Source organism: Chenopodium album, chromosome 21, assembly GCF_948465745.1.
Source record: "Chenopodium album chromosome 21, dcCheAlbu1.1, whole genome shotgun sequence".
Lineage (NCBI taxonomy): Eukaryota > Viridiplantae > Streptophyta > Magnoliopsida > Caryophyllales > Amaranthaceae > Chenopodium > Chenopodium album.
The window spans coordinates 493,459-637,637 of record NC_137854.1 but is presented as its reverse complement, the minus strand read 5'-3'; the positions used below and the strand labels follow the sequence as shown (position 1 = coordinate 637,637).

General features: G+C 35.0%; 13 protein-coding genes, 1 long non-coding RNA gene, 2 other non-coding genes and 1 pseudogene across 18 annotated transcripts; 9 read left to right on the top strand and 8 right to left on the bottom strand.

Annotated features, from left to right (window-relative positions):
- Nucleotides 1-7,621: 7,621 nt before the first annotated feature.
- On the top strand, nt 7,622-8,413 carry LOC145602581 (uncharacterized). The gene has a single exon (XM_081658766.1). It carries the CDS (start codon nt 7,622-7,624, stop codon nt 8,411-8,413), a length of 792 nt encoding a protein of 263 aa, XP_081514892.1.
- A 9,486-nt stretch (nt 8,414-17,899) lies between these two features.
- On the bottom strand, nt 17,900-21,143 carry LOC145602702 (putative methyltransferase TCM_000336). The gene is made up of 4 exons (XM_081658869.1): nt 21,025-21,143; nt 20,395-20,814; nt 18,425-18,697; nt 17,900-18,344 (listed from the first exon to the last, which is right to left on the bottom strand). The coding sequence occupies exons 1-4, from the start codon at nt 21,097-21,099 to the stop codon at nt 18,009-18,011; spliced, it is 1,104 nt and encodes a 367-aa protein (XP_081514995.1). The 5' UTR covers nt 21,100-21,143; the 3' UTR covers nt 17,900-18,008.
- Nucleotides 21,144-30,041: 8,898 nt separating this feature from the next.
- LOC145603109 (uncharacterized) lies at nt 30,042-32,522 on the bottom strand. Its single transcript, XR_014104688.1, has 5 exons — nt 32,298-32,522; nt 31,028-31,082; nt 30,876-30,946; nt 30,751-30,801; nt 30,042-30,336 (listed from the first exon to the last, which is right to left on the bottom strand). It is a non-coding gene; the product is annotated as an uncharacterized LOC145603109 (long non-coding RNA).
- Nucleotides 32,523-38,823: 6,301 nt separating this feature from the next.
- Nucleotides 38,824-38,930, bottom strand: LOC145603302 (small nucleolar RNA R71). Its single transcript, XR_014104819.1, has one exon. It is a non-coding gene; the product is annotated as a small nucleolar RNA R71 (small nucleolar RNA).
- Nucleotides 38,931-42,374: 3,444 nt separating this feature from the next.
- On the top strand, nt 42,375-49,218 carry LOC145601008 (toMV susceptible protein tm-1(GCR26)-like). Of its 2 annotated transcripts, none has more exons than XM_081656908.1 (9): nt 42,375-42,645; nt 43,667-44,320; nt 44,682-44,888; nt 45,220-45,435; nt 45,547-45,769; nt 46,914-47,161; nt 47,450-47,628; nt 47,726-47,979; nt 48,709-49,218. In XM_081656908.1, exons 1-9 carry the CDS (start codon nt 42,517-42,519, stop codon nt 48,858-48,860), a joined length of 2,262 nt encoding a protein of 753 aa, XP_081513034.1. In that variant the 5' UTR covers nt 42,375-42,516; the 3' UTR covers nt 48,861-49,218. The 2 variants fall into 2 exon arrangements, with proteins under 2 accessions (XP_081513034.1, XP_081513035.1); XM_081656909.1 differs by lacking the exon at nt 42,375-42,645 and adding an exon at nt 43,244-43,294.
- A 1,385-nt stretch (nt 49,219-50,603) lies between these two features.
- On the top strand, nt 50,604-58,086 carry LOC145602577 (uncharacterized). Its single transcript, XM_081658762.1, has 4 exons — nt 50,604-51,776; nt 51,970-52,449; nt 55,405-56,454; nt 57,521-58,086. Exons 1-4 carry the CDS (start codon nt 50,730-50,732, stop codon nt 57,971-57,973), a joined length of 3,030 nt encoding a protein of 1,009 aa, XP_081514888.1. The 5' UTR covers nt 50,604-50,729; the 3' UTR covers nt 57,974-58,086.
- Nucleotides 58,087-61,292: 3,206 nt separating this feature from the next.
- Nucleotides 61,293-63,240, top strand: LOC145602073 (AAA-ATPase At3g50940-like). Its single transcript, XM_081658208.1, has 2 exons — nt 61,293-62,480; nt 62,625-63,240. The coding sequence occupies exons 1-2, from the start codon at nt 61,401-61,403 to the stop codon at nt 63,090-63,092; spliced, it is 1,548 nt and encodes a 515-aa protein (XP_081514334.1). The 5' UTR covers nt 61,293-61,400; the 3' UTR covers nt 63,093-63,240.
- A 635-nt stretch (nt 63,241-63,875) lies between these two features.
- On the top strand, nt 63,876-65,778 carry LOC145602575 (AAA-ATPase At2g18193 pseudogene; annotated as a pseudogene).
- Nucleotides 65,779-66,775: 997 nt separating this feature from the next.
- On the top strand, nt 66,776-71,794 carry LOC145602140 (phosphatidylinositol/phosphatidylcholine transfer protein SFH12-like). The gene is made up of 12 exons (XM_081658306.1): nt 66,776-67,081; nt 67,289-67,402; nt 67,981-68,230; nt 68,643-68,742; nt 68,836-69,102; nt 69,238-69,315; nt 69,452-69,603; nt 69,695-69,794; nt 69,891-69,983; nt 70,097-70,153; nt 70,356-70,464; nt 71,142-71,794. The coding sequence occupies exons 2-12, from the start codon at nt 67,375-67,377 to the stop codon at nt 71,546-71,548; spliced, it is 1,641 nt and encodes a 546-aa protein (XP_081514432.1). The 5' UTR covers nt 66,776-67,081; nt 67,289-67,374; the 3' UTR covers nt 71,549-71,794.
- Nucleotides 71,795-73,163: 1,369 nt separating this feature from the next.
- Nucleotides 73,164-78,381, top strand: LOC145602230 (phosphatidylinositol/phosphatidylcholine transfer protein SFH12-like). The gene is made up of 13 exons (XM_081658405.1): nt 73,164-73,469; nt 73,677-73,790; nt 74,369-74,618; nt 75,032-75,131; nt 75,225-75,491; nt 75,627-75,704; nt 75,841-75,992; nt 76,084-76,183; nt 76,280-76,372; nt 76,480-76,542; nt 76,745-76,853; nt 77,531-77,919; nt 78,009-78,381. The coding sequence occupies exons 2-13, from the start codon at nt 73,763-73,765 to the stop codon at nt 78,093-78,095; spliced, it is 1,716 nt and encodes a 571-aa protein (XP_081514531.1). The 5' UTR covers nt 73,164-73,469; nt 73,677-73,762; the 3' UTR covers nt 78,096-78,381.
- Nucleotides 78,382-82,820: 4,439 nt separating this feature from the next.
- Nucleotides 82,821-88,458, bottom strand: LOC145601588 (bifunctional nuclease 2-like). 2 transcript variants are annotated; one of them, XM_081657632.1, is made up of 10 exons: nt 87,854-88,458; nt 86,425-86,595; nt 86,133-86,182; nt 85,944-86,000; nt 85,757-85,822; nt 85,585-85,659; nt 85,106-85,224; nt 84,486-84,577; nt 83,325-83,398; nt 82,821-83,185 (listed from the first exon to the last, which is right to left on the bottom strand). In XM_081657632.1, exons 1-9 carry the CDS (start codon nt 88,164-88,166, stop codon nt 83,343-83,345), a joined length of 999 nt encoding a protein of 332 aa, XP_081513758.1. In that variant the 5' UTR covers nt 88,167-88,458; the 3' UTR covers nt 82,821-83,185; nt 83,325-83,342. The 2 variants fall into 2 exon arrangements, with proteins under 2 accessions (XP_081513758.1, XP_081513757.1); XM_081657631.1 differs by having other exon boundaries at nt 82,821-83,175; nt 87,854-88,454.
- Nucleotides 88,459-89,462: 1,004 nt separating this feature from the next.
- LOC145603160 (uncharacterized) lies at nt 89,463-94,846 on the bottom strand. The gene is made up of 7 exons (XM_081659285.1): nt 94,674-94,846; nt 93,208-93,718; nt 91,654-91,800; nt 90,755-90,820; nt 90,478-90,543; nt 90,281-90,340; nt 89,463-89,603 (listed from the first exon to the last, which is right to left on the bottom strand). The coding sequence occupies exons 1-7, from the start codon at nt 94,844-94,846 to the stop codon at nt 89,463-89,465; spliced, it is 1,164 nt and encodes a 387-aa protein (XP_081515411.1).
- A 6,577-nt stretch (nt 94,847-101,423) lies between these two features.
- On the top strand, nt 101,424-101,495 carry TRNAH-GUG (transfer RNA histidin (anticodon GUG)). The gene has a single exon. It is a non-coding gene; the product is annotated as a tRNA-His (tRNA).
- Nucleotides 101,496-104,382: 2,887 nt separating this feature from the next.
- LOC145601734 (uncharacterized) lies at nt 104,383-105,813 on the top strand. Its single transcript, XM_081657802.1, has one exon. The coding sequence runs from the start codon at nt 104,940-104,942 to the stop codon at nt 105,495-105,497; it is 558 nt and encodes a 185-aa protein (XP_081513928.1). The 5' UTR covers nt 104,383-104,939; the 3' UTR covers nt 105,498-105,813.
- An 8,127-nt stretch (nt 105,814-113,940) lies between these two features.
- On the bottom strand, nt 113,941-115,578 carry LOC145602571 (uncharacterized). The gene is made up of 2 exons (XM_081658758.1): nt 114,653-115,578; nt 113,941-114,388 (listed from the first exon to the last, which is right to left on the bottom strand). Exons 1-2 carry the CDS (start codon nt 115,576-115,578, stop codon nt 113,941-113,943), a joined length of 1,374 nt encoding a protein of 457 aa, XP_081514884.1.
- A 1,539-nt stretch (nt 115,579-117,117) lies between these two features.
- LOC145602569 (uncharacterized) lies at nt 117,118-119,166 on the bottom strand. Its single transcript, XM_081658756.1, has 2 exons — nt 118,160-119,166; nt 117,118-118,096 (listed from the first exon to the last, which is right to left on the bottom strand). The coding sequence occupies exons 1-2, from the start codon at nt 119,164-119,166 to the stop codon at nt 117,118-117,120; spliced, it is 1,986 nt and encodes a 661-aa protein (XP_081514882.1).
- A 1,860-nt stretch (nt 119,167-121,026) lies between these two features.
- On the bottom strand, nt 121,027-122,216 carry LOC145602568 (uncharacterized). The gene is made up of 4 exons (XM_081658755.1): nt 121,962-122,216; nt 121,476-121,560; nt 121,280-121,377; nt 121,027-121,182 (listed from the first exon to the last, which is right to left on the bottom strand). The coding sequence occupies exons 1-4, from the start codon at nt 122,214-122,216 to the stop codon at nt 121,027-121,029; spliced, it is 594 nt and encodes a 197-aa protein (XP_081514881.1).
- Between the last annotated feature and the right edge of the window lie 21,963 nt (nt 122,217-144,179).

Below are 144,179 nucleotides of genomic sequence, written 5' to 3'. Positions count from 1 at the left end.
ATATAAATTTTGGATTTTTTGCCCATTTGTTGATGATTGTTTCGACCTAGGGTTTTCGAAATTTTGGGGGTTTTTTTGAACTGATTGATGATGTAGAATGGTTGTGTTAAATTTGTTGCTTTGTTGTTTGTTGTTGGATTAAGCTTGTGTTGTTATTGAATGTTAATTTCATGTTGTTTACATTGCGCAAGGGTTGGATTAGTTTTTATGTTTTCGCACTAACACAGGGGAGGTTTTGGTGAACTTGTGTATGTGTGATTGATGGTGTTGTGTGTGTTTTGTTGTGCATTTGAAGTGCCTAACTTCAAAATATGGTAAATCTTCATGTTTAGCGAAGAATGGAGCAGGGAGGAGCTGAAAATGAAATTGATTGTGTTGAAGAAGGTGTAGCTCCCTGTTTGGGTGTTCAAACTGTGCAAACAGATTATGTCTTCCTGTTTTTGGTTTTTTTTTTAATTGAAATTGAATCAGGGACAAATGGTTTTGGAAGAATTTTGTTGAGCAACAATGGTGATTCTGCCAGGTTCATGGCCTTATAAATAAAGAAAATAACGGCTAGTTTCTTAGTCAAATTTAATGCATTTTTTTTTAAGAAATATTAATTTTTTAATTAGGTATGGTTAGTGATGAGTTAGTGGTGAGTTAGTTCACCAGAAAAACACTTTGAGTACCCAAAAGTAAAGTAAAAAAAATTGAGTACCTAAATGGTGAAAAAAGCAAGAATTGAGTACCTAATTGTACTCTTAACTCGCATCTTTAGTACTCGCAACTTTAAAATAAATCTTTCTTTCAAAAATTAAGTCGCTTTGTTTGTAAATTAACTTAAATTATTTTCGCTAATAATCTCTTCCTTGTTACAACCACTAATCGGCTAATTAGTCCAGTATCCTCCTTAAAACTAAGGGCCTGTTCTCATACTTTGAAATTCAGTTCAGTTCAATTCAGTTCAGCTCCTAATTTCTTTCTCTTATAAAATATTCATTTCAGTTCAGTTCAGTTCAGTTCAACTAAGTTCAGTCAATGAGAATAGGCCCTAAGTAGCTGATACTAGAGGCCTAATAAACAGCTACTCCCTCCGTTCCTAAATGTTTTTTACGTTTCCATTTAAGGTGTTCCTTTTTATTCTTTACATTTAGTATCTTTCCTATTTTGGTCATAAATTTTGGACTAAATTACCCTTGTTTTACAATTTTTTTACTCAAAATTCCTTACTTTTTCATGTGCTATTGTACTTTTTATACTATTTTAATAGTTTTTCAACACTTATTATTACTTTCTCCCTCCTCTCTCCTCTCTCCTCTCTCCTCTAATTTCTCCACCCCACATGCTCAACATTGTATTTTTCAATAAATTTGTACTTTCAATCATTGAAATATTTCAATATACCTCAATTTTACACAATTTCTTAATTACCGCGCATAATTCAAAACGTAAAAAACATTAGGGAACGGAGGGAGTAGTAAATTAAGTAGCATAATTAGAAGTAGATGGAGGGTAATTAATCTAATAAGAATAGAAGTAAGTAATATTGAAAGAAACAAAGTCAAAGACAGAAGAAAGGTGGTCTACGGGGTGTACTGTGTACTGTTTGTACGCAAGTTAAGCTAAATTAGAACTCGTGTGACCTGGGAATCCCAGCATTGTCTTACGATTTGACAATCTATTTTATTCTTATTTCACCTCTCCCTATTTATTATTATTTTTTTTTAATAATTATTGTATCTTTTGTCTCTCCATTTTTGTTCTCTTCTCCTCAACCAGTCAACCCCACCTAGATCCCCTTTAATTTAAGGGAATACAAATACTTACTACGTATTAAATTCTTTTTAATTAGCAATATCTTGCATTTATGAATTATGATATTTACTGCGACATCACCAGATTTCCCCCACGGTAACACCCACAGTATATTTAATGACATGATCAAGTCATCCGTACAAACAACGGAACCAAAATAGTAGTATGAGTTTTTCAAACATCTTTCCAACCAACATTAGATATGCTGTAAGTTGTAATTGAAAAGAAACAACATTACCAAGTAAGAGAACAAAACACTACTGTGATTAAGGTACAAACCAACTTAATATTCCGTATTCAATATTTTTAGACTTCATGTTGGTATTTTGGTTTTAAAGTATCAATTGTTAGGCACTTGTTGTTATCATTATCATTAATGACAAAAATAATTATTGATTTAGAAACTCTTACAAATGGAGTATCAAGCTATCAACCACGTATTCTATAACACATGATTTGATACTAATAAAGTTGCCAAATAATTAGAATTAAACTTATGACAAAATCTTCCAAAACATTCACAAGGAAGGAAGGAGATGTGTAAATCAGCATTGAATGAGAGGTAGAAATTAGGTAATGAGTTGTCTGTCATTGAATAGAAGCCAAGATCAATGTACATATACTCCAATAACTCCATCGTAGTTTATTTGTACATACCTTTTTTTTTAATCTGAATTTAACAAAAAATAAAGAAATAAATAAAAAAAAAAAAACATTACTAGAAGTAGCTAGTTAGCTAGTACTACTAAAAGAAACACCTGTGGGATGGTAGCTCCGTCCCCACAACGAAAAATCACATCTATCTCATCTCCAAGACTACGCAACATCACATGCAAACTACTCTATTAATTTCATGCATTATTATTAACTTCCTAATTATAGACATTAACATATGATTGTTTATAGACTATCTGACTATACCTTTACATAAATGTTTAATTTTATTTTTTTTTAGAAATTTTTAAATGTATATATACATACATATGCATGTTAGTATGTACTCGGATCGTAAATTTAAAAGATGACATATATAGTATGTATATACTCTAATTATATTGTGGGTGAAAATGAGGTAGTATATATTAGTATGGGAAAATGGTGTTGCCCTTTTAGTGAATGAATAGTGAGGTCGTCAGAGTCATGAGAGCAAGCAAGGAATAGCTACTTCTCTGCTATGAAAAATAATAATGAATCAGAATATTATTTCGATCAAAGCATTAAAGCCCCATTTTTCATCAAATGCCGTATATACTATGCCATGTGATTTCATCATACCCTTCTCCTTTATTTTATTTTTATTTTTAGTTTTTTGGTCATGATCTTTACAAAAAGAAAAATAAAAATTCAAAGTGTGTACCAACTTATTAGGTTAACATAATCCTAAAAAGTTGATTACAAATAAATTGAAACATTTAACATGTTGGATAATACTTAAGAGTTTAATTAAAGTTACAGTTTAAACCCTAGGAAAAGCTCATTTGCTTGGCCTACACTAGGCTTGATTGGCTCAACTCGATCATAACAAGACTTTGTTCATTGGTCAAGTTCTACTTTAGTTTGATTGTTGTTCTATTGAGTACTAAGGGCCTGTTCTCTTCCGTTGAAATTCAATTCAGTTCAGTTCAGTTCAGTTCAGCTCTTATGTCTAATGATATTGCTAATGATATAAAGCCAAATTTCATTCTTTTAACCTCTTATTACAACGACGACAACAACAACAAATAATAATAATAATAATAATAATTATTATTATTATTATCAATAAATAATAATAATAATCATGAATAAATAATAATAATAATAATAATAACAATAATACTAATAATAATAATCAATAATTAATTATAATAATAATAATAATTAATAATAATAATAATAATATACACATAGGTATAGTAATATATAATCAAAGAGCACTAATCCGTAGTTAAAAATCACTAATTAATAAGTTCAGTTCAGTTCAGTTCAGTTCAGTTCAGCTCAGCTCAGTTCAGTTCAGTTCAGTCAATCAGAACAGGCGCTAATAATACATTTACATGCCACTTAAAATGACGTCCGTACTTTTAAAATGTTGTAACAATATATACATTTTAGATCAAGGCAGAAGAGTGGTTAGTTTTGTAATTATTGTATTGTGTACACACTGTTATACCTAAAATTAAGTTAAATTTACCATTCTAAATTATCCAATTTAAGTAACAATAGGCGTAGAGCGAAATTTGAAATCTCCCAAAAAAAGGAAGGTAAAAAAAAGAAAGAAAAGAAATGGTACTTGGTCCTCTGCATGCATGATTGGACGTAAAAGGGGGAGGAGGGAAGTCTTTAGAGTTAAGATAAGCTGGAGAGCATTTTGTAGCTGAATGATTTGTCTACACTCTCGATCTCAATCTCATTCTCAAATCTCAATATACAGTTTGCTTCTTTATCATCTATCTATCTTGGCCAAGTTGTTGCTAGTTGTGTTAGTTGCTAGTTTGCTACTTCGTAGCTTGCTACCATGCTGCATCTTAATTATACGGAGTACTAAACATAGCATTTACGGAATCAACTCCAACCCTTCTTTAATTTTGCACTTTCCATGCTTTCCCCTTGTACATTTGATTCCTGACATACTATATTTGGCTTTATAAATTGTAAATTATAAAGAATCAATATTAATTATAATTTTATGCTATGTTATGTTATGTTCGATATTATTTCAAATTAACATGATAAGTAAATAATTTCAGAATAGTTAGTTTGACAAAAAGACCAAACATGTATTATAGGCTGTAATTATAGTGTGTGCCGTGACTTTCAAGAGCATATTGGGGGCATGTTGTAGGTCAGTCAAGGCAAAAGATCAAATCTAGCCACATTATGGTCTTCTTTGTTCATATTCTTATAAACGTTTTTTCATAAAGCATACATACAGTGGAAGATATAAAATTGTTGTAATAAAAAAAAAAAAGGCTTAATCTGGAATTTTATTTGGAAGTTTTTAGCATTTAGACATTTGACATTATTCACAAACTTCACTTTAACTATCGTGTACTTACATGTTTAATGACATTTGGCATACATTGCATGTTTTTTTATAGCAACTTCATAGACCTAACTTTATACAAGTAATTTTACAAATGTTGTTAAAAAAAAGTACGAAGTAATTTCACACATTTAATAAAAGGTACGAAATATTGAATTAAAGTTTTACAGAGTATCTTAATAAGCGTAAAAAGATGAAGTGTTGGAGTATCTTAATAATTTCACACATTTAATAAAAGGTACGAAATATTGAATTAAAGTTTTACAGAGTATCTTAATAAGCGTAAAAAGATGAAGTGTTGGAGTATCTTAATAATTTCACACATTTAATAAAAGGTACGAAATATTGAATTAAAGTTTTACAGAGTATCTTAATAAGCGTAAAAAGATGAAGTGTTGGAGTACAATATATCCGTATAAACCGTATAAGTTTAAGTAAAAACTTTCAGAAGCGATTCACGAAGGTGTCACGGGCCCGGCTCGCAAACACCAAAGCAAAAAAAAAAAAAAAAAAAAAAAAAAAGAGAAAACAAAAAGGGAAGACATAGGGGCAGGCGAGGGAGAGATTGGGGAAATGGTGAGGGGGATACTATGAGAATGTCTGGACCACGCAAAGTAGTCGTGCAATAAAAATAAAAAAAAGGGGCAGGGGTGGTCAAATTGAAGCTATGAGAAATGCGAAGTGGATAGTTGGAAGGCAGTCCAATAGGTTAATGGTGCCCTTCTACCCTAACACCGTACGGATTACGGATCAGTTGTAGAGAGTAGAGACACCCTCTTTATTTTACTGCTACTTCTCTACACTCACGTGAAACCACTCATCCGCCCTTCTCTCTTCTCCTACGTGCAAAAAACTACAAGACAACCGTTTCCCCTTTTTATTCCATGTTTATCTTTTGCTACTGTTTTCGCTTCCCACTTCAAATAATACCAAAGCAAGATTCAATACTCTTTCGATTTCATCTGGCATCTTTGCTTATACGTACTCCCTCTGTTCTTAAAAGATTGTTCTAATTTACTCTCAATATCTCTCTCATCATTAATGATTGTGTCCACTATATATCCACAAATCTACTCTAAGAGTAGGACATGCTTTGATACAAAACATTTTATTTAGGTTAAGGAATATCATGTGATGTGAGCACTCAACTTACACCAATAAATCTAATTCTATCATAAAAAATTAAGATCATAATACAAGTAGTGGCATATTTTTGGAGATGTGATGATTTTTCATGTTCCTTAATCCCCATGTGAAATTAGGTAAAGACATACAAATTCATGAGTGGGAGTTTAATGGTAGAGCTTTCACCTTTAATTTCAATCACAAAGCTAATTAATAGAACGAAAGTTTAAATTACACTATAAAAGTCTTCTCAATTATATATACCCACATCGTAGATGTATTGTATTCCTTCAAAGTCAGGGTTAGGAGTTATAACTTAAGGGTCTGTTCTCTTCGGCTTAAGCTCGGTTCAGTTCCTAATTTTCTCCTGTCATAAAATATTCAGTTCAGTAAATCAGATTAGGCCCAAGAGCCTCTAAATAATAAAGCTAGGCATGTGTATGTTTTAAGGTATAACAACACCTAGCCTAGCATGTACTAGTACGTCGTAGCACTTGCTCTCATAATTAACCAGGCTTTTCTAAGAATCCAACTAAATATCCAAAGCAATTGTAAGTTTGTAACTATGAGCAGTTGAGATACAAGAGGGGGCCGCCCACCACAACTAAAAATAACAATCACCTACGACGAGTAAGCTAGTTTGTACAAATTACAAGTATATGAAAAAGACTAACTGATCATTTTCTTACAGCTGGCCCTATCACTATGTTTGATCCTACCTTTTGTGTTTTTGCATTAGACCTCTCCTTTGATTTGGGCTTCTGTTCCCTTGTTTTGATTGCGACTTCTATTTGTTTCCACCTCCAATACACACTATATGAGAGGCAAAATAGACATTTGATAAGCCAAGTACAATTACACCTTCATCCCTATTTCCAATTTGTATAACTAATTAGGTCATTTGTTTTCTTCAAGTATCCATCACTTTTACATGTAAGTAACTTAATTTCATAATTCTCTTGGTTTTACTAGATTTATAGGGTATTTAGATGATTAGTTTATCTCTTATTAATGCGGACTAGTAAAATATCTAGAAACAAGGTTAATTACTCTTGATTAGTCTCTTACACATAAATTTGGTCTTAGTTGAGAATCTAAGCGCAATCTTAGTACTTCATAGGATAAGAATTGAATTGCCAAAACAATACTAAGTAATAGACTCTATTAAGCTCTTACAGAGTCAAATACTATACTATAAATTACGAGTAGTTTATTATGGAACAAGAAGTATAGTCCATTTCAAATTGTAAGTAAAATCGAGATAAGTTTAAATATTGAAAATGCATTGATTACCATTTCACATGACATTAGTGAAGATAAAAATAACAGAAAGAGTAAAGATGAGAACGAATATACTGTTACACTAGTATACCCTTTGAAAATTTGAAAATTGCGGTCTATAAAAGGAGAAAAAGGGCTGTCTAATTTAAGGGCTCAAGTTTTGTTTGAAAGTGTGATTCAAGTAATTGCGCACACTCTCCCTCTTCTCCCTTTTCCCCCCACCACACCCACAACACCACATTACATTTTTCCCATTTCAGCTCCCTGTTTTTTTCAGCTTATTCACCATTTTTTTTTCTCTCTCTCTTCTTTTTCTATTTCTCCCGTTTTCCACATTTCCTCCTTCCAATTCAAATCTCTTCTTCTTCAATTTTCTCTCTCCTCTGTAAATCCATGGATTCTTCATTGATCAAGTTATGCCGACAACTTCAGAGTTTAGCGAAGCTTTTCCGATTTGTAGAGGTCTGTATTCTTCTCGTTTTTCTCTCGTGGTTGTCAGCTCATCTTCCTTTTGCCGTTAGAATTTCCGGCGAGTATTTTCGGAAACTTGTGTCTTTGATTTTATGTCCTACCTCAATTTTTTTACTCGGAAACGCTATTGTAGTTACTCTTTTGGCGAAATCCGGTTTGTTTTCCGGCGATTGCTCGTCGTCGATTGACAATGCCGTCGCCGAACTTTACGATGAGTTCCGATCCGAAGATGATGATGATATTCCTGTTTTGGTTAAGGAAGAGATTGTTTACCAGGATAAAGAGATTATTTGCGAGGAAAATGTAAAAAAACCGCTGGTTTCTAAGGTTGTTCTGGAGGAAATTAAACCGAAAGCGGTTTTTTCCGATGAGATAAAACCTAAAGCGGTTTTTTCCGATGACAAGAAATCGGAAACGGTTTTTTCCGATGAGAAGGAAGTGGAAGTCAAGGCGAGTTACCGGCGGAGTCAATCGGAGAATATGATGAGAGAGTGTGTAGAGAATAAGCAGGAGAAGCTCCGACGATCAGAGACGGATATATACTGGAGAAGTTTAACCGGCGATGAATCGACGGCGGCGGCGACGGCGGAGGAATTGATGGAAGATGGAATGAGTAGCGACGAATTCCGGCGAACGATAGAGGCGTTCATAGCGAAGCAGGTGAGTTTTCATCGTGAAGAGCGGCTTTCTGTCGTTCTCCATGGCCAAGCCTAGAAGAGAGAGTAAAAAAAAAAGCAGAGAATTGTTTTCCCCAAAAAACGGAAAAAAAAAAAAGGGAATTGAGATAATTAATTTATTTTAATTCCAGTTTTAAGGGGGAAGTTTTTTCAGCTAATTTCTGCTGCAAAACGTTTGTCATTTTATGATGTCAGTGATATGGTAGTAGTAGTACTAATGTACTATTTGGACTATGTATAGTGAAGTGCTGCAACTTTGATCCAAGAGTGTTCAATTTCTGAGCTCTTCTGTAACATTTTTTATTTTTAATTTTTAGTATAGTAGTCCTAGAACTTGATTACTACGGATTAGGAAGGAGTATGTATGAGTTTAATATGGTGGACAATATATTCATTGTCCGAGGGAGATTAATTTTCGAATATAATACTAATTGGAATCGTTATTGGGATACTTGTGATTTTGTTTCGGCCTCGTGCGGATTGGATTATTTCGAGCTTGTTCAAAGTATGTATCTAACCATCTGATTGCATTATAGTACTCCGTATTTGCTTATTGAATGTTAAATTAATAAGAAATTTGCTACATAGGGCACAATTTACAGTTAAGATAAAGCTTCAAAATTAAAAATATAATTTTATTAGTATCTCAATACGTTGCCAAGCATTTGATTGTATGGAGTAACAATTCTGGATTATATTTACAGTGTATATGAGATTGAATCTCGTTTATTTCATTGTCATGTACCCTTTTTATATACAAACAAAATTACTCAATACGGAGTATTTTATTAATATTACCTCCGTTTTAAATTATTGCAAAAGTCAAAAGTCTAGTGATTAAAATTATTGTGTTGCATCAAATCTGCTTTTCACCTATGAGATTATATACTTATGCAAGATTAAGTGTTTGCTTCATCACTTGAAATTAAAAATCCAGTTGTCATCAAGTTTAGTAAGCATATAAATAAAACAACACATTGATTTCCACGAATCAATTCAAAAGAACTTTTGGAATTTGTTCCTTGTCCTTTGGAATCAATTTCACAACACCATCGTAATAGTGGTTATCTTAGAGCGATTAATTTACAACCTTTTTTTTTATTTTTTTTATTTTTATAATTAATTTTTTGATGATAAAAGATGATAGGTGAATATGAGAATAAAAAGAATTGAGGTAGATACTTTACTACATATGTAAGAACCGAGAAGTTAACCTAGTGTCATGTAATTAGGAAATTGTTTCAACTTTGTCACTTATCTCACATGGGAACGATACCAAAGATTAAGCCTCGATTCCCTTACATTGCTTGTCAACATATTATGGGGGGACGTCCAACATGGGGACATTTGCTCCATTTATACCTTTTGGGTCTATGATTTGCACATAAACATGTCTAGGGCTCTTCATATAGCAATATTGCATCCTATAATATACTCCATATAATACGGAGTAGTTATTTGGTAACTTGATGTTCATATAATAAAGCAAATAAAGTGCAATAGATGATGATTTAGGTTTAGAAAGGCTATATCTAACTGTCTAATTAAAACTTAAGTAGCAAATTAGCTTATGTATGTATATTGAATTACTGAAGAACGAATTAGAATGATGCACCCAAAAACACCCACACCACATGAGCATGCGTAAAAGGGCACATGATCACATTCACACGCATCCATGTTAAACATGTAGTGATTGAATTTAAGTCCGAGCATCAATATATTGCTGTACTTGTATCACTTAAAACTTACGTGCATCTTATACGTTTTGATTACATTTATATTTTTATTATAATTCTCCCTAATTAATATGACTTCTTTTGACTAATTGTATCATAGTATTATCATTGTGAAAGTGTTTTATTGAAAAATTACTTTGATTTAAATTAATAAGACGTATATATCAAATATGAAATGAAACTTTAAAGTTTTTACGAATCTAATTAAGTGAAATATGCAGAATTAATGCCAAAAACCAAAGGTTTTTTGTACCGTGATGAAGGAAAGAAAAGAAAAAACATGGAAAGATGGCAGGGAAGACATAAAAGTTAAAGGGACATGCATGCTTCCAAGCATTGACAAAGATAGATAGATAGATATGGTTTGATAGTTAATTAACAAAATACTCAAAAGATCGATTGTTGAAATCAAAGGATCATCATTATGTTAGCACATAATTGCCCTATTTTATCTTCTATTGGTATAAGAAAAACTACTTTTACTTGTCTAATATGCCGCACCAATTTCCCTATCAAAAAGCAGTTGCCCCACTCTATAATAAATTAGACAACCAAAGAGTTATAGAATGTGGTTACTTTCGCTATATTTAACATGCGAATTACACTATCTTTTCATTTTTTGTGTTCTACTACTCGATTATATTGTATGTAGAGGAAAAAAATACGGGTATGTATTTCGTATTTAGAAATCTTTTTTATAAATTGTTTTAAATTAAAGAAGATGGAACCAAAACTGTGTAACACTAAACAATGCTTGATATAAACAAACATGCATGGACTATCTGTCAAATCTTATCACTCACTTGACTACTGGAGAGTGAGGCAGGCAAATAATGAATAATCATCACAATTTTGATATAAGCTATATCCTACGAGTAAAATATATAGAAGTAGCACCTTGATCCGTATTATTATCATGCAAATATGCAATGTAACTTTTCCATGTCACAGATTTTAAGACCTCACAATTAATCAAAAATATTGTTCTTGAACAAAATCATGAAATGATGGGTTATATAATATGGAAATTAAGAGGAGCAATTATGCTACAAGGATTTGTGTAAATCATGAACCAAAAAATCTATTAAGTTTCAAATAATTATACAGTATCTAATTAAGTAACAGTGTAAATCAGTTTTTTTTGTCTGAAAAATAAGGTGTTAAGTAGTTTCAGAATGAATTTTTAGTCTATCTAGTTAATGAATATGTGAATAAGACAACTTACAAACTAATTATTCCCAACATTACCACCAGTAGAAGCAATGTAATTTAGAAAATCAAGCCAACTTATAAGAGTTATAACTAAAATTAAACGAATTTAATACATAAATAAATTTGTTGAAAGCAGCCCAAGAATATAAAGTTGTGAACTTTGAATTTAATTTGTTTTACTAAGTGCTAAAGACTACTCCACATAATAACAATATCGAGGTCCCAGTAGCTTGGAAAAGCATATATCTCAACATAGTCCTAGCCCACTTTTACGATTAAATTAGATTAAGTGGTAGTATTAGTGGCGAGTGCAACTATCACAAAAGTCTAAAAACAGATTAAAGCCATAATTTACAAACTTTTTTGTCCAAAAGTGTTACATATATCTAATGGATAATCAGTGGTATCCCATGTATTAGTGTATTAATTACAATTAAATTGGCCGTTTATGCAAATAAGAAGGTACTTAATGGAGCCATCTATCCTTATAAATTGATAAATTAATTAGTGTGGGAGTTCAAAAGAGATAGCACGCACCATCGCAATATTATTTTCTCATAAAAAGCCACAAATAGTCTTTCTATCCTTTGGGTCCCTAATTGCCGTAGCTTCACATGATCACCATTACATATAACAAAATGCAAATCATTATTCATTAACCTTCTTTTTAAGATGCTATTGATGTCTTTAATTATCTTAACTAAATCCTTTATTATTTCGTGTTAAGTCAACAAAATGAAAGTACGTGGAAGTTGCTAATCTAAAAAAAAAAAAAAAAACATACAAAAGGATGCTATTATATCTTATGGCTTACGAGTACGGAGTACATTCTTAGTTAGTTAATTGTACAAATTTTAGTTAAGTGTGAAGATCATCGAAATCATTCAGTATGCACGTTTTACTTTCGACTGTTCTTCGTAATTTGGGGTGAGCTAGCAATATTATGAGAATAAACTTGAAAGGGATTAACAAATGTGCTAGCTAAGTTTGCGATAAACGACAATTAACAACAACGAAGACGGAAAACAAGCAATAAACGAGACAAGGAGAATTTACCGTGGGAAACCCGAGAACCGGGAGAAAAACCCACCAATCCACTATGGAGTAACAATTTGATGAAGAACGATGTAGATTACAAGCTTTAATTACCATTAAAGCTCCCACCCCAACTCACCCTCTCAAACACTCAAACCCTAAGTGTTTGGGTTTACATGAGGCTCTCTCTCTCTACATCTTTCCCCTCATCTTATTACTCACTTACAATGACAAATCATGAGTATATATAGTGCTAAATATAATTCAAGGGCTAAGATTATAAGTAACTAGCAAAGGAGAAATCAAAACCGTAAAAACCGAGGCTCAAACGCGAAAACAGAGCCCCGAGAAACCCAATGGAGCGGGCGCTCCAATGGACAGGAGCGGCCGCACCATTAAACTGGAAGAAAAGGCAAAACGAGCCTCTATGGAGCGGGCGCTCCCATAGAGAGGAGCGGGTGCTCCCACAAGAGGAGCGGCCGCTCCGCTTTCCCCTGCAAAACAGCTTCTCGTAAAACAGCCATATCTTCCTCGTTTCTTGGCCAAATTTAGCTTATGACCAGTCGTTGGAAAGCTCTTGAGACGAGCTATCACCTCCAACTTGAATCATCTCAATATCACTTCTAGATCTTGAGATATGGTCAATTGAAGTCAACCCTTTGTCATCCACCATTGCTTAACACCAAGCAATAGCCCATAGCTTAAACTCTTAAGCTATGCACCCCCCTTTGCCTTCTTGAGCCGTTCTCCACACTCTCAAACCCAACAATCTCCCACCTGGAGATCGGTTCAAGTGTGAGAACAAACACACTACACATATACTCTCATGGCTTCTCCATTGTGCTCCAACATCTCTTCATAAGCCTCACAATCTCCCAACCCAGAAATTTGCTTATAATCACGAGATCACACCAACACAATAAGCCAACCATCGTCATCAACATCTTTGCTAATCACCATAGCAAAGATCCGTTTTCTCTACACCAAGAAAACAACCCCACTTCCTCTAAACCAAGGAAGTGACATCAAGGTCTTCACCAACCTTGACAAACTCATCACATAACCAAGGGACTTTGCCATGTTCTCCAAGCACTTCACCGTGCTCTAAACCGAACACACCCTCCAAAGTGACACACAAGCCAAAGGAATTCAACACTGCTCCCGGAACAACTCACCATGCTCCCACCCGAACAAAACATCCTTTGCTCCACTTGCTTTTCCACACACAACACCCATGTGTGCAACACATGTCCTCTTCACCAAGGAACACCACCGAAGTCTACACCAACTTCGACACAACCATTTCCTATTCAACAAGGAAACAACATTCTCCTCTACACCAAGGAGACCAAACATCAAGATCAACACCAATCTTGATAAACCACTTTCTCTCCACCAAGAAAGCACCACTTCCTCTACACCAAGGAAGCAAACCGGAGTCTACACCAACTCCAACACACCACCTTCTACGCACCAAGAAGGTAATGCAAACATTGAGATCTCAACCAACCTCAACAACACACCCATTTCCTCTACACCAAGGAAATGACACCTCCTCTCAACCGAGGAAGCAAACATCAAAGTCTACACCAACTTTGATAAACATCACGTTATCCAAGGGATTTTCCTAGTTCTCCGAGCACTCCAACCATACTCCACACAAACTCACCCTCCGTGACAAACACAAGCCTTTGGGCATTTTCCTTTTGTTGATGGAACACTCCTACCATGCTCCCACCTCAACAAGCACCCATACTTGCCTTTCACACATGCTAAACCACATGTGCATTCACCACTCACAACCATCATGTGAGCCTTCATGATACACCTTCACTTGGCACGTCTTTCCGGTCTTCTTCTATCATTGAAACACCGAACACCACGGCTTCTCTCCAATGACAATCCAACCAACAATGCCTACCGCAAAGATTCACATCACCTCACAAAACCCATGTGAGACCCCTTCACTTGACATGCATTTCCCGGCCATCTTCCACCATTGAAACACCAAAACCATGGCTCTTCCTCAATGGCAATCCGACCAAGCCATGCCTCCGCAAAGAACACACCCCTCATGACTACCCATGTGTTTCCCAAGGTTACAAGGCACCACTCCATTGTCCCATGAACTTCAACCGAGTTCCCTCAACAATTTCTCCATGGCCCTCCCTCACACACACCATATAGCCACTAATGATGTTGAGTTTACTACCGGATATCAATATGGGGAAATTCTTGAAATCCTTCAACTCCAACATCAACACTCCATAGTTTCCAATCCTCCTACTCCGTCTTCCATTGTTAATCAAACACAAAATTCAAGACTTTTCAATTTCAATAACAACCAATTGAAATTCATACCAAAGACTCAAATTTTGAACACCCACAACACCAAAATTGAAAATTTAACACCAAAAATTCAATCTTTGGACTTTCCAATCACAAACAACAAGCATACCACACAAACTAACCCTAAAAAACCGCCAAAACAACCTTGGCTCTGATACCAATTGAAAGGGATTAACAAATGTGCTAGCTAAGTTTGCGATAAACGACAATTAACAACAACGAAGACGGAAAACAAGCAATAAACGAGACAAGGAGAATTTACCGTGGGAAACCCGAGAACCGGGAGAAAAACCCACCAATCCACTATGGAGTAACAATTTGATGAAGAACGATGTAGATTACAAGCTTTAATTACCATTAAAGCTCCCACCCCAACTCACCCTCTCAAACACTCAAACCCTAAGTGTTTGGGTTTACATGAGGCTCTCTCTCTCTACATCTTTCCCCTCATCTTATTACTCACTTACAATGACAAATCATGAGTATATATAGTGCTAAATATAATTCAAGGGCTAAGATTATAAGTAACTAGCAAAGGAGAAATCAAAACCGTAAAAACCGAGGCTCAAACGCGAAAACAGAGCCCCGAGAAACCCAATGGAGCGGGCGCTCCAATGGACAGGAGCGGCCGCACCATTAAACTGGAAGAAAAGGCAAAACGAGCCTCTATGGAGCGGGCGCTCCCATAGAGAGGAGCGGGTGCTCCCACAAGAGGAGCGGCCGCTCCGCTTTCCCCTGCAAAACAGCTTCTCGTAAAACAGCCATATCTTCCTCGTTTCTTGGCCAAATTTAGCTTATGACCAGTCGTTGGAAAGCTCTTGAGACGAGCTATCACCTCCAACTTGAATCATCTCAATATCACTTCTAGATCTTGAGATATGGTCAATTGAAGTCAACCCTTTGTCATCCACCATTGCTTAACACCAAGCAATAGCCCATAGCTTAAACTCTTAAGCTATGCACCCCCCTTTGCCTTCTTGAACCGTTCTCCACACTCTCAAACCCAACAAAACTTTCAGAAAATTCACAATGGATTTATGTTGTTAATAAATTTTCTCTTAAAACAAAAAAAAAGGTACTCGTACCACTAATTTTCCTTTTAGTTTAATGTGGAGAACAATAGTATTATATGGTTGATTGGTTGGTTGGTTGCGTTGAATCAAAATGCTGGTCAAATACAATAATTTTCTTGATTGACAAGTAACCAACCTCCTACTACATCTTATCACATTTAATAATATACCAACAATTTTTAAGAAAAACATAGTATTCGAAATTATTGTGGTATTACCAAAAAAGAATTAGTAACACAAGTACATAAATAAATCTAATTGAAATCATCAAACAGCCAAATTACGAGGCTTATCCTTATGAAATAAATTAAACATGCATATTTCTATAAAGTTGAAGATTAGCTAAAGTACGAGTACATTACTTTAATGAAAAATGATAAACATTCCATTTTATGAAGTACTGTATATTTATCGCTTATATATAGGCATATAGCCCTAAGGGCTACATATATTATTTCCCTACTTTAATTATTCGACCTTTAAGTTTTTTAGTTTAGAGATATTTATTTAATTATTTTTACCGAAAGTTGTCAATAATGAGACATCATTTCAATGGCAAAGATTTTTTAAAAACCTAAAGACCTTGTTGATTGGTTCATTCTTGAGTGAGACAGTGCAATTGCAAAGCTACACTAAAGAGCATGTACGTAGGTTTATATAGGCTCTCTTTTTTCTTTCATATGGACAACTCAATTACTTCATATTGCTTCAAGTTCATCTATATTGGCTTGTCGTAGTCCAGTTTTTTCAATGATCTGCTGTACTCGGTGCAACTTTTATTAATTGTGTTCTAATCACGTAACTTATCTAATTTTAACTGAACTTATTTGACTTATTACAGCTGAAATAAGTGAAAATAAGGTGAATAAATCAACCCCCAAATAATTTGTAATAATTACTACTACTCCGTATTAAGTTACTCCCTCCGTGTTTTTTTAAGTGATACATATTGACCGGCACATAGTTTTAGGCAATTTAATTGACTTAAATAAAATAAGAGGTAAGTGGGGTAGTGGAGTATTAAAAAATTGTTACAAAAAGATAGTAGAGTTAATAGTTTATTGAAAAGTAATGAATGTGAGAGGAAAGATATAATAAAAAAGTAGTAGTGGGTTTGGGTAGGAACCATGAGAGGAGAGAGATATAATATTTTAATGTATTGTTTTGCCAAAAAGGAAATGTATCACTTAGAAAAACACGGCCGAAAATGGAATATGTATCACTTAAAAAAACACGGAGGGAGTACTAGGATGGATTGCTAGTACCCAACAGAATTTGCTATTTAGGGCCTGTTCATATTTACTTAATTTCAGTTCAGTTCAATTCCAATCAGTTCAGTTCAGTTCAGCTCCAATTAGTTCAGTTCAGTTCAATTCAGTTCAGCTCTTAATTTCCCTCTCTCATAAAATATTCATTTCAGTTTAGTTCAGTTCAATTCAGTTCAACTTAGTTTAGTAAATGTGAACAGACCCTTAATGTAAGAGCTAACAAGAGGGTGGTACCTTTGTACCAATGCTTGATCCGAGGACCTAAATTTCAGAGGTTTCATTCTCTTACCTAGTTCACAAGGGAAGCTGGTTTGAATCTAGCAGTATTCGTATTAAATAGGTACTATTGAAACCCTTCTTGGTTAAGTGCAATTCTCTCGGTCTCTTAATTGATTCCGAATATTTGAGCATAATATATTTTTTCGTCCATTTATTAACGCCTAACTGGCTTGCTGGGCCTTGCTTCTGGGAGGAGATAGGCCCAATAGGCTCAAATGACATTGGGCCACGTTAGTGAATCTGCGAGCCCAATTCGCTTAGAGCCCAATCTTGAGTTGCAGCACATATATGATAGCCTATAGTCCACAAAACGATGTGAGTACCCCCTAATTTTGATCCGTTTATTTTCTGTTTGGTGAATGATTTTTAGTAAAAATAAAATTAATTAATTTGGTAAGTGGCTTTCAATAAGTTTAAAACTTTCCATCCAAATATGAAATAAGTTATTTGAGTTATTGGGTGTACAAGTAAATTAAACGGTCATTTTGCACATATAAAAACTAACGAGTTACCACTTAAAGAGTAGGATTATTAATAGAAAATAGATTCTTAAACCATAGAAAGAAAAGGGAAAAAAAATATGATACTTCTTATACACTATTTTATCACTAAATATAATCACAATTCTTCACCAAATACTTCTTTTAAGCTGGTAATTGGTTAATTACAATGGAGTATCATAATTTGGTAAGAACAAGAAGAAAAGTAATGGGCCTAATTTCTTGCTTAGACATTTCTTCATCTACAAGTTGAGCATACTTACTAAACAAGGAATCAAGAATTTCATCACCAAAATGATGGCTCATCATTGATTCTTGTATAGCTCTCACTGTACTCGCCACCGCCATCCCATAGCTAACTCCATTTTTTTCAACCTCTCTCTCTATTTGAAACATCTCCAAATTTTCCATTTTAAAAGACCCTTCTATTTTCACTTCCTCTTCTATTTCTTCTTTGGAAGGTGCATAAAAGTGTATATCATATGAATCCAACTTTTCCTCATCAACTTGTCCCTATTAAAATACAAAATCATAATGTTTAGAGATAGTCGTCCAAACATAACTTTAAAGTGAGAAGTTGTTTAATAGAGTACCTTAGATATTAAAAAGGCGAAAGATCGAGTGAGAAGCTCCCAAAGAAATGAGTTGCCTCTATCAATGTGGTTAGGACTCTCTCTTCCTAGCAAGACTAACACCATTCTTCCTCCGGTGGTTAGTTCTTGAGATCGAAGCTTCAAAAATCGCGAGAAATCCTCTTGGAATTGTTGAGCATACGCTTCGATTATTCTAGGAGGACTACTTTCACATATGTAGATGCAACCTTTGTTCATAGATTTCCCATGCACATCATAAATCTTAGGGGGGACCTGATTATACAAAATGTGAATCAAACCCTTAATAAAAACATGTATAACAAAGTCTCTGTTGGACCGACTTGGTTCCTACGGGCTACTTCAAATTTTAGGGTACCATCGTCCCCAACACAATATATAAGAAAAATTACTTCAAGCCTTCGAGGATAGGAAATGGAATAAGGATTTTCACGTACTCTCAACGCTTTTATATTGGGATTTTATTCCATTATAATAAATTCACAAGAGAAAGTATTATATATCTGACCATTAAAAAAAGGTTTAATGAGTTCAAATAAGTTTAATAAGATTTAATATATTATTATTAAATTTATTTTTTTTTAATAATACTAGTTGTTAATCATTAAATTTCATTTGGAATTACTTGTAGTTGAAACACAAGTACTCAATAAACTATTTATAATACGAAGTATAGTCATTGAAAAAAGGTGCTGGCCGAAAAAAACAAAAACGAAAGGTAAAAAATTAAAGTAATCCTATTGATGAAGGCAAAGCCACTAAAGCGGGGCATTTAGTGGGAAGCTAAGAAAAAGACTCATTCCGTTGGAGCATTTGGGGAGACCCTAACAAAAATTGTAGTGGTCACAATCACAATCACAAGGTCAAATGGTTAATTTGGATGAATGATTTGATTGGGTATACATTTTGTCATGATTAACACTTCTATGTTCCTATTGCAAGGCAATTGGTCACCTATTGCATAAAATCAATTTACTATTGCACTTATAAGATGAGTTTGTACTGTCGACCTGAAGTTATTAAAATTTGTACGTCTCATGTGATTATTCAATAGCCAACTCAGTATCCACTCTTTTCTATGTGGAAATATAGAGGAAAATTGGCTCCCTTATTCAAGCATAGATATTTATTAAATTATATAAACACAACTCTTATGACTATATATCTATCAAAGACATAAATGATTGTTTATTTGTTATGCTTCTCTAGTTCACTCTTGTCCAATATAAGCAACATTAATGGTTGGGGAGAAAGACTAAAAGAGGTGGTGACAACCTAACTTTCCAAAGTCTTTATTTATTATATTTTAATTCTTTAAAAAAGTTGTTTGTCTCGACTTCAAATAATCAATACTTCTCTGAGAAAAAAAAAAAAAAAAAAAAAATCCCTCCGTCCGTATATGTTGTCAAACTTTTGAATAAACATATACAGAAGTGAGACCACTACACATCACTACTTTGTTTCTAAATACGCTGTATATGTAATAGTTTGACTTTCACTCTTTGCAATGGCTGAATTTAACCTTTATTTAATACAAGTTAGCAACTAACATAAAAACATATGTTTATTTACATGTTACTTGTAGTTAATATTTGAAGTCAAACTGAAAACTTCAAAACTTTACCTGCATATGTTTTTGAATGGTAAATGAACACGACCAAAAAAAAATATATATATATATATATATGTATAGAAATTTGTTTTATTTTTTTTAAAATTATGAGTTCATTCATGTAAATTTATTTTTTCTTCCAAAAGCTAACCTAATTAATTACTTTTACTATATGAGAATAAACTTGCTATTGAAAAGCAGAAATTATCTTGATGAACTAGTAGAAGAGTTACCAGTTTTTTTTATCCCAATTTTGACTCAAATTAGTGAATTACCTTCATAAGCAACACATTAATTAATGAAAACTTTAACCAAAAGAAAAGAAAAAAAAGTTAATTACCTTGGAAAGCCAGTGCAAACTGTAAGAAGAGTAAACGAAGTGCAAAAAGTTGGGAGGAAAAATAGGATCATAAAAGGAGCCAGGTGAAGCTGCAACAAATAGAGATGGACGAAAATGCCCCTGTTCATACATACTATCATCTTTCAAGAATTCTGGTAATGCCCTGAAGATAGAATTGAAGTCATTTGTTGGTAAATCATTCAGATAAACTGAAACTGAGGGTGTTGGTTTTGGACCGTTGATTTCAATTTTCCGGTGAGCATCCTGCACCGCACGATACAAATCTCTGATCATCGATAACGAGTTCCGGCCCGATGAGCAGCCCAAGTCTGCTATGGATAGGAGTTCTGGGGTTGTGTTTAAGTATACTTCTTGAATTGCCTTCATTGCTATGTGTTTCACCAAATCTGAGGCCTTTTTCTGTTTAATATCAATATAATTTGTTAGATTATGTGAAACTCCTCAAATTGAAGTAATATGCGTTCATTGATCGATATTTACAGGGTTACAACACCAATAATTCTAAATGTGTTAGGAAACACCTAACAAGATAAGTGAAACATTTACAACACATGAAAATAAGAAAATTTATTGCATATTAAGAATATTAATGAGTGAGAATATGAGCACCTGAAGAGATGAGTTTTTGGAGTAGCTAGTCTCATCATGTCCACCTTTCATGTGAAAGATTTTCTCAACATCCATTTTTTTCCTTTGTTAGTTGGAGATTTGGAGTGTACTTGTATTTGTCTTTCCTTGGACTAGCTACTTCATTTCATTTGTGCACATTATATAGGAAGTTGGATTTGAGTGATTGCAATTACTGATTACGTGTTTTACTTAGTGTCTCATCTTACAACAGTAAAAAGTGGTTGAAAATCCTAAGAAATAAATAGATTATTTGAACCTTTGTACATATAATTAAAAGCACTACGTATATGAGGTTCATTAATCTATTTGTTTGTATTAGGGCATGCAATCTGCCCTGTAGCCTATATACCTTAGGAAGTCAAGGATGTGCAAGACATGGCAGGGCTTATTGGCCGATGTAAGCGCCTTAAAGTATGATCACGAGGGGGTGTAAAGTCATGGGTCAAGGCATGAATTAGATGATTTTGGTCACCAAATGCGCTCATTGAAATCAATCGGAATGCATGGATTATTGGAACCATGTCACCATGATAAGCCTATCGACAACATGTTTCTAAATTCCCTATAGGTATTTCAAAAATTTTGTTGCGGGATTTAAATCACGTACGAGCATATACACTAGTTGCTGAATAGTGGGCACCAAGTAGGCCTCCCAACCAAAATACGTACTACTCGTATATAATTATCTTAAAATTTGAATTTCTTTATTGAACATGTATATAATACCCATAAAAAATTTTTTTTTTTTAAAAAAAATAAGGGTTCATATGAGTACGTGACACGTAGATTTCTTTAAAACACTTTTTAATAGATAAGTATATATAGATATGTTAAAATGATATTGCTTGTTGGGAGGGGACTCAAACCTAACCACTCATCTCACCACAAAATAGCTTAAAGGTTTTAATGATAATCTTCGGGTTACTTGTTAGGAGGGGACTGGAACCTAACCACCCACAATTGATCCTCGAATCCGGATTAGCCCAAAGGGTGAATCGGGTGGAACACCAAAAAAATAAAAAATGATATTGCTTGTTATATATCAATCAATCAATCAATCAAAGCCTTAATCCCAAAAGTGGGGTCGGCTAACATGAACCAAATATGATTATTCCGTGTAGTCATCAACATAAATCTTTCTCCTCCATCCCTTACGATCCAAAACTTCATCCTCACGTAAATCCATGCACTTCATATCCTTCCTCACTCCTTCCAACCAAGTCATTTTTGGTCTCCCTCTTCCTCGTTTAATCCCTCCATGATCCCACTCTTCCACTCTTCGCACCGGTGCACCCACGGGTCTCCGTCTTACATGTCCAAACCAACGCAGACGATTTTCCCTTAATTTATCTGCAATGTCTGCCACACCTACTTTCTTGCGAATAACCTCATTTCTGATTCTATCTCTTAAAGTGTTTCCACACATCCACCTTAACATGCGCATTTCCGTAACCTCCATCTTTTTAATATGCTCTTTCTTAGAAGCCCAACATTCTGTACCATAGAGCAACACTGGTCTTATGGCAGTCCTGTAGAATTTTCCCTTCAACTGTAGGGGAATGCTGCGGTCGCATAACACTCCCGTGGCCGCTCTCCATTTAAGCCACCCTGACTTAATTCTGTGGGTTACGTCTTGATCAATGTCACCATTCTTCTGGATGATCGACCCAAGATACTTAAAACATTCACTCATGGTCAAATCCTTTCCATCCAAACTCACCACTTCATTGCTTGTCCCCCTCTGAGTGCCAAAACGACATACCAAATATTCAGTCTTACTCCGACTTAGCTTAAACCCTCTAGCTTCCAACCTTTGCCTCCATTGCTCCAACTTAACATTAACCCCGTCCTTAGTCTCATCCACCAAAACGATATCATCCGCGAACAACATACACCATGGAACCTCATCTTGAAATGGTCTAGTTAATTCATCTAGAACCGTTGCAAAAAGAAAAGGGCTTAATGCAGACCCTTGATGCAATCCGATTGTAATAGGGAAATCTTTTGTCAACCCTCCGCATGTTCTCACATTTGTTGACACATCCCGATACATATCCTTAACTAGGTCTACATACCTTCGTGGGATACCTTTCTTCAACATTGCCCACCAAAGTATCTCTCTTGGCACCTTGTCATATGCCTTCTCTAAATCAATAAAGACCATATGAAGATCTTTCTTCTTTACCCTATAAAACTCCATCATTTGTCTTATCAAATGGATTGCCTCCATAGTAGATCTCCCAGACATAAAACCAAATTGGTTATCTGAAATGCTTGTGTATGCCCTCAACCTTTGTTCAATCACCCTTTCCCACAGCTTCATAGTGTGGCTCATAAGCTTAATTCCTCGGTAGTTAGAACAATCTTGAGCGTCTCCTTTGTTTTTATAAACCGGGACCAAGGTGCTCTTCCTCCAATCTTGTGGGATCCTTGTAGCCGTCCATATCTTGTTGAAAAGGTTTGTTAACCAATCAATACCAATCTTACCCAAACACCTCCACACCTCTATCGGTACCCCATCAGGGCCAACCGCCTTCTTAGGTTTCAACTTCCTCAGTGCAATCTCCACCTCTACTCTCCTAATCCTTCGCACATACTCCATGTTGATTTCTTCATCACTCACAGAGGTATCTCCTATCACAACTCCATTACTTCCATTAAATAATTCATCGAAGTACCCCTTCCACCTGTCCTTGATGTCCTCCTCTTGCACTAGGACCATTTGGTTCTTATCTTTGACACACTTCACCATGCCAATATCCTTCCTTGCCTCTTGTCTTCTCTTTGCCATCTTATAAATGATCCTTTCTCCCTCCTTGGAATCAAGTTTTTCATAAACCTCCTGATATGCCTTTTCTTTCGCTTGACGAACAGCTGCCTTTGCCTTACTCTTAGCCTCCTTATACGCTGCAAAGGTTTCATCACTCCTACATTTTCCTAAGGCTTGATAGCATTCCCTTTTTTGCTTAATTACTGCTTTCACCTCTTCATTCCACCACGAAGTATCTCTCTGTATCGAAGTTCTTCCCCTTACTTCCCCTAAGACCTCTTTGGCCACTCTTAGGAAACAGTTCTTCATTCGTAACCAAGTCATGTCCGGATCCACCTCTCCATCCCAATCCGCTTCTTCAATTACCTTTTCTGTAAAAACCTTAGCCTTTGCATCCCTTAGGGTCCACCATCTTATCCTCGGTTCTTCTTGTCTAACTTTTTTCTTCGCCTTCTCTTTCAGACGAATAGTCATTACCAATAGCCGGTGTTGGGTGACCACACTTTCCCCTGGGATAACCTTACAGTTTAGGCAACTTTGTCTATCTATGCTTCTTGTGAGCAGGAAGTCTATTTGAGTTGCATTTGCTCCACTCCGAAAAGTTATCAAGTGTGAATCCCTCTTCTTAAACCAAGTATTAGCCAAAATTAAATCATATGATTGGGCAAAATCCATAATAGCTTCACCACCGGCGTCCCTCTGCCCATACCCAAAGCCTCCATGGACACTCCCATAGCCCTCTCGGCTCGCCCCAACGTGCCCATTTAGATCCCCTCCAATATATAACTTCTCTGAGTGGTGGACACCCTGTACCACCTCGTCTAGATCCTCCCAAAATTGTCGTTTCTCTTCCGCATCTAAACCCACTTGGGGAGCATAAGCACTGATAACATTCACAATCTCCTTGCCACATAGCAACTTCAGCCTTATCAACCTATCGTTCTTCCGATAGACCTCGATCACCTCTTTTGCCAACCTCTCATCGAGAACCACACCAACTCCGTTCCTAGCTCCACCATTCCTTGTCCTGTGGCTCGTTTCTTGCCCAACATACCATACCTTATACCCCAAAACCAAGCCTCGAACTCCTTCTCCTGTCCATCTTGTCTCTTGGAGGCACATGATGTTCACGCGTCGTCTCTTCATTACTTCTACCACTTCTGCTGATTTTCCCGTAAGAGACCCCACATTCCAAGAACCAATCCGCAAACTAAATTCCTTTCTCCCACGCTCCCTCCTGGTCCCAACTCCAGGCCCTTGCTCATTTGACACCACACTCGGGCAATGTGGCGCGTCGCTTCTGGGCGACGACCTAGCAACCCTTGCATACTTATCACTGCACCCGGGTCTGGGAAGTGCAGCGCGTCGCTCAGTAGGGAACGCCCCAATGGCACGCCCTTGCTCATTTGACACCACACTCGGGCAATGTGGCGCGTCGCTTCTGGGCGACGACCTAGCAACCCTTGCATACTTATCACTACACCCGGGTCTAGGAAGTGCAGCGCGTCGCTGAGTAGGGAACGCCCCCACGAAAATATCTGTTTGGCTCATGTCATTGGATGTGACGAAGTTTTATACTGGCTGTCACTGGCCTACCGTAACCCTCCTCCTTTATCCAGGCTTGGGACTGGCAGCGGGGAACCCACTGGCGGAGTTATTGCTTGTTATATATATGAATCGTAAATGACATATAAAATAAATAGTTAATTATTGTTTATAATACTGAAATAGATTAATCAATTCTTAATTTAATTATTTTAGAAAATGATTTATAAAAAAAGTTTTGTTATTAATGGACAATGGTTTACATCGTAAAACCTCTTTTGTCCCTCTACTCATAGCACTCAAGTAGGTGATTGAAGCTTGCAATGGACCATGTAGAAAGCTCTAGAGAGCAACTATAACATTCAAGTACAAAACTGGTAAAAAGGCCGAATCAACTGCTTTCGGCATTTCTCTAGGCCACTAAAGTACAAGGTTTCTCAGCAACTTATTTCCACCCTTTTTTTTTTGTCCAATAATTTAATCTCCACTTTTTAATGTTAGTGTTATCATTTTTCCTTGTCAAATCTCCATAATTTTCTTTGTCTAATGTAAATCTCAGGGTACCACGAGTTTGTGTACTATCAAGGAAGAAGGTTGAAGTGAAAGTAACCAAACTCACTTTTATGTACTTAATTAATAAAGAAGCATCTACGTTACACCACAATTATCTTTTAAGAACGGACAAATAAGACAATAATTAAAACTTACGAAGTACCATATTTTAGTTATCATAGCAGAGGCAACATGCACATGCCTATTTCAATTAGAGATATAAGTATATGTATTTTTAAAAATTTTACAGTTATGTATAAGTAAGGTTGTCAGTTTGTCCTTATATAACAACATTTAAGAGGGGGAAAAAAAAATCAAAGTTAGAATAACAAAAGAAACAAAGGGAATAAAACTCAATTCTAAATGTTTTATGGGGCTTTATATTACATGTACATATATAAATGGATACACCCAATACATTATATACACGTATCTAGTCTAGACTACATACGAACGAAGTGCAAGCACAACCTAATTTAATTAAGTGTGTCTTACATATCAGATCATCAATTATTCATGATCTTAGAAAAACTTGCATGATTATTGTTAACAAGAACCTACACTAGTATTGGATAATCTGTTGTCAAAAAAAAAAAAAAAAAAAGTATTGGATAATCGAGATTTTAGTTAAGGTGATGTTAAGTGGTAATTTAAGAGGGTAAGACACGTCTCCTAAGCCACTTGATTAAGGCTATCAATAGTAGATTGAGTGGGCAATTGAACAAGGGCCCGGGGCATTACCTAGCTAGCTCTCAAGTTATCAACGAAAGTCTACCACCATAAGCGACTAGTAGTGATATTTTTCGTCTACTCTAAAACAATGATTGCATGTATTCTTATATATACGATTAGATGTTAAAAAACTTTGATAGTCAACTATTACTAATACATCACAAAAGATATACTTCCTCCGTTCTATTAATATTGCAACAAGGAGGAAATTACGCATCCCAAAGCACATTTTATATGCTAAATTTCTATAATTGTGTAAGAGTAAAAATTATAAAAAGTTGATATTGTGAAAGTATTTTATGAGACGAATCCAATAAGATCCCACATGACTATATTTTGCTTAACGTATAAATCTATATTATATGGTCAAACAAGAGTGATGAATAGTGCAAAAAGTCCATTGTTGCAATATTAATAGAACGAAGGAAGTAATAAATTAAATTTTATTAGAATTGTTTTAATATTATATTTTCAAAATATTAACTTTATACTTGGTATATTCTAAACAAACAAATAGTTAAACATATTAGTCAAAACTAATGCATTAGATAGCGAATAAAACAATAAACGCAACAATGTTTTGAATGGAAGAAGTATTATCTCGATATTATCATCCCAAATTCCCAATCCCAATCAATACTCCAATAGTTCATTAGCCAGGCACTTTGGCCCCTACCCAGTCAAGCAGAATATTTGCTATTATGACATCACTGACATCTAACATGTAATTTCCATGACTTATCTATGAATCTTTGTCCTCAAAGGGAATCTGAATAACCACCCCCGCTCCCCCCCCTCGGAAAAAAAAAAAAAGAATAAAGATGATATGATTAACTAGGTCATCTCACTTACCTAAAAAATAATCAAGGTATACTAATCAATGAGAGATCGATAAATCGACCTAGTTCAATTCACCATGTATAGATACAATAAGGGCCTGTTTACATTTACTGAACTGAACTGATTGGAGCTGAATTAAACTGAACTAATAAGCTGAAATGAATATTTTATGAGAGAAGAAAAATTAGGAGCTGACTGGACTGAACTGATTGGAGCTGAAATGAACTGAACTGAACTTAACTGATTGAAGCTGAACTGAACTGAAATTAGGTAATTAAATATGAACATACCCTAAGTTCTTATAAGTTTATCATTTTTTGTATGTTAAGATGAGAGAAATTCATGCTAAAACACATGCTAAATTTAAGACTGACAACAATATAGACTACTCCATTTTAGATTCGTTATATTAATTTAATTAGTCTGAATTAAATTTTCTTAATAATAAATTATTAGGATAGAACATTTTCCATCATCTACATCCGGTGTATGCACAAATGCACAATCAAATTATGGTACTTGTATAGTGGATATTTGGATAAGGTTTAATTTTGGTAATCCAATCCACTGATAAGGAACTTAAGTTTCATGGTGAAAAGACACTTGTGAAAGGAATGAATACCATGTAGAATTATATAATTTATTAGTTTTCAACACAATGGATTTAGATAAATTCGCTAAACACAAATTTATTGGACGAAACTGTAAAATGAAATGACCGTTTGAATTTCCTTATTATCTTTATAATTATTACTTTATATATATAGTCACATATTGTATATAGTCTTCGTGTTGCGTCTTAAATATTTAACTCGACGCACAAAGTTATTTAATTTGCTACATTATACTACAAAAAGAGGTGCGTGTCTAGGAGAAATTCTTATGATAGAAAGAGAGAAAATTTTTAGATAATTTTAAAGAGATAATCTTTGGAATATCACACAATTTAAGTTGATAAGATAAACAAGTAGCACTCAATTTTTCATTTTGTTATGCAACACTTCTTTCTTTTATCGTATGATGATGATATGGCTAGGAGTCTAGGATTAGGACTGTATAAATTGCCAAGTTACGACGTGACATTGGACGAGTACCTAGCACACTAAGCTAGGACTAGTTAGTACTCCGTAGTTATTAGTGCTCGTCTTTGTTACATAACAGAACTTCACCTTTAATTACCCATATTAGGCTGTTCCATTAGACTTTAGCCACTAAAATAGCAATACAAGTGTAGAGTAGAAAATATTTAATTTATTTTATATATACTATGTATTTTTTATGTGGTGCACTCCTGCACGGTGCATGAAAATAATCAAGACGGAGATAGCATAATCAAAAGTCAAATTGGAAGTTCCCAATAATCATCAATAATATAACTTGATTAATTAGATGGACTAGGAATATTAACTATATATTTCTTTAGGAAAGATGGACTTGCATTTTTGTGGTGATTGGCCACCATTTCTTACTTCTTGTTCATAATTGTGTAATTCATTAGGTTGGAATCACTTGAAACTTGATGAACTATTTAGAATATAAAACTAACCATACTTTACAATGAAAACACTAATGGAAATAATTTCAATTCAGCTATAATCTAATTTATTTCATATATATATATTAAGGGCCTGTTCTCTTACGTTGAAATTCAGTTCAGTTCAATTCAATTCAGTTCAGCTCCTAATTTCCTTCTCTTATAAAATATTCAGTTCAATTCAATTCAGTTCAGTTCAGTTCAATTTAGCTGAGTTCAGTTCAATTCAGTTCAGTTGAGTTCAATTCAGCTGAGTTCAGTTCAGTTGAGTTCAATTCAGCTAAGTTCAGTTCAGTTGAGTTCAATTCAGCTGAGTTCAGTTCAGTTTAGTTTAGTTCAGTTCAGCTGGGTTCGGTCAATGAGAATAGGCCCTAACTAGGATGAAAACTAATTAACTAGTTCAATGTTTATCAGGCCCAACCCTTAGGGTGTGCAGGGTGAGCAACTGCACAGGGCTTAAAAGTTAGCACAAACTTTTAAATAAAACGGATGTTCAGTAAATTACTGAACATCCATTATAAAGTGACAATAAAAGGCGCAAAAGTTACACTCACTACTACATAAACGAGCAAATGCAATCCCTAAAAACCATTGTAATAAGGCAAAAAACCTTTGCTATAAGCCTACTGCAACGGTTGATGGACCGTAGCATTTGCGGCCGTTGCACTAGGTTTAATGCTACGGTCTTTTTACCTAATGCAACGGTCATATACTATCTATCATGAACCGTTGCATTAAAGCCTAATGCAACAGTCTTATATAGCTAATGCAACGGTCATCATAAATCTCATAGACCGTTGCAGTAGAGTTGATGCAATTCATATTTATATCAAATGCAACGTCCATTGCCTTTGTTGGGACCGTTGCATCAGCCTCTTATTATTATTATTATTATTATTATTATTATTATTGGGACCGTTGCATCAGCTTATTATTATTATTATTATTATTATTATTATCATTATTATTATTATTATTATTATTATTATTATTAACTTCAATATACAAATGATGTAATCAAAATTGAATAACAGTCATTTCATTTTGATTAAAAAAATATAGTATTTAATTTAATTATATTCTATAATTATGCAATTAATGCTACATTGAAATAATTCCTAAGCCAAAATACATTTCTTTACAATGCATCATATCTTCTAATATATCTACCTTCAACAAGTTCATTGAGTAATTTAAAACTACCGTAAAAAAAAGTAACTTAAAACTAAAAAGTACGAGTTTGACAATCCTCGATCAAGAGTGTCACAATAATCATGTCAATTTTCCTCTGCTCTACTCATTGTGATTCATCATGTGCCTATATAAAAAAAAAAAATAAAAAAAATAGGAATATTATCATCATAGACTACATAATAAATAAAACAAATACGAGTAATAAATAATATTTATAGCAACATTAAATTAAAATTGAGAGGAAATGATAAGCATACTGTATGGCTAAACAAATTCTTTAGCCCAACACAACAACCAAACTCTCATAGACAAATAGCATATGAAGCTTCTCTTTAAACATAGATTGTAAATACGTTATCACCTAAACACAATTTATTCAATCCTCCTACGCACCAAGAACATTTATATTAGGCTATTAGAGAACTAATCTTTTATGCAAATTAAAAGGTATGATTAGAGGCCTAGTTCTTTTCATCTCATAAAAATAATTCATATAAAAATAGGAACTAATTAAAAGGTAAGAGGCCTTGTTTCTTACCATGCCAATGTGTTTCTGCATAATGGGAGTATACTAAGTTTCTCAATGGGTCTGTACAAGAATTCAAAAAAGCAACTTGATCAAAAATCCTAACCGTCACTAAATAAAATGGTAGAGGAGCTTACCCTTTCACTTCTACAACATCACTAGGTTTGAGTTTTGCAAAATGCTAGCTCATCATACTTTCTGGATATATCTGGCTTTGACCAAACATAGTGGTTAGCTAACAACTAAAATATAAAATGTGGAAATAAGTCTACAATAAAAGTTGACGGACCTTGATCAGTATATCAAAGTATCCTTTGGAATCAAGAACAGATATGGGAGTGTACCTGAAAACAATTTTCATATAAATCAGGAATAACAAAGTATACGCAGATACAAATAGAACTCTTTATACTACGCAAAATACAAACAAAATTCCATAAGCATGCAATATTTAACAGAGCATTGTTTTGCTTGGGGATTTTCTTTTAATACTATTCAATCATTTCTCATCTAGGAATTGATGTGTTATGTTCAAGCTTTGCCCATTCATCTATCTAGCCAAGCTAATAGAAAGACATTTCTATTATGAATTTTTTAGGTGGTAAGGAGTGTAAGGTAATAAACAAAGTTAGCATCGTAAAAGTTTGAGAAACTAATGAATAAAGCATTGAGATTGGATTGGACAATATGCATAAGCTAACGACTATCTGGTAATAATTATCAGTTGAAGTGGAGAGACAGAGTACATAACACACAAGCATTTATAACATGATTGTGAAAATAAATATCTCCCACACTAGAAGATAGTATGGTAGATGCATACCTTGATGATTTGAGCAATTAATTTCACTGTAAGATGACGTTGTAATCATACCATTAGTGCTATAAGTATTTCAAGTAAAAATTATACTACAATAAGTAAAATTTAGATAAATATGATTCAAGAAATATAACCACATATTAATGACCAAACATGAGTCACTAATCAAAATAGAGAAAAACTGGGGGAAAAGAAGAATAGGCACCGTGGAAAGTCTTAATGGGCAAAACATGGGCTTCCCCTTCCTACTGTACTTGATGAATCAGTACTTTTTTTTTTCAAAATAATCAGTGCCTACATAGTTTACAAGAATTCAGATCAAAATTGATTTGAGATAGGAGAAAAAATTACATCTTGTAGAAAAGATGACGATGAATGACCCAATTGATGAGAGTATCAATTACCAAATCCCTACCCATCAAATGTTTTGTAATCAACAATTGAACAAATATCATAAACCCAGAAAAAAAAAATCCAATAAACCCCACAAAATTAGAATTAAACTGATTAAGTTCAATATTTCAAATTTCCAAAATTATCACCATTTTTCTGAATTTCTTGAGTAAAAATGAACAAATCAAAACAAAGAAACAAATTAGAATTGAAACAAGCTAAACAAGAGCAGTTTATTAATCGTACTTCAAATCAAACTTTAAACCCTAGATTGAATATAATGACGCAACTAATTAGCGATAAACCCTAGATGACGAAATTGATATTCAATGTTTGAAAATATTACCTCAAATGTTGTTTCAAATGAAAAGAAAGCTCGTAAAGGTGCTTCAACGGAGGATATAGACTGCGAGTAGTACAATGAAGAATTCACACTTCAATGGAGGAGAGAGAATGCAAAGAGTGAAAGCTTCATAGAAGAATAGAGAGTGTAAGAAATCACTAGAGGAGAGACCGATAGAGAGTTGCGGGCTTCAATGGAGGAAAGATGCGAGCTTCAATGGAGGAGAGCCCCAAAAAAAAGAGACAAGGGTTGTCTATTTTTGAGATTAGAATTTTCGATAAAGTTAGAAAAGTTAACATATCATCAGTAGTTCACCGCGCACATGCGTGATAATAAGTGATACCAAGCAACAGTCATTATACAACCGTTGCAATAAGCTGGAAATTCGTCGCATTTGAAGAGCTACTGCAACGGTTAATTTAAAACCATTGCATTAGGCAAAAATTCCATTGCATTAGCTTCACCTGTTGCATTAGACCGTTGCATCAAACAATTACACTAGATTTAACCGTTGCATTTGACCGTCGCTTTTGCTCGTTTATGTTGTAGTGACTAAAACGCACAAAAGTTACTCTGACATATATAAGAGTTAATTATGCTTCATTGATAAATTTGACAAAAGTGACACTAAATTTGACAAAAGTGAACTCGATGTACAGTAAATTACTGAAAACCGGGTGTATACAAAAGTGATTGAAAAGTTAATAGAGCCTTATATCAATTTTAGAATATAAAAAATAAGCTAGCATTATTATTGATAATCTCCGTTGGTAACTCAATGGTTAGATGCTAGAGAATATTTACAAGTGGTTCAAGGTTTGATGATTGTAGTGAGCTTCACTCTTTTTTTTTTTTTTTTTTTTTTTTGGGTGACATAATTATGTTTATGGTGAGTTAATTATTAGATTCAAAGGTAGTACAATTGAAATTCTTCTTATAATAGTGGACTCGTGGTTGTTTTCTAATCTATACACACTGATTTCATTTCATTCGCTTTTCCGTGTTTCAATTTGTTTGCATACTCATTTTAATTACTTTTATTTTTAAAAGGAAAATGTACAGAGGATAAATAGGACTTAAACAAACATACAGTACTTTGTAAAAAGTAAAAAATAATGCTAAATTTAAGAACTATGCATGACATTTTGTTATGTCATATGTAGGGGGAAAAAAATAATTGCCTAAAAATAAACATTAGGGTTTTGGACAATTTTGGTATAATTTGAGTTTGTCATTATCCATGAGCAGCAGTGTAACACACATGATTACCGCTCAAAGAGGGGCAATTAAAAGTGGAATGTATTTTTAATTAATCAGGTAGTACTAATTTAATCATTGGTTGGTCTCTACCCTTATGATCACTACTTTAATCATATGGAATTTGTCTTTTGTAACATTATTCTGGATATTTCTAACATATATACTGTATATGGTGTGTTGCAATAATTAATTTTTTTTTGCTACATCTTGTATGATTAAGGGCTAATCAATGAAAAGGTGGTGATTAAGAATGGTGAAATAATGACTCTAGGATTTTGTTAGAGATATATGAGATCAAATCACATATCAGAAAATATTTTCCAATAAGCACATAATAATGGCTACTAAATTATTGATCTAGAAGAACTCTTGCCAAACCTAGTGACATGGAAGGATAAAGAGTAGTCATTCATGGAATCATGGGTGATGAAAATTCAATTTTATGAACTCAAGGTTTAAAAGATGAATCCCTAGCCAACTTTCATGGCTTGATATGATATATGAAACCAATACGTAAATTCAGTATTTATTTTATTTTAGGTTCATAATATTTTGAAGGTCAAATGTTCATTTAGCACCCTATATGTTTTTTTTTTTTTTTTTTTTTTTTTTTTGGGATTAGAAGTATGATTTGCTATTTTTCGATTTTCAAAAGTTGATAAATTGAATAAAGTATGTATGCATTAGGCATTTAGGCCTTTAAAATACAGTTTTAAGTGGCATTGCTAATTTAGTGTTGACTACACTAGTGGTTCTACATGCTCGGCAGACCCCATAGTGCTAGTTAGTCAGGCAATGGGTACATGACTTTATTCTCTTTCAAAAAGTATCGTGAATATATGTGTTATGTAGGTGGGTGACAAGCATATCATATTGCGGAAAACTCCCCAAAAAGAATAAATTTTAAAAGTTAAGGCCTAAATTGGATTCTAAAGATTTTATGATGAGAGTTGAAATTGATTGTACTTTGTATATGATATGCTGTCTTCCTTTTTGTAAGTTTTGTACTACCTCCGTTAACCATTATCTGCAACTTTTACTAAAAATGGACGCTAAAAATTATGTGCAACATTTCCAAACCTTTTCATATTTAGTAAAAAAAAATTAACAAAATTACAAAAATACCCTTACTTAAAACTTTATAACATCAATTACATTTTTAAAAACATAATTAATCAATTACTAATCTAACCTAATTAATCTAACTAAATCTATCAAATTTAATTCATCTCCCCCAATAACTCATTAAAATCAACCATACTAGTTCAAAATTATCCAATTTCTCCACATTCATACTCTAATTTTTCACCCAATTCATCTTCCCCATTACCTTTCTCCCTCCTCCTTCAAACTCAATCAAGATCTGGTATCACGAAGAAGAAGGCGACGAAGAAGAAGACGACGAAGAAGATATGGTATTCGGTGGGTGTGGCGGTTTCTTTGGTGGTTTTGGGTTCGAATTGGGGTGGGTCGTAATTCTGGGTTCGAGTTGTGGGTTAAGTTTCTGGTGGGGTGGTCGTTTTTGGTGGGTGGATTTCGATGGGTGTTCGTTCTTCGTGGGTGGTTTTCGATGGTGGGATTTCGTAGGTGGGTTTTCGCAGGTTGTTTTCGCAGGTGGTTTTCGTGGGTGGGTTTTCGTGGGTGGGTTTTGGTGGGTGGGTTTTGGAGGGTGGTCGTCGATATGGGAAAAGGTGTGTGTTCGTGGAGGTGGTGGTTCTGTCGGTGGGTTTCGGTGGCTGAAGCGCAGGATTGTTCTTTCACATTTTTTTTTTAATTTTTTTTTTGATTAACTATTAATGACATACCCTTACTTTGTGTTAAACATCATTAAGAAGTTTTGCATTGGAGTCCGTTCCTCTCCCCAAAGTTGCAGATAATGGTTAACGGAGGTAGTAATAAGGTTAAATTGAAGGGCGTTTTGATATGATTTTTGTAAATTCCTTCGTAAATTTTACTAGCAGAAGTTAAATATTCGTATATTGATATCTATTTCTAAGAACTTCATTCACCACTAATCCACTATACATCTAACACATGTACTACCTTCGTTTCACATTATTTGCAACGATTTGACATAAAGTAGAGAGGAAAAATGTCTAATCGTTGTAAATAATGTGTAACGGAGGTAATATATCAAATAGCATTGGAAAACATTTTTAAAGGATGATCCTCCATGGTTCATTCCTCCTTCTCCTACATCCTCCCTGAGTGTTCCTCATACACAATTTCTATAGATGTTGACGTATTGGAAACAAGTAAAACAACCCACTTCAAAAGTATTGGGCCTCCTTGTTTGGAAGCCTGTTTTTTTTTTTTTTTTTCTTGACACATGATATAGTTCTTTGAGCTAAAATCAATTCATCTATTATTGGCAAATTCGTGAATATACATGTTTTGTTGTAGATGAAAGTTTTGTATATGGTAGGTTGTAGCCTTGTAGGAAGGTTGTATACATGAGTTCTTTTAAGTGTTCCATTACTAACATGGCATAATGCAAGTTACAATTGATTTTATTAAACAACTTAGGTAATATGAGACTATATCACAAATTCACAATAAGAGATTGTGGCAATTTTACAAGAGGTGAAAAATCATCTATCCTAAGAGTAAGTTATGATGTCTCTCACCAACCATTAGTTAGTCGGTCTAAGCCAAAGTATGATACCTTAGCTTTCGCATCAAAGTTTTACTTATTTTGTCGTCTTCTACAATAAAAAGACTTTTCGTATTTTCAGCTAGATATAAAATATTTCAAAATTACAAATAATATAAATAGAGGTAGTACATAACTAAGATATCATGATATTGTAATTTACTTTGTAGTTTAAAAACCTATGTTATACTTAACTTATTACGAGAGATATGTCAGCGGCTGACCTAGACAACATTTTCAAAGTTTAATAATAGACCATTAAGGTGTGTGACATGTCTAGTTTATGTAGTATTTTACCCCCGTCCCTTGGTCATTATTAGTAGTGTTTTTGGCTCTTTAGAGCCACTTTTATTACTAATATGTGTTTTCTAGTGTTTTCGTAGTTTTGGTTGAGTTTTGTAGGGAATTGCACCTTTGGAGTACTTTCCTGGGATTTTATGGAGCAACTACGAGCATTGGAGGAGCACAGCCATCTTTCGTAGCCCAAGGTCGGTTAGAGTAATCAAACCGGTGAATAAGGGCTCGACTTGTGTGAAGACGAGGCATTTGGACCGAATGATTAAAGCCACAAAGAGGATATTTGGTTTGGGCCAAGTTACGAGCCTGAACGAGGAGTCCAAGCGGCCAAATGGTCCGCCCGAAGGCGCGCCTGATCGGGCAAAGAAGACTTATTTCGCAGCAGCCCTTCGCCCGATCAAAAAGGCGCGCCAAGTTAGATCAGCCATCTTTCGTAGCCCAAGATCGGTTAGAGTAATCAAACCGGTGAATAAGGGCTCGACTTGTGTGAAGACGAGGCATTTGGACCGAATGATTAAAGCCACAAAGAGGATATTTGGTTTGGGCCAAGTTACGAGCCTGAACGAGGAGTACAAGCGGCCAAATGGTCCGCCCAAAGGCGCGCCTGATCGGGCAAAGAAGACTTATTTCGCAGCAGCCCTTCGCCCGATCAAAAAGGCGCGCCCGGTCGGGCGGTGTGGCGCCCGGTCGGGCGTGTGCCTCTGATAGATCTTTTAAGCATCGTTTAGTTTGTTTTAGTTTAGGAATCTTGCTTATTATAAATATGTTTTGGTTAAGCAAGTTTAGTATTCTTTTTTACACTTCCTTATTCTCTCTTTACTTTTGTAATTCTTTCTCTAGACTTCCTCTCTCTACTTAAGCTTATTTCCTCTCTCTACACTTTATACTTTGTTCTTTACTCAACTCTTTATTCCGATTACTTTGGTAACGACTTCTTTTCTCTTAATCTCGGTTATTTATTTTATTCTTTCGGCCATGTCTTATTTTATTGCTTTGATTAGTTTAGATTTAATTATGTGTGAGTAGTTCTCTTTCTAGGGTTTATGGGGATCCATAAATAATATGAAGGGGTAATTTATTGTTGTTAATTATCAATGCTATATTAATTTCCTATTGATTGATTTAATGCTCTGTGACTAGATTAGGCCTGATCTCTTATGCATGAGTTTGACAACATTGATTCGAGATTCGAGAGATGAGAATTGATGTTTAGGTCTAGTTTCAATAGGCAGGTTAATCTATAAATGGTTAAGTCGAGATTCGAGAGATGAGATTTAATACCGGTAGAATAATTCTGTGATTGTAATACGTAGCGAAAGCCCTTTATAATCTGGTTAATTGATGATTGACTATTATGTTTTACCCTGGAGTATTATTTATTGGTGAACCTATGCCCTAGGTTTTTAATTCATTGATTCCTCCTATTTTATTCTCCCTACTTATATTCTTCGTAGTATAATCTTTAAATCACAACAAATTGTTACTAATAATTTAGATTGCTATTAATTAATTAGGAATAGAAAGACTAGTTTCCCTGTGGATTCGACCCTACTTCCCTATCTACTTTAGTTAGAGGACTTAGGTAATTACTTTTGATTAGGTGATACGACTTTAGCCTGTCAAAATTTGGCGCCGTTGCCGGGGAAACGGTTTTATTTTTATTTCTGATTGTTTTTGTAGTCTAGATTATTTTCCTTCGTCCTGGAGAACATAAGTTCTTTGGGACAGTTCTCATATTTGTTGTTTAGTTCTTTGTTTATGCCCAGGTGTTCCAGATCAGGCTACATTCCATTCGATCCTGAGATCGAGCGCTCTTTCCATAGGCAAAAGAATTTATACAGGCAAATACTGGTGAGTTCTGGTGGTGAAATTCCTAGAGACCCTTCATCTGATTCTAGTGATCCAGACACTTCTTCAGAATCAGAATTAGAGATGGGAGAAATTCCACCTAAAAAGCTCAGCGACTATTCTCAGCCATCTTTGGCGCATTTTCCCCACCTTTCTCCTACGCCAGATCTCGAGGGAGTTCAATTCAAGATCAAGCCCCAGTTCATCACGATGATAAAAAGGAAGCAATTTAGTGGAGCTAAGGGTGAAGACCCAAATCTACACATTGCTGACTACTGTCAATATTGTAACACTATAAGGCAAGCTGGGGTCACGCAAGACCAAATAAGGGAGATTCTCTTTCCTTTCTCTTTATGTGGAAAAGCTAAACTATGGTTTAATGGTTTAAATAGAACTGCACTTGGCATTACTAATTGGGAGACTCTTGTTTTGAATTTTTATAACAAGTATTACCCTGCAGAGAAAACAGCTCTATTGAGAAGCGCAATACAGAATTTCGCCCAAGAGCCAGATGAAGCACTATATGAGGCTTGGGAGAGATTTAAAGACCTGCAGAGAGAGTGCCCTCACCATAACTTAGCACAGTGGCAGTTGATACAAGCTTTCTACAATGGGATCGGAAATTCTTCTGAGCAATTTTGGATTCTGCAGCTAATGGGAGGTTTATGAACCTCAATGTTGATGATGCAGGTCAGGTGATCGAAGATATGGCGATTCATAATTCCCAATATGGGAATCCTAGAGGTTTTGCAAACAAAGGAAAACACCACGTCGACTCTGTATCCTTTTTGCAATCTCAATTAACCTCTATTTGTCAGAAATTGGATAACCTTACTACTGCTAATTCTAAAATAGCTAATGTTTCTGCAATTGATAATAATGCTAATGATGCTTTCTGTGAAAATTGTGGAATTGTAGGTCATTGGGAACTAGAGTGTAGGAGTTCCATGGAGCAGGTTAACGCTTTTCAGTCCATCAAGCAAAATAACCCATACTCCAACACCTATAATCCTGGGTATCGGAACCATCATTATCTTTCCTACAGGAGTACTAATGTGCAAAATCTCACACCTCCACCTCCACAACAACTAGCACCACCACCGCAGCAGAAATATTACCATCCCAATACTAGCCAGAAAAACCAACCACAAACTCCTCCACCACCTTCTGACCCAGCTTTATCAGAAATTAGAGCAATGTTAACTAGTATGTAGAAGCATATGGAGAGTAGAGACTCACAAATTGACTTGATTGTAGCCCACAATAAGGTCATAGACACTCAAATTGCACAGTTAGCCGCTGCTCTTCAGGTTCGCCCACAAGGAGCCCTACCATCGCAACCAGTACAACCCACAGATCAGGCGTTTGCAATTACTCTCAGGAGTGGTTCACACTATGATGGGCCTCCTATGCCCAAAGAAGATGAACCTGTTTCAACAGAAATTGTTAATCCTGATTCCTTTATACCAAGGGATATTAATCCTAGCCCTGCAGGGCTAAAGGGTAGTACTAATATTTCTGATGTTACATTGCAGGGTAAAACTCCAGGGAAGGTTGTAACTCAAGACAGGAGTAATGATGTGCAACAACCAATTATCAAACTACCATTCCCAAATCGACATTTGAAAACCAAGGTGGATAAGCAGTTTGGTAAGTTCCTTGACATGGTGAAGGATTTGCAGGTAACAGTTCCCTTTACAGAATTAATCACACAAATACCTGCATATGCAAAATTCATGAAAGAAATATTGACTAGGAAAAGGTCTATTAGTGAGGTTGAGACTGTTGCTTTTACTGCTGAATGCAGTGCCGTACTACAAAATAAATCTCTACCCAAACTAAAAGATCCCGGTAGTTTTTCTATCCCTTGTCATATTGGCAATTTAATGATTGATAATGCATTGTGTGATTTGGGCGCTGGTGTTAGTGTCATGCCATTATCTGTGTGTTTAAAGCTAAAAATGGGTAAATTAATGTCTACTAATATTACTCTGCAAATGGCCGATCGTTCTTCTAAATACCCCATAGGCATATTAGAAGACGTCCCTGTTAGAGTAGGTAAATTTTATATACCTGTGGATTTTGTTGTTCTTGATATGTCTGAGGATTTGCAAACCCCAATCATTTTGGGTAGACCCTTCCTTAATACTGCAGGAGCAATTATTGATGTAAAATGTGGTAAATTGACACTATCAGTAGGGGATGATAAAATTGTTTTTAATTTGAATAATACCCCTAAAAGCCCCATGCTAGAGGAGAAGTGTTATAAAATTGATGTGGTTGGTAATTGTTCTAATAAGCCCCAAGCTTTTGTTAAAGATCCCTTGGAGGCGGTATCGTGTGTTGCATCTTCTACAGGTACAACTAACCGATGGAAAGAGGAAGTGGACGCGATAGAGAAAGCTTTATACTGTGAAGGTCTTGGTTTTGAAGATGAGAAGGTGGGAATAAATACACAACTTGCGGAAACTGAGCCTATAGTGAGAGTTCCACCATACCGTGTTGTAATAGCTCAACAAAGTGATAAATCGAGGCAACCAACGGTCAAAAAAGGTTCTCAATCGAACAAAAGCAAAGAACCACCAGTTCAAGCCAATGAGGATCCACCCAATAGGGTGAATTGGCGCCTTACAGGGCGTGTTAGGAAGCCGAGTCGTGGTTCAAAAATCGCTCAACCGGGTGAAGAAACACCCGACCAGGCGATAGGCCAAGGGGCTTAACTTCTCGACATGTGGTAAGAGGGTCGTGCGGGACCTATATAAACCAGCGCTTTGCGGGAGGCAACCCATATTTTTCTTATTTATTTATTTTATTTATTTATTTATTTTTATTTTTTATTTATTTATTTATTTTTTAGTCTTCTTTCTTTTTCTTATGAGAGGAGAGAGTTTGATGAGTTTATTGAGTTGTACAGGTTAGAAAGAAAAGAGTTAGTCAAATTTGGAAAAAAGAGAAGGAGTCTCTCGTACCAAACATTGCCTCGGGCCCTACCGGGCGAAGGACCGCCCGACCGGGCGCGAGAGCAAGAGTGAAAAATTGACATTTTTTGCCCGACCGGGCGAAGGACCGCCCGACCGGGCGCGAGAGTTGACGAGTACGGACTTTTTGACCGCCCGACCAGGCGAGAGTTGACGAGTACGTCTAGGTGAATGGGTGATGTATTGATGTGACGACTTAGCCGAGGTCACGATATTCTAACTAGAGGTGATCATTTGCGGGCTTGGGCGGGTAGCGGGCCGGGCTTATGTTTATTTTTTTGTCCAACGGGCTTCATGTATCAAGCCCAAACCCTTTTATGCGAGCTTGATACTTTGTCCATGCTCGCTTACTAAACGGGCCGGGCTTGCCCGCGGGCTAATTAACGGGCCTTAAATTTTTGTTTTATTTTATAACACTAATTATCTATTTATTATTTACATGTGCTAAAATTATTTTGGTAGGGTCGTCTTAAATTATTTTATTCACAAATAATGATAATAGAAATTAAAAACACACAAAGTATGTCATAATATAAAATTAAAATAAATAATTGTAACCAATAAAAGCTTATACTTCCTCCGTTAATGGTTATTTGCAACAAAGGGGTATTATTTGTGAGATATAAAATATTCCTTTGTTGCAAATAACCATTAACGGAGGAAGTAGTTTATTATAGTCTCTTTGTATTTATTATTTTATTTTCTTAAATACACAAAGTATTATTTTTATTATTAGATATAACACTAACTAAATAAAATTATTAAATTATTATTATTGTTATTATTATTATTAAATTATTATAAACGGGCCGGACGGGCTAGTCCACGACACATATTTTCTTGTCCATACCCACCCATTTATATTAACTGGCCGGGCCTAGCCCGCCCAAAAAACCAATTTTTTTTAAAAAGGTTGTCCAAGCCCGTTTTTTTTGCGGACCGGTTTGGCGGGCTTAGTGGGCCGCCCCGCCCATGAACAGCTCTAATTCTAACAAACAAGACACAACCTGGGAAATTATACGATTACGATCATAATTGACTAGCCTCCAAATCCAATCCAATTTCTCTAAAATTCAACCAACAATTACACTAGAAAAAATTATTAAAAAAAGAAACTTTGTACTTACATTATCTTTCATCTTGTTTCTGGGTTGCCAGAAATCCAAAGCAAGAACTCAAATAAAAAATGGGGTTGCCAAAAAATACAGTGTTTTGTGTAGGCACTGCTGATACAAAGCTTGAAGAACTCCGCTTTTTATGTCAATCTGTTGCTTCCCACTTCAAATCTTTTTCTCCCAATTCCTCTCATTCTCAGGTTTGATGGGTATTTTTTTTTATTTTTTATCTCTGCATTTTTTATTTAATGATCGTATATATGTTAGTCATTAAATGCCGAGCTTAGTTGTTCGAATTTGTGATTGGTTAGCATTTAAATTTTGTAAATTATGTCTCTGATTTTGCAATTTGTTTTTCTTTTTCTGATTTGTGCAGATATATATAATCTACTATTTTTAGGGATTGTGAAAATTGATTTGTCCATTGCATAAAAAAAAAAAGAAAATTGATTTGTCCATGAAAAAGTATTCTATTAGACAATTCTTGGAAAAATAAGCAATTATGTGGTGGGAAAATTTTAAATTAGCTTGGTACACTAAGGCTAAATTTTTAATTTTTTTTGCTCATTTGTAGAGGTCCAAATGCACCAAATAAGCATAAATTGCACTTGATTGTGCGTCATTTTGCACTGTTCATAGGTAAAGCTGCTAACATTAGCGATTTTACCACTTGATGAACAAACTTGGACAAGATCTTAAAAGAATTTATTAGAGCTTGTTTCAATTTTTTTTAGTTTTAAAATATCTGGTTGACCCTTATTTGATTTTACTTGAATGTAGTTGAACTTCATTTTGGTGAAATAAACAAGTCTTATGTCAGGTTGTGGATGTATCACTACTCACTATAATGTAAGTATAACTTGGTTTTATAAGCTAACAATTGTAAATCGGTCATGAGAGACATTGTGCTGACTTATTATCATATAAATCTCGGCTTAATTTTGTGTTACTTGTGGAGTTTTTGGAAAACAGCGCAATTTTGAACCTGTGTTTGAAGTGCTCTTTGATTAGATTACTATATTTCAGAAATTCAGACTGTTACAAATTGGATATAAAGTTGTCTCTTATACTAGTTCATGTGTGCCTTTTTATCATATTCAGGTCACTCTAGCTGATGTATGCTTTTATTCTGATTATACAAAATGGTAGAATAGATTAAAATCTGTTGCAAATTGGATACAAGTTAAATATTAACACTGGTTCATGTATGCTTTTAATCAGGTTCAGGTCACTCTGGTTGATGTTTCCTCGGGTCCGAAGGTGATCCAGAGTTTGGAAGACTTTCATTTTGTTCCGAGAAAGGATGTACTATCTTCTTATCTTGGTCCTGGAAACCAAGATTATTTGCTTCCTGATGATCGAGGCAGAGCAGTGAAGATAATGAGTAAAGCTCTTGAACAATTTATAAAGAAAGCTTATGAGGATCATGTAGTTGTGGGAGCTATTGGTCTTGGAGGCACTGGAGGAACTTCTTTACTGTCTTCTGCTTTTAGAAGTCTCCCTGTTGGGGTGCCGAAATTCATTGTTTCCACTGTAGCAAGTGGTCAAACTCAGCCTTACATTGGTACGTCAGATTTGGTATTGATTCCATCTGTGGTTGATATATGTGGAATCAATCGAGTGAGCAGGGTTATTTTGTCGAATGCTGGAGCTGCATTCGCAGGAATGGTTCTTGGAAGCTTACAGCGGTCATCTAACTCTGCTAGTGTTGAGGAAAAACCAACTGTTGGAATTACTATGTTTGGTGTCACCACCCCCTGTGTGGATGCTCTTAAGAACAGGTTGCTTGAGGAAGGTTATGAATCTTTGGTGTTCCATGCAACTGGGGTGGGGGGCAAGGCAATGGAGGATCTTGTTAAAGGTGGTCTAATACAGGTAATTTTCTCATTATGGTACAATCTCAGAACGGCATGTTTAATTTGTTGCAAAGATAACCTTATTATTCATGTCTTATGTGCTACATGTTCATTCAAGTGTACTGCTTTGCTGTATGTAATTATTTGCACTGACTTGGCTGTTTTTATTAGATTTTAAAAATTTTGGTCATTTCTTATTCCATACATGTCCTTCACAAGATCATTTGATATTGTTACATAATTTAATCATCATTATCAGATTAGATACTTGAAGACTGGGAATGAACTTGTCATGTTTGCTTTTAGTTCATCACATTCTCAACTACTACTTTGGTTTCTTTTTTCACGAACTATTATTTCTTTCTGATACTAATGAGTAGGGAGTGTTGGATATCACTACAACAGAAGTTGCTGATTATGTAGTCGGTGGTGTCATGGCATGTGACAGCTCTCGCTTTGATGCTATCATAGAGAAGAAGATCCCCTATGTCCTTAGTGTCGGAGCCTTGGATATGGTTAATTTTGGTGTGAAGGACAGCATACCTTCCAAGTTTCAGGATAGAAAGATTTATGTGCACAATGAGCAGGTAATCCTCAAATCGTCAGGTTTTGTACAATATTGGTCAAGCAATTGGTTTTTGTTCAACTGTTATTGGTGTACTTACTTGCAAAATCATATTACAGTTCTGCGATGTTAATAGTGTCTCAATCTTTATCCTAAGTGTAGTTATGTGCTCTGCTCTGCATTTCTATCTCATACCTCAAAAAAAAAAAAAAAAAAAAAAAAAGAAAAAGAAGGCTTTTTAGAAACAACTTCTAATCTTCTATCACTTAGGGTTAAAATTGATTATTTGGTGGCTTTTTGTAGGACATTTTGAGGCTTAATCACAGGTAACATTTATTTGTAATCATGCACAGGTGACACTAATGCGGACCACACCAGATGAAAACAAAAAAATTGCGGAATTTATTTCGGGTAAACTGAACAAAGCAACATCAAAATTTTGTGTCTGCTTGCCAGAAAAAGGTATCTCTGCTCTGGATGCACCCGAAAAGCCTTTTTATGATCCTGAAGCAACTGGCACCCTACTAAGTGAACTTCAGAGGTTGATTCAGACTAATGAGGATCGGAAGGTTCTGTGGTTAAACAGCTATCTTATAGTTCTTAGTTTCTTGTGATTATGAGAAAGCTATTAAATCTACATTCCAATTGCATAACTTGACTACTATTTCTCTGATTAATAGGTAAAAAAATATCCTCATCATATCAATGATCCAGAGTTTGCAACTGCATTAGTTGATGCATTTCTAGAGATCAGTAGCAAGAGTGCACCAAATTCACATTCGAAAAAACTTTCAGCTAATGGACGCAATCAAGATCTTAGTGAAGATGTGAAATCTGAAGCAGACTCATCTAGTTATCCATCTTTAGATTACAGCTTGAGTGAATTCCCTGACGCAAACAAAGGTTCTTACTTTATCTTCACATACTCGATAGATATAAATTTGTTTAGTTTGAGGATTTGGAATCTTTAGCAATGGTAGATTCAAATAATTGGTTTACGATGGCATTAGTAATCATAACAATATGTGACGACAAATTGTTCCTAACGACTGAATTACCTGCCTGGCACCTAATGTTCTGATGACATTTCAGATGTTAATGCAAGGATAATATATTGATAGGCACTAGCCAGACCTAGTCATATCATAATATGACACTTATTGCTGCTCATAGTCCATTGATCTGATTTTTGCAATAATGCTGAAAAGCAATTTCAATTCTTGGTAATAACTAAATAGGGACTAACAATCTTATTTATTCTCTTAATGTTGTACTATAAATTCAGTTGAAAGTCTGATTTATGTTCTGTTAAGTTGTAAGAGTGCATCAGAGTGCAAAATTTAGTGCCAGTTCCAGATTGATGGATAGTTAAAATTAAAAATTGCTATAAAAGAGATACATAAGTTTGCTAACTTTGAATTTTATCATGTAATTATAGTGAAGGCAACCAGCAACATGAAGTTATGAGTTTGAGCCGAAAATGAAGCTAGCTAATTATCAATGTGACTGTAATCTATCTATGTTTCTGACATTTCTTTTTGCTGTCCAATTTTCTATGATATAAATTATGAATAATGTGAAAATTCTTGTTTAAAACACTCAGTATCTTATAATCTGCAGTGTTTTCCCTTAGTATCACTTTCTATGTCTATAGGTGCCACTATTCTGTGTGCACAAGAATACTTGTTAATTCCACTTTGATATGAATAGAACTGGGTATAGCATGATTTATTTGTGATAAATTATGACATTTAGTTTGTTCTATCATTTGAATCCTGCTTTTGGGCTATCATGTAGTGAAAAGTAATTAAAATGAAGCCATAATTCATGTATCTTGTAGACCTAAAAATACATTGGTGAGTACAATCTGTTTAAGAAGCATATTTTCCTTTCTTGTGTATAGGAATATTTCATAGAAATTTTGGACTTTTCAATTCTGCACTATAGCAAGTTTGCACATCTTATGCATTTATGGTTCCATTTTCCAGATTTGACATTGATTATATTAATATGCTTAGAATAGTAATAACTTCTATGACCTTTGCAGACACTTTGCATAAAAGGCAGATGATACTGCAGACATTCACTCATCAAATAAGCAAAGGCACTCCAATAATTGGTGCTGGTGCTGGGACAGGGATATCAGCTAAATTTGAGGAAGCAGGTGGTGTTGATTTGATTGTCATATACAACTCAGGAAGATTTCGGATGGCTGGAAGGGGCTCGTTAGCCGGGCTGTTGCCTTTTGCTGATGCTAATGCAGTAGTTCTTGAAATGGCCAATGAAGTTTTGCCAGTAAGTTACGACCTCTTGCAGATCAATTTCCTCCTCCCCCTCCCCCTCCCCCCACCCCCCCAGGGTGTGCTAGCTGGCAGTTCATCCTTAAGTTTCCTTTTAGTCGTGTTATATATTATATTTTGTGTGTAAACCTAATTAAAGACTACCCTAGGATACTTTAGCTTTTGGAGTCTTTGTCTGAGGGAAAGAAATGCCATCTTTTAAAGCTACTATGATTCAATCTTGGTGCCTAATTCAAAAGTGAAACTAGCAATTGGCCCTCAAAAGAAATAACATGTTATGCAGGTGGTGAAAAATGTACCAATTCTTGCTGGAGTATGTGGCACTGACCCTTTCCGCAGTATGAACCATTTTCTTAAGCAACTAGAGGCAATTGGATTTTGTGGGGTGCAAAACTTTCCAACTGTGGGCCTCTTTGATGGTAATTTCAGGAAGAACCTGGAGGAAACGGGAATGGGATATGGGTAATCTCATGTTAATTCTATTTTATATGCTCATCCTTGCCTAGCTTATTGCCCATTACTATCTCTAACTTTCTGTCTGTACCATTTCTATGACCAGCTTGGAAATTGAGATGATCAACAAGGCACACAAAATGGGCTTTCTAACAACTCCATATGCATTTAATGAAGATGAGTCTGTAGGAATGGCAAAAGCTGGTGCTGATATAATTGTGGCACACATGGGACTTACAACTTCTGGATCAATAGGTGCAACAACTGCTGTTTCTCTAGATGATTGTGTGATTCGTGTTCAAGCAATTGCAGATGCTGCACACAAGATCAGGCCAGATGTTATAGTGCTCTGTCATGGAGGTAAATAAATTGACGACTTCTGAATTCTGTTGACTTTGAGTTTCAGCTTTTATTTCTGCTAATTGCTCTCTGTATTAGGGACTTTAAGGTCATTACGATTGTGCAGAGAAACTGCCTTTTGACCATATGCAGTATAGTAGTACTATAGGTGGAATTTTAGTGTAAATAGCTAATTTTGAAGAGGGAGGGTCTTTCAAGCTAATGTTTAAAGATGTTAATTAATATACTAAACACTTAAATGTAGGAAAAATTTACCGTTCTGGAACCCAGGATTGTTTGTGCTTGCCCAAAAGTTTAGTTCAGCCAAAAGATAGTAGGAACTCTGCATATAGCTATTATGAGATCTCCTTGACAGTAAGAGATGTAGGACTGTGCTAAGCTTCCTGACTTCTGCTATTATCCCTTAGCTACAAATACAATTAACTTATATCGCTAACTTGTCACCGTGAAATTACTCTCTCTGTACATTTCTATAGGATAAAACAAACTAAAGCCTAATACATTTTTGTGACTTTCAAACTACCTGGTTGTGCTCTAAAGAGTCTAAACTGATATAAATGTGACTGTCAAATTCTTTACCATTGTCAATTTGTAAGTTTCTTTTTTCTAAAAGAGTTTGCCAGTTACTCTTGTTACTCCCATCTTGAATGATAGACTTGCAGTTTAAGTTTAGGCAGTGTCGCAGTGAGTATATCAAGTTAGCTAACTCAAGCAGTTTAAACCTTGCAGGTCCCATATCAGGCCCTAAAGAAGCAGAGTTCATACTGAAGAGAACCAAGGGAGTTCACGGATTTTATGGGGCATCAAGCATGGAGAGACTACCGGTTGAACAAGCTATAAAGAGTACAGTTGAACAGTATAAATTAATTTCGCTTAACTGAGATCTCTCAGAAATCAATTTTTGGATTTTCCAATGAACTCCTCCTGCTGCTATAGAATACCAAAGAGCAGGTGCTGTATGTGGTAATGTGGTATGCTCTACTACCTGATTGACCTCATGTACTATGGTTATATTCTCTAAGTTACAAAATAATTAAATACGAGTAATTAAGTTTTGTAATAAATGACTTCACTTCACACTTGTTCGTTGTATGTAACACTTAGATACTGTAATTTGTGAACTTCCTTGTAAAAGGTCTAATTTGTTACTGTAAATTGTACGTAATAATACGTGGGTTGCACTTTTACGTTGAAGCTGATAAATAAATTCAAAATCCCACCAAAACCTTTTTAATGTCAGTTACAATAATTTTTATTCTTTTAATTTTTCGTTTTTTAAGTGTAATATTCAAAATACGAAGCATTTATATGCTAATAACAGTGTAACACTGTAACACATTGATGTGGTTCAACATCCGTTTGTCAATATACTTCTATACACTTCTAGAAGTACACTACTACTTTTATTTTCGACAAATGTATATGCTAGTATTACATTTCTAAATTATACTTTTATTTTCAGTTGGTTTATATTCCATGTAGCTTAATGAGAAACAAATGTTTGTCAATACGAATTATGAGAAAACTAAGGTGATCAATTCGTAGTATTTCACTAGTTCTTCATGCTATCCACTAGTTAAAAAGGTTAATATTTTATATTAGAGTTTTGCAAGGACCAAAATTCACGTCAATTAAGAAAGCTTCTTGTGGTTATATTGGGCCTTTAGACGTGTTTTTTACGGTCATAAATCATAATGACTCATAACTCATAAGTCAAAAAGGATTTTTTTGTTTATTTTTTATTTTTTATTTGTAGGTTGAGCTTCAACTTTTTGGTGATTAGTCCGGAGACCTGAGCTTCAACAACTAACCAACTTCATATTGCTACTTCTTCGTAATTTCTAGTCATGAAACTGCAATTAAGATATCATTAGCCAGACCCCTTCAAACTTGTTGATCACGGAGCAAGGAGTTTGCTCAGCTTACTTGACTTGCATCTTACTTGATATTCACTTTTAACTCTTGACTTAACTTGGTTTATTTATACGGAGTATTAAAAACATTTTACCTTTTTTTTTTTTTTTTTTTTTTTGAAAGGTTTAACTTGTCAGTTATTCGATCTTGTTAAATTAGACACATTGAGATAGATCACTTTGACGAGATAGATCTTGTTAACTACTTTTCAACGAGAATGATTTAATAGATCACTTTGACGTACTAGAAGTGTTATGGATAGAGTGCTTCTTCTCCATATTAAAAGGGACCCATATAATCTTAAGAGTCTTCAATACCCTTGGCATTGTTGACCATCATAAGATAGAATAGCATGATAGAATACTAATTACTTGATTAACAAGGCCAAAAATATTGGCTCGTTATTCTATGAATTCCTTGGCTTCCAAGTACTTTATATGCAAATCTTATGTTTGTCAGAATATTAAAACACCCTAATCTTATGTTTGTCACATGTCAAATCTCATTATGGAGCAGTTGACCCAATATAGTATACTTTAAAATTAAAATTGGCCCCTAATTTGGGACATACCATTAATTTCTTCCGTCCTTAAACCCACGTCTAACGCGAGGACTTTAGCTTAAGCATTCATTAGTCAACCAAACGAGTCTTTGAAATTTCCCTAATAATAAATGGTCAAATTTTCTGAACGACTAAACCTCACCTTCCTTGAATGTTCTACGTAACAATTTGAATTATCCATTATAAATAGTGCTCAAATCGATCACACATTAAAATATAACCAGCACTTACTAATCATTTCATCATTAATTATTTTATAAATCTTTCTCATTTCATGGCTTCTTCGACCACAATGATGACAGCAAAATCAGTGCTGTCGACGGTTGGCTCGGCAGCCGCGGCGGTAATGGTGGCGCGATCAGTCATCAACGATTTCCTCCCTTACGAAGTCCGTGACTACCTATTCTCCTCCATCCACTCCATCTTTACTCGAAGGTTTTCCTCGGAGATCACTGTGATCATCGAGGAGTTCGACGGCCTCGAGTGTAACCAAATCTTCGAGGCCGTCGAACTCTACATAGGGGCCCACACCAAAACCATGTCCACGACGTCTGCGTCAGCCACCCGCCTTAAGGTCCGGAAGCCTGAGTCCGGGGATAAAATACTGGTCAACGTTGACCGAAATGAGGAGATCGTAGACAAGTTCGAGGGGGTCAAGTTTCGATGGATGTTACATTGTCACACCATCCAGTCTAACAACTTTTACCATCCACGAGATATGAACTCAACCTTGAGGTCGGAGGTTAAATCCTTTCACTTAACATTCCACAAAAAGTTTAAGGCTATTGCAATGGAAAAGTATATCCCTCACATAATAAAACAAATGGAGTTTCTTAAAATGGAGACGAAGACGATCAAGCTGTTTACAGTTGATCCAAATAACTCATATGGTAATCCTGCAAATGCATGGACACCTATAACTCTAAACCACCCAGCCACCTTCGATACAGTGGTGATGGACACTGAGTTGAAACAAATGATCATCGAAGATCTCGATAGGTTTTTGAAGAGGAAAGACTACTATCGACAAGTAGGGAAGGTGTGGAAGAGGGGTTACTTATTGTATGGGCCTCCCGGGACAGGGAAATCGAGCTTGATCGCGGCTATGGCGAATTACTTGAATTTTGATGTGTATGATTTGGCGTTGAGTGGGATGAGATTTGATTCTGAGCTCCGGAATGCGTTGGTGGGGACGGCGAATAAGTCTATAGTTGTGGTTGAGGACATTGATTGTTCCATTGAGTTGAACAACAGGGAAAATGAAGATAATAGTCCTAGTGGTTTTGGAGGGCGTTTTCCTGGTGGCCAACAGCATGACAAGGTTTGTGTTTTTCCCTTTACTCCTTTAATCTTTTTAGGCTCGAACAATAAGTAACTTAAATTGATCATACTGCATGTGTCAAAGGACCAACTCAATCAAAAACTTATTTAAGTTGATGGTCAAAGTCTTAAGATTGGTTTTAAACTCGCTCTATCACAATGTTGATCAATGTATTTGTTTAATTTCTTGACAGGTTACATTATCAGGATTACTAAACTTTATTGATGGATTATGGTCGAGTTGTGGGGATGAGCGAATCATAATATTTACTACAAATCACAAAGAAAAGTTGGACCCTGCATTGCTACGTCCAGGTCGTATGGACGTGCACATTCACATGTCTTATTGTACTCCATGTGGATTCAAGCTTCTTGCCAACAAGTACCTCGGCGTAAAGCATCATGAACTCTTTACGGACATTGAGAGGCTGGTGGAGGAAACAAATGTTACCCCCGCCGAGGTTGCTGAGCAGTTAATGAAGCATGACAAGCCTGATCCAGCACTTAGAGGTCTAGTTGAGTTCCTCGAGTTGAAAAAGGTGGATGAAGCAAAGGCCGAGGCTAAGAGATTGGAGGATGAGTCCAAGCCTAAAGAGAATGGTAACAAAAATGTTGTGAATGATTGTGAGGATGCTAAGGATGCCAATGACAAGGAGTCGATTGAAAAACAAGATGTTAATAACTGAAATTTATGGATAGTTCTAATGCATATGCAATGTACATTTACATTATTACTAATACTATGGATTAAAATAAGAAATTTCAATATTTTTTCCCTAGATTTTACGCGTTATCACACAATATAAAGGCGTTCATTTAATTTTTAAAGCCAATGCTACACGATCACGGAATGAAACATCATAAGACTATAGCAAAAAACGAAAGGAACTATAACAATTTGCAACTAATTATAAGAGAAGAAGGTCAATTAATATATAAAGAGACACAAATTTATTACTTCTTACAGTAGTACATTTCATATTTGAACGTAAATTCTCTTTGTAATTATTGAAAGTTTGAAGTCTTTTTTAGCATTGCATAGAGTTGTTACATGCTTGCCTTTGCGGCCACTTTTAGCTTCTACTATCCTTCTTTACTATTGGTTGGGGTCAACTGCCAGTTTCACTCGCAATTAACGGATTTGATTTTGATACAAACAATATAGATTTGTATACAAAAACATGATTAATTGGGCTGCCTATCATTAATATTCCTGTGTTTTTTGGTTGACTTATTATGTTAATTGACGAGTATTAGTTAAGAGGAGATTTTTTTTAATATTATCTTAGGGGTGACAATTTATTTCCTAAGGGGAGAACTTATTAGGTAACTTGTTATATACTCTGTAATTAAGAGCTCAATCTAGTCGCACCTGAGGCCACAAGCCAATTGTATATTCCGTATAACATTATTAACCTGATTATGGTATAACTGATAATATTTTCCGTTGTTGTTAACTATGACTTATGACCGTAAAACTTAAAATGAACCGGTCATACTCCATCACAATGAGTATGACATCATTTCCCTCATCCAAATTTTGTTAGTCAAAAATTTTATAAACATCATCACTATGAGTATGACATCATTTCCCTCATCCAAAGTGAATAAATTTGGTTCTGATAGATGCTTTTCTTAAAGGCTTAATGCACTAGCATTTCAAATGAACTGGTCATCCACCTAATGTCTCATAATTGGCAAGGGCGGCATATATATACTAAACTAAATAGATGATAGTCATTGGTCCTAGCTTAATTATGTTGTATCCTTCATATGAATCATATCCAAATCATCCCTCAACTAGCACCATTTGATGTGAAAGAAACTACTCCAACCAACAACTAACAAAAGGCAAAAATAAGCACCAATGAAGATCCCACATTCTAGTGTCAAGAAATAGACCACGCCCGCATATGGCTTGTTCTCTCCTGCATTCTCTTGTAGTCTGCATAGAGCCTCCGTATCACAGGTTCCTTATTGCTACGCGACATCAATTCGTCAATGAATTAGGCTACCATAAACCAATGCTTTGCCAAGTTTTCCCGAGCATGCACCCCAACTCATTTTCGGGACTTAATAGACCTATTGATAGACCTCTAATGGTTCCAAATCAACTTATAGGACCCCTAGGGACACCCCATGTATTCACTTTAACTTTGAGAAAATTTTCCGAAATTGGCCTGAAAGTGTGATCTGAGTTGTAACCTTCAATTTTAGATGATTTTCGGAAAAGAGGTCGGGGTGGTTCTCATGCATGGACCCCATGACATCTTGGGATGCCATTTGGGCTATTGGGATCATCCATTTTGTCTTTAACTCGTTTGGTTGCAATGGGAATTAACTTCTCATGATAATTTACAATTCATAGGAAATTATTTCCTTCCTCATTAAATTCCTTGGAAGTTGCTTTAGTTTGTTTGGTTGGCATTAGGGAAATTACAATTCCTGGGAAATTTGAATGACCTAGGAAGGAGGTGGGTAAGTGAATTCCCACATTATGTGAAAAATTGAAATTCCTAAGAATATCTATTTCCTTCATTTTGGTGTGTTGTTTGGTTAACCAAGGTTGGTTTTTCCATGATTTTGAATGGGAAACCCTTTTAAATTTCAGGGTCGTCAACTATTCAGAAGTAGTACATTTTGCATTCAACTACAACACTCTAAATTTGTTGCAAATTACTTTTCATTTCACCAACATTTCTTGGAGGCCACTTAACAAGTTAACACCTAACCTATGGTTGTGGTAATGTGGCATTGTTGTTAAATCTTTATAAATTTTATTCATCTTCAACCCACGCCATCCCTCCTTTTCAAAAGTTAACCACTCATCTCTCCCCTAAACTCTAGTACTCTACCCTTTCTCAACAAATAATACAAAATTCTACACTTGTTACGCAACTTCTCGGAAGCCTACAAAAAGGTTACTAACAAACAAAATTAATGGTTACTGAAATTAATGGATCACAATTTTCTTCCATTTTGTAATTTTCCTTTAGTTTTCCATCCCAATTATCCATGCTTATTAATTTATTAAGTTGTAGAGTTGGTAGTATACTTTCCCTCTATTTATCATTGTCCACCGAGTTTGCTCTAGGGCTTATTTAGCGTGAAGGAAACTACTTCCGCCCGTTTTATTTTTTCGAATCATGAAGTTAATATTGTAGGAATTTGATTGATATTGTAGGAATTTGATATTCATTTTTCTTCCTACTTTTCAAAGGATTTAGTCGTGGTATTAACATTTTCTTTCTTAATTTATTTTTTAAAAACTATGCTACCTCATTTTTAGGTGTACTTTAACATTTTTTTTTTTTTTGAAAGGAGGTGTACTTTAACATTTAAAATAAGTTGAAATTCTGCACTAACTTTTAAGGCATGCATGAAACTCTAAATTCAGTTAATTAAATACTAAGCTACTTAGATAAAATCACTGAAAAAATCTCAATAACCAATTGAAAAAAAAAAAAAAAAAGTCCTAAAAGAACAAACCAATGCAAGCCCAAAAATGATTCACCACATATAGGCATAGTACAAGTACTATATATACATACCCTTCACATAATAGCATACATCATCTGATTTATTCACAATCCCAAATAAAAACTCTCATTAAAAAATAACAACAAAAGCATCAAGCAACTAACCATATCATGTATTTCTCCCAAGCCCAAATGCCGACAGCAACCTCCTTATTCTCAGCCTACGCCTCACTCTCCGCCTTAGCAATGCTCTTACGCTCCATCCTCCATGACTTCATTCCGAACCCGATCCGAAACTACATTTTCACCCTTCTCCAACGCCTCTTCAACCACCGCTCCAACACCCTCACCCTTGTCATCGAAGAGGTCAACTCCACCGGCATTGGCCGCAACCAAGTCTACGACTCGGCCGAAGTCTACCTCTCCACTAAAGTCATCACTCCCTCCACGGAACGCCTCAAAATAAGCAAGTCTCCCAAGGACAAGTCCCTCACCATCCGCTTAGAAAAAGGCGAAGAAATCGACGACACATTTGATAACATCCCCCTTCGATGGCGCTTTCTTTGTATGGAACCCGAAAAGCGACGCAATTCTTCAAGCGGAAACGACGATGATCTACTCTCGTCACCCGCCCCTGTCACCCGGTACTTTGAACTCACCTTCGACAAGAAGTTCAAAGACAAAGTCATAAACTCTTACATGCCTTACATGTTGGCAAAGTCGAAATCCGTTATCGACAAAGAAAGGACCTTAAAGTTGTGTACCCTAGGGAGTAGGTTCAGTTGTGGTAACGTTTACTGGGATACTATAAACCTTGAACATCCCTCGACTTTCGAGACGTTGGCCATGGATACTGAGGCGAAAACCGCGATAATGGAGGACTTAGATCGGTTTGTGAAGCGAAGGGAGTTTTATAGGAGAGTTGGAAGGGCTTGGAAAAGAGGGTACTTACTTCATGGACCTCCGGGAACAGGGAAGTCTAGTTTAATTGCTGCTATGGCTAATTACTTAAGGTTCGATATTTATGATTTGCAGCTTGGAAATTTGATTAAAGACTCTGATTTAAGGAGATTGTTACTTGCTACGGCTAATCGTTCTGTATTGGTAATTGAAGATATTGATTGTACTATCGATATTCAAAATCGACGTAAGAATTTGAATGAGAATGGACCATTCCCTAAAAAGCCTCCAGAAGTTCAGGTTAGTTCATTAGTCCTTTTATTTTTATTGCGCGTTGATTCGCATAGATATAAGTTCAGGTCTAATAAGGTAATTAAAAGAAAACACGCCCTTAATCTTATAATGAACGCGAATCTATTGTTTGTTGTATGCATTGATGTAATGAATCTTATGTTAAGAATTTAATTTTAAGTAAATTTTTGTATGGACTATATATGTGATGTAAGTCCATGTAACAAACTTAAAATTGAACTTATGTGGACCAAATTAAAGAGAAAGTTAAGTTATACTCGTATTTCTTATGTAATCAAACTTTCTAAGACTGTTTTAATAATGTAATTAATTTGGTGGTAGTCAAAAAGATATGCCACTCAAGTTTAATTTGCTTGATGTTGACGATCCCTCCATCATATTGTAGCTCGTCGGCCGTTAATGTTATTGGATAATGATGTTAAAAAGGTTTCCATGTGTCAAACCGACTTTTATTTTGCAATTAATATTAGAAATAAAAACACTTGGTTGATGGCAAACAAAAAAAGGTGATGAGTAGGATTGCAAAAAAATGTTTTGTTAGTATATGGACAAATAATTGAGCAACATTATATTTTGGGTGTGAGCAAGGACGTGTACAATGTCTTTTGGCTTTTTAGTGAGGTTATAAGAGTGTAATTTTAGTCACCAAAAAATCATTCTTTATTTCATTGTAATTTGAATGCGCGAACGTACGTTGCAGCATGAACCAACCCACTTTTTTCAGTTGTAATGAGCAAATAATGCTCGTCTTTTTAAGCCACCATCATCAGAATCGTCCTACGTGGCCAACCAAAAAAAAAAGAAAAAACTGTCTAGTTGAAGTAAATTTTTTTAAAAAATATTGTTCTTACTATCGCATCGTAAAAATTAGTTACACTAAAACGAGGCCAATAATAGAAAAACTTAACTCGTTTATTTACAAATTACATAATTCACATCCCATATACTCATATAGTTGTTTATGAATTTGTCATGGACCAAAAAACAAAAAAAAACGAACAAAAATTACAAGTTACATATTTTTATTCTAGTGCAATTTTATTTTTGGGTGCAGTTGACACTATCAGGGTTACTTAATTTCATAGATGGCTTATGGTCAAGTTGCGGGGATGAAAGGATCATAGTCTTTACGACAAACCACATGGAAAAGCTTGACCCTGCCTTACTACGACCAGGGCGAATGGACATGCACATTCACATGTCTTATTTAACATTTCAAAGTTTTAAGATATTAGTCTCCAACTACCTTGAATTCGAAGGAGAACACCCCCTCTTTGATGAGATCAAAGGGATGTTTGAGATCGTCGAAGTGACTCCTGCTCAAGTGGCCGAAGAGTTGATGAGATCGGAAGATGTTGATGAAGCTCTTGAGGGAGTTCTTAAGCTCCTTAAGACGAAGAAGGAAATGATGGATAACAAAGATGAAATAGTAGTCCTGGCTGAAGGACTAGATGATGGTGTTATTGATGAAATTTGTCCTAGCCAAATTGTAGAAAATTCGAATTAAATATCACCTGAGAAGCATGCTAAGCTTGGTATTTTGGGATTTGCTATGCTGTTTTGAGGAACTAACATGATTGTTGTACTATAAAACTCCATTGACACTGTATTATTACTTATGATGATGATATATATATAATACCAATAAATTGTTCAACATTACCATTACTCATTATTATGTCAAACTATTTTTTGGTATGCTACAATTTAATTACACTGAAATCCGACTACATATGACATTTTCCAATTTTTTATCAATAATTTGTATTTGTCAATAACACGAATATGAACTATTATCCTTGAATACATTTTAGTGGAACGGAGAAAGTATCTCAACCGAATTTATACATGTTGGACCAACCAAACATTGAGGGCTTGAGGCAAATTAGTAAATTACATAACAAGCTAGGGTGTCAATGTGCTACACCTGTTGTTATCATGGCATTCAATAGGACATAGGAGTAGTCCAATTCAATTAGTGGGCCTGATTTCCAGAAAAGCCCATTAAAATATGTACGGAAAACATGGTTAAACAATTAACAAGCTGTTTGAATCCTGTTAACTTTAATGTGTAATTCCAAACAAAAACAATTGGTAGGCAAGTTCAATTAACGTAGAATGAAAACATGAAACGTGAATACAAATAAAATATAGTCAATAGCGGCGGCCCTTGATTGGAGACACTACCTAGTGCTGCCGTATGACACTTAAACTTCTATGGCCTTTCCTTTCCCCTTCTTTTACATCCAACTTTTTTTTATGCATGTTACAAACTCACACTTGCTACATACTGTTTTTTTTTTCAATACTATATGCTTTTTTTTAGGTGGCTTTTTATGCTCATTCTTGTAATCCCGGGCCCACAACATTTGTTAATCTCAAGATGTGCATAAATTATGAATTTGTTTAGTAGCAAGCAAACTCAAAGTGGATCGTCAGTTCCTATGAAATGGACACATGACAAGTTATTTGTTGGACACATGACAAGTTATTTGGTTGATTTAACTAATAAGTAATAATAATAGTTAACATGTGGGAAGTGACCTATGCTATGTTTAATTCATCTTGTTATTGCATATCTAATTTGATCTGAACTTATTTTTTAGGTTCTAATTTAATTTGATTGATCTGAACTTATTTTTTTCAAATTTGATCTGAAGTAAGTAATTAAGTGAAATAAACATAATTTTATTTTTCCTCCCTTTGGTAAGTTTATTTTTCAATTAATTAGGACATGTTCTCTTCACTTGAAAATAATAACTTAAGTTTAGTAAGTACTATAAGTTCGTTCGGTAAAAAAAAATATACAATTAGATTTCAGTTTTAAAAATTAATTTAAGTTCAGCAAAAACAATTTTAGTTTATTAGTAAAAATAATTTCAATTAAGTAAAAATAAGATAAAGTGAAACAAGTTCTTACAAATGCTTTTAAGTATTAACCATAATTATCAAGTTACTTTCTAAGATGTTTACAAGAGAAGTAATTTTACTTCATAGGAAGTTGGTACCCATGTGGTCATGTGAACCAAATAAGCACTAAATTAAATATGGTAAAATTTCACTACATATGAATTAATAAAGACTTTTTGAAGGTACTTTTGATTTGAGATTTTCAAGATTGAATCTACATTAATAAATAGTTTGAAGACTAAGGGTCTGTTCACTTCAGTTCAGCTCCAATCAGTTCAGTTCAATTCAGTTCAGTTCCAATCAGTTCAGTTCAACTTCTAATGTCGTTATCTCATAAAATATTCATTTCAGCTCAGTTCAGTTCAGTTTAGCTCCAATCAATTCAGTTTAGCTGCTAATTTCGTTCTCTTATAAAATATTCATTTCAGCTCTATTCAGTTCAGTTCAGCTCCAACCAGTTCAGTTTATCTCAGTTCAATAAATGTAAACAGATCTTAAAAATCATATTTTATAAGTTTCTCTACTCTTTATTCGATATCATCATAATTATAATTTTAAAATATATTTTTCTCCGTTCTATATCCAAACAAAGATGAAATATCACATGAACGTTTGTCATAAGATATGTTTAATAAGTCTAGTATTTTTTTTTCAAATCATGTTTTTATCATGAATGAGTATATGTTGTAAAAGTTCCTCGGGTACTAATCAACAAGTTCTCTTAAAAAAAACATTTGCCGTTTGGACAAAATTGTACGAGTAAGTTTTTTGTAGCCTTTCCCATAGAGGAAACTCTTGTTCCTTTTCCATCATCAACAATAGAAAAGTTGCAAGATAAAAGCAAACCCAAACAAAAAAGCTTATCAATTAAAACTCATGAGGTGGCCTTTGCCTGCCACGTTGATAAACTTTCTCGTCTTTTTAATTTTATTTTATTGATGTTTTGACAACGGCCACGTTGTTCACTCGTTCTTAACATTGAACACCTACGCATTTTACTATATCCATTTCATACGGCGTGCAACATATACGAAAAAAAATATGTTACACATTATGTGTACCAAATGGATTCTTTTCGTTTTAAGTTGTTATTTTTCTCTATCTCCTTTCTTACCACATACATTTATATTTTTCTCTATTCGTTTAATACTCAATTATATTTACTTAAGAGTTCGTGTCATGAACTTTGTTGCACATATATAAAACGGCATTAATGTATTATTTTATTTCATAAATAGTTTAATTTTGAGCATTTGTCCTGTTCATTTTAGAATCTTTGTGTCTGACAAGAAAGTCCATTTCCACTACCTAATTAATCAAATCTAAAACATGAAGTACGTGCCAACTTTCTATTTGTTGGGTTTAAGTTCAAAAGCAAACGTCCAAAAAAGAGCCCAAAATAAAATAAAGGTGTCATGCCAACTTCTGGCCTTTAAATATCTGAATATCTCTCATTTCCAAATTGGCAATGCATCAACTTACGCTGCTCAACTCAAGGCAATAGCCAATTCTTCTAAAGAGGCAAGTTTTCTACGCTTTTCAAATTTGAAATCTTTCAATGCTTTTTCTTTAATAGTTTAATAATAGTTAGTATTATTATTTATTTTTTAATTTTTTTTTGGGGGGTGTGATTACTGTTGATTAGTACTACTAATTATATTATATATCTGTTCATTATTATAATTATTTTTCTCTAAATGTATCACTATAGCTCTGTTTTTGAGTCATTATTTCACTTTGCTACAATCTTTTATTTTGTTTATGTCGTCTAAGGTGGGGGTGTATGTACGTGTACATCGAACCATAGACCCTACCTCGACGTGATTTAAATTGGGTTGTTGCTGTTAAATCAACCCGACAAGTATCCTTGAACAAGATCGATTTCATTACCTTGACGGGATTTATATTGGGTGGTTTTTTTAGGTATATCCTCAAATAAGGTGAAGCCGCTAGGGCCGCTATTTTTCCCCTGGAAAAAAGATTTGCTTTATACTTACCAATCCAATAAAAACCTGACTACTGTCATGAAGACTTTAACAGGAGGAATTTCAGTTGGTACAATGCCAATGTTTTCTGCATCATCCTTATTCTCTGCATACGCCTCATTGACAGCATTAGTCACATTAATTCAGCAATTCTACCATCAGCTTGTTCCGAAACAGGTACGTAACTACATTAGTCTCAAACTCGAAGAATGGTTCACTAAAGCTAGATCCGCCACTACATTATTCACTCTAGTCATCGAGCAATTTGAAGACGGCGACTATGACTCGTTCAATCAAGTTTATAGTGCTTGTGAGGCTTACTTAGCTAGCAAGCTGAGGTCTACTTCGACACGTCTTAAGGTTAGTAGGCCTAATAAGAAGGATCATGTATCGTTTAAGTTGGCACAAGGTGAGAAGTTTTCTGAAGTTTTCGAGGGAATTCAGTTAGAATGGAGTTTTATATGTAACAATGCTACTAATTACAGTAGTCAATCTGATGTTGAGGATAGTAGGTCGAGTAAATCACGTCTAGGAAACAACCTTTACTTTGAGCTTTGCTTTGATCCTGATTATAAGGATAAAGTTTTCGATTCGTATTTACCTTATATACTTAAGTTTTATGATGACATGGTGGAGAAAAAAAAGGATTTGAAATTATACACACTTGATTGTGGGGGTGGAAAATCTGGTAGTTGGAGATCAGTAAAGTTCAAACACCCCTTTACATTTGATGCTCTTGCTATGGAACCGGAGGTAAAAAAGGCAGTAGTTGATGATTTGGAAAGGTTCTTAGGAAGAAGGGAGTTTTACAAAAAAGTTGGGAGGGCTTGGAAGAGAGGGTACTTGCTGTATGGTCCTCCTGGAACAGGAAAGTCTAGTTTGATAGCTGCTATGGCTAATCACCTCAAATTCGACGTCTATGATCTGCAGCTGTCGTCTGTGCTTAATGATTCAGTGTTGAGAAGACTGTTGCTTTCAACGTCGAATAAGTCCATACTTGTCATTGAGGATATTGACTGCAGCTTGGGTCTGGCAGATCGCCAAGTCCACCTTGTTAATGAAGGCAAGGACAGATACGGATATGATGTTGATATGGACTCACACTCACAGCAATCACAGGTCAGTGAATATGTAAATTTCCATTTTTTTTGCTGTCAATTTTAATTTTTTTATAAGATGTTGTGTAACTGTGTTGGTGTTCATATGTATAAATCAACTGCTTAAGACTAATAATTGTATTGGACCACTGTTTTGTGAATGCAGATATCATTGTCAGGTTTGCTGAATTTCATTGATGGTCTATGGTCTAGTTGTGGGGATGAACGAATATTTGTCTTCACGACGAACCATAAGGAGAAGCTTGACCCTGCATTATTAAGGCCAGGACGGATGGATATGCACATTAACATGTCCTACTTGACCATGCCTGCTTTCAGGATCCTCGCGCTTAATTACCTCAATATATCAGGGGAGCATCATCTTTTTAAGGAGATTGAAGAACTCATTCAAGCTACAAAAGTGAGCCCTGCTCAAGTTGCAGAGGAGCTCATAAGGAGTGATGATCCTGATATCGCCCTTTCTAGTCTTATCAAAATGCTGAAAGAGCAAAAAATGGAGCCAAGTCCGAAAAAAGTAAATTTTCCAAAGTTGATGAATGGAAAGGTTGGAAATGGTCTAGGAAGTTATAACAATGGTGTACATGATTTTTCAGATGATTATTCTAGTGATTAGGCTTAGAATAATAAGTACTAGTCTTATCTGACAAGAAATATGTTAGAAATTAGAGCAACTTTTCCTTTGTTGATTTGTGCCAGCTTCTTATGAACTTTTAATGTTTGTTTGTTCTTCCACGAAATAAGAGCATACTATTTTGTTCTCATTTTACTTTTGATTTAGTATCACAGTTGACAGCACACTCAAATATCATCAATTGTGATGCTGAATCATCCTCGAAACGATGTCGTTCAGTTGTCACACTTTGATTAGTAACAAAATCATCAGATATCATCAATTGTGATGCTGAATCATCCTCGTAACGATGTCGTTCAGTTGTCACACTTTGATTACTAACAAAATCATCGGATTATGTTATTTTTTAGCATTGACATCCTAAAATACTTGCTTTACTTCAACTTGTATGTGAATTGTATAAAACAATTAAACATATTTGTCATTCCTATGAATACTAGTATGATAAAATGAGAAAAAATTTCAAAACAAATTGCAAACACTTTGGCCAAAAATGTGAGTGTTTTTTAGACAGAGTTTTGCAAATTTATGAAACAGAGGAAGTGTGTTTGACTAAGAAAAGCAAAGCCATTGAATATCTTTCAGATTAGGAAAGAAATCACATTATTTGATTCTTTTACAAATCCTCTAGCAAATAAGTATGATATCTACAAATCACAGGGGATTTATTTCCAAGTTTTCTGATTTATATGTCCAAAGAAAAAGATTATAAAATTAAAGATTATATTTCACAATTAATCAGTCTCTAACAAACAAAGTAAAGCTATGGAGAACTCTCTGACAGGCATGCCTTCAGTATCATCAATATTCTCAGCCTATGCAACCTTATCAACTTTCATCACTCTTTTCCAACAAGCATACATTCAATTCATACCCGAAAGAGTTAGAGACTACATTGCTGAAAAACTCGAGCAATGGTTCAACAACTCAAGGTCATCTCCTTCCTCATTCACCTTAGTAATCGAGCAATCAGATGACACCCCATACCGCGACAATAACCAAGTCTTTGAAGCCTGTGAGAGGTATTTGTGCAACAAGCTTATTAGCAAATTTGCTAGCCGCCTCAAGGTAAGTCGTTCAAATGCTGATGAAACTCTTAAATTCAAGTTAGCACAAGGAGAGCAATTCACGGATACCTTTGAGGTTAAGGAGCTTGTGTGGCACTACATAATCTCCTCAAAAGAGAACACCAACCAGCAAGAAGAAAAACCACATTTCGAATTAGTCATTGAAGATAAGTACGTACAAAGAGGTCTTGAATTCCTACTTGCATTACATACTTAAATTGAATGATGAAATGCAGGAGAATGCAAAAGAGTTGAATTTACATACACTTACAACCTACTCAAATTGGGACTCAGTTGATTTCAAGCACCCCTTTACATTCGATTCTTTGGCTATGGATCCTGAGGTTAAGAAGTACATAACCGATGATTTGGATCGTTTTGTAAAGAGGAAGGAATTCTACAAAAAAGTAGGGAAGGCTTGGAAAAGAGGGTACTTGCTTTATGGTCCTCCAGGCACAGGAAAATCAAGCTTGATCGCGGCTATGGCTAACTTCCTCAAGTTTGATATCTATGATTTACAGCTTGGTCAAGTGGAGAGTGACGCGATTTTGAGGAACCTTATGCTAACCAATAAATCTATACTTGTTGTTGAGGATATTGATTGTACTCTTGGGTTGCCAAGCTGCAGAGAGAATTTGGACGGCTCATCCGACAATAATGAGGACTATGTACATGTTAATGAGCATCAGACATCAAAGGTATGTATGTTCTGTATTACAATTTCCTTAGCTTATTACCAATTTACTTAATCATATCATATGAACATTTAAGAGATGAAAGGAGTCATTGTTCTGCATACAAATAAGTTTTGTATCAATAAATTAAAAAAGTACCCTTTAATCTTATATCAAATTGCATATTGACAATACAACATAGTAAATCTGCATAGATCAAATGTACCAATCTTTTTTATCAGCAAAATCCAATTGAAGAGAACAGAGAAAAATGTAATTCAAATTGGTACACCGTACATGTAATGAATACAGCATGAAATATACGGACTTACATATCGAGTATGTTATATGTACATTTAATGAATACAAGGGTAGGCACTAATAAACTAATGTACAAAAACATAAGTTATATGTTATATATGTGTATAGTCTGACAAATTTGCTGCAATTTAATGTAGATATCACTATCAGGGCTGCTGAATTTTGTTGATGGATTATGGTCAAGTTGTGGAGACGAGAGGATTATAATCTTCACCACCAACCACAAGGCGAAGCTAGACCCTGCCTTGCTACGAGCAGGGCGGATGGATGTGCACATACATATGTCCTACTTGACTATGCCTGGTTTTATAATACTTGCATCCAATTACCTGGAAATCGCGCTTAATGATGAGCACCCTCTCTTTGGAGAGATTGAGACATTGATCCAAACTGTGAATGTTACTGCAGCTGAAATCTCAGAGGAATTACTGAGAGCTGATGATGCTGAGAATGCTCTTAGAGGAGTTGTGCAGCTGCTCAAGAAGAAGCATTTTGAAAGAAAAGAGAGCAAAGGAGAATGTAAGGAACTCCAAGTCATATATAATCTGATGGACACCTAGTAGGAAGGATTTGCATTCAACTTCAATTAATATTAAAAAAAAAAAAAAAAAAAAACATTTTTATCATGTTTGATTAGGCAGTGAATTGCAAGATTACTTTAATGTTGATTTTGGATTCTTATTTTTCAAAGAAATTAAGATAAAAGACATATGACTTGAGTTGATTTCTCTTGTGTAGGAAGGCTAACAAACAAAATGGTTGAGCACTTGAAAAAAAAATGTAATTGAGTTTTAATGATAAAATGAAGCAATATTATTATTGTCATTATTCTATTTTTTTATTTATTTTGCAATCGAGTATTAATAATTCGATAAGCAAAAAGAGTTATACATAATAAAATAAAATAAAGTTTACCGTGCCTAATTAGTATACGAGATTAAGGGAAGGCACTAATATTTAAAAATGACATATATATAAATTGAAATAATAAGAAGTTCACATCAAAATAACATAAATTTTATAAACATGGAGTACCTTGTCCATGGTATACTCCAAGAGTAAAATAGAAATTATGTGCCCTAAGGGATGTACAACAACTGTTATTCAATGTAATTTTTGGAAATAACAAAGAAAGCATGTAACGTAGTCTAACTTTAGTAAGAGTCATATTCAAGTATCCCAATAAAACAGTTAATCATGTTAGGGAGGACTATACATCTCGATCGTATACACGAGCCCAGAGTAAATTAGCTCCTGAAGAGAATGAGTCGATCAACCTAAGCAAATATTGGTACCAAACTACCAAATCAACCCATATTGACTAGTTCATAAGTCTATCACTTATAGCCCAATAAAAGTGGACCTAAATAATTAAGGGAACTTTAACCTTAATCCTTAACCTTAATCACTTTACTAAATTAAAAGAACCGTTAGCTTGCCAGTTGCCACTACAATAAGTTTGGCTTTTGCGCGGCAACATAATTATTTTTTTTTTTTTTTTTTTTTTTTTTTTGAAAACACATAATTATTTTATTAATATAAGACTATAAGTATAATTAAAATAATAATAAATTGGTAGTTGTTCTCCCCAAAAAAAATGCAGAATTATCTCTCTCAAACTCTGTTAATACCTGTAACAATGGAGAGGACTACCAACGATTTCGTCAAACTCTTCTCTTCACCATTTTCGGACATATTTATTCTCCTTTTTTCTTTTTCTCCCAATTTTTTGCAAAATTAATCCTTTTTTTTTTTTTTTTTTTGAAAGAGGTGAGGTAATTTAATCACTTTCTCTATTATTGAACCCCCAAATCTCCATGTTCTTCAAATTATTCCTCCTATAATATTGTTTTACAAAAATAAATGAGTTAGATTCTCAGAAGCCGTTCAATTTTTGTACATTTAGCTAGTAATAATTCATCCCCTCTTTAATTTTTATTTTCTAATTTCATGGGGTTTTTTTTTTTTTTTTTTGTTCTGGGTTATTTATTTAAATTACAGGCGTAATTAATTAATTATTTAACTTATTTGTTAGGAGTTATATGATATGCTTTAATAATGAAGAGCATAATAATTAATAATGTGAACTAATTATATAAATTTGTCTACATTACAGGAAATTATCTATCCATAATTTCGTAGCATCGCTGGATAATCCTCCTCTTCTACTCTTCCTCCTGGATCATTCGTCTTCTTAGAACTATGGCTGATGTTTCATTTGTTGACCGAGGTAATTTATTTATTTTTTCTTTTATTAATACATTATTTTTTTTTGATTTGGTCAAAAATTATCATTATTAGGGTTTAATCGTTAATCTTAATCAGGTATGCTTAATTACATGTTTGTTTTCAACTTTAATTGCTTTGTTTGGATAATAGCTGATTAAAGTAGCAAATGTTGACTATAATTGTGTTAATGATCAAGGGAATTAAGGTTGATGTTAAATATTGTTTAGTACGATAAATTTTTAGCTATTTTGAAACTTTCAATGTTTCCAATTACTAACTTATTATTCATAATTTTTAATTGCTCGTAATCAAATATGCTGTTATATGAAAAATATTAAGGAACGGAAGGACTAGTATTTTGTGGGATTGATTATGTGAGAGTAACATTTTAGTATGATGTAATTGTAAGCTCAATGAGGCATTGATAATAAATTAATATCCATTGTTGACTTGAAGATGAAGAAGAAGGTGGTTTATTGAATTGGTGGAGTTGAAATTAAGTGGTGAAACCCAAATTTATAGTTGGAATGATTGTTTTGCTAATACATGGATGTATGTTTTAATGTTTATGATATGAAGTGGTTGAGATGGACAACTTAGATGATGATAAGAAGAATGCCGTGGGATCTTTCAAGAAGAAGGCGATGAATGCTTCTAGCAAGTTTAAGAGCTCATTTTCAAGGAGGAGGAGGAGCAGTAAGGTCATGTCTGTCGAATTTATAGATATTCATGATTTTGAGGAGGCCCAGGCTGTTGAGAATTTTCGCCAAACTCTTATACCAGAAGACTTGCTGCCTTCTAAATTTGATGATTATCATGTCATGCTCAGGTATATATTTTTTTTTCTGATAATTGTGTCTAAGTTTGTGTTTTTTATTGTATCATTCAAAATTTCGCGATTTTCGTCTATTGTAATTTCTATTTTCACCTTCTATACAAGTATAAAACTTAGATGGAAACTCCAACTGTCACCATGAAACTTGTTGCTTCTTCATTATACTTAAAGCAAGCACTGCAGCCTTTATTAGCTGTGATTTGACTAGTAATATAGATAATATTCTTTTCCTTCATTCAGCAGTATAATATGAACTTTACCACATCATTTTTTGGAGCTAATATTGTGTTAAGAACAGAATGTTGCCTCTTCCTGCATAGCAGGGTATGTTGATTTGAATTTGGATATAATAACAACTTTTGAGTTCAGTGGAAGACCTTATGAGCGTGATGTTAATTTTCAACAGATTTCTAAGGGCGAGAAAATTTGATCTGGAGAAGACAAAACAAATGTGGACTGATATGCTGCAGTGGAGGAAGGAATTTGGTGCTGACACTATTATGGAGGTGCATGCCTATAAACTTAAGTGGTGTTATATTTAGTCTACTGATGCCATTGTGAACACATACTAAATTTGACTTCTTGTTCTTGTGTTCAAGGAATTTGATTTCCATGAAATCAATGAAGTTTTGGAGTACTATCCTCAAGGACATCATGGAGTAGATAAAGATGGAAGACCTGTTTACATAGAGCTTATCGGCAAAATAGATGCTATCAAGTTGATGCAAGCCACAACCATAGACAGGTATATCAACTATCACGTAATGGAGTTTGAGAGAACCTTTGCAGTTAAGTTTCCATCTTGTTCAATCGCTGCCAAGAAGCATATAGACCAAAGTACAACCATATTGGATGTGTCTGGAGTGGTATGTAGCTGATTTCCTGCAATGGAAAGATTTTTCTATTTTTGTTTTGCTCAAGATTTTAACTTCTGGATTGTGTTGCCTTTGTTCAATCATGAAGAATATAAATGATTATTCAGCTCTGTAATATTGTCATAGGGATTTAAACAATTCAACAAATCTGCCAGGGACCTGATCGGCCGCCTTCAGAAAATTGACGGTGACAATTATCCTGAGGTACAGAATACAACCATTAACTATCATGCCTTCAGAAACTTCATTGCTAGTTTCCTCTGGCATTTACCAATTACCATGGCCAATTTTTCAGATGTTGGCATTGTGATGGTTGAGAAAACTTTTCATTCTTTTGCAGACCCTAAACCGTATGTTCATCATAAATGCTGGTTCTGGATTTAGACTATTGTGGAATACTGTCAAGAGCTTTCTTGACCCGAAGACCACAGCAAAGATTACAGTTCTTGGTAACAAATACCAGAGCAAGTTACTTGAAGTGATAGATGCTAGGCAAGTCTTTAATTCTAGTTTTCTGGATTTTCCATTTCATAATCTTCTGTCTTTTCTAATACGGCTCTTGTTTTCACTTGACTTCCATCAGTGAGCTGCCTGAATTTTTGGGAGGCACTTGTTCTTGCGTGGACAAAGGGGGTTGTCTGCGTTCTGACAAGGGACCCTGGAAGGATCCAGAAATATTGATGGTCTTTTTTCTTTCTCCTATCATGTTTACTGGTGCTGATGCTTTTTCCACTGCAGCTTAAAGAAACAGCACTAAGCTTAATCCTTTTGATCTGCAGAAAGTACAGAATGGTGGAGCAAAGTGTAAGCAACATGGAAATCACCACCATTGTGAGGAGAAGACAATACCTGAGGATGAGACAGTTAAGAAGGTCTGATTTAGTTATCTAGTCACTGCCGAATTGTATACCCATTTTTTTCCACCGCTGGCAGTGAGGAATGACCTATTGACATGTGGCTGTTGTGTACTGTGTTTTAGGTGCAGAATGAGGAGGCACCAAAGACCAATGCTGAATATCAACTTCCTTCCATTTGTGAAGAAGTATGTATAACCTCCTCCATCAGAAAACCAAACAACATAAGTTCTTTGAAAGATTTATGTTATAAAAAATGCACTCCGTACATCATAGATTATGTATCTAGCCTGCTGTTGAGAAGCACAAAGTCACCACAAAAAGTTTTAGTACTGGTGTTAGAGTAATTTACACATTGCTTATCTATCTTGTTTGTTTTGGACCTGGCAGGAGAATAACAAGGTAGTGAGCCCTAACAGCTTAGTTCCTGTAGTTGTTAAGCCTGTAGATGATTCTTGGCACAATATGGTGAACAGAAACAACTATGCCCTCGTTAAAGGTATATGATGATCCATTTCCTAGGCCCAGATTTTATGTATATTCTTTCTGAGCACTGAACTAAAGATTTCTTAGAGACATGTAAATTGTCTAAAACCAAGTGCAGAACAGTAAAAGCTGGTGAATGTTTCTCTAAGAGAAGAGATAACAGGTTCATTAAAGAGAAAGAAAGTACTGTCATTAAAAACCTGAGGGAAGACATATTATTTTATCTTTACTTTTAAACCAGTTGAAAATGCATTATACGTTTTAATGTTTTATATTAGCCTTATATATGCAAATAGGTTCTTTTAGTCTTCCTCGGTAGTTTCCTTGTAACTGTAAACAAGCTGTTTCATTAAATCCTCACTTATAAGGCAACTAGTTGAATTGCTTGCCCTGTATTCCATGGTAAATTAGAACTAAAATAAAGTTTAGCAAAGCCATTTAGTTGCAAGCCAACCACTAGAAGATGCATTCTTGATTGTGAACGCAGTTATATGAGTTTTTACTATGACATTTAACAGAGATGAATCCTTTCAGTCATTTTAACTCAACCTAGAATAACGTAAGTGCATTTTAATTAGAAGGGCCGCTTATAGCATGGCTTTGGAATCATAACAAAGAATTTCATAGACGAAGTTTGCTTCATGTTTATTGTTATGAATTAAAGTGTCTTAATGTTTTCTCATTCGACAGCAGCTGATTGCTACAGCATAAACAGTGGTTTCAAACCACCAGAAGGAATCAGCAATCAGATAGTAGCTGGTTTGATGGCCTTTATTATGTGTATAGTCACAATGGTGAGATTGTCTCGTACCATGCCCAAGAAAACGACTGATGCCAATATCTATGCTGCTCCCATGTACTGTTTTGACTCAATGGCTAAAGCTCAGGGCCATGAGTTAGCTGCCCCAGGGATCTCCAATGCTGAATTCATGACTGTCATGAAACGCATGGCAGCCATGGAAGAGAAACTCATGGCAATGGCTGTGAAACCCGATGCTATCACTGAGAAAGAGGAAATGCTTCAGGTTGCTTCCAATCGGGTTGATGCCCTCGAGCAGGAACTTTCAGCAACTAAAAAGGTAACTTGGTTCTTTTAAAGCACAACCATGAATTAGAAGCACCTATTTGGTGAGCCCCAACTCAGATAAATGGCTTGAGGCCATGAAATCCGAAATGGAGTCAATGTCTGAAAATAAAGTGTGGACCCTAGTTGACTTGCCTAATGGGGTAAAACCCATTGGTTGCAAATGGGTCTACAAGATTAAAACAGACAAGGATGGAAATGCCTACATCCATAAAGCAAGACTAGTTGCAAAAGGGTTCAGACAGATTCATGGTATTGACTATGATGAAACTTTTTCCCCAGTAGCAATGCTTAAGTCCATTCGGATTCTTCTAGCGATTGCCGCATTTTTCGATTACGAAATATGGCAGATGGATGTCAAAACCGCATTCAAATGAGCACCCTCTCTTTGGAGAGATTGAGACATTGATCCAAACTGTGAATGTTACTGCAGCTGAAATCTCAGAGGAATTACTGAGAGCTGATGATGCTGAGAATGCTCTTAGAGGAGTTGTGCAGCTGCTCAAGAAGAAGCATTTTGAAAGAAAAGAGAGCAAAGGAGAATGTAAGGAACTCCAAGTCATATATAATCTGATGGACACCTAGTAGGAAGGATTTGCATTCAACTTCAATTAATATTAAAAAAAAAAAAAAAAAAAAACATTTTTATCATGTTTGATTAGGCAGTGAATTGCAAGATTACTTTAATGTTGATTTTGGATTCTTATTTTTCAAAGAAATTAAGATAAAAGACATATGACTTGAGTTGATTTCTCTTGTGTAGGAAGGCTAACAAACAAAATGGTTGAGCACTTGAAAAAAAAATGTAATTGAGTTTTAATGATAAAATGAAGCAATATTATTATTGTCATTATTCTATTTTTTTATTTATTTTGCAATCGAGTATTAATAATTCGATAAGCAAAAAGAGTTATACATAATAAAATAAAATAAAGTTTACCGTGCCTAATTAGTATACGAGATTAAGGGAAGGCACTAATATTTAAAAATGACATATATATAAATTGAAATAATAAGAAGTTCACATCAAAATAACATAAATTTTATAAACATGGAGTACCTTGTCCATGGTATACTCCAAGAGTAAAATAGAAATTATGTGCCCTAAGGGATGTACAACAACTGTTATTCAATGTAATTTTTGGAAATAACAAAGAAAGCATGTAACGTAGTCTAACTTTAGTAAGAGTCATATTCAAGTATCCCAATAAAACAGTTAATCATGTTAGGGAGGACTATACATCTCGATCGTATACACGAGCCCAGAGTAAATTAGCTCCTGAAGAGAATGAGTCGATCAACCTAAGCAAATATTGGTACCAAACTACCAAATCAACCCATATTGACTAGTTCATAAGTCTATCACTTATAGCCCAATAAAAGTGGACCTAAATAATTAAGGGAACTTTAACCTTAATCCTTAACCTTAATCACTTTACTAAATTAAAAGAACCGTTAGCTTGCCAGTTGCCACTACAATAAGTTTGGCTTTTGCGCGGCAACATAATTATTTTTTTTTTTTTTTTTTTTTTTTTTTTGAAAACACATAATTATTTTATTAATATAAGACTATAAGTATAATTAAAATAATAATAAATTGGTAGTTGTTCTCCCCAAAAAAAATGCAGAATTATCTCTCTCAAACTCTGTTAATACCTGTAACAATGGAGAGGACTACCAACGATTTCGTCAAACTCTTCTCTTCACCATTTTCGGACATATTTATTCTCCTTTTTTCTTTTTCTCCCAATTTTTTGCAAAATTAATCCTTTTTTTTTTTTTTTTTTTGAAAGAGGTGAGGTAATTTAATCACTTTCTCTATTATTGAACCCCCAAATCTCCATGTTCTTCAAATTATTCCTCCTATAATATTGTTTTACAAAAATAAATGAGTTAGATTCTCAGAAGCCGTTCAATTTTTGTACATTTAGCTAGTAATAATTCATCCCCTCTTTAATTTTTATTTTCTAATTTCATGGGGTTTTTTTTTTTTTTTTTTGTTCTGGGTTATTTATTTAAATTACAGGCGTAATTAATTAATTATTTAACTTATTTGTTAGGAGTTATATGATATGCTTTAATAATGAAGAGCATAATAATTAATAATGTGAACTAATTATATAAATTTGTCTACATTACAGGAAATTATCTATCCATAATTTCGTAGCATCGCTGGATAATCCTCCTCTTCTACTCTTCCTCCTGGATCATTCGTCTTCTTAGAACTATGGCTGATGTTTCATTTGTTGACCGAGGTAATTTATTTATTTTTTCTTTTATTAATACATTATTTTTTTTTGATTTGGTCAAAAATTATCATTATTAGGGTTTAATCGTTAATCTTAATCAGGTATGCTTAATTACATGTTTGTTTTCAACTTTAATTGCTTTGTTTGGATAATAGCTGATTAAAGTAGCAAATGTTGACTATAATTGTGTTAATGATCAAGGGAATTAAGGTTGATGTTAAATATTGTTTAGTACGATAAATTTTTAGCTATTTTGAAACTTTCAATGTTTCCAATTACTAACTTATTATTCATAATTTTTAATTGCTCGTAATCAAATATGCTGTTATATGAAAAATATTAAGGAACGGAAGGACTAGTATTTTGTGGGATTGATTATGTGAGAGTAACATTTTAGTATGATGTAATTGTAAGCTCAATGAGGCATTGATAATAAATTAATATCCATTGTTGACTTGAAGATGAAGAAGAAGGTGGTTTATTGAATTGGTGGAGTTGAAATTAAGTGGTGAAACCCAAATTTATAGTTGGAATGATTGTTTTGCTAATACATGGATGTATGTTTTAATGTTTATGATATGAAGTGGTTGAGATGGACAACTTAGATGATGATAAGAAGAATGCCGTGGGATCTTTCAAGAAGAAGGCGATGAATGCTTCTAGCAAGTTTAAGAGCTCATTTTCAAGGAGGAGGAGGAGCAGTAAGGTCATGTCTGTCGAATTTATAGATATTCATGATTTTGAGGAGGCCCAGGCTGTTGAGAATTTTCGCCAAACTCTTATACCAGAAGACTTGCTGCCTTCTAAATTTGATGATTATCATGTCATGCTCAGGTATATATTTTTTTTTTCTGATAATTGTGTCTAAGTTTGTGTTTTTTATTGTATCATTCAAAATTTCGCGATTTTCGTCTATTGTAATTTCTATTTTCACCTTCTATACAAGTATAAAACTTAGATGGAAACTCCAACTGTCACCATGAAACTTGTTGCTTCTTCATTATACTTAAAGCAAGCACTGCAGCCTTTATTAGCTGTGATTTGACTAGTAATATAGATAATATTCTTTTCCTTCATTCAGCAGTATAATATGAACTTTACCACATCATTTTTTGGAGCTAATATTGTGTTAAGAACAGAATGTTGCCTCTTCCTGCATAGCAGGGTATGTTGATTTGAATTTGGATATAATAACAACTTTTGAGTTCAGTGGAAGACCTTATGAGCGTGATGTTAATTTTCAACAGATTTCTAAGGGCGAGAAAATTTGATCTGGAGAAGACAAAACAAATGTGGACTGATATGCTGCAGTGGAGGAAGGAATTTGGTGCTGACACTATTATGGAGGTGCATGCCTATAAACTTAAGTGGTGTTATATTTAGTCTACTGATGCCATTGTGAACACATACTAAATTTGACTTCTTGTTCTTGTGTTCAAGGAATTTGATTTCCATGAAATCAATGAAGTTTTGGAGTACTATCCTCAAGGACATCATGGAGTAGATAAAGATGGAAGACCTGTTTACATAGAGCTTATCGGCAAAATAGATGCTATCAAGTTGATGCAAGCCACAACCATAGACAGGTATATCAACTATCACGTAATGGAGTTTGAGAGAACCTTTGCAGTTAAGTTTCCATCTTGTTCAATCGCTGCCAAGAAGCATATAGACCAAAGTACAACCATATTGGATGTGTCTGGAGTGGTATGTAGCTGATTTCCTGCAATGGAAAGATTTTTCTATTTTTGTTTTGCTCAAGATTTTAACTTCTGGATTGTGTTGCCTTTGTTCAATCATGAAGAATATAAATGATTATTCAGCTCTGTAATATTGTCATAGGGATTTAAACAATTCAACAAATCTGCCAGGGACCTGATCGGCCGCCTTCAGAAAATTGACGGTGACAATTATCCTGAGGTACAGAATACAACCATTAACTATCATGCCTTCAGAAACTTCATTGCTAGTTTCCTCTGGCATTTACCAATTACCATGGCCAATTTTTCAGATGTTGGCATTGTGATGGTTGAGAAAACTTTTCATTCTTTTGCAGACCCTAAACCGTATGTTCATCATAAATGCTGGTTCTGGATTTAGACTATTGTGGAATACTGTCAAGAGCTTTCTTGACCCGAAGACCACAGCAAAGATTACAGTTCTTGGTAACAAATACCAGAGCAAGTTACTTGAAGTGATAGATGCTAGGCAAGTCTTTAATTCTAGTTTTCTGGATTTTCCATTTCATAATCTTCTGTCTTTTCTAATACGGCTCTTGTTTTCACTTGACTTCCATCAGTGAGCTGCCTGAATTTTTGGGAGGCACTTGTTCTTGCGTGGACAAAGGGGGTTGTCTGCGTTCTGACAAGGGACCCTGGAAGGATCCAGAAATATTGATGGTCTTTTTTCTTTCTCCTATCATGTTTACTGGTGCTGATGCTTTTTCCACTGCAGCTTAAAGAAACAGCACTAAGCTTAATCCTTTTGATCTGCAGAAAGTACAGAATGGTGGAGCAAAGTGTAAGCAACATGGAAATCACCACCATTGTGAGGAGAAGACAATACCTGAGGATGAGACAGTTAAGAAGGTCTGATTTAGTTATCTAGTCACTGCCGAATTGTATACCCATTTTTTTCCACCGCTGGCAGTGAGGAATGACCTATTGACATGTGGCTGTTGTGTACTGTGTTTTAGGTGCAGAATGAGGAGGCACCAAAGACCAATGCTGAATATCAACTTCCTTCCATTTGTGAAGAAGTATGTATAACCTCCTCCATCAGAAAACCAAACAACATAAGTTCTTTGAAAGATTTATGTTATAAAAAATGCACTCCGTACATCATAGATTATGTATCTAGCCTGCTGTTGAGAAGCACAAAGTCACCACAAAAAGTTTTAGTACTGGTGTTAGAGTAATTTACACATTGCTTATCTATCTTGTTTGTTTTGGACCTGGCAGGAGAATAACAAGGTAGTGAGCCCTAACAGCTTAGTTCCTGTAGTTGTTAAGCCTGTAGATGATTCTTGGCACAATATGGTGAACAGAAACAACTATGCCCTCGTTAAAGGTATATGATGATCCATTTCCTAGGCCCAGATTTTATGTATATTCTTTCTGAGCACTGAACTAAAGATTTCTTAGAGACATGTAAATTGTCTAAAACCAAGTGCAGAACAGTAAAAGCTGGTGAATGTTTCTCTAAGAGAAGAGATAACAGGTTCATTAAAGAGAAAGAAAGTACTGTCATTAAAAACCTGAGGGAAGACATATTATTTTATCTTTACTTTTAAACCAGTTGAAAATGCATTATACGTTTTAATGTTTTATATTAGCCTTATATATGCAAATAGGTTCTTTTAGTCTTCCTCGGTAGTTTCCTTGTAACTGTAAACAAGCTGTTTCATTAAATCCTCACTTATAAGGCAACTAGTTGAATTGCTTGCCCTGTATTCCATGGTAAATTAGAACTAAAATAAAGTTTAGCAAAGCCATTTAGTTGCAAGCCAACCACTAGAAGATGCATTCTTGATTGTGAACGCAGTTATATGAGTTTTTACTATGACATTTAACAGAGATGAATCCTTTCAGTCATTTTAACTCAACCTAGAATAACGTAAGTGCATTTTAATTAGAAGGGCCGCTTATAGCATGGCTTTGGAATCATAACAAAGAATTTCATAGACGAAGTTTGCTTCATGTTTATTGTTATGAATTAAAGTGTCTTAATGTTTTCTCATTCGACAGCAGCTGATTGCTACAGCATAAACAGTGGTTTCAAACCACCAGAAGGAATCAGCAATCAGATAGTAGCTGGTTTGATGGCCTTTATTATGTGTATAGTCACAATGGTGAGATTGTCTCGTACCATGCCCAAGAAAACGACTGATGCCAATATCTATGCTGCTCCCATGTACTGTTTTGACTCAATGGCTAAAGCTCAGGGCCATGAGTTAGCTGCCCCAGGGATCTCCAATGCTGAATTCATGACTGTCATGAAACGCATGGCAGCCATGGAAGAGAAACTCATGGCAATGGCTGTGAAACCCGATGCTATCACTGAGAAAGAGGAAATGCTTCAGGTTGCTTCCAATCGGGTTGATGCCCTCGAGCAGGAACTTTCAGCAACTAAAAAGGTAACTTGGTTCTTTTAAAGCACAACCATGAATTAGAAGCACCTATCCTCATCAATACTTAACTTTTTTCTTTTCCACATACATCTTAGGCCTTGGAAGATGCTTTGTCAAAGCAAGAGGAGCTCTTAGCATTCATGGATAAGAAAAAGAAGAAGAAGAAGATCTTTGCCTGGTGAAAAAAGATGGAAAAAAAAAGGAAAGAATGATGCTAGAAGGTTGGTGTTTTTGATCCAAACACGCGAATTTCTTAGGGAATGTTAATAGTATAGGCAAATAGCCCCCCCCAAAAAAAACAAACTCAGTCATTTTTCTTTTGTGTCCCATCTCTAAAAAGCATCAATCTTGGTGTAACTCTCAGAAAATATATTGTAAAAAGTTTGTCCCATGTTATAGGAGCCTTGAAATTTTCTGTTTAATTCTCCTGGTAATTTTGCTGTATAGTGAGAGAAATGTTAACAAAGCATATCCTTTTCCTACATACTAATGTTTTATTTTTGTTAAGCCATTTATATATTTCGCGAAAATAGATTGTGAATTTGGTAATTTATTAGAAAACAGGTGGTTTTCCCGAAGAACTAAAAGTGATGGTATGAAAAACCTAGTCTATATAATACATGAAATCGGAGCGATGTAGGAGGTGTCGGGAACTGGCGTTGGAATTTCACAGAACACTATGGGATGAATCCCGGGATCATATAATATTATGCGGACCCATATATGACCATTATTCGGCAACGTAAAGGACCCGTGAGAGCTTATAGCCGCCAATACAAGAGGCATGTACGAAAACGGGTAAAATGGTCATTTAAAGGCAAATTGGATGGTTCCTTCCACCCAATTGAACTCTCGGAGGGTATTAGGGACCATGGTAAACATCTCGGCAATTTTTATCTCCAGGCAAAAAAAGGTCAAAAAATTACAAAATTAAAGGCTATATAATCCACAGTTTGAGGAATTTTTGAGGTTTCGGGGCCCGGTGGCAAAAAAATATTGACACCCTAAAACTATCAAAAACTGACCCGGCCTATGGACCCGACCTTAACCAGAAAAGATCTGAACCCAGCCTGCACTCGAACAACTGGGTGGATTATAACCTTCAATTTTGCCACTTTTCGCCATTGGGCCCAAAACCTCAAAGGTTCTTTAAAAAGCGTGTATTATAGCCTTCAATTTTTTAATTTTTTTTAACCTTTTTTCACCCGGAAATAAAAATTGTCGAGATGTTTACCATGGTCCCTTATATCCTCCATGAGTCAAATTGGGTCGGTGCAACCATCCAATAAGCCCTTAAACGGTCATTTTACCCGTTCACAATTTGCAGTTATTTCGTAAATTCAAGCCTACCACGGTCGTTTATGACAACATATAATGATCATATATGATTTCAAACGACATTATATAACCCCGAGATGTATCCCTTAGGGTTTCAAGGTTTTTCGCCACCAGGCCCCGAAACCTCAAATTTTCCTCAAAAAGCGTGAATTATAGCCTTCAATTATGTAATTTTTTTTGACCTTTTTTCAACCGGAAATAAAAATTGCCGAGATGTTTACCATGGTCCCTAATACCCTCCAAGAGTCCAATTGCGTCGGTGAAACCATCCAATATGCCCTAAAACAATCATTTTACCCGTTCACAATTTGAAGTGATTTCGTACAATCAAGCCTACCACGGACGTTTATGACAACATATAATGATCATATGTGGTTTCAAACGGAATTATATGACCCTAAGATTTATCCCTTAGGATCTCAAGACTTTTCGCCATCGGGCATCGAAGCCTCAAAATTCCTTAAAAAGTATGGATTATAGCCTTCAACTTTATAATTTTTAGAGCTTTTTTCGCCCAGAAATAAAAATTGCCGAGATGTTTACCATGGTCCCTAATATCTTCCGAGAGCCAAATTAGGTCGGTGTAACCATCCAATAAGCCCTTAAACGGTCACTTTATCCATTCACAATGTGCATTTATTTCGTAAACTCAAGCCTACCAGTCTACCACGGTCGTTTATGACAACATATAATGATCATATATGATTTCAAACGACATTATATAACCCCGAGATGTATCCCTTAGGGTTTCAAGGTTTTTCGCCACTGGGCCCCGAAACCTCAATTTTTCCACAAAAAGCGTGGATTATATTCTTCAATTATGTAATTTTTTGACCTTTTTTTGACCAGAAATAAAAATTGCCGAGATGTTCACCATGGTCCCTAATACCCTCCCTCGAAGAGTCCAATTGTGTTGGTGAAACCATCCAATATGCCTTAAAACAGTCATTTACCCGTTCACAACTTGAAGTGGTTTCGTAAAATCAAGCCTACCGCGGACGTTTATGACAACATATAATGATCATATGTGGTTTCAAACTGAATTATATGACCCCCGAGGTGTATCCCTTAGAGTCTCAAGGCTTTTCGTCTCAAAATTTCCTCAAAACCCGTGGGTTATAGCCTTCAATTTTGTAATTTTTTGATCTTCTTACGCTCGAAACTAAAAATTGCCAAGATATTTACCATGGCCCCTAATACCTTCTGAGAGTACAATTGGGCTAGTGGAACCATCCAATATGCTCTTAAACGGTCATTTTATCCGTTCACAACTGGAAGTGATTTCGTAAACTCAAGCGTATCACGTACGTTAATGACAACATATAATGATCATATACGGTTTCAAACGGCATTAAATGACACCGTGATATATTCCCTAGTGTGTTAAAACTTTTTGCCACCGAACCCAAAAACCTCAAAATTTCCTTTAAAAGCGTGGATTATAGCCTTCAATTTTGTAATTTTTTGACCAATTTTCGCCAAGGAATTTTAAATTGCCGAGATGTTAACCATGGTCCCTGATACCCTCCAAGAGTCCAATTGGGTTGGTAAAACCATTCAATATTCCCTTAAACGGTCATTTTACCAGTTCACAACTTGTAGTGATTTCATAAACTCAAGTCTACCACGGACGTTTATGACAACATATAATGATCATATGTGGTTTCAAACAGAATTATATGACCTTGAGATTTATCTCTTAGGATCTCAAGACTTTTCGCCATCGGGCCCCGAAACATCAAAATTCCTCAAAAAATGTGTATTATAGCCTTCAATTTTGTAATGTTAGACATTTTTTCGCCTAGAAATAAAAATTGCCGAGATGTTTACCATGGTCCCTAATATCCTTCAGGAGTAAAATTGGGTCAGTGCAACCATCCAATAAGCCCTTAAACGGTCATTTTACCCGTTCACAATATGTAGTTATTTCGTAAACTCAAGCCTACCACGGTTGTTTATGACAACATATAATGATCATATATGATTTCAAACAACATTATATAACCCTGAGATGTATCCCTTAGGGTTTTCAAGGTTTTTCGCCACCGGGCCCCGAAACTTCAAATTTTCCTCAAAAAGCGTGGATTATAGCCTTCAATTATGTAACTTTTAGACCTTTTTTTTTGACAGGAAATAAAAATTGCCGAGATACTTACTATTGTCCCTAGTACCCTGCAAGAGTCCAATTGCGTCTGTGAAACCATCCAATATGCCCTAAAAAAGTCATTTTACCCGTTCACAACTTGAATTGATTTTGAAAAATCAAGCCTACCACGGACGTTTATGACAACATATAATGATCATATGTGGTTTCAAACCGAATTAAATGACCTCGAGATGTATCCTTTAGAGTCTCAAGGCTCTTCGTCACCGGGCCCTGAAACCTCTAAATTTCCTCAAAAACCGTGGATTACAGCCTTCAATTTTGTAATTTTGTGATTTTCTTATGTCCGGAACTAAAAATTGTCAAGATGTTTACCGTGGTCCCTATTATCCTTTGGGAGTACAATTGGGCTGGTGGAACCATCCTATATGACCTTAAACGGTCATTTTATCCGTTCACAACTTAAAGCGATTTAGTAAACTCAAGCGTATCACGTATGTTTATGACAACATATAATGATCATATATGGTTTCAAACGACATTATATGACACCGTGATATATTCCCTAGGGTCTCAAAACTTTTCGCCACCGAACCCAAAATCCTCAAAATTTCCATTAAAAGCATGGATTATTATAGCCTTCACTTTTGTAATTTTTTGACCTTTTTTCACCCGTAAATTTAATTGCCGAGATGTTAACCATGGTCCCTAATACCCTCTAAGAGTCCAATTGGGTCAGTGGAACCATCCAATTTGCACTTAAACGGTCATCTTACCCGTTCACAACTTGTAGGTGATTTCGTAAACTCAAACCTACCACGGAGTTTTATGACAACATATAATGATCATATGTGGTTTCAAACGGCATTATATGACCCCGAGATGTATCTTTTAGGGTTTTTAGATTTTTCGCCACTAGACCCCGAAACCTCAAAATTCCTCAAAAAGCGTGGATTGACTTTAATTTTGTAATTTTTGACCATTTTTCGCCTGGAAATAAAAATTGCCAAGATATTTACCATGGTCCCTAATACCCTCCAAGAGTCCAATTGGTTCGGTGGAACCATCCAATATGCCCTTAAATGGTCATTTTACCCGTTCACAACTTGAAGTGATTTCGTTAACTCGAGCCTACCACAAACGTTTATGACAACATATAATGATCATATGTGATTTCAAACGGCATTATATGACCCCAAATGTATCTCTTAGGGTCTCAAAACTTTTCGTCACAGGCTCCTAAACCTCAAAATTTCCTTTAAAAACGTGGATTATAGCCTTCAATTTTGTATAAAACATACAAGAACCCTTTTTTTCAAAATTTGAAAATTAATATGTTGAACCCAACACAAAATATGCACCAAACCCATTTTATAATTTTGTCATCAAACCAATACTTATCAAAAAGGTAGTGGTTACATCAGTTTCGTAAGCTGAAAGATTGAGTGGCAGTGTACAATGAAAATGTTCCAAAGAAACAACCATATCATGTGAAGATCAAAGGCTGTTAAAAATGTTTCATAGCTGTACAATCTACATTTAAATTCAGGAGAACTTGAACATTTTTAACCATAAGGGGATATACAGGTATTTTTACCAATGTCGACAAAACTATCATCACCAAGCTAGATGCCTTTACATAATTATTTGGATGACTATACATGTGTCTACTTATACATTATGATTATTTCCGCGTGCTTGTATTTAGTAATGTACATATTCACATAATTAAATGACAGATTAACTGAACAGAGTACCCATAGAACTTGCATATGAATAAGGCATGTTAGGCCAACAGTTGGTTCCAGATACAAAGATCCCTGCAAATAACTGCATATATAAGTCCCAGATCAAATATAGTGAAGATGGAAATGAGAAGTTGGGAGCCACGGATAGCCAATGTATGTTCTCCTTAATTTGTAGTAAAACAAATGTAAAAGAAAGAGATGAGAAGTGAGGGAAGACTGACATTGTGATACGAAACATGTCATGTCCACTTTTTTTGTTTGGACCTGAACTGCTTGAGTAAATCCTTCCATTGGGCTGCATAGAAAGTAAATTGAACCATGAATGAAAGGTAAATTATAGAAAAGAAAAGCTAGGCAGGAGCATATAAAGAACTATGGTAACCAACCAAGCTTCCCACTAAATACAGCAGAGTATGAAGTACTACGCAATTTTTAGGAACATGTTAAGTCTGTTGATTCTACTGGTACATGAATTACTTTTCTTAGACATCTAGACAACTGCCGACCATAACCAAAAGCTTAAAAAGTTACAAATTAGACACAATATTGTGTTAGCTCCACGCTAAGCTTCAAGAAGCAAGTCACATCTTCTAACCTCCTTTTTGAGATAAAAGATGAATGAAATATATATAGAAATGCCAAAAGATCTATTATCAGAGTCAAGAGAATACAGATCCAGGAATAATAGGACTTAGATTTTAGACCCAGCCATGTCACTCCTATAACCTACTAGCTGCTTCAAGCCTTCAAAAATATACTGGCCTTATCTTGTAAATGGCTTAAAATAATTTGATTATTGGCTTTTAGCTTATTGATGTGGTCAATCAAATGGTACATGTTTAATCAATTGGGAGAAAGGCTTGTGTTCCAAAACAACTAATAGCCAAATGAGGCAAATTTACATTTATACCAAACATCTTTAAAACAGAGCTAATACTAAATATCTAATAGCTTTAGGTGACTATAAACATCTCAGACAAACAGCTAACACTATAAATAATCCGAAATAAGGCCACTATACAACCTCAAAATGAGAAATAAGCCAAATGGCTTGCAGCATGTTTCCGGTGATGGACTTATATGGTAGTGGCGTTTTCACAGGTTCTGCTACAACTCTCTTCCCCAAAGTGTTTCACTAAAAACATAAATTGAAGTTACAGTGTAATTTTAATACCTGTAATTAATCAAACTCTTAGGGCCTGTTGCATATTTTTAAACAACAAAAGAGCATGTGGTCATGATACCAAGCCATACCCCTGAAGGATAAGACATAGTTCTATTTTCGGAAAAACTCCAAAGAGACAGGGAAGGGCAGTAAAATCACAATTATCAGGGGAAAAAAAAATTTAAAAAAAAAATAAAAAAAATAACATGCAGCTTACCTGCATCATGATAGCGCTCCTCGATAGCAGCAATCAACATGTTGCGTAGAAGGACAAATTCTTCACTTTCGGGACAGGGCTGCCCATCTGGTCTGCATCATATTATTGTTGCTATCAAAAAATAGATAATTATCTAACACCATCAACTTACTTGTAAATGAAAATAAGATTCTGTAAAGACAAAAAAAAAAGCGCCCAAACAAGTAACATACTAACATGTCCATTAAGTCTACAACAGTCCCTTATAATCTTATGAAGAAACGAGGAAGCAAATATTCTTCCATTGAACCCTTTGTTAGTCACTCTAGCCAGATTAGGGTCATCAATAAGAAACATGGAAAACCCCCTCCCCCTTTAAAACCCAAAATTTCAGCTTGGGAACAAATCTTAGTCGATACTCGGTATTCTACATATTAAGACTGCAGCAAACAAACTCCTCCACACTGCAATGTATGGTTATCTTTATCTGCATGCCCCCACACCCAAGCCACACTCCCACTTAAAACAGTTCTAAACCTGCACTAGTAAATTATAGCTTTATCTATACTAATAAAATTTTAGGTGCAAAGGAGTTAATCAGCAGATTTATGAATTCAGTGATGCAAAAACGTTCGATTTACCTATCCATTTCCAATAGCAAAGAACTATCAGAGTGAGGAGGTATCAATGCAGGATTTGTAGGCTCAACAATTTTCAAACCATCTTTGAGTGCTAAAGACTTGTTAACTTGTATAGGGGCCTGAAAAAAAGAGAAATTTTTTACTTCGATATTAAACATTGGAAAAAGCACAAAAAACAGTTAACTAAAACACACAGCATCCATTCATACAAGTCTCATGACTTGGAGAGTCCAGAAAACAAGGTGCCAGGAAAATTGCTGTAAAAGCTGCAACAATTACTAAGACTTGTACCAATTGCCAAGTCAGTTACAAAGAGGAAGATTTGAAAATGGCACTTTCTTCCTTGGAAATAAACATAGATAAATTTGGCAAGCATTAGCAGCACCACTGCCTCACATACAGGTGCAAGTTCCAGAAAACAGAGCCTATTCTTGCACTAAACCTAGACTATTAGAGTTTTAGAATACTGTAAATAATACCTTGCATCTTACAGCAATGTTGATGGCATCAGAAGGTCGAAGATCAAAAGTAAGAGACTCTGTTTCAGAATCCATCTATGGGACCAAAACATATTAATTAGTCTCGAAAATTGAAGAAAAGTTAAAATTGATAAAACAAAAAATAAAATAAAAACAAGCTCAATAAAATTACTTTCATGACACAAAGTTCTGCAAAATAAGCTTCTTGCACCCTCTTGGTGAGTCGGACATATTTCACCTTCAACAGACAAATGGATGAAGTTCATCAATAATGATTGTGCACAAGCGCCATCAATCAAATTAAATACATAACACTTGGAAACACAAAAGTAAGAAAATAATTCTGGAGAAAAAATTACCATGTATCCCATTGTTTCTATCATTTCCTTCACTATTTGGTACATAGTTGGCCTAGCCTAGCAAGTTAATCCGCCATGAATAAGATTGACACAAAATTTGATAAGCTAAATTAAAAGTGCATATAAAAAGACATAGAGGCCTAAAGGAAAAAGGCAATAAAATTCATGAAACAAGAAGGAACAATGTACCATCTCAACATTGTGAAGCGCAGCCATCAACAAAGCACTAGGCATCTCCACTGAAAAAAAGAGTTTAACAGATTCAAAGTCACAAAATATCCACATGTGTAATAGTGTAATTTCTTTCAAACAACTTCAAGCCTGTTCTCATTGACTTAACTCAGCAGCTCAGCTGAACTGAAATGAAATGAATATTTTATAAGAGAAGGAAATTGGGAGCTGAGCTGAACTGAATTTCAACGTATGAGAACAGGCCCTTCCTTAGTTTTATTGACAAATAATTTTGTTTTGGTAAACTTACAAACTATAATTGGGAGTAGAATATTGCTTCCATCATCCAGCTTCAACACAATAGCAGGGTGTGAAATGTAGTCAGGTGGAAACCCCCCTTTGGGATGATTATATACACATCTTAAGTATCTTCCATCCCTCATTTTGATCATAAAGCCATCTGATCCATTCTTCACCTCAACTAAACAGAAAAACCGAATATCAATGATAAACGTGACAAACCTAAGCCATGGTCAACAGACAGTTATGAATGAGATTATTTAAGGGCATAGTACAAGCTTATAAGAAAGAAGACAAAAGGGTAGAATTTTTCAAAAGACTATAGGCAGCTTATACTAGCAAAGACAAAAATGAGGCTGGGTATGATTGGAAATTTTACTGCATGCATTCTAGTCCAAACACTAAATAAGTTGAAACTCAAAAGAGAACGGATGTGTTACGGAGAAGCATTATAGTCTTCTAGAGAAATGGAGTGGTACTCTACATTGAACAGTTTTGAAAGGGATATATAATTTCTACTTACAGCTTGGCAAAAGGAAGCCAATTACTCACTTACGCTTTGTTTGGATACCAAAGAAGGAAGGAAAGGAAGTATATATTTGAGGCTTCAAGCAATAGACCAGCTTGACTTCTGACCATGACGTATGTGGTTTTTAAGAGCACTAAGTTATCTATAATTAAGATTTTGGTCAGCATGCACTTGATTAGTTGATTAGAGATCCTTATACTTAATGTTTGCTTCGAGCATATCGAACATCACATTCCTTTCATCAATCCTCACGTCATTTACAGCACAAATTTGTTTATGTTAACATAACCCGTACTTGATCAATTCAATATTTCCTCCCGCAATGAGTATACAAGCACATGCTCACATGCATAAACTATGCACTCCCCATGTGCATTATATATTCATAACTAATCCTATCTACTCGTTTTAAGATTTTAGCTAGTCTCTTTTATATTGGAACACGTGAATGTTGGTTTTCAATCACAATAACTAGAGCAAGCACGAAACCATCAACACACTCCAAAGCTGAATTCGAACGAGTCCTTCAACAAGAGAAACTAACGGCAATCCAACCAAGCAAGGAAATCGAATAAGCAATCCTCTTCACATATAATATGTTGATTAATACATTAATAAAACAACTAAATGTGATACAAATCAAATCTGAAAATTACAAAGAAATCACAATTTCAATTTCATCAATCGAATTTACAGAAATTGACGATGACACTAATAAATAAACCAGATCATATCAATTAAAGACAATATTGCAGGACATTTTATATAATTCATTCCAATTTATTTATCATTATTTGAATAGCTAATTGTCAATTTTTCGACTAAAAAGTCAAGTAGAAATCAAAATTCACAACAACAACAACAGCAGATAAGATTCAGAATAAAAATAGTAAGTGAAAAACAGCAATACCAGCTTCAAGGACAGTAGAATTGACGTAATCAGCAGCACCGGCATCAAAATTACCAGTAATGCTATCACCATCATTCGGCGAGCTAAAACGACACCGAATTTTAGAAGAAGTTCGAATACGATGACAATTACGAACCCTAACAGAAGCACCGCCAGAATTAGTGCTACAATTACTCTTCAAAACCGCAGAAATATTAGAGTTGATGAACATGGCATTAGCACAGAGTTGTTTCGCCATGAAAGTAGTGAAATATGCAGGATTTCTCTCTACTCCTATGATTCTGGAAACGATTGGTTGTTGAAGAGCCGCCATTTTTGCAGCGATTGAGGAAAGATATATAGAGATATTGAGGGATTAATGGAGAGAATTTGAGAAGGATGGACGAGGAGAGGAGAGAGAAAATGAAAGAGAGAGGAGTGAAGAAGAAAGAGAGAGAAGGAGAAGACTTGTAAGAGAGGGAAATGGAAGACGGAAATGTTGAGAAAGAAGGTGATGAAGATTGAAGACGACACTTTCAAAACAAGTAACCTGTATTTGTATTTCTGGGGAGAAAAATCGGGAGAAATTAACAGAAGAGATTGGAATGCCTTGGAAACAAATATTTGCGATATGCATCAAAATGCAATACTACCGACTACCGAGTGGTTCTTTTTTTTTTCATTGGATTGGCTACGGGCCGTGGCAGCCTACAAGTGCCGGTGACTCGGTGAGGCGAGATTCTTGATTTAATGCATTCATTTCTTATTACGTGTAATAAAAAGGTGTTTTTTGTGAGATATAAAATATTTCTTTGTTACATTTAATAAGAAACGGAGGTAGTATTTAACATACATAAACACTAAGTTTAGTTCAATTCAGTTCAGTTCATTTGATTTATTTTGAATTATGTCAATGTTATATACAGTATAATTTATATTTACTTCAATTTTTTTAATTTTTTATGAAAGGAAACTTGGTATATTATATGTTTGATATAAGTGTTTGACATACCTAACTATTGAATTAGTAAAATAAAATTTAAATAATGGCAATTAAAAAAAATTGGTAGCTTGTGACAAACACTAGGTTTTTATGAAACACTTTTCAAATATTGAAAAACTATTATTGTAAAAGTCATAATCAATAATTTTAGGGACCACAAGTTCAAGCAAGTTAATATTATTTCAAACCTTCAAATGGATGATTTGGGATGAATTAAACAATCCCTCAAAAGAACATGCATGCCATTTAGTGATGTAACACTCTATTATATCTACTTCTAACTTTACACTTTTAATTAAACACCACTTTGTATTACAAAAAATAAGTATGGAACGATGACATGAAAATGTTCTCACCTACCAAAACATTATTATTAATATAGAAAATACTAGCTAGTAATTAGGTCAAACAATACAATACCTCATACGTACTTCATTTAGTTCTCATTTTTTGATAACTTTGGTATTTTATTTTATCCGGTAAACTGAACCTAACTGGCTCAAAAAAGAAAAGGAAAAAACAACATTGTTTTTATTATGTTTTGGTAGTATAATAAAAGTATACTTGATCTATGCTCTCTTACATAAATTCCATGAGTAGAAACATGCCTAACAATACAAAAGAAAACTAAAAAAAAGAAGGATGATTGGATGCATCCAATTGGGTTGGCGTGAGGTATGATGTCCACGAGGATGGCACAAGGCATAATCCTCTCCTTCGAAGTTCTATTCTTTCTTCTTCTTTCCCCTCTTCTTCACTTCCTAGCCCCTACAATCAACCAAATCAACACAATTCAAGCAACAACTTATATATCTTTAATATTGTTAAGTTTTTACTAATTGTAGAACTTAAATGAATCATAATTTGCTTCACTAGTACACATTGGTTACTTATTATTATTATTATTATTATTATTATTATTATTATTATTATTATTATTATTATTATTATTATTATTATTATTATTATTATTATTATTATTATTATTTTATTTGTAGGAATAATTCAATATGAATAATTCAATATGAATGATTCTTAGTTTTGCTAATAGTATGGAATGAAATAGAAGTATTGCTTTTTAATTTCCCATGTGTAGTACACTAGTACATGAAACCTATTAAGACTCTAAAAAGAAACTCCGTAATAAAAGTGACTTAAATACTTACTTTTTGAAAAGGTTTATCAATTTATAGCTCGGATTATAACAATTGAATAATCAAAAGATGAAATCTTCTTCTTACAAATGAGGTAAGTAGTACTCGATCTCATATCCTGAGGAGTTCACTCAAATACTTTTACTTACTAAATAAAATATTTTGTACAGAGTATAAAGTGTATGTTTTAAAGAACCACTCTATGGAGCTAGAGCTTAATTCAACTTATAAGTCAATAATTTGTCACACTTAATTAGGTTAAATGTAATGGTTAATTAATAATGTGTTTACCATTTGGAAGGGTCTAGTAGGCTTGCTACGAGAAGGCTTAGCATGAGGCATGCAAAGTGTCTGCAAAGAACAAATTAAAGAGATAAATTATATCAGTAAGACAGTAACCAAAATGAAGGAAAAATATATACATTATACGTACAAATGTACAATTGACATGAATTAAAGGAGTATATATTATAATAATAATAACTTACATGAATCTGATCTTGAAGAAATTGGATATATCCAATTGCCTCTGTCAATACAGAAGCTGTATCCGTCTAAAAAGCAAGAATGTAAAATATAATTAATTAATATAATTTGGTACGTACAAAAGTATGTATGTATGGGCAAGTCATTAGTATAATACATGCTTGATTATCTCTCTAATTATTCTCTCTTTAATTAATTAATCACAATTAATTAAGAAAATAATGGTACGTGGCTTCTTTTGTAGGAAGAGAAAAAGCATAAGTGGGAACTTGAACATACCTTGCCGAAAGGTGAAACTAATTGGTGTAGTGCTGCTATCCTCTCTCCTAGTTTCTCCTTTCTAACCTAACATACATAATTACCAAATTATTGGAGTGTTAGATTAAAGGAAAAGGTTAATTATAGTATAATTAGCTAGATGTATAATAATTGGCACAATTTTTTTTTTTATTTGATTACAACAGAAAGAGAATTTCAAAATAATACTGTGATAATATACAATAGCTAATGGTGCATCTTTACTGATTGTGTCACATAATATGATGCTTCTAATTATAACCTATGTTTTCAATACATTGAAATTTACATAGTGACATTAAACTTGATTGTTAAATTACAAAATATATATATTGAAAAAAATATTGGTCTAGATACTTAATCAATACCACCCCCCCCCCCCCTCCCATCCTATCCTAATATATTCATTGTCACATCTTATATGAGTTACATCGCTCCACTTTCTCATAATTAAAAGATGTGACACAATTTTACTAAAAGAGTTGTATTGTTTTATATAGGTTTATCGTCATTCCCACAATATGTCCACTAATCTTAAATATGTCTTATTTTTGGGATGATAATCCAATCACTGTCCATTATTTATTACTTTTACAACTTACAAGAATGGTGCAAGAAACACCCCCTTCGTTCATTACAATCTCCAATTACTTGAGGACGAATCATTTAATTAGTAATAATCTGATCACTTTACTAATTTTTCAGTAAAATATACCCCTTCATTCATTAAAATATCCAATTACTTAAAAATCAGATCATTTGATTAGTAATAATATGATCATTTTACTAATTTTTCTATAAAACTGAAAGTGACGCATTTATATATAAAGAACAGAGAAAGTATTAATATATCACGAACATGTATTATGTAGTTATATTACCTTAAATGGAGGGCAAGAAACCTTGGCTTGAGATTTCTTATTAGCACCTGGATTGTTGGATGTTGATGCCTTTGACTGATCACTACTACTTGAACTCCCGGCGGCTCTTTTTGTTCCCGTTAGTGATCCATTCATCAAACTTGATGTCTTCATTCATAAAGGTATAAAATTACATATAAATATTGAATTAAAGAATGATGAAAAAAGAAATAATTTTAAAAAGTTAATAAGATATAAAAGGGGAAAGACTTTAATTTGTAGATTTAATCGTCTTTTTTTTTTTTTTTCTTTTAGCATGCACTGTATAAAGCTGGAATAATAAAAACACAAATTTAAACTTCATGAGCATGCATGCATGCATGTAATCGAAGAACAGCTTTCTTTTGTGGACTGCTAAAATGAAATATTTGACTCTTTTGTGTTCATGCTTGCTCTGAAGTAATATTTGGCAATTAAAGTCGGTAATTAATTGCTTTTAAATTTAATTGGTAAAGTATATTTACAATTAATAAAAGACATGGAATTCTTGGTTTAGTTAATCTTTGCTTTTACCTCAACCATGTTTTTGCTAATCTGTAAGTAGCCATCCCATCATAACTTTTCGGGTTTCTCCGTGCTCAACTTTGACTGCTCATCTAGATTGAGTTGATGGGATGACTACTTAAATTGGGATGTGTTTTCTTCAACGGACTGAATGAACTTAATTATTACTATATATAATTTTAATTAACTTATTGAAACAAATCTAAATTATCTAATAATTGCCAAAATGTCCATCAACAAGTTTAAGATCAATAAATGCTACTCAAGCTCAATTCACAATTATAGGATGTTCATAATATGCTAATTCAAATAAAAAGAACACTTATCAGTACATATGAAAGAACATGCTATATATGAAGGACATAGTATAACCTAGAGTGATAATTATAAAGACAACCATGCAATCAGTAGCACATAGCTAAGAAATTTTTATTAGGGATTTATATTAAAACAAAATTGATGAGAAGAACATAATATATAACCACAAAAAATTTGAATATTTCTACTAGGAATTATATTATAGAGTAGTAAAAGGATAATATTCGTGGGGCCACGGCACCTTCTAGCCATGGATCCTTTGGTTCCACCTCTGATCTAATTAATTTCAGGCAGGCTAAACTATAGAGAAGGACGGAAGAAGCTATTCACATGCCATTTTATACAGTATAAGCAATCATAGTCTATAAACATGCCCCCCATGCACATTCTCAACAATCTACGTACACACTATATATAATCCTATTTTATAGATTAGGTCTCTCAAATTTTAATTATACTCAATGTTTTAGAGAGCAATTTATTTATACCAATAAATAATTAACATGATCTACTAGCTCATACTTTGTATTTATTTTGTGTGCATCGATCCATCCATAGCCAAAAACAAACCTAAATACTACCTTCGTTTCTTATTACTTGCAACAAATGAATATTTTATATCTCACAAATAATACCCCTTTGTTGTGAGTAATAAGAAACGGAGGTAGTATATAATTTGCATATACAGTTTACCTTGTTAGACATGATCTTTCCAACGGGGCTAATAACTTCTTCTCCCACAACATCATATGACATAGGGCGGCTTTGAGAGCCGAAACTTGAATTATTTCCTAGGAAATCCATAGCTTGCAAATTAAGGCCTAGTCGAGGACTACTACTCGAAACTGTAGATGCTGTTGAATTATTTGGCGAAGACACTAATCCAAGCTGATTTAGGAAACTTGTACTAGGATAACCTTGATTATTGTTATTACTCCAGTTGTTAACCTCTAAGGGGAGTTGCATTAATCCCCTACTGTAGGGCATACCGGAAGCAGAAGAGATCAGGCCGGTGAAGGACCATGGATTGATATTATCCAAAGTAGTCGCGGTTGTAGGATTATGGATTAGGCCACCATAGGTAGGGAATGAGCTTAGCATGTCGTCTTCAATTTTAGGCATGGACGAGATTGATGTTGTACTACTGAGGAACTCGTTTTCGTATGGCTTGTCGTTGAACGTAGTGTTAGTTGATGTTGTACTCCTGCAGCTCAGAATTATTAGACAGGTTAGTAATAAACCAAATAAAATCAAAAGAAAAAGTACAAATTCAGAAGAAAAAAAAAAAAGTAGATTGGCGCTCATGCAATAATTTGCTTTAATTCAATTCATAGCTAAGAATATAACTATTGAGCTTAAAATGAAAATGTTACATTATTGTATGATAATTAATTAAATTCATAGATGAGGAAAATAAGCTTAACTTGTACATACATGTATTTTACAGCAAAGAAATTCCATAATTTTTTCTTTCTATATACGAAGTATATTCTTCTTATTTGTTTTTTGTAAGAACTATATGTACTGTGTTCTAGCTTTTAATAAGCACCTTTTCTTTGCAACTGGAACAATATTCTAATAGTAAGGAATAAAAGGTACAAAACGAACTAACATAAAACTATTTACATTAATTCACAAGCATCAAAAGGGTATGTAGAACAAAGATTGACAAGATAAATATGTAATACTTCGTAGATCATGTAAATTAAACCAAACGATTTTAAAACCAAGTAGACCGACATGCAACTTATTAATTATTAAGCTAAATCTGTAACCTCTAAGTGCCTTAATAATCTCACTCAGTCACTCCCCTCTGATGCCAGTCTAATAACATGCAATATATTCATAAAGAGTGAAACAAGAAATTTGCCCTGGATTTTGGAGAGATCAGACAACAAAAAAAACCTAATTATAAATCGAGAAAATGTCTATGTAACATTTATTAGCAAATAAAATTGAAGGAACATGTATTTATGTTCAACTCTATCATATAAACTGATAGCTAGAAAATATAGAGATTTCATATATATTCTTCTGGAATTCCGCTGAAAGCAGCTAAGTTCCTTGCTTAGGCTAAGAAAAAAAAGGCGGTATATAGCTTGATTAGATGTAATTAAACAAGCTAATTAATATATAAGTACCATGATGAAGAAACTTACGTTGGTAAGATGTTCGCGTTCCAGGGTTGAAGAGAAGAAGAAACTCCATAGCCAGAAGAAGGAATGTTTAAAGGAGAGCAATTAACAAAGTGGTCTTGAAGATGTTGTTGCTGTTGTTGTTGCTCTTGTTGTTGTTGTTGTTGTTCGTGGTGCTGAAAATTGGTGGAGTCCATCTTAATAATAATGGGGTTATAAAAATTTAATTGGATCCTTTTAATTTTTTTTGAGATCCCAAGATGGTGTAATTATACTTTGTTGTTAAAATTATAAGGCTAGCTTCTTTTTAAACTTTCTCTCTATTCAAGGAAACAACTCAGAAAACATACCCATAAAACCTCTTGCTTTTTAAGCTAGTGTACCACCTTTTTTTTTCTAGGTTTTGTTCTTTACTCTTTCATGGGTCATCTCCCTCTAAAGTAGTCTTATTAAAAGATACTACTATTTACACCCTTTTCTTTATGTATGTTTATCAAATTTAAGCTTTTTTTACTAGCATTTTAACTTTGTTCATTATCATATATAGCTAGCTCCTCTCACTTTTCCCTATGTAAGATCTTTCTGTTCATCAAATAATTGTTGGCTCCTAGATAATTTTTCCTTCTGTCCGAAATTAATAGTCACATACATACTCATGTCAATGCTACGTTTGGGTATGTTTGTTTCAACTTATTTTATCTTATTTTACTTTAATTACGTAGTATATCAAACAAAATAAATTCAAATGAGTTAAGATAAATTTTCCAACTATACCAAATTCTTACTCTAGTTAAGTGAAATATCATGAAAAATAGTTCATTTAATTATAAATTTTTACAATTTTCAGAAATCGTGATAATTGTTATGGACAAGATAATTGTAATAATAAGTTGGACTATAAAAGTGGAATGATAGCATCTATATGAAATATGTATGCATGGTTTATGATCCGTTCAAATTGTGTTTTATAGAAACAAGAAAAATCAAACCATAGCATATAGTATGGATGTCCCGCTAACACTTATCTAATGGTCTCAAGCTTGTCATAACATCCAATGTGGATTCTAATTTCTTAAGGCATAGCAACTACTTTTATAGTGGAATTATTTCAGTGAGAATGCTATATAGTATAGACCCTACAATCTGATCTGAGACTAGTTCAAAATCAACGATTATATAAAACTATACAGAAAAAAAATTGTACGAGTAAAATCTTCCATCCAGGTTAAGATTTGCATTGGGAGCAATCCTTAATAAATGTAAATCAACTACTTAATTAATGACCATTTGCAACATTTGCTTGCTTATAGCGTATCTTAAATAAAAACGTCCTTGCTATAACCTTTTGAAAACAAGGGTGCAATGGAGTACATATTATATTATTTCACGTATATGTGAAATGTGAACACGATTATACTTACACTATTATGTCCGATCCACTTATTCATGGGGGTATCCGCTCAATCCCGTGTATGTTAATAATAAGGGATCTGATCAGAGCTTGCTCAATGGCCTTGTACATGCATTAGTTTATCAAGTTTTTAATGAAAAGAAGTAGCTGGAAGTTGATTAGTTTCCTATTTGCTACGAGTAACAATGATCTGGTTTCACTTTCATAGCACAGGATCAAAGCATCACTATCAACAGGGGAAAAAAACAGGTTTGCTAGAAATTTGTAAAGTAATTCGTTGAAATCAAATCAATCATAATACGGAACTTATTGTACCTGACTTTACCTCATAATCTGGTTTGATGTCGCCCTTAAAAGCATTTTATAATAAGCTACTTAAGCTGGCTCACTGTGTAATACAGTAATATATAGACCAACAACATGCATTTTATACTCCGTAGTAAACAATATGTCACGTTATTTGTATAAAGTATCAAATGCCTTGATTGAACACGCATGCATATGGTTGTTTTCTGAACCAAAAACCCTACGGATACATGTTGTCAACATATTCGCCCTAAAGTATTTCTCTGTTCATAAATAATACTCGTATTCTACTTTGTAGCTAATCATATGTTTACTTTTTTGAGAAAAAAATGTCAAATTTCGTAGAATAACAAAATATAATGGAGACTAATTAATTTCCAAATAACCCTACTAAAATAGACCCATATATATATTAGTCTATTATGACGGATATTTCAGTGCAACCAATGCGAATTTTAAATTATGGAGAGTTAGGACGGTCTATATAATGTATAACATATCAATATAGAATATACTTCGTATGAAGTATAAAAAAGATAAACTAATCAAGATTGAGGTTAGAAATTGGGAGAACCAAAGACGACATTCGATGATGGAATTAATAAAATCTTGTTAAGAGTAAGATATAATAGGATGGGAGAGACAGAAGCAACAGAAATAAACAACACATTCTTCCACAATGCCCATAAATAATGACAGACAAAATGAATAAAAAAACTTGAAAAGGAAATGAAAAGTTTGATGATGAGCTAGGAATATATTGAAGTATATATAGAAGTATGAGCATTTTACACTTCTTCTCCATACATGCATGGTCTGATCTCTCTGGAACATGTATACATGCTGACAAATTTACAATCAAACCTTTTTCACAAAAAATATGGTAGATTCCACTACTACCTCACATGCTTATATATTCATTGTTCATAAATGTATCAGAAAACAATGTATATCAATCTGCATCGTATATACGATTGGTTGAACCCTAGGATCATTAACGTGTTATAATAGACTACTAAAGACCTAAAGTTACTGGTTAAGTCCGTTCCCTTGTTAAAGTTATGTGGCTAATAATCTTCATCATGTAGAACTTACTATGGCTAGGGAGGATCGGGCCGGGTGTAGCACTAATCCATACTATGGAATGAAATTTGTTGTCATAAAATATGTACTTCCTTTGTTCTTTGTTGTTCATTCTACTTTGATAGTTCGACTTTTATTTTGCCTTACAAAGATATTTCTAAATAATAAGTCTAAAAGAACGAAAGGAGTATATATATATATATATATATATATATATATATATATATATATATATATATATATATATATATATATATATATGTGCTGAGAATTGAATGAATTAGGCCAGCTTGACAAAGATGGTTGAGATAACTCCTCTAATTCGTGATTTAATATATTAAGTACAAGTACCATATGCAGATTGAGGGATTATTTCAGTCTCCCTTAGCTTAATCAAAATAAAAAATATATTGATTATCAATCACAATTACTTTGGCAATCACATTACTCAGTATCACAACAATCACCACAATTTTTGTTGTAAATTTTGATGTACTTAACTCTTTATTAAGATTATGATTTTATGACCAATAATTAAGCACTCTTATTAATTTATTATACTAATTATAGTTTCTCAAAATTAGATATTAATTCATCATTTTTTTAAAAGTACCTTATTATGTCATTGTCTGCCCCGCCTCCTATAATATCTTACTTCCTTTATGTGTAACCTTTTTATGTTCTGGCTATTCCATCTACCAAACAGTTAGTTGATCCATTTTTCAACTTATCATTTTGTAAATCAATATTTAAATACAAAGTACATTTGCTAATTATTTATTTGCTTAAGTGCGATGATAATCAGCAAAAAGTACTGGAGTTGAAAACAACAGCTTAATTATTTTAGCACATCTCAAAATAAAAAAAATAAAAAAAAAATAAAAAAAAAAAAAGGGCTGCCCTTAATTGTATATAATTTTTACTACAAAAGCAGATCGAATATTTTTTACATAATTATTTTATTCTGTGTATTAATCTTATTATATTAGTATCAGAAAAATTATCAGCTAATAATATGAAGTCAAATCAAACTTTATTTTATTTTTTCAATTGTTTGCTTTAAATCAAACTTTTTAAAACTTTGATGATTAGGACCCAGCTCCCTAGCCATTATATTATCTAGACCATAGACAAAATTTTATTGGTCAAGCTACTTTTGTTATACTTCTATATTTATCAATCAATTTATGTATATAGTGTATTATCTAATGAAGTGACGGCTTGCAGAACGAACTTTAATTTTAAGTCAATTAATTAGGAGTAATCTTTAAAATCACCCTTAATTAAATATATTGTGTAACAATAACTATGAAAATTATCCGCTTATTATCGAAACATTGGGATTCCAAGATTCCCTTTGTATTGCTACATTTCATGTAATCATAATTTTAAAATAGAGACTACAACTCCTAGCTAGGTCTACGACATACATTGTATCGTATCGAAGATACCTTATCTAATGGCATTTTCGTAAATATATCTACAATTCACTCCAGTCAGCATGGCATTTTCGTAAATAAGTTAACATTAATATGCGGGTCCCACAAATGTTAACTTATTTACGAAAATGCCATTAGATAAACAAATTTTGTTTATCATCAAGATGAACTTGTATTTTCTCTACCTTATACAAAGTTGCACTATACAAGCCCCGTAACTAAAGCTCTTACTATAAATTGGCTCACGTAATAAGGCTCATACTATAAATGGCGTAGTAGCGAGTTTAAACAGTACATGAGCTTGATAATTAGAGATGGAATATATGATAATGTGGTCAAGGAGCCTGGAAAGGAGGAGGATAAAGTTGGTGTGAGGCGGATTAAAGTAGGGTGATTCAGAAGAAGACAAGGCATTGTAAGCAGAGAATCTACATCTTTTTCCCTATTCAAAATTTTAATTTTATTAGGGTATGCATCCAGCTTTCAGGGACCATGGTCCTACTACTTTTTCTCATTTCCAAACTCTACATTATAATTTTATTATTAAGGTGTTTTCAATATCTATTTGCAATATGATCCTACCGAAAGATGATGAGTTGTTAATATAGTAATTCATATGTGATTGTGATTTGTTTCAATTTAACTTTGATTTAGGTTTAAGTTTTGTGAAATTACTCATTATATACAATACAATGTTGTTGAGTTTCCATTGTGCACAATCATATATATCCTATAAGCTACAATCCACTTTCATCTAAACATTTAAACAATCTAGGTCATTGCCATAGTCGGAATCTAATTTGATCAAACCTCAACGTGGGATATTGTTCTTGCAATTGAGTTTGAAACGAAAATCACTTAATGTTTTAGTATTAATTAATTGTTATTGTTTTTAGAAGAAATAAAACTTGTAACAAAAACCCTTTAGTTAAATTACTTAAGGGCTGATCATTTGAAGCTAATATACTTTCTTTATCTACAAATTTTTATCCACTTTATGCTTAATGTGATTCATTCATGTATATGAGTACCTACCTTATTGTTCATGTCTTTTCTATAATTTTTTTGGGGCGTAAAAGTTTTTTCTCCCTTTTAATTATACTTTAATATTCATAGTCCTTATTAAATAATACCTCCGTTTCTTTTTAGTTGACACGTATTCCTTTTAAGGAAGTTTCTTTTTAGTTGACACGTTTCCTTTTTGGGTAAATTTTTTACCTTGCATTTACAAGCTACCCCACTTGCTTTTTCATTCTCTATCACTCTCTCTCCTCTCCTTAATATATGTGCTTAAATCAAACGCGTTAACTAAATAGAAACGGAGGAAGTAGCTCACTTGATTCTATTAATGGTTCACATCCTTTTTCTTTTTTTTTTTTTATTCATATACTTTATTTTGATTATCTTAATCTAATTAATATTTACATATTAAAGACATTAACATTTGTCTTATGCATTAAACTTGATTGTATGTGTTTCTAGTTTCTACGTTAATTATGTGAATAAATTGTGAAAGAAAAAGAGTTTGAAGTATTTTACATTACACATTATTTTATGTGCTAGCTCGTAATCTAGTACTCGTATTATTTGATTAATTCCTCGGATATGTAACTTTTTTCGAATGAGATATTCAAGTTGAATAAACGTCAATAATGTTTGACTAATTAATTAATTAAGCAGCAAGAGCTTCTAAAATGATCATCTACATCTTAGCAGCCGACCAAGAAAGCAAATTTTAAAACTTGTATATGACAGAACTTTTATAATTTTATTAGAAAGACCACTTGATTTTATTATTATTTTTTGGTGCACGCGAAAGGAAACTTTCAGTGCACTATCAATGGCCAAAATTCGATCTGCACCAATTTTTTAATTACAAAATAAAACATTATAATTGGTCATACCGTATTTAAATAGCCACCTCTTCATATTATCCATGATGTTACCTGCTAGATTATGTAAATAAATTTTTTTTTTTTTCATCAAAGATTAGTATATAATACAAGAGAGACTTCTATTTACATAATTTAACATTGCCCTTAATTGCATTTCTCTACCAACTGCCTTGTTTGAATAAATAGTAGTCTCTTTGTTGCAAATTACTGGAATCATTTATACAAGTATATGCTAGTTTCTTTATTACAAAAGTATAATTGAAGATACTAATTGTCAAAGTTGTATCGATCATTATTGTATGTTGGATTGTTGGTAAATGTATCCAAAGTGATTCTAGTATCTCGATCTGTCAGACAAGTGAATTGAGAGAATTATAAGTATTGCCTTCCTCTTAAAATAGAACGTAGTACTTTGTAAGTTATATTAGTTTGAATTATGGAGTATAAATATTAATTCATTGTGAAGGTTTTACTTAAAACACACTGTATATTTCTATAATTTGCTTAAAAGTAATATGTAAAGCTTTGGGTTAAATACTCCATACAAACAGAAAATCATGCAAATTTATGACTTAATAATAGTTAATATACTTTGTGTATAGTATATAATTAATTAAAATATTATACAGTAAACATCAAAGTGGCTGTAGTTTAGTGGTTAGAATTCCACGTTGTGGCCGTGGAGACCTGGGCTCGAATCCCAGCAGCCACATTTTTTTTTTTTAAAAAAATGTTTTTTCAACAATCTGACCCATTGGGCAGGATATGAGAGACCATTGGATTAGATAAGCCCATTGGACCCAATGACCTTGAGCTTTAGAAATTATTACTTTGAAAATGCTGACATGCTTCAATTCATCGAACAGTTCCAAAATTCAATGTATCCCTATTAGTCTGTTGCAAACTTGCAATAAATTCTTTTGTTTACTTTGTCAAGATATCCTTAATCCTTATTGTTGTTTTGATTCGTTTATAACTTATAATTGATGAAACCATAGTGAATATGGGAATAACCAAATAACCATGCATGTTTAGGGGAAATGGTGGGTTAGTGTACATTTGCACAACTCATGCGGTGTCTTTGGGATCATAAGTTTGAACCCTCTGTTTTGTTAACTTCATGCCAGCATGCACCATTAAATTACGGCAACAAATTAGACATAAAACTTTATAACCGTTTCTTTTTTTTTATTATTTGAAGAATTTTATAACCGTTTCTCTTGTTACGACAGATATTAATTTATATTCTCACTCTTTTTAACCAAAATTTATAACTGTTTCTCTTGTTATGACTGATATTGAATTATACTCTCACTCTTTTTAACTGAAATGAGGATACCTTAATTTGATCTACTTTTAGAGTTGAACCTAATTTTATATACTTATCATTTGTACAATATAATTTACAAATACAAATGCCTCTAGGGAGCATTAATTATAAATAAATACTCCTTATAAAATTAAAAAAACAAAAAAAACAAAAGGTGGGCAGTTTCAAAGTACATACCTATGTTAGCATCTCTATTAACCACCGAATATGATTGGAAATCTCCAAGCCTTAAAAAAACAGAAAGAGTATGATAAGAAATCATTGGCGTTGAATCCTTGATGTCGTGTGACAGCTTGCATTTGGAATGATCCACCGCCACCATTTTAATTAGAACACAAATTTTTGTATGTGCCACAATTTTATTAAAAAATACATAAGTCCTCTCTTTCCTTTATCTCTCTCCTCTTTTCTTATCTTCTTCTCCAAGCCAAACCACACATCACCAACAGCCACATTTCTACTCCACCCATTTTCTCTCTCCTCTTTTCTTAGTTTCTTCTTCAAATCAGACCACACATCACCAACAAGCATATCTCTATTCAACCCGTTTTCTCTCTCCTCTTTGCCAAATTGATGCAATTAAAGCCCGAAATTGTAGAATTTGGGTGTTAAATTGCTGTGAAAATTGCGATTAATTAAGCTTAAGATCATCAACAACATTTGAAGTAGTGAAATCAATGAGAACTGGAGAAATTTGAGCTCGTTTTTTTCGTGGAATCTTTGATCGAACATTCTTCGTCAAAAAATAGCAACATAAACACCAATAGTAGTATGAGCAGATTATAGAGTGTTACTTGTCAAAAAAAAAAAAGTGTTACTTGTAGGGTGTTACTGGTTTAGTTAGGGGTTACTTGTACGGTGTTACTAGTTTGGTCATGGGTTACTTGTAGGTGTTACTGGTTTGTTCAGGGGTTACTTGTACGGTGTTGCTGGTTTTGGTCAGACGTTACTTGTAGGGTGTTACTGGTTTTGGTCGGGGGTTACTTGTAGGGTGTTACTGGTTTGGTATGGGGCCTACAAGCAACTCTTGAATAAGTAACTCATACAAGTAACCTTGAATAAGTAACTCATACAAGTAACTCCTAAAGTAACCCATACAAGTAACCCTTGAATAAGTAATCATACAAGTAACCCTTTAATTAACCCATTCAAGTAACCTCTGAATAAGTAATCCATACAAGTAACCCCTGAAGAAGGAAAAAAAAAAAACAAGTAACCCCTGAAAAATACAAGTAACCCCTAAATAAGTAATCCATAAAAGTAACCCTTGAAAAAAAAAAAAAAACAAGTAACCCCTAAAAAATACAAGTAACCCCTGAATAAGTAATCTATACAAGTAATTCTTGAAAAAAAAAATACAAGTAACCCCTAAATAAGTAATCATACAAGTAACTCCTGGAAGAAAAAAAAAAAAAAAAAAAAGTAACACCTGAAAAATACAAGTAACCCTGACAATACCAGTAACCCTGACAATACCAGTAACTCCTACATGCGCGTGAATAGTAATCTCTAGGTCATTTATTTTTGCTGACTTGGCAGCAGGCCACATGGTGTGGCCTGCTGCACCAAAAAGGCACCGTAATTAGAAACATTAAATCTACTCCTTATTTTAATTTTGTTAATTTAGTTTTGAAGACTCCTTCTATAAAGAGGCTCCAACTTCAGACTCCGAAACTTCGTAAACAGAACACCCACGTTGTCCTAATCTCAATTTCTCAAAAAATTCAGCATGATTAATGTATAGACTATAGAATTCAATTCGAAATTAATAATTAATAAAGTTTTTACCTAGTGGTTAAGAACGAGCGTCTGTGTACAATATTTCGCATAATTTTATGTTGAAATTTTCCCACTTCGCATTAAGCTCTATTTATAATTTCTACTGCGAGATAAATTTTGATTTAAACATTTTATAATAACAAAAAACTAGTATGTAGTGAGTATATTTAGTAAGAATTTTTTATATATTATTCTCTAAATGATCTAATGACATCAACTAACCTTCACAAGTTGCAATTAAATATACATAACTATGCAAATAATAATGAAATAGTACTCAATTAGGTTGGACTACTATAAATTGCCTATTGGAGTACTTTAAAAAGTATCTTTAGAATTAATTAGTAGTAAACAATAAGCAATCACTTGTTATAAAATACAACCTTCACCCATCACCAAAACCTCTTTAATTTCTCCTCCACATTTTCCTTCTCTCTTTTTGGTTTTATTAAGTTTTTGTTTTTTCTCATTACTTTTTTTGTCTAACAATAAGCAATCACTTGTTATAAAATACAACCTTCACCCATCACCAAAACCTCTTTAATTTCTCCTCCACATTTTCCTTCTCTCTTTTTGGTTTTATTAAGTTTTTGTTTTTTCTCATTACTTTTTTTGTCTAAGTTTTTCTTTCTTCCTTCTTCTTCATAGATTGCTTCATCTTATAAGCTTCCTCCAACCCAAAAATAATCCAACCAATTTTCTCTTTCAATCTTTGTTATACATCTTGATTCCATATTTACATACACGTACCAAACAAAAACATGAAATAAAAATTAGATGATTAAGATTGAAACCTACCATTTGTATTCTTCATGTCTCCTATAATCAGTGAAGTCCTCCTCTGTGGGTTCACCATCAACTCCGCCCTTCGCCGCCGTACCCACCTTGTCTCCTCCTTCTCTGTTGTCTTCCTCTACTGGTTCTACGTTTTCTCATGAACTAACCCTCTTCAACAAATATAAATATATATACATATACTATAGATTTTATTATTTATTTTCTTTGTAACCTATAGTATAATTATTATTAAATATATTGTTAACATAGATGGCTAGTTCAAGTTCATCTGTAAGTCAACAACATCAAATTACTCATAACAACAATTCATCATCTGGATCCGAGGCAGACCCTCAACAAGTCATGGATACAAGGAAGAGGAAACGTATGCAATCCAACCGCGAGTCAGCGAGGCGATCCCGCCTTCGAAAGCAGAAGCATCTGGATGATCTAGCCGTCCAGGTGAACGAGCTAAAGGCTCAAAACAACAAGATCTTGTCAACCACAACTGGTACCACGCAACTTTATCTAGACGTCGAGGCAGAGAATTCTGTCCTCAGGGCTCAGCTAGCTGAGCTTAGTAATCGCCTTCAGTCACTTAATGATATTATCAACTGCCTCAACAACAACAACAACAACAACATTAATAATAATAATAATAATAATAATAATGTTATGTTGAGGACTGCTACAAGCAGTGAATGTGATGATCAAGAGAGCTTTGGTAGCTTTGATCTTGATTTCGATGATGTTTTTTCGATGAATTCGTGGGGGTTTTCATTTGCCAATTATCCTACCGTGCCTACTCAAGACATATTCATGTGTTGATCGGTGTTATTAATTAAAGAATTGGTATCTTCTTATATGGTAGTGCCTACTTTAAATGGGTTCGTGTACAAATTTAATGTTAACAACCCATTATAAATCCCGCAATTAATAAGATTTTACTTGGTATGTATGTGTTATTAATAAGGGAGAAAGTATGTGCTTTTGTTATGTTGTCAAAGTGTAATGTCAAAGTGCACATTGGAATCAAATTACATGTTAAAACATCATTAGAATACAGGTATTGTTGTATGTAGTCATTATTGTGTGTAATGCGTCATATGATGCAAATACATTAATTTGGACTTTTTCAATGGAATTTTGCGTGCATGATTTAAGGGTCTCCTTATCGTGACCTTTCCAAATATATTTTTTATCAAATTTTGATTGGCTGTGAAATTATTGATCATATAAATAATAGTGGCTTTTTTTTTGGCCCCTCTTAATAATTGGTTTGAGGAATCAATGCTAATCATGCATGCAACCCACAAAGGCCATTTATTAAACTTCTATATAAAAATAGGAGAAAAGGTAAGAGAATATCCACCCTAGAAAACTTACGTCGAGAACCTCTACGATTTAAGGTAATTAAGTCTTTTAAAGTGATTCAAACCTTAATCACCATTTTAAATTAATTGTAATCGGAGTAATCAGCGTGCTATGACGTTGTTGAATTGGACAGCTACCACATTCATGTTAATATATTGGTCACCATCCTCATTGTCCACCTTCATGAAAAGTTAACACAAACCTAACATGCATGATTACAATTCTCCAATATTATATAGGTGCTTTTCAAACCTAAACAGTAGAAATTGTTTGTTTGATGTTGCAAATTACGATTACTTCTTTAAACCTTGTTTTCACCCTAAGTATAAAAACCTTTGTATGAATTTAAATAAGAACGAACTGTGATATAATTCGAAATTATATAAATAAGTTAACATAAAATTTATAATTTAATCATTTCAAAAGTATACAACAATCCAGACCATTGGAACTCAAATGGTCCCTATATGTCAAATGTCATTATTTGTACACATCTAATTTATAATTTATAATATGCAAAGAAAATAAGTACTCTCACTACTCTGTAATTCTGTACGACACATACCCATTCTAATAAAGTTATGCATAGCATTATTTGGCAAACCAACAAATAGTCTTTGATAATTCTTAAGAAAATAAACTCCTTAAAGATAAGGTTGCAATTATTGAGTTAGTATATGTGTATATCCAACTAAATAGAGTGGATTGTGGATATGCATAAGAAATTGAAAATAGATATAAATAACATAACTATTTAATTTCCATAATACATTTTTCTTTTATCATGGACATTTTGAATACAATTGATTTTTTAAATATATACTCAAATTCACTATCAATCATTGTGATAAAATAGTCTATTTAATGATCTAATATTAATTTTGGAATGTATAATCAAATTATGTTTTTTTGGTGTAAAAAAAAAGCTACAAGGAGAAATGATGTACTGTAGATGAAATTTGATACCGGGTCTTAAGTACCACACGAGATTTTAACCAAACTAATTGATTATTCTCTCACAAAATATATACTTGATTTTTAGCTCTTTGTATATTTATAATTTACAACTCTTAGGACTGTATATATGTATCATTTTTCTGGAATCAAAACAAAATCCAAAATTTGATGTCAATATCATGGTTGTAAGCTTGTAACCCTTATTTACTCAGTGATACCAAACATCAATGATACTTTGACCAACCATATATGACTATATACTTAATAAACATATCCTCAAATTAATTTTATATCCTAACATTAATCAAATGAAGTTGAATATATGAACACAAGTATTGGACAAGTGCTAACGTCACAACACTGTACCAGTAGTACAGATAACAAACATTAATAGCAACAGATACCCAATAGCCAGGGGCTTAGGTGTGTGAGATGCCAAATTGTTTGGTCTTATTCTATATATGGATGATGAGGTGTGGGAAAAGGCCGCATTATGAGCTACTTAAACTATAAATATTCATTGATATGAGATCAGTTGTTGATTATAATGTATATACCTTCATTAATTGGATGTCTTAAAATATAAATCAATTAATTAAAATTATAACAGTATATATCTCCTACGCGCCTTTAATTCAATAATAACTACTTAACTATAGAGTACGGAGCAATATTTATTCCTTTTTTAAAGGATAACTCTATATTTCGGTATTTTCTAAATAAGCAATACTAATTATCCTAAAATAAGCGAATATAGTCCTAAACTATGAATGTTGATCCAATTAATTAGTAAGTATGGAGTACTACATATCATACTATAATACTCAAACACTATTTGTTTAACTAGGTTGGAAATCCGCATAACTAGACATTTTAAGAGTAGGAAGAAGGATTCGTCATGTACATGAGTATATCTAATGGACAATAAACCCTCAAACTCATGAAAGATATAATCCTTGTCGTTAAATAAATATTGGGTTGGATTCCAACAAATGTATTATTGTACCAATTTGTACGTGTACACAAAAAAAGTGGATAGGCACCATGTATGGTATGAGAAGTGAGCCCACATTTTACATTTTAATATATTTGGATGATCTAAGACTTTGTCACTTACATTAGCTCCTGCATGGCCACACCACCAATGCCGTTTCGTTATAGCACGCAAATTAGAAAAGATCCACATTAAGAAGCAATGCAATCCATTATAGCTTAAATTAATGCATTATATATTACCTAAAAGTATAATAGAGGATATAAATTGTTTCTGTCTGGATCTGATTCCCCAAGAACTCGGACCTAAGATCCTGATACTCCTATCGGCAAGCTGAGAACCTACACAATGAGAAGAAGTTAGCTAACCCCGGGGTGGTCCGGGGATAACCACTCCGATGACAAAGTCAGAAAGTCTTTAAGAGAAGAAGATAAGTATGAGAGAGAAAGTAGAGAGAGAGAGAGAGTAATTAATACCCTCATAAATGAGGTCTCACCTACTATTTATAATGATCCAACTTGACAGGTGGCTCTCACTCATGCAAAGCCTCCTGCGCCAAGTGTCGAGCTTCTGCTGCCACGTGCCGAATTCCGACAGGCCGATATGTCTGCTTTCTGGTACATATCGGCGCCTTTTCATAATTACTCGGACTTTGATCACGCGCTTATCGGTCTGGTCCAGATATCATCCCATACAATTACCCCCCCCCCCCAAGTGAGGACGCATGATCACACATCATCGTTCTCAGTTAATGTAGCCGACAAACTCATCCTAGCTAAACAAACTTTGGGTTTCACTTCTCATTCTTCGAATTTTATCATATTCTGGAATCTGCATATGTCAACGTTTCTTGCACTCTGTCAAGCATTGCGCATCAATGAAACTTTATTGTTATTCCTACTGTTGCTGCTGTTTGTTATACCCATTTGGCTTATATCCAAACACTGCAACGGATGAAGCTCAGAGACTATGCCAATTTGGCTGCTACGCAGATGTCACAGTTTTTATTATTATTATTTGTAATCCTCAGGACGACTTTTGTATAGTGTTATAATCCCATAGTGTGTTCATTTGCATTATCTTTGGTGTTATCTCTCAAATTTATACTTTGGTATACTTCCTCGACACATTACTTTTGTTTATTGACTTCTTTTCCCCCCCAAGTGACCTTGTGTGCTGATAGCAGACAAGGTGTACTTAGTATAAAATATATGGGAGCGAAAAACTCCGTTTGCCTCCCCTAAGTGACCTTGTGTGCCGATAGCAGAGAAGGTCAACTTGTTACAAAATATGTAGGAGCGAAAAACTCCGTTTTCCTCCCCTAAGTGACCTTGTGTGCCGATAGCAGACAAGGTCAACTTATTACAAAATATGTGGGAGCGAAAAACTCCGTTTTCCTCCCCTAGTGACCTTGTGTGCCGATAGCAGACAAGGTCAATATATTACAAAATATATAGGAGCGAAAAACTCCGTTTTCCTCCCCTAAGTGACCTTGTGTACCGATAGCAGACAAGGTCAACTTATTATAAAATTCACGTTATGGTAGCGCAACCGTTTTTTTTTTTTTTTTTTTTGAGCGGGAAAATTGTAGACGTGTCACAAATCCTGCCGCTGCTTTTTGAAATCAGTTATCGATTCAGGACCGTTGGATCTCTGAACTGCCTTTCACTTCAACTGGCCATTCAGTTTCCCCTTTTTAGATCAAAATTTCGCCATTTTTTTAACTTCTCACTTTTCAAGTTTTCTCTCAGAGCCATTTATATCCCAATTAAAGGTTTACGTTTCTTACCTTCTCTGAATTTAGTTTGCGCATTCCAGTTTATTCGGCGCGCCTTTCCTCTTCAATCGCTTCTTATCACTTAAGGACATTGAACCAGCGATTTTCGTCGAAGGTATTGTCGCACCCTATCCCCTGATTTTGCATGTTGTTTTTATTTTTTTATTTTTAATTAAATGTCTGAAGATAGTGTTGAAGAGAACTTTCCTAACCTTAGTACTGCTAGGCGTCGTTTAATTAGGCAATCCCTAGGCAAAGAAACCGGTAGTAATCAGGGTAATTCATCTTCTCTTTCTGATAACATAGATTACCCATTTGAGACGTTATCTTCTGAAGAAGAAAAACGCGCCTTTATGCTGCATAGGACTATTGCTCATCGTGAGCGTGCTTATCACCCCACTAACCCTGATATCCCTGCCGATACTGAAATTCTTGACGTTGAGCCTGTTAGTGTTCGTTATCACTTACGCAGCTTTGCTGGGAGACGGTATTTTAATCAATACGGCACTAACGTTGGCAATATAGGTATAAACACCATGCCAAGGGTAAAGGGTACCAGTTATCAGCCTCGAGCTGCTGCCCGTGAAGCTGCTGAGGCCGCCAGAGCCGCTGAAGCCGCTAAGGCGGCTGAATCCAGTAAAAAGCCTGGTCAAGGCCAAGTCGTGAGTTCTTCCGAAGAAGAACAAGAAGCTGAGATCCCTATAAATACCCAAGAAGGTTTGTCATCTCCCGTTCATGAATCAGCCGTTAATTCGGTTTTAGGAAATGAAGATACTCAAGAAGGTAGTATCAATAATGAGAGCAGGGAGGATATTGTTGATATGACGGCAGAGGTTATCCAGGAAGAAAATCTGGATGAGGGTTATAATTCCGAGACAGATAGGGCTGAGTTCCGACAACCTATTGTTCTTGCTAACGACGGGAAAGTCACGAAGGCAAAAATAAACGATGCTTTTAGGAAAACGGCAATTGAAAAAGATTATTGTCGTCGTGCGAAAAGGTTTTTCAACTTACCTGATGGGTACGAGTTATCTCTTCCTCCGTCTGGAGCTTCAGTGTTGGACTGCCCGGTTGGTTCCGTGGCCATTTACATGAAACATTTCGATTTTGGCCTCCGTTTTCCTCTACATCCCTTCGTTGCCAAAATTTTAAAAGCCTGGAATGTTTGCTTGGTTCAATTAACTCCTCAAACAATTCGTGCCGTTATCGCTACGGTCTGGGTTATGCTATATCGGAATTTCCCTCTAACCCTTAACGTATTTAGACGGTTAATTACCCTGAAGAGGGATGGTCAATCGGATGGGTGGTGGTCGTTATACACTCAACCCCACAAGTACACCGTTCACCCCAAGCTGTCTAGCTGCAAGGGTTGGAAAGATAGATTTTTCTTTATGTCGGTCCCAGAGGACTTTCCTTTGAGGAGAACTTTCTTTAGGCCTCATCCTCATTTTGACTCAATCCCCGAGAGAGATCTCGGTAAGCATGAAGAAAGGGTTGTCAATCACTTTGATATCTCCGAATTTGATGAGTGTGACGGCAAGGTTCGTCTTGTTCCTGCGGTGTGGGTGCCGAATGTGAGTTACATTCTGGGCAACGCACCGTTATCTCGTGTCGGTCTCTGTTGGACTGACCAGCACGGTATTACTTACCTTACTGAGTTTTACTTTCCGTCCTATTTTTGATATTGTTTACTTGTAGCTTATATATTTTTTTTTTGTTCTTTGTTTTTAAGCACTGATAAGTTGGACAACAAGTTGCTGGGCCTATCAGCAGACGGAAAGAGAGTTCTCAGGCGCTGCCCCAAAGCCACAGCTTCTTACGACACTTTAGCTACAGTTTGCGGTCGTGCACCTGCTGTTAGTGCTAAGAGAAGAGCTAAGTTAATGGCTGATGACAACGCCAAAAAGAGAAAGACGACACTCTGGCCAATCGGCGAGGTGGAGCCGTTGTGACCTCCAGCCCCAGACAACCTGAAGGGCGTGGTGGGAAGAAGAAGGACCAGTCAGAGACCGAGAAGACTCCGCCCACCACCAAAATTAAGAGCCCTGAGGCCATTGTGAAGAAGGTTATTCAGGGGATTGAGATCGAAGATCTCACTACTGCCGAGTCCCCTCGTCAGCTTCAGCCAACCGTCTCAATTGCCCCCACTACGGTTGGCTCTGATTCAAGCATTCCGGCCCTGACTTACCGGTCCAATCAATGGATTGAACAAGTCTCTGGAAGGTTTCCAGACGAAGTTCTAAAGGGCTTCGCTGTCCCTACTGGACATTCCGGAGACCGTTGGCAACCCAACATGGATGTCGGCCGGAGTGAATCTATGGTCACCGATGACCCAATGCAAGGTGGGAATCTCGGTTATCGGCTTTTGAGCAATCTTACTCTGCCGATGGACAGACCTGCTGGTCCAATCAGCCCCCTTGCTGCTACTCACATGCACAACATGATGAACTCTAACTTTTCCTTTACATATTTTTATGTTTTGTTTATAGCTTTGTTATGGACTTATTCTGTTTATATTATTCATATATATATATATATATATTTAGGCCGTCATGTCTGGTACAGAGCTCGTTGAGATGTACCGTTATTACCAGGAGAAGCATCATCAAGCCTCCTCCAGCCAAAGCGCCATGCAGGAAATCATTATTAACGCTGAAAGAGCCTTAGATGACTTGAAGAAAATAAAAGAAAGAGACGACAAGGAGATGTCGGAACTGAAGGTTAAGGCTGAGAAAGTTGCTGGTCTAGAATTGGAAGTGCAGAGTCTGAAGACTCAAATTGTTGAAAAAGATAAGGCCATTGAGCGCCTTCCTTCAGTTGAAAAGGATCTCGGCGACGCCAGAGCTAAAATAAAAAACCTTGAGGAGAAGGTTAAACAAATGGAAGCTGATAAGCCTGGTATTCGTCAGAGAGCCGTGGGCCGTTATTTAGCTTCAAACGAGTTCTGCTCCAAGCTCCAAGATCGTTTTGATGGAGGTTGGACTGCTGCTCAGAGATGTGTTGCCTATGCTGCCGGTTGGAAGAAGGAAGATTGGGCCAAAGTTGAAAAAGCTTTCAACGAGGAAGCTTACAAGATCCCTTCCGACTTCGAGGCACAACAATTCTCTGAAGAGGACTTGTACAATTTGGCGCCCAGTGCTGATGACGGCCCTACAGATCCCAGCATTTTGAACTCCCCAGTGCCTGAGGATGCACAAGCTTGAAGGGGCGGGCAGTCATCACCGACATCTTCTTGTGGGTCTTGTATTATTGGGCCTTATCAGCTGTAACTCTCCTTTTATTGCCTTTTGCATGTCTTAACATTTATTTTGACAATGCTGTTTTATCGGCATATACCCCTTTTTTTGTGGTGATGTCTGTCGATTGTCAACTTTACTGTCATGTAAACTTAACTCATTTTCATTTTCGTTGTTTATCAATTGCTTGCAAATTTAAACACCTCTTATCGTAACTATGTTGTCTTTGCTTATTAGTTGCTAATTTCTTATTTTAAACAATGTTATCATAACTACATTGCCTTGCAATTTACAATATGCAAAAGACAATTCGCAAAAAACAGAGATATGCAAAAGACAGTTTTGCAAAAAACAAAGACTTACCTGATAATTTGTCTGATATCAGACAACTTTCAACAACTTATCAAATTATGAAGATATCATATCATAACAACCTATTATCAAATTATGAAGATATCATATCATAACAACCTGTCATTTAAAAATTATTGATGCGCGATATCTTATCAATGCACGATATCTATCTCATTCTTTACTCCCCCCAGTGTGCATAGTTCGTATTAGAACTATGTATACTAGGCAGTAATCAGTCGTTGCTAGTCCAGATTATAACATTGGTCACCTACTGCTTTGTTGTTTCAGCCAGTTAGGTACCCTCTCGGCGATCACTTTCTGAGCTACGCCTCATATCGGCGTATACTCGAATTGATTTGGCCGGTATTATATTTTGAACCAGCAACCTCGCGAGTTAACGTATACAACTGATCAGGTTGTATACCTATTAACTTCACGGAAGCGGTTTTGAGTTGTCCGTCCCATTTAACGGTGTTCTGTTAAATGGAGGATGCCTATTTCCAACACACGTTGTCTGAATACTTCTTTATTCATTACTGATACCCTTTTTTGATATCAGCTTCTCATGAAAATTATACATTATACATAGTATTTATTCAGCACAGCCGAGTTCCATACATTCTTTAGGGGTATCCCATCCAAAGTTTCCAGATAAAACGATCCCTGGATGACGATATCTCTAATACGATATGGTCCTTCCCAACTTGCTGTCAGTTTTCCATCTTCACTTCCCTTACCGGTTGTCGCGGTTCTTCGTAGTACCAAATCCCCAACACTTAACGGCCGATGAGACACTCTTCTGTTGTAGGCCCTTGACATTCTTTCCTTATATGCCGCTGACTTAACTGCTGCCTTCTCTCTAATTTCTGGCAGAAAGTCTAACTGTTGTCGTAGGAGTAAATCATTTTGGTCTTCACAGTAATGCTGAACTCTAAATGTCGGCAACCCAACCTCTGTCGGTATAACTGCTTCTGTACCAAATACCAAAGTGAAAGGTGATTCACCTGTGGCTTCTCTGATTGTCGTCCTGTTTGCCCATAATATCTCCGGTATCAAATCTGCCCACAAACCCTTTGCATCTTCGATCTTCTTTTTAATTGCCGTTATAATTTGCTTATTTGCTGCTTCTGCCTGGACGTTAGACTGTGGATGACATACTGCTGCATAGGCAAATTTCACCTTGTACATCATTAAGAGATCTTTGACTGGCTTACAATCAAATTGGGTTCCATGATCAAAAACAATCGCCATCGGCAGCCCAAATCTTGTGAAGATATTCTTCCATATAAACTTCTTCACTTCTGACGCTGTTATCTTTGCAACTGGTTCTGCTTCAATCCACTTTGTGAAGTAATCTATTCCCACTATCAGAAACTTCCTTCCACCCGTGGCCGATGGGAATGGGCCAACTATGTCCATTCCCCATTGGGCAAAAGGGATTGGATTTAATATCGGGGTCAGATCATTAGGAGGCAAGTTGATACTTGGGGCAAACTTTTGACACTTCTCGCATTTTTTAACATAAGCTATCGCATCTGTATTCATCGTCGGCCAGTAGTACCCTCTTCTCATTGCTTCTCTAGACAAGGCTCTTGCTCCGAGATGGTTACCACAGCTACCTTCATGCAATTCTTCCAACAATCTTGCTGACTGAAAATCCGTTATACACCTCTGCAATGGCAGTGAAAACCCCCTTTTGTATAACTGACCTTGGTACATGACAAACCATACGCTATCTTTCCTTAACCTTTTCAGCTCCCCCTTATCCGTCGGCCCTGCACCATGGATGAGATATGCCAGTATTTTATCATACCACTGGTTCCCAACTCCAATACACAAAATCTCTGCCGACATCTCATCTATGCTTCTCTGCTTTAAGACTTCCACCATAACCGTCCTTTCCAAGTCATTAAAACTTGAACTTGCCAATCTTGCTAACGCATCTGCTTGAGCATTTTTTAGTCTCGGAACCAGTTTTATCTCAAAGTATTGTAACTGCGCTGCTAACTGTTTCATCTTCTCCAAATACTTCACCATTGCTGGCTCTCGAGTTTCATACTCTCCACTATATTGACTTGATACTAGTTGGGAGTCAGTTGTTAAAACCAGCCGTTTTGCTTCTGCTGCGATTGACAACTGCATTCCGGCTATTGTAGCTTCATACTCGGCTTCATTATTTGTTGCCTTGAACTTAAACTTCATGGCATATTCAAACATTTTCCCGTCTGGAGCCGTTATCACAATTCCAGCCCCTGCCCCCGTTGCCGTAGCTGAACCATCAACTGATACCTGCTATGTGCCCAAATCTTCCTCTTCGTCTGTGTATGAGGTTTCAACAATAAAATCCGACAATGCTTGAGCCTTAATTGACGTTCTCGGCCTGTAGCTTATTTCATACTCCGACAACTCAACTGCCCATGCCAACAATCTACCAGATGTATCCATTTTATGCAACGATTTCTCCAAAGGGTGATTGGTTAACACCTCTATTGGATGTGCATCAAAGTAAGGCCTCAACTTTCTAGCCGCCACTACTACTGCTAACGCCATCTTCTCTATCACTGGATATCTGCGTTCCGCCGCATTCAATACATGACTGACAAAGTATATCAGCTTCTGCTGCTTCCTCCTTTCCACTATCAAAACAGCTGCTACTGTTTTTGGTGATGCTGAAATATACAACTGCAACACTTCTCCCTTCTCGGGCCTGGCAATCGTGGGAAGAGATCTAAGATGATTCCTTACTACTTCCAGGGCATCACTCTGTTCCTTTCCTTACTCGAATGCCTTGTTCTTTCTTAGTACCATGAAAAACGGAAGCGCCTTGTCGGCTGACTTGCTGATAAATCTGGTCAGTCCTGCCATCCTTCCAGTCAATCTATGTATATCACGAATGGTTTTTGGTTGTTTCATTTGGAGTACCGCATTCACCTTATCTGGATTTGCATTTATCCCCCGTTCACTGACCATAAAGCCCAAGAATTTCCCTGATCTGACCCCAAACACACACTTCTCCGGATTCAACTTCATCTGATATCTCCTTAACGTCTCAAATGTTTCCCTCAGATCCGCTATATGGTCCTCTTTTTCTTTACTCTTCACTATCGTATCATCTACATATACCTCAACATTCCGGCCTTTCTGCTTCTCAAATATCTTGTCCACCAACTTCTGATACGTTGCCCCTGCATTTTTCAACCCAAACGGCATTGCCTTATAACAGTACACACCGACATCGGTTATAAAAGTCGTTTTATTCCTGTCAGCCTTATGCATGCTGACCTGATGATATCCCGAAAACGCATCCAGAAAACTGAGCATAGCATGACCAGAGGTTGAGTCTACCAGCCTATCTATCCAGGGTAATGGGTAGCAATCCTTAGGGAAAGCCTTATTTAGATTTGTAAAATCCACACACATCCGCCACTTCCCTGTCGGCTTTCTCACCATTACTACGTTCGCCAACCATTCCGGATATGTGCAAGGCTCAATGAACCCTGCCGCTAAGAGCTTATTTACCTCAGCCTGAATTGCTTCTATTTTCTCAGTTGAGAAATTGCGCTTCTTTTGCCTTATCGGTCTGAATTTTCTATCAACATTCAACTTATGCTCCATCACTTCTGGATGTATCTCCGGCATCTCACTTGCCGAAAAGGCAAAGACATCTGCATTCTCACGCAACAAGCTTATCAGATTGCATCTTGTATCCACATCCATATCAGCCCCAACCTTCACTGTTCTACTCGGGTCACCTGGTTACAATTCAACTTGGACAGTTTCTCCCCCTGGTAACGGCCTTGGTGTTTCCTCAGGCCTTGCATCAAAGTTTTTCATGGTTAAATCTTGAACTGTTGGCTCACCTTCCCTTATCGGATTGCACGGTATTGGAGCACTGCCAACTGGATTCTTCAAAGCTGTCACATAACAAGCTTTTGACATCACCTGACCTCCGTATACTTTCTCCACAGCTCCTAAATTTGACACATAAGCTATTGCCAGATGGTAAGTTAATACAACGGCCTGCATATCATGAATTATCGGTCTGCCGATAATTGCATTGTAGGCTGACTTAACATCCACCACCAGAAACTCCGCCATTACATCTCGCGCTTGTGGCCCATCACCCAGCTTAACCGGTAACACAATGCTTCCTTCCGGCCTTACTGTTGACCCATTGAACCCGATCACGGGATATGATACCGGTTTCAGGTACTGCCTTCCTATATTCATCTCATTAAAAGCTTGCATAAACAACACATTTGCTGAACTACCTCCATCCACTAGCACTCTTTTGATGTCAGCCCCGTTTATCTTAGTTATTAAGACTAACGGGTCATCATGTGGGAACACTACACCCCTTGCATCTTCTTCTGTGAACACTACCTGAGGTATCGATGCTGGCCGAGGACGATTGTCCACATCCAAGGCACAAACTAGATGACGGTGCTCAGCCAAATGCTTCTTTGCTCCACTAATCGTCCCTCCATGAATCGGTCCCCCTGTTATCACATCTACCCTTCCAGTAGACAACGGTGGTATTCCTACATCCCCTTGTCGGACTATTCCTCCTTGCGTCCTTTCAGGCCTTGCCTCTATCCGTTGCCTCTTAACAGTTTGTGCTGGTTGTTGATTCCTGTTTGTGTTCAACCGATACTGTGTCAAATGCCCTTTTCTGATCAACTCCTCAATGTTATCCTTCAATTGCGTACATTCCTCCGTGTAATGTCCCACATCCCTATGGAACATACAATACTTCTTCACATCCCTTGGCCTTGCCCTCATGGGAATCGGCCTTGACCAATCCTCTCTATTCTGATTCACTGAGTAGATTGCTGCCCTTGGTGTATTCAGGGGAGTGTAAGTGTTATATCTCATTGGCAGCCTTGTTGGTCTCGAATCTTGCCGGCTTCCTCCTCCCCTACCTGGGGTAGGAGCTCTCGGCCTACTTCCTCCAGACGATGTCCCTTCATACTGACTTTGCCCCTTTCCGGCAACGACATGTCTGCTACTTGTCTTCATCAATTCTTCACTCTTAATGTAGTCATGAGCTTTGCTAAACGCCGCTGCTAATGTTGGCAGGTTTTTCCTTGTAAGGTACCGTTTGAAATCAGAATCAACCAAGCCATTCATTAAAGCCATCACAGCTATTTCTTGCTGCAGTTTTGGGATTGTATTTGCCTCATTGTTGAATCGCCTAATGTAATCCCTCAAGGATTCATCCGGTTTCTGCTCCACGGCCATCAATTCTCCAGAGGTTCTCTGCCTCACGCTATTGCTGACATACTGACCCACAAACATCTCGGTCAATCTTTCAAAACTATCTATCAACCCAACTTCAAGGTTATTGAACCAATCGGCTGCAGCCCCAATCAGAGTAGTCGGAAAGACCTTACACCAGACTGCATCTGAGTTGGTATACAACATCATGTGCCCCTCATAGGACGTTATAAATCTTGCCAGATCCCCTCTTCCATCATACCTGCAAGTCGGCATTTTCACCTTTTCCATCGGTTGTTCCAAAATATGCTGGGCAAAAGGAGATGCCCTTAACTGCACCACTGTTCGCACTGCCTGTCCATCCACTTGCGAACTTCTCTGCTGTTGGGTTCTCGTACTTACGGTGTGACTTGAGGATTGCCGTGACATTGTGTGCGATCTTATCGGCGACTCATGTCGGGATCTACTAGGCGAGTTCATCAACCAATTATGTTGCTCTTCCCGGTTACGGTGCGATGTTCCTCTATCGGCCTGAGCGGCCCCCCTTTCAGCCTGTGCCGCTTCAGCCTCCTTTCTCTTCCTACTCATTGCACTCATCACCCTTGCTGCTGTTTCCAATTCATCTGGCGTGAATGCCGCCATAGGATCCTCTGCCTCCCCTCCACCTGCAGGGGAGGTTATCGGCATGTGAAACCGATTATCCTCTAAGGTGTGGGTTTCATCCACTATCTCCACCTGAGGCTGTTCTACTGACTGATTTACTACCTTTCTTGTCACTGGCGTTTCATTGTTTCCGGCCATGATTGTTTTTGTTATGTATATACATTATATTTTTTTTTTTGTGTGAGGTTCTTAGGCGATAGAAGTGATCAAAGTCCCCTCCTTCTAGCGCCAAATTGTTTCTGTCTGGATCTGATTCCCCAAGAACTCGGACCTAAGATCCTGATACTCCTATCGGCAAGCTGAGAACCTACACAATGAGAAGAAGTTAGCTAACCCCGGGGTGGTCCGGGGATAACCACTCCGATGACAAAGTCAGAAAGTCTTTAAGAGAAGAAGATAAGTATGAGAGAGAAAGTAGAGAGAGAGTGAGAGTAATTAATACCCTCATAAATGAGGTCTCGCCTACTATTTATAATGATCCAACTTGACAGGTGGCTCTCACTCATGCAAAGCCTCCTGCGCCAAGTGTCGAGCTTCTGCTGCCACGTGCCGAATTCCGACAGGCCGATATGTCTGCTTTCTGGTACATATCGGCGCCTTTTCATAATTACTCGGACTTTGATCACGCGCTTATCGGTCTGGTCCAGATATCATCCCATACATAAATAATCAATTTATTTTATGAAAATGCTTGCCATATATGTCATATATAAGGGAAAGTTGGGATCACTAACCCACTAATTACACAAATCACAAGAGGAAGGCATGGAAATGATTGAACTTAAACACGTACTATATATGGTGCAATATTAGCCATGTAAAGTTGTATTGTTATGGATGTATAGAATTTTGTTGATGGCTTGGTTGGCCCAGGGATTACACTTTTAAAGAATTCGAAATTATGAGGGAGCTTCACTTCTTCTGAAGTACACAAAATTGGTTAGTTAGGTATGAATGAAAAGAACAATATGCAATAATTATTACTTGTATTTTATTTGCATATGTTCACTCGTTTAGCTTTTTATGCAAGAGATTTTTCCAATTTCTTCTAAGTGTCAATCTAAAAATGCACCACAAATTGATGTAACATAAACATTAAAAATATCAAGCTCTAATAAATCCAACTATAATTCATTGGATCTAGAGAAAAAACACTTGCCTATATCTACCAAACAAGATTGGTATGTTCAATGCAGAGTAATTGTTGATTTTCTCTTCTGATTGTTAACATGTTCTGCCAAAAAAACCTTAAGCTACCATGAAATAAACTAGCTACTAAAGATCAGTAGTTGTGTGCAAATATTATACTATGAAACTGGACAATAGTCGAATGGCATGCATTACTATCAAATAACAACACGTAAAGTAGGCTCAGTAACAACACGTAAAGTAGGCTCTACCGCTCTAACATGTTTTAACAGCCTTGATAGTGGAGAGGTTCAGGATGCTGCAATTCCATTTGACAAGGGATAATAGGAAGAACAATTAGAGACGTAAAATTCAGCCAATTTTCTAGCAAAATCAGACATCGGTAGCAGTAGCAGTACTGAAATCAGAACAAGGGTCCTAAGTCTCAACAGCAAGATTTTTTTTTTCTAAGGAACTCATCCCTAAACATAAGAATTTCATACAGTGTTAGTGCATACTACCTTCCGTATATTTCTCAGGCAAAGACAATGCTTGCATTTCGTGAAGCCCTTGGTAAGCTCAACAACTGCAAGATGAACTCTTGGCCCTCGGTTGAAAAGAGTTGATCCTTTCTATTGCAGGAAATAACCAATTTCTTCAAGCTGTCTGATTTTTTAAGCAGAAATCTATCAGCTGAAGAAGAGTTTTGCTAGGCTTCTCATACTCGCGAATAGAGACATTTTTATGTCTATGAATGTCTAAAGAAGAAGAAACATCTTGCACAAGTTGTGTATTGCAATCACAACAAAACTCCTGAAATTATATGAAAGATTATAATGTTAGATATATTAAATGGTGGGTCGCGATATTAGCTAAAAAACTTGTTATACAAAAGTACAAAACAGCTCACCCCATTAGCATATATTATAAGTTCCTCCAACTTGTATGAGTTGCCCAGCAATCTGAACATGCCTAGCAGACAGCTTCCATGGAACCCAGGCCTCAGAGCTATATGCGTCCATAGATTGCATAGCTCATTTAGTTTGTCATTAAATTCATGTCCACAGTGTTTTAATTGCTGAAACAAATAAAATCAGAAATATTACTTGTACTTTGTTTCTTCGAGTTATTGTCAAATTTATAGCCTGTAAGACCAAGGAGTGAACAACCTGATAACAGAGCTAGAAAACACTGCAATGCAATAAGAAACACTGCAACTCAATAAGTTACTTGGGAAAAAATTGCTTGAATCTCTCGGAACAAACAGAGAAATAGTTTGGTTTCGACAATCACATTTGGTTAACATCGGTTTGTTAGACTACATGTACAGTAGCCATTAGCCGAACATATTTGTTACACCACAATCAGGGTAATGGTCACTCAAGTTAAGAGACTGAGAAACTGAAGTCTAAACTCTAAATGACTTGAGAGGTTCACATAATATACTACTCCGTACTACAAGTCTACAAGTGCTCAAGCCTTCATATATAACATAAATCTCAACTACAAGAAAGTGAAGAGAAAAAACTACCCACCATTATAAAAGCAAAAGTGCATAATTCATCAAAAGAAAGAGAAAGAAAACAACTCACGTGACAAGCTTTGTTTCCCTGCTGGAAAAACTCAGCATTTTGAAATTTGTCAAGTAATAATTCAAAATGGTGAACACTCCTAGCATCCATATCTTGATCTTCGAAAAAGAAACAGTTTCTGATTGTTCCTACACGGACTGATGAAACATCCACCACTTTAAGAAAATCCAAGTGTGCTTTTTCAACACGCAAGAACTTGATGTTAGGGCAATCAAGTGAGTATTGTTCAGGTAAGTCATTTATGGGTACTTTCATCGTAGACTCTGATAAGAGATCAATAGACAACGTCTCAATGCTTGGAGCAGTAAAATGCAGCTTTCGCAATAAAAGAGGATCTATTATAGACAATTCTTGTAAACATGGGCAACCATTATCATAAATCGAAACATTTCATTAGTTAAAGAAACACGGTTAAGCACCAATGTTCTCAATGATCCCATGTACACCCTACGTGGCCCATCACCACTTCTGCAAGCTCAAGAACAACACACTGACTACGAAAAACTCGAGGTGGCAAGTGAAATAAACCATCTTCCCACGTAGAATGAACCTTCAACACCTTAGATTTTTTTCTTAAACCAAATTTAATCCATTTCATTAACTTATCCTGTGAAACCCCATATGCAAAATTTAACTCAAGCAGGTTTATAATGGGATTATTATGATATTTGATCACATTGTTGATCAATATTTCCTCATTGCCAGATAATCTAAGAGTAGGAGTCAAAGTCCAAAGATCACCAAATCCGCGAATTATGACAGTTCTTATAGCATCTCTAATTGGCAGAAAAGATAGTATGTGAACAACTGAACAAGTACATCATTTGGCAATTCGCTTAATCTATCTCTGGTATCATCATCTTTATCGCAAACCTATTGCTTCTTCGACCTAGTTTTCATGATATTTCAGATTTCAATCTACCAGAAATTCAATTACAAAAATGGGTTAGAAATTTAGAATCGGCATGAAATTATGATCAATTTCACTAAAAGTAGAATAAAGGGATTGTATGACTTACATAATTCCAGTACCCAATAATTATAGTAGTAGCAGGGGTTGGAGAAGAAATCGGCAATTTTACAAACCCTTCTATTCCACGGCTCACAAAATGGGGGCGCGAGAGAGAGTGAGATCAGTGACTCAGTGAGATGTATTTTACTGCCACATTATTTAAGCGGTTACGACTTACAACTTACGACTTTACGAGTACGTGCCTAAACTATGGCTGAGCAAAACTACCCGAAAAATCGATTTGTAACTGTTCCGAAAATTAGGGTATCCGATTCGATAACTATAACGGTTCAGGTATTCGTTGTTTCGTTCCGATAATTTGTTATTGGGTATGGTTATGGGTATCATTTTAAAATTAATGGTTACTCGATCCGGTCCGATAAGCATTTTTTTTTTATTTTTTTCCCTACTTAAATCTATTACTCCCTCCGTCCCAAATTACTTGCATCACTTTTCTTATAAGGCCGTCCCAAATTACTTGCAACATTTCTATAAAAGGAATGGTCCCACTATTTTTTTAATATTTATCTCAAATATCAATGGCCCACTATTATTTCACTTTTGTAAAAAAATGATAAAAAATTTACACCAACCCCCCCCCCCACCCCTACCCCTACCCCCTGATCTAATTTCACTTCACACGCCACTTTCTTTCCTTCATATTTTTTTTTTTTAATTTTACTTTTACTTTTGCAATTCACTTTCTTACTCCAAATTATTTTAACCCATTTTCAAGGTTCTTTCCATTCATCTTCTTCCCCAAATCATGAAACAAATGACTGTAGATTTGAGAAAAAACCTCATGGATGATACTGAAAAACATCAAATTAATCCTGATTTAGCTAAAAACAAAGATCAAGACTCATTCATCTACCCCAATTCTAATGTAATTGGGGTTTGGGTCGATGATTCTGTAGAACCATTTTCAATAGTTCCTGAAACTCCGCCAGACGTTCTCCACACTCGAGAACGTGAAGTGACTACTCCACCGGACGTTTTTCTGCCAAGTGCATTTTTTTCGGTAGAGCATGGAGAGTGGGTTGTTCCCGACACTCCAGAACGTGAAGTGGCTACCACTCCTGTGTGTGTAGCTCCAAAGCTAATTCGATGTAGTAGCGGACGTCAATTTAAAAATTCTGGGAAAGGTAAGTTGAAATCTAGAAAAAGAAAAGGTAATGTATCAAAAGAAGACATTTTTCAGATGTTGAAGGGTTATGTCCCAATTATTGAACGACATGTAGGAGTTTATAGGTACTACGCAACGGAAATAAACATGAATCATATTCATACAGTACCTAATCCAAGGATCATTGCATAACACATAAAGAACACATAATTGTACCTTTGAAGCGTGATTCCACGTGCGATCGAGCAAGAACAATGGGAGATAAAGAACCCCAAGCGTGATTCCTCTACTTGGTCCACGGGCACAAGTTAAACCTCCACTAATGCTAATTAGTCGTGACTGAACGCTTCAATCAACCTTCAACGGAGAAGAGAGACACGAGCTAACCATGAACCACCACGACGAACACCACGAGCCACCATGAGGGGCGTCGCACGTACGGACGTGAAGGGGAGAGGGGAGGGCCGTGAGTGAGGAGAGTGTTTAGGGTTTTTGGGGCTTGGTTTCTTCTTTCACAATCTATTGTATGTTGATTGTTACTACTTTCTTGCAACCCTAGGCATGGATCTTATTTATAGATCACATCTCTAAATAAGAGCCCATGTCAAAAGCCCAAAACCCTTATCCTAAACACACTACTCTAGCCCAACACTCTACATGGTATGTCATAATCTCATGAGGCCCATTAATGGGCCTCTTACTTGTTTAACCCAATACCCTTGTTGTGTGACCTCATAGGATCCATTCTATAAGGCTTTGGGCTATTTAACTAACCCAAAGATCAATTATCATATCTAGCACCAGATATTGACGACCCTATAGAATGAACTTATTATCTCCATAATAGTGATCCTTGATATATCTAGTAATTGCACTTATCGAAGACATAATTCCTTCAATCTCCCACTTGTCTGAGACAAGTGCACAATATTCAAATTCCTTAAGTCAATGTGTGTCGATTTGATAATATGATTGCATCTCATGTCGTGATCATATTAATCTACAAATCTTTCTTGAAATCTGAGTTAGAATTACAAAACAAATGGTTACAATGTAATCCATTTGAGCACGGCCATGCATTTTCTGAATTCTCCCTCTTCAAGGGGCCAAGACACATTCCTAATTAAATAGGTAGACTCTATCCAATCTTGTGGCAACCAAAGCTCCCACTCAACTCATGAAGTAACCGGGAAACATCCTTTATAATCTCCAGTTACGGCTAGACGTTTCAATGTACCATAGTTAAATCAATCATTGAATGGAATCAGTGTTCCATTCATGTCAAAGGAATCCACTAATATATCCGGAAGCTCTATACTTGAACTTCAAAGTAGGTCTATAATTCGATCATGCATCATTCATGCATATCCATGTGATTGACCGAGCATCACTAAGCTCCTATAGCCCATGAAACTGCGCTATCCAATCAATCTTAACATGCTAGTCCATTATTGGAAGTCATTTATGTCCAGTTTAATGATTCTGAACTAGGAACTTAAATAATATACGAATCTAGTTCACCTGTGGGGTTTCATTCAAAAGGTCATCAACCTAGTGAGCCCATCAATTCATTATTATTTTGGACATTTTATTTAATCTTGAAACCACGATTAAATAAGATTGAAACTTTGTTTCAATTGATAAACATAATTCTGCAAGCTAATGTATTTACTTTTGTAATATGCTTTCTCAAAACATACACAACTAAAATTACATAACTTGCTTCAATCCAAAAACCTTAGTATGACTCTCATACCTTGGTCATGGAATGGGTTCAGTAAGTAGAGTTCATGAGACATTCTCATAAACATGAACTTTGCAATTTCTAAATTTTATAATCATTTTCATATCCATACACTAAGAATTTTCCTTCGCCCTTTCGCAAGGAATTTAGGAATTTCTAATTTGTATTCCAACGTTACATTGGATTTCGATTGAAATCTATCATCACTTGTTCTTTAAAACACGTGAATCAAATAGACGAGTATAGTCCATGGCATGCATGATGCATCCTTTGCGAATTGCATAAGGATCATCACTCAAAGTCTTAATTTCATCAACCTTTCTCAAAGTATTGTATCATCAAGCAATGTGCCATGTTACATGGGAATGAAACTCTTTTCAATATAATGTTGAACCTTATAAGAATCTTATCAATATAAGCTTCTTAACCAAAACTCAAACATCCTTCAAGACCTATCTATATAGATCTTGAATCCCAAATGTACTCATCTTCTTCATCAAGGTTTTCATACAAAATGCATTAGCCATCATTTGATCCTTCAATAATTGCTTTCTGTACTAGACCAAGAAGACTTCATAGCTCCCACTAAACATCTTGTATACACAAGACCTTTTCTTCATCTTACAAGAACACCAAACGATTTGATTAATCTCACAAAATTAAGAACATAACTCCCTGATGCTAACTTCAATCCATTATGGATCTTCTATGCATCCCTTGGATTATTGGATCTCCAAACTTTTGATTGTATCATATACAAATCTTATTTCATGAACAATTTCAAGAAAGCATTTTGAAATCCATCTACCAAATCTTATAAGGTAGAAATCACTAAAGTATCTTTAATAGATCTTTGCAACATGACTAATGTAAAGGTTTCATCGTAGTCATAGTCATACTATGAATTTGTTAAATCCTTTAACAAGTCTTTGCTTTAGTTAGAAAACATTTTTCTTTCTTGTCTACTTTGCTTATATTGGGTTTCACCCAATTTAGGCAAATTACTTAAGTGTCATACACTTGCTTACAGACTTAGAATCTATTTCAGATTTCATGGTTTTAAAACCACTTGGAGTTATAACTCGTCAAATCATCCTTATTACTTGCATAATCATCATGTTGCAAAATAAATATTTTAGAACTCTTAGTCAATATGAAATCATATTTCTTTGGCTAAGTTTTACATATGCTAGTCATCATTGTGGGTTTGATGCAACAATTGAAACTCATACAACAACTTTGTTTAGTTTTCAATGAGAAACGACAATAGAGGATGTGCACTTGGAATGTACTACCTTCGACACATGGTTATTAATCCCATTACACTTAATGAGACCACGCGTTGTTATTTGTACATGAGGTGAATCATGCTCATATTGTTGCTTTTATTCGATTACTTCTCGAATTTCTTCAAGATTTTCGAAATCACTTTTCTTGAACTCTTTCAAGGCTCTCGAACTTTTCAAGATTCTTATACTCCCACTTGCCTTTTGAGGAGGCATATTTAGCATAGGGTGAACCAACCATGGTTTTGAACCATGTGTGTTTGTTGCTTTTCTCAAACTCTTTTGAGATTTATACTACTCCCACTTGACCTTTTGGAACAATTTCCATAAGGGCACCTACTTGAGCAACAAACATTTTGTGCTAAGTGTGGTTTGTGTAGTAGTACCTCGCGCTCTATATAGGAATCAAACGTGTATTAAACGGTTTAATACATCTTTTATTCCTTGCTTTGTAGAAAGACTTAATAAGAACTCTTCTTATCCATATCACATATGAAGCCTTTGCTACATTTGATTTGACGTATGTAGTTTGTTTAGTTTTGTAGCTTATCTTAAAAGTATATCCCTTGAACAATGGTTAGAAGATAGGTATTTTACATCCATTATCAAAATATATCTCATATAGATTGATGGCTCCCTTCATAAACACTTCACAAGGTTTGCTTTCGGAGTTTGTTGTAAAACAATTTTATAACTCTTGGATGTTTATCAATGTCTTGGCTTAAATTCTCATTATTACGATCATATCGCAATATCTCAAATGTGTTGCCAAGTACATGTCTTGACTTAAATTTTCACAATTACAGTCATATTGTAATGTAATCATTTTCTTGTCAAGTTGATACTGAACTTCATACTGAACATTTTGAACTTTTCAAAATTTTCACTCTTATGCTTCAACTAAGCACAAGTAGTGATCGTATCACAAATGAAGTTTCGTTGTCCGTCTCTAGCCTTTGAACCTTTGGTTTTCTTACATTGATATGTATTCGACCTTGAGTTCGCATCATCATTTCTCTAAATGGTGACTTTGTCAAAAATTTCAAATTAGAATGATAATTACATATATCAATGGATTCATAATCCAATGATAATGATATTGAAAGTCCATCCCTTTGGATCTTCCGCATGCAATTTTCATTTTCATTTGAATTAATTGACATATTAGAAACAATTTATATATATAGAAATTGTTTAATTATTTCTATAATATAGAATTTTAAACCTATTTAGCAATTCAAAACACATTATGACTCAAATAAGCATAGAATAACATTTATTCCACGTTTTTGAATCTTCAATTCTTAGTCATTACTAACATTGAATAGTGTTTTGATGATGGCAAGAATGAATAACATTTATTTAACTATAGCCAATTATTAGTGGTGAAATACTGGTTCTACTTGTAAAGTTGCAACTTTTGCTTCCAGACTTGTAGATTCTACTTGTGAAGTAGCAACATTTGCTTCTAAACTTGTAGATTTATTCCCCCTTTAGCTAATTTCTTCCTTTAGTTCAACCAAATTGTGCAATGAGTGATCTAAACAAGACATCATATATCCAAGAAGTAGCAATATGCTAAATCAATTTCTATAATATACTTCTTAAATTGGAACATTTCCATTCTTTTACCTTCCAACTGTATGAGGTGGTTTCTAATCAATTGGAATTAGTCCATTTAATTTGAAACATTTGTTGTTCATAACAACTTTCAGCATATAAGTAGTACTAGGTTTGAGAAGTAGCAACTTGTTTGCATTTCTTGGCCTATAACTTCTTATTGCAATCCTCATATATTCCTAAACCTTTCCCTTTGAGCCACTTAGAACATTTCTCTTAGGTTCAAATTGATGCTTTGCTTAACTACTTTAAGCACATTTCATGATTTTGCTAAGTCTATTCAATCATTTTTCATATTTGAGTTTAATCAAGTATTAAACTCTATATAAAGTAGATGAAGAATACTGTCATTTCATCAACTTTTGATCATAGAGATTTCCAATCACTTTCTTATATTCAATCATATTGAAGATAAGAGATTTTATTGGACTTCTATACTTGTCTTTTAGAGGGTTTGTACCTTTCATCTCATTATATCCCTTGAAACACTTTTCAAAATGAAGATGTGCTGCATTTTACTCAAACATTTTGAATAAAACCAACCTTAGACATGTGACATGAATTTCTAAAACTTGCCTTTTAGAACAATCTTAGCAAAATTGGAATATAGGTTTATGGATTATCTTTTAAACTTTTTGAGAACGTTTCTCAACTTTATTTTCAATTGAGGAGATTATATAATAATAAAATTAGAACGACATGTTACTTATAAGTAAACGCAAAATTTAATTATGTTTATTAAAATTTAAAGTACCATAAGCGGATTAAATTGGTAACTTTAAAGCATTTATTCAATGTTAATTGATCCCAATTGAATTAAATGATTCCAAGATCCTTTATTCGTGCAATAATTGACCGGACTTTGGCCCTGCCATCAACCATAACATTTTCAAGGTGAGTAAACTCTTTACTGATTACAACTTTTGTTATTCTTGGTTGAATAATTAACCATCACATGTTTAATTATTACCCTTAGCTTCAAGGTTCTAAACTTTATCTTTCGGTAACCTTGTTGAGTATAACCAATTAAAAGTGTAGAATTTGTCCTACCCCCACTCCCCAATGAAAAATATGATGCCCAGCTTTGGCATGACCCATCATGAATGTCAAAGGTTTCATCGGGTTTTTAATTGGAAAAGCTGCCTCAATATTACTGGGATCTAGATTTATTATGTTGTGATTAAATAGTGAACTCTAGCGCATCATCACAAAACATCAATAAAATCTAACATGCATAAAATACTGAATGCATAAATAAGACATAGCATGGCCCCTAATCCTAAGAAAACTAATAAAGTAAATGCTCCCACTTGAATCTTCATGGATCTCATCCACCTTGCTCCTTTGGGCCTTCACTTCATGGGCTTCTTGGATTAACTGTAACCTGTAATTCTATTCTATTCTATCTACTACTTAAATAAAATAAAATAAAATTACAAAAATACTTTATCGGTACGTAGACCGTACTTAGATTACAAAAATACATCACGATGCGCAGATCGTATTTAGCAATCTACTGGGCCATACTAGTCATTATATAGCAATAAACAACATCATATTTTATAAAATTGCCACATAATAAATCACTCATCATGCTTTCCTAAACTACAACATCGAATGTTCACAATTAAGGAAACATGGCATCTAAATATCTCATATTTTAATTAATGCAATTAGATAATATCATATATTATTCATGATCATCAATAAAATATCACATATTCTAAATTAGTCATGAGATAGAATCAAATCTTATTTTAATCTTAAAAGATAAATCATATTTATCCTCAAAGATTATCCTAACAAGGTTAGGAAATTCTATCCTAATTACTAGCCAATCACAAAATTTTAAATCAATTATATCCAAAAATAATTATGGGATAATCACATTATTTAAATAAATTATTATCCTTTTGGAATATGCTCAGAATATCCTAATCATTCTTATCCATAATTAACCACTTTAATTTAGGATAATTACCAATTTAACAACTTAAATATGGATAATCTCAAATATAACAACTTTTGAATATTTGATTTTATCCTAAAATAAAAGATCTTATCCAAATAAAACCAATTTTATCTTTTAAAATAAAAGATCATATTTTCAAAATATTTCAACTTATCCAAAATAAAACTGATTTTATCCCAAAATAATTCATAATTATCTTGAAATAAATTTTCAAAAAACTTTTTTTTTTTTTGAAAAACCGTGCACCACCAACCGTGGTGTGGCCAGCCTAAGCCGGCCACGGTGGCCGTGTACGCTGCACTGCAGCGGTGCACAGCAGCAGCAGCAGTGCCGCGCAACCCTTGCACGGTGCTGCTGTTGCTGCCTTTCCCCGACCCCAGCCGCTGCCCCACCCCGCCTCCCTCCGGACCACCAGCAGCGCCACCCAGCCGCGGTTGCTGCTGCTGAAAATTCTTTTTTTTTTATTATGATTTTAATTAAAACAAAACATTTTTGTTAAAATTAAATTAACTTAATGTGGTCCTTTTAATTTCAAAATTAAATCATATTCAATTTCAAAATTAGGGTTCTTCATGAATTTCAATCCCCAATTCAATTTAACTCTTAAATTAAATAATTTGATCATGAAAAATTCATAATTTATCATGAAATCAAATAGATTAAAATCATTAATTACATAGTAAACGAATTAAATCAAAACCAAAACACAAAATTCATAATTTAGGGTTAGGGTTTCGAAATTTTCGAAATTAGGGTTTGGGGGGGTCGAAATTTTCGAGTAATAATAGGGCAAAATCGGATCTCTTCATGGCTATTTTGAGCATTATTAAATCACATTTAATCAATTCCAAGAGTTAAATCACATTTAATATAATAATTGACCCATAATTAAATTATTCTCCTTCCTAATTGAATTAAAATTGTGGACTATCAAAGAATTATTGGCAATATGCGTAAATGCAATAGGCTAACTGATACCACTGTAGGAGTTTATAGGTACTACGCAGCGAAAATAAACATGAATCATATTCATGTAGGAGTTTATAGGTACTACGCAGCAGAAATAATATATATGAATCATATTCAATAGAGTACCTAATCCAAGGATCGCATGCATAACACACAAGACACATAATCATACCTTTGAAGCGTGAATTCCACGAAGCTATTCGACAGGCAAATCAGGGAGAGAATAGAGCCCCAAGTGTTGCTCCTCTACTTAGTCCACGAGATTCGAACGAGCCGTCCACCAATACTAGATTGGTCGAGTGATTGAGGAAAACCGCGATCACCACCTTTTCGGACAACCGACCACCGCACGAACCACCACCACCACGAGACACCACCGCGCCTAGGAGGAGGAGAGAGCCGTGAGAGAGGGAGTATGAGAGGGGGTTGGTTTCGTGTTTGCTAATTAGGGTTTGATCTAAATGATCAGTAAATTCCTTACTTGCAAACCTAGGCACCTAGTCTATTTATAATCTCATTATAATTAGACTAGGGCACGAAGCCCAATAGCCTCTTAAAGCCCCATATGGCCGGCCACCTAGAGTGATGAGGCCCATGATGGGCCTCGTCCTCTAATGCTCGATCTAGCCCCTTTGTGTGACCTTATACGATCCGTCCAATTGGGCTTTGGCCTATTTTACTAGTCCAAAGATCGTAAGTACCTCTAGCTATGGCAAAACGACGACCCAAATGTCCGGACTTAATCATCTCCATAATTTGATCCAATTATATATCTAGTAATTGCACACGACGAAGACATAACTCCTTCAATCTCCCACTTGTCTGAGACAAGGGTGCAATATTCAAATTCCTTAAGTCAATGTATATGTCAATTTGATAATATGATTGCATCACATGTCAAGATCATATTAATCTACAAATCGTTTCTTGAAATCTGAGTTAGAATTACAAAACCAAATGATTACTGAGTAATGCATTTGAACGCGGCCACGTATTTTCTGAATTCTCCCTCTTCAAGCGGCCATGACACATTTCCTAATTTAATAGGTAGACTCTATCCAATCTTGTGGCAACAAGCCTCCCATTCAACTTCTGAAATGACCGGGAAACACCCTTTATAATCTTCAGTTACGGGCAGACATTTGAGTGTACCACAGCCATAACATCCATTGAACGAAATCAATGTTCCACTCATGTCAAAGGAATCCACTAATATATACGGAAGCTCTATACTTGAACTTCAAAGTAGGTCAATAGTTCGATCATGCATCATTCATGCATATCCAAGTGATTGACCGAGCATCACTATGCCCCTATAGCCCATGAAACTGCGCTATCCAATCAATCTTACATGCTAGTCCATTCATTGAAATCATTTATGCCCACTTTAATGATTTCGAACTAGGAACTTAAATAATATATGAATTTTGTTCACCTGTGGGGTTTCATTCAAAAGGTCATCAACCTAGTGAGCCCATCAATTCATAATTATTTTGGACATTTTATTTAATTTCAAACCATAATTAAATAATGATTTCTATTTTAAACTTAATTCTGCAAATTGATGTATTTTCTTATGTAATATGTTTTCACAAACATACACAACTTAAATTTACATAATTTGCTTCAATCCAAGACTTTAATATGACTTTTCATACCTTAGTCTAAGGAAGGGGTTTTAATGATTTCTCACTCATAATAAAACTTTGCAGAACGTGACCTTCCGCTGGTCAATGATCTCATAACTGAGGCGATATCTTATATTCATTTGTTTGGATTTGTGATGTGACTCTGGCTCCTTTGTTCTTGGGCAAAGGTGACCCTTTAGTCACATGACATTTTTAATCCAAACTTCCTCTAAAACTATCCGACTATAGCTTAATACACATATTCTGACATTGAGCATGCAATAGTGCTTTGCTTTGAACTCTTCAAGCTCACTGTACTTCTCCATACTGACAAAATTGTGCATCTAGATCAAGATCTAGAGTCATCTTGCCTGTTTGGAAAAACTTGCATTCGTAAAACCTTTGACAACTTGTTTATCTTTAACACCATAAACTAGAAAAATTCCTTTAGTGCTTCTCAAGTACTCAAGGATTTGTTCTTGGTAACTTTCCGTATGCTTATTCTGTATTTGCTTGAAACTTGCTACACATGCACAAGTCATATGTAACAACTTGCTTTGTACATTTCATGGCACATGTAATGGACCCTTTTGCGAAAGCATTAGGTACACTATCTTTACAACCCAACTCTACTAGCTTTTAAAGGCATAGAGTTTCACTGAGTGTAAAACCATGAGGCATGGAAAAAATCCTCTCTTAGAGTCTTGCATCTTGAACTTGTCAAGAATCTTATCAACATAAGTCTCTTGATTAGGTCCAGTCATCCTTCAAGATTCACTTTGTGGATTTTGATTCCAATATGTACTCAACAGGGCCGGCTATGGGCCTGTGCAAAGAGACCCATAGAACAGGGCCCCGAAATTGAGAGGGCCCCCAATTGAAAAAAGCCATTGTTACTAATATAAGAAAAATAAATGTGCAATATGTTATGTAAGTGCAATTTGCTTTGTTGGTAGCAGTTAAATACATAAGACATTTAGTCTTGGGTTATTGTGCCAGGGTTCGAGCCCCCATGTCTATTTTTTTTTATTTATTTATTTTTTTTATATAATTTTATTTTACATTTAAAAACTTTCTGCCATTCTCTTTTCTTTCTTTTTTTTCCAGCCTCTATTTTACTTTTACTTTTAATTTTCTTTTTCTTTTTATTCTTTTTTGTTTGTTCAATCACTAGTCTAGGGAATTAAAAGGCCAGATCAGTTTTGCTAATTTTTTTTAATGTAATAAGCAAACTAATCAAACTTTATATTTTAGGTTTATTAATTGATAAACATATTTATTCAAAATAATTAATATATATATATAGTTTCTCTAAAAAAAAAAGGAAATATATGGGTTAAACTTGAAATTGAAATGCTATTATCAAATTCATAAACTTAATAATAAAACATAAGTTTTATGTGTTTTATCATGTAAAAAAAAGAAGGCTAAATGCAATGAGTTAAAAACTATAAAGCATTATTTCATATTTAAACTTATACGTTTTAAAATCACTGAGGCCTAATTTAAAAATAGCACAGGGCCCCTAAATTGGTTGGGACGGCCCTCGTACTCAACATCTCCTAAGTCTCCCATATAGAAACAATCTTTCTAACCCATTGCTTGACTTATTCAAGCATTGATATATCATTTCATATGAACTGTATGTTAACTACATACTAGACTAAGAAGACCAATTGCTCCCACTAAAATTCTTGTCTCTACAAGATTCCTTTTCATTCTTCCAAGGTAATCAAACTGTTTGATTTCCTAATGAATATTTCAACTCCTTAATGTTTACTTCAATCCATAAATGAATTTCTGAAGTTTGCAAAGCTTTCTAGGAATTTCTGGAATTCAAAAAACTCAGGTTGTATCATATACATCCCATCCATCAAGAACATTTCATGAAGGTGATTTTGATTTCCAAAACTAGAAATAATCCGAATAGGCTTACATAACTAATAGGTTTGACCCCATTTGCAAGACTATCATGGGCTAGCACATCTTTACAGACATGGAGTCCATTCTGGGTTTCTTGGCTTTAAGCCACTTCCTGAGTTGGCACTTTTCCAAAGCTTGCTTGTAGGTATGGATTCCAACCATTCCAATAGGAAAATTTTAGAATCCACCTTTTACTAGAATTCCAACAAACTGTTTGTTTTAATCCTAAGTAACCTACGATAGGTATGAGCGACAATAGAATTATTCTCTTCAACTCTTTGAAGCCTTTCATTCTAGTAGGACGATAGAAGTCTCGCTACTTGAATTAGCTTGCTTCGACACATGTTTTATCAAATTAGCTGATTTCATGCGCATTCGTCTCTAATGTAGTGTTATCTACATCCCTTTGTTGCTCGTCTCGAATCTTATCGAGATCTAACTTTACTCCCACTTGGCTTTGTAGGAAGACATTTCTTTCTATAAAGACACTATCGCGAGCAACAAACATTTTGTTTCTACGCGATTGTAGGAATAATACCTCTGATTTAGGGTTTATTATGTCATCTTTGTAAACATTTTACATAGATTTCATACTCCCTCAATCCTGTTTAGAAGAGATTACTTTGGAACATTTCCAATCCATAACTCTTATGACATCTTTCTACTGCTTTGGTTAAGTTTCTGTTTAGTATATTCGCAATCGTTGTTGTTCTAATGCATATCCTCAAAACGATATTTGTAAATCATTAAATCTTGGATCGAACAATGGCAAGCAAAGTTTGATTCCTACTTTATATATACATTTTAATTGTAATGTTCTTGGATTGTGAACAAATTCAACAATTCCTTTAGATGATCATTTGTTTTGAGTTAAATATTTATTACAACAATCATATTGTGGTGCTAAATTGTTTATCTCAAACTTGATTTTACATTTCATTTTGGAATTTTGAACATTTCAATGATTCCAACTTTTATTTCATTAAGTAATTATCGACATATTTACTTAAATCGTTAATAAAATCAATGAAAAAGTTAAATCTCTTGCTAATTTTGAATTTATGGTACACTCACATCATATGTTTGTGTTCCAAAAGGTCATTTTAGCTCTTTTACCCTTTCAACTAAAAGGTAACTTGGTCATTTTATCAAGCATGACTTCTAATTCTCAAGTGATTCATAATCATATAAGAGTAAGAGTCCATCCATAACTTTGGATGTGCAAATGGTTTATGTGACCTAACCTTACTTTATTATAAGTAAGTTTACTTTGAATCATCTAATTTTACTTTTGTGATCTACTTATATCAATGTCATAAAACCAAAATTAACTCATATCAGCAAAATGAAAACAATTTATTACCTTAGTCATGGATCAACATTTGTCCAAGCCAAGTAAAAACAAATCAGTATTCAAAATAAGAAAACCGAAATATTGTCTCATTAAAAACTGGAAATAGTTCTAAATGTCATGATAAACTAATCAGAAATTAAAACTATGAAGCTATCTCTGGCCACTCAAATACTTCTAGTGCACCTTCAAGCTCCATCTACATGCTAGCTTCACTTGTTTGCAGTTCCTGCGCAACATCATAATGTTAAGCTCTGCAACTTGGTATCATATACCTTAGTGAAAGTTAAAAATGTTTATAACATAATACCTGAGGTTGATGCTCCATTCTTCTTCTTGAGGAAATCAAGGTATTTCTGGCAATTGCGTTTCCAATGGCCCTTCTTCTTGCAGTAAAAGCATTCACTCTCACTTGCAGCTTTGGGTTTTGGATTCGCCTTAGGCTTTTCAGGAGCCTTGGCAACTTGCTTGCCTTCGCTCTTGGCACTAGCCTTTTGCCCCTTCTTCTTGAACACCTTTCCCTTTTGAATCATAAGAACTTCCTTCTTAGGTTCCTTAGGGATTTGTTTCTCAGCACTAACCAGCATTGCATGCAATTGATTCATAGTCTTTGCATTCGCAGTCATGTTAAAGTTCATGATAAACTGGTTGAAACTTTCTGGAAGTGAGTGGAGAAGGATGTCTGTTGCCAAATCATCACTATATGGGTACCCCAGTTTCTCCATACTTTGAATTAGGCCAATCATTTTGAAAACATGATCATGAACTGTGGCACCCTTCTCCATTCTACAATCCAGAATCTCACGATGAAGCTCATACCTTTCAACTCTAGCTTGTTTCTTAAACAAAGCTTTGAGCTCTTCCATGATTGAGTAGGCATCCTGGTCTTCAAAACGCTTTTGAAGACTAGGTTCCATGGTAGCAATCATTAAGCAAGTGATAGGCATAGCTCTATCATGAGCTTCCTTGTGCTTCTTGATATCTGCCGCAGTTGGATTTTCTGGCAGAGGTCCTGGTAATGGGGTATCAATGACATCCTCCTTACCTTCAGATTTCAGAACAAGCCTTAGCATTCTTTCCCAGTTGGAAAAGTTTTCCCCTGTCAACCTATCCTTCTCAAGGAATGGCCGCAAATTGTAAACGTTGTTGTCATTGTTATTACGGCTACCCATCTATGTCAAAATAAGGCAAAGTTTAAAAATTATGTTTAATTAAAATTAAAGTACCATAAAAGGCATTTATTTGGTAACTTTAAAACACTTTATTCAATAATTAAATGATCCCAATTGAATTTTAAGTGATTCCAAGACCCTTTATTTGTGCAATAATTGACCGGACTTTGGCCCTGCCATCAACCATTACATTTTCAAGGTGAGTAAACTCTTTACTGATTACAACTCTTGTAACTCTTGGTTGAATAATTAACCACCACATGTTTAATTATTACCCTTAGCTTCAAGGTTCTAAACTTTATCTTTAGGTAACCTTGTTGAGTATAACCAATTAAAAGTGTAGAATTTGTCCTACCCCCACTCCCCAATGAAAATTATGATGCCCAGCTTTGGCATGACCCATCATAAATGTCAAAGGTTTCATCGGGTTTTTAATTGGAAAAGCTGCCTCAATATTACTGGGATCTAGATTTATTATGTTGTGATTATTTAGTGAACTCTAGCGCATCATCAAGCAACATAAATAAACCTAAACATGCATAATCTACTAATGCAATAAAATATGACATAGTATGGCCCCTTAGTCCTAATAAAACTAGAAATGAAAAATGCTCCCACTTGAATCATCATGGATCTTCATCCACCTTGCTCCTTTGGGCCTTCACTTCATGGGCTTCTTTTGGGCTAACACTATTTAAATAACTATTCTATTTACATTAAATAAAATTTATAAAAATACTCAACGGTACGCAGACCGTATTTAGATTACAAAAATACATCACGATACGCAGATCGTATTTAAGAATCTATGGGCCATACTAGTCTATATATAGCAATATAATATCATATATTAGAAAAGTGTCATATAATAATTCACTCAACATGCTTGTCTAAACTACAACATCGAATGTTCATAATAAAGTCAACGCATTTCCTAAAATATCTTATATTTTAATCATAATTAGATAATATCATATATTATTCATGACGGTTCATAAAATATCATATATTTAATTTAGTCATGAGATAGAATCAAATCATATTTTAATCTAGAAATATAAATCATATTTAATCTTCCATGATTATCCTAACTAATTTAGGAGATTCTATCCTAATTACTAGCCAATCAAATAATTTTAAAATCAATTACATCCTAATCTAATTATGGGATAATCACATTATTTAAATCAATTATTATCCTTTTGGAATATGCTCAGAATATCCTCATCAATCTTATCCATAATTAACCACTTTAATTTAGGATAATTATCAAAATAACAAACTAAATATGGATAATATCAAATATAACAACTTTTGAATATTTGATTTTATCCTAAAATAAAAGATTTTATCCAAATAAAACCAACTTTATCTTTTAAACTAAAAGATCATATTTTGAAAATATTTGAACTTATCCAAAATAAAACCGATTTTATCCCAAAATAATTCGTAATTATCCTGAAATAATTTTCAAAAAAGAATTTTTTTTTTTTTTTTTGAAAAACCGTGACTGCACGGTTGCTGGCCACCGTGGTTGGCTAGCCGGAGCTACCCACGGTGGCAGGCCGCTTCACAGCAGCCACTGCCGCAAGGCAGCAGCAACCAGCAGCAGAGGCAGCCACGGCAGCAGCGTGCAACGCTTGCACAGCTGCTGCCCCAGCCACCAAGACCGCCGCCCTCCCTTCCCCTCCCTCTTGGACCACCACCTGGTCAGCAGTCGCCGTGGCTGCGCCACCCAGCCGCGGTTGCCGACCTTAAATAATTTTTTTTTTTTTTAGAGTTTTCAATTTAATTAAAATAACATTTATCCTAATTAAATTAAATTAGTCCATAAGATTAAAATTAAATCACATTCAATTTTAAAAATTAGGGTTCATCATAAAATTAATCCCAATTTAATTCTAACTTTTAAAATTAAATCTATAATCATACATAAAACATTTTTATGCATAAATCAATTCAATTAAAATTATGAAACATAAAATAAATCGAATTAAATCAAAAAACAAGCACAAAATCATATTTTAGGGCTAGGATTTTCGAATAATTCGAAATTAGGGTTAGGGGTTCGAAAAATTCGAACATATTAGGGCATAAATTCGGTCCTCTTTATGGCTATTTGAGCATAATTAAATCGCATTTAACCTATTCCAAAAGTTTAATCACATTAAATATAATAATTGAACCATAATTAAATTAATTTCTCCCTCTTAATTGATTATAAAATTAACGTGGACATCAAATAATCGTATTATAATGATCTAGCGCGTTCATGCAAGAGGCTAACTGATACCACTATAGGAGTTTATAGGTACTACGCAGCGGAAATAATATATATGAATCATATTCAATAGAGTACCTAATCCAAGGATCGCATGCATAACACAAAAGACACATAATCATACCTTTGAAGCGTGAATTCCACGAAGCTATTCGACAGGCAAATCAGGGAGAGAATAGATCCCCAAGTGTTGCTCCTCTACTTAGTCCACGAGATTCGAACGAGCCGTCCACCAATACTAGATTGGTCGAGTGATTGAGGAAAACCGCGATCACCACCTTTTCGGACAACCGACCACCGCACGAACCACCACCACCACGAGACACCACCGCGCCTAGGAGGAGGAGAGAGCCGTGAGAGAGGGAGTATGAGAGGGGGTTGGTTTCGTGTTTTCTAATTAGGGTTTGATCTAAATGATCAGTAAATTCCTTACTTGCAAACCTAGGCACCTAGTCTATTTATAATCTCATTATAATTAGACTAGGGCACGAAGCCCAATAGCCTCTTAAAGCCCCATATGGCCGACCACCTAGAGTGATGAGGCCCATGATGGGCCTCGTCCTCTAATGCTCGATCTAGCCCCTTTGTGTGACCTTATAGGATTTGTCCAATTGGGCTTTGGCCTATTTTACTAGTCCAAAGATCGTAAGTACCTCTAGCTATGGCAAAACGACGACCCAAATGTCCGGACTTAATTATCTCCATAATTTGATCCAATTATATATCTAGTAATTGCACACGGCGAAGACATAACTCCTTCAATTCATACAGTACCTAATCCAAGGATCATTGCATAACACATAAAGAACACATAATTGTACCTTTGAAGCGTGATTCCACGTGCGATCGAGCAAGAACAATGGGAGATAAAGAACCCCAAGCGTGATTCCTCTACTTGGTCCACGGGCACAAGTTAAACCTCCACTAATGCTAGTTAGTCGTGACTGAACGCTTCAATCAACCTTCAACGGAGAAGAGAGACACGAGCTAACCATGAACCACCACGACGAACACCACGAGCCACCAAGAGGGGCGCCGCACGTACGGACGTGAAGGGGAGAGGGGAGGGCCGTGAGTGAGGAGAGTGTTTAGGGTTTTTGGGGCTTGGTTTCTTCTTTCACAATCTATTGTATGTTGATTGTTACTACTTTCTTGCAACCCTAGGCATGGATCTTATTTATAGATCACATCTCTAAATAAGAGCCCATGTCAAAAGCACAAAACCCTTATCCTAAACACATTACTCTAGCCCAACACTCTACATGGTATGTCATAATCTCATGAGGCCCATTAATGGGCCTCTTACTTGTTTAACCCAATACCCTTGTTGTGTGACCTCATAGGATCCATTCTATAAGGCTTTGGGCTATTTAACTAACCCAAAGATCAATTATCATATCTAGCACCAGATATTGACGACCCTATAGAATGAACTTATTATCTCCATAATAGTGATCCTTGATATATCTAGTAATTGCACTTATCGAAGACATAATTCCTTCACGACATATGATGGGTGATAGTTCCGGAAGTGAATAGTGGTGGATTATTGTGTTAGTTATTCTTATTTGATGTTCCCATCAAGTATTAATCTACTGCTTGTGATGTTGGTAAGCTATGCATGTTGTGATGTTCCCATTAAGTATAATCTAGTGCTTGTGATGTTGTAATTGTTAGGCAAAAAATGAGTACTCTTAGAAGATGTACTCCATAGTGTTATTGTGTTGTTTACTTGGTGGTGTAGTAGTAAATGAATTAGGTACTCTGTAAATTGAATGACAAGCTAATTTATGTTAGTACTTGATCTTCCCATTAATAATTGATGCTTACAAAAAATTTACAAAAGTATTAGGGAGGTTCATATAATATCTCTCCACTAATCTACTGCTAGTTTTGATTGTTTACAATTATGCTTTCAAAAACTTTACAAAATTAATCATTTGACTTTTTAGCTTCCAAAAGTTGCAAGTTCATCACTTCAAATTGTCTACTGCATTGCTTCAACGTATGCCAAACATTCTTCAACAAGACTTGGAGATGGAGAGAAAACAATAGGAAGTAGTCCTTGTCTCTCTAAAGCTTCTTTTCCAACATGTTTTTGCAAGTAATTATTGCTCCCCTTTACTCTCATCACTTGAATTAACACCAATTGGAGACTAAGGAACACTCTATTCCCTTTAGTTGGACAATACTCCCTAAATGCATTTTTAACATTCTTGACCAGCTCCTTGGTGTTTTTTGGGGCTGTTTGATCCTTGAGGGATTGTATCGCCCTAAAAAATCCAAGGTCTAACACATTCATATCTGGGCTATTAGGAGGTTGGAATACTAACCTTAAGTCTTTGTTGGAATTTTGCACAGCTTCCATGAAGTCTCTGTCTTGTACTTCTATGTGAGGTCTTGCATTGTCTTGTTGCAAATAGATTGGACCTTGATCATTATCTGGCCACTTTTGCATGATTGCTGGGATCACTTGTCTGATTAACATGTTCCTATAAGCTTCTTTTGTGACAAAAAAGGGGATGTGTATAAAAATTATTTGAATTTTCACCAAAAAAATCAAGAGGGAAAATTATAAAGTGAATTCTAGTGATGGGATCAAATGTTGGCGGTATAATAAAGTGAATTTTGTTGAAATTTTTAGTTTTGAATTTTGGTATTGTGGTGTAATGAAAAAATTGGCGGTGGAATGAAATCCACTATGGTGTTTGCTGGCAAAAATTAAAAAAGGAATCAAATTTTTTTGGATTCACATGTTAGATGCATGTGTATCCAATAGCACACCCCACCCCCCCCCCCCCCCCAAAAAAAAAAAAAAATTGCTATGGCCCACGTCCACTAGCTATAATAAAAAAATGCCCACTACCAACTTACATACATTATAATAAACAAGTCAATTACTTTGCATAAAATCTAGCGCCAGTCAAACCGTTGCAACTAAACCGGAACGGAGGGAGTAATATAAATCTAAACTTTTACTTTACATCATAATCACTTTGTAATATCAATGATTAGTAATATAATTAATAATTTGGTCAAGATCATATGGTATTGTTGTTAATTAGTTGTAAATTATATCATAATAACTATATAATTAAGTTTAATTATCATTATTAGGTATCTTATTGGGTACCCGATAATCGATCCAAAAATCCGGGGACCCGAACTTATCGGTTTCGATTATGGGTATCACTTTTAGTGATTTTGGTTATCGGGTACCTGAACCGTTTGTACTAACGGTACGGGTACCCGTCCCATGCTCAACTGACCCAAATTAAGAGCACCACTTTTTCTTTAGTTTTGCTTTTTTATTATTTTTTTTATTAAGCATCACTTTTTAAATTAAGTGTATCACTTTTTGTGCCATTCATAATTATATATGTGTATGTCTTATTACACGCTCTGCACGTCATTTGTTTACTCCTTTCATCTCCTGGCATGCTTAAGTTTTGTATCAACTTTGATCATATTTGCTATCTCTTTAATGTACAAAAATTGGTTTTCTCAAATTATATATCGAGACAATTCCAAATGAGAACTAGGAACTAATCTAAGCCCTTAGATTATGTTAATCGAACAGTTCACATGCTTCCCATGTTAATAAATGACATTTTCTTAAATTTTCAACTTTACAAAATAGTTTTCAATTTTATTTCTAAAAAGTAAATGAAATCAGTCATAAATTAAATGACATTGCCTTAAATGCTTTTTTAAAAAAGTACGGAGTAATATTGGAAAACAGTTTGAAAAACTGCGAAATTATTGAAATGTCATTAACAAGAATGGGTGAAACATCGAAACGTGAGTCATTACTCATTAGATAGAGCGCGATCAATGACTTAAATTGGTTCTTTATTCTCATTATTCACCTAGGTATAAATTATTGTTGTAACATTGATTAAAATGGATTAAGTGAATAGGGTAAAAAGTTCAAATGGGATACTTGATAAGAAGAAAAAAGTGTAACATAGTATCTACATTCCACGAAGTACTAGAATTTCATATACTACGTAGTTTCGACAAAGGCATATAGACTAGAGAATACTGCTGCCTTCATGTGTTTTTTAAGTGCACCATTTTAACTTTTACACTATTCTCGTACACTATCTTAAATTGATAAATGTTTAGGCTATG

Excerpts from the sequence above, each read along its gene's own strand:
- LOC145602571 (XM_081658758.1), bottom strand. The coding sequence starts at position 115,578 with ATGTTTGAATATGCCATGAAGTTTAAGTTCAAGGCAACAAATAATGAA. Across the intron at positions 114,389-114,652 it reads ACAGCGTCAGAAGTGAAGAA|GACGACAATCAGAGAAGCCA; the intron begins GTTTATATGGAA and ends ATGGGCAAACAG.
- LOC145603160 (XM_081659285.1), bottom strand. The coding sequence starts at position 94,846 with ATGGACTCCACCAATTTTCAGCACCACGAACAACAACAACAACAACAA. Across the intron at positions 93,719-94,673 it reads AACGCGAACATCTTACCAAC|GAGTACAACATCAACTAACA; the intron begins GTAAGTTTCTTC and ends TCTGAGCTGCAG. Across the intron at positions 90,821-91,653 it reads TTTCTTGCCCTCCATTTAAG|GTTAGAAAGGAGAAACTAGG; the intron begins GTAATATAACTA and ends TATGTATGTTAG.
- LOC145602140 (XM_081658306.1), top strand. The coding sequence starts at position 67,375 with ATGGCTGATGTTTCATTTGTTGACCGAG. Across the intron at positions 67,403-67,980 it reads TGTTTCATTTGTTGACCGAG|TGGTTGAGATGGACAACTTA; the intron begins GTAATTTATTTA and ends TATGATATGAAG. Across the intron at positions 69,103-69,237 it reads TATTGGATGTGTCTGGAGTG|GGATTTAAACAATTCAACAA; the intron begins GTATGTAGCTGA and ends ATATTGTCATAG.
- LOC145602568 (XM_081658755.1), bottom strand. The coding sequence starts at position 122,216 with ATGAAAGTACCCATAAATGACTTACCTGAACAATACTCACTTGATTGC. Across the intron at positions 121,378-121,475 it reads CTCGAAGAAACAAAGTACAA|CTCTGAGGCCTGGGTTCCAT; the intron begins GTAATATTTCTG and ends GGACGCATATAG. Across the intron at positions 121,183-121,279 it reads TTATAATATATGCTAATGGG|GAGTTTTGTTGTGATTGCAA; the intron begins GTGAGCTGTTTT and ends ATATAATTTCAG.
- LOC145602702 (XM_081658869.1), bottom strand. The coding sequence starts at position 21,099 with ATGGATGTTGAGAAAATCTTTCACATGAAAGGTGGACATGATGAGACT. Across the intron at positions 20,815-21,024 it reads CCAAAAACTCATCTCTTCAG|AAAAAGGCCTCAGATTTGGT; the intron begins GTGCTCATATTC and ends GATATTAAACAG. Across the intron at positions 18,345-18,424 it reads TCGCCTTTTTAATATCTAAG|GGACAAGTTGATGAGGAAAA; the intron begins GTACTCTATTAA and ends GTATTTTAATAG.
- LOC145602581 (XM_081658766.1), top strand. The coding sequence starts at position 7,622 with ATGGATTCTTCATTGATCAAGTTATGCCGACAACTTCAGAGTTTAGCG.
- LOC145601734 (XM_081657802.1), top strand. The coding sequence starts at position 104,940 with ATGGCTAGTTCAAGTTCATCTGTAAGTCAACAACATCAAATTACTCAT.
- LOC145602569 (XM_081658756.1), bottom strand. The coding sequence starts at position 119,166 with ATGAGTAGGAAGAGAAAGGAGGCTGAAGCGGCACAGGCTGAAAGGGGG. Across the intron at positions 118,097-118,159 it reads AATCAGAATAGAGAGGATTG|GGATGTGGGACATTACACGG; the intron begins GTCAAGGCCGAT and ends TATGTTCCATAG.
- LOC145602577 (XM_081658762.1), top strand. The coding sequence starts at position 50,730 with ATGGCTTCTTCGACCACAATGATGACAGCAAAATCAGTGCTGTCGACG. Across the intron at positions 51,777-51,969 it reads GTGGCCAACAGCATGACAAG|GTTACATTATCAGGATTACT; the intron begins GTTTGTGTTTTT and ends ATTTCTTGACAG. Across the intron at positions 56,455-57,520 it reads AAAAGCCTCCAGAAGTTCAG|TTGACACTATCAGGGTTACT; the intron begins GTTAGTTCATTA and ends TTTTGGGTGCAG.
- LOC145601588 (XM_081657632.1), bottom strand. The coding sequence starts at position 88,166 with ATGGCGGCTCTTCAACAACCAATCGTTTCCAGAATCATAGGAGTAGAG. Across the intron at positions 85,225-85,584 it reads ACATTGCTGTAAGATGCAAG|GCCCCTATACAAGTTAACAA; the intron begins GTATTATTTACA and ends TCTTTTTTTCAG. Across the intron at positions 84,578-85,105 it reads TTGCTATTGGAAATGGATAG|ACCAGATGGGCAGCCCTGTC; the intron begins GTAAATCGAACG and ends AATATGATGCAG.
- LOC145602073 (XM_081658208.1), top strand. The coding sequence starts at position 61,401 with ATGAAGACTTTAACAGGAGGAATTTCAGTTGGTACAATGCCAATGTTT. Across the intron at positions 62,481-62,624 it reads CACACTCACAGCAATCACAG|ATATCATTGTCAGGTTTGCT; the intron begins GTCAGTGAATAT and ends TTGTGAATGCAG.
- LOC145601008 (XM_081656908.1), top strand. The coding sequence starts at position 42,517 with ATGGGGTTGCCAAAAAATACAGTGTTTTGTGTAGGCACTGCTGATACA. Across the intron at positions 44,889-45,219 it reads TTTATGTGCACAATGAGCAG|GTGACACTAATGCGGACCAC; the intron begins GTAATCCTCAAA and ends AATCATGCACAG. Across the intron at positions 45,770-46,913 it reads ATTCCCTGACGCAAACAAAG|ACACTTTGCATAAAAGGCAG; the intron begins GTTCTTACTTTA and ends TGACCTTTGCAG.
- LOC145602230 (XM_081658405.1), top strand. The coding sequence starts at position 73,763 with ATGGCTGATGTTTCATTTGTTGACCGAG. Across the intron at positions 75,132-75,224 it reads GTGCTGACACTATTATGGAG|GAATTTGATTTCCATGAAAT; the intron begins GTGCATGCCTAT and ends CTTGTGTTCAAG. Across the intron at positions 75,705-75,840 it reads ACGGTGACAATTATCCTGAG|ACCCTAAACCGTATGTTCAT; the intron begins GTACAGAATACA and ends ATTCTTTTGCAG.